This window comes from Dipodomys spectabilis, unplaced genomic scaffold, assembly GCF_019054845.1.
Source record: "Dipodomys spectabilis isolate Male_0828 unplaced genomic scaffold, ASM1905484v1 ptg000448l, whole genome shotgun sequence".
NCBI lineage: Eukaryota > Metazoa > Chordata > Mammalia > Rodentia > Heteromyidae > Dipodomys > Dipodomys spectabilis.
The window spans coordinates 331,236-475,414 of NW_024871125.1; positions in this window are offsets into that span (position 1 = coordinate 331,236).

A 144,179-nucleotide genomic window follows, 5' to 3' on the forward strand; every position below is an offset into this window, starting at 1 on the left:
TCTTTAAGTCTTTAGCCCACTTATTTAATGGGCAGTTGTTTCTCTGAAGATTTGTTGTTGAGGGATTTAATTTTTTGAGTTCCAGGTATATTTTAGATATGAGACCCTTATCCGTTGTATGGCTAGTGCAGATCTTCTCCCAATCCATGGGCTTTCTAGTGATCTGGCTAGCTATGTCCTTTGCCATGCAGAAGCTCTGCAATTTCATGAAATCCCACTTGTCCCATTTGTCTTTGATTTTTTGTATTTCTGGGTCTCTTTTAAGAAAATTTCGGCCTGTGCCAAGGAGACCTAGGGTTTCTCCTATTCCTTCCTGTAATGTTTTCAGAGTAAGACTTCAAAATTTAAAGTTTCAAGTATTACAAGAAGACCTTTGACTCATGTTGAATGGATGTGAGTAGCTTGAGCTGTTGCATAATTCGTGTCTGTGTGTGTGTGTGTGTGTGTGTGTGTGTGTGTGTGTGTTTGTAAGGGGGGTTATGTGTATCATTGACATCAAGGATAAGGAACTTGGTTCCTTTTTCTGAGATATACATTATGATGTTTCTTTGTTGGTGGTAGACTCTGATTGCTTGCCTTTTCCTGATGTGAACATTCTAGCTCAATTTTTCAATTAAAGTTTCTTAATTATTATTGAACATATAATGCTCTAATATTGCTTTGTCTTTAGTCTGCCATCTAGGATCTTCTTTTCTGCTTAAATATTAACATTCAATATGAATTTTACCTCCTGACTAATTTTCGCTTTTATTTTGCATTTTGAAATAAGAATTATAATATCTTTGATCTCTGTATTCATGAAGAAAAACCATTTTGAATTCTCTATTTAATGTAATAACACCTGGACAGATTTGTTAGCACCAAGACCTTAAATTTTCTTTTGTAGTTTTAGTTTAAAATAACCCTCCTCTATGTTTTTAGAATGGGTAGACAAAGAATTCCCACAATGCTTCACAACTTTTATCTTTCATTTTGTCTGTGCTTCCTTGACACTGTTAAATTGTTCTGGATACATGTATTAGCTACCCCAACCCCTGCAAAGCTGTTGCTGCTACCCAATTTACTGCCAATACAATTCAGCAATTACAGTCACAATTATCCTTTCCCTGGTATCCTATTCTCTGCTACTCATTTTGCTACCCATAATTCTTAACACCATGGTTCCAGCCACCTGATCTCTGACACCCCTGTCTCTGCTACCACATTAACAAACAAAGCAAAGCAAGAGTAGGCACAGACAGTCGACTTGGGTACTTTTCTTGCAGGCACAATGGGACGTTATTCCTCAGGTATTTAACATGAGGGACTAACTAGTGGTGGAAAGAAAAGACGTTACTCAGAGGGGACTAAAATCCAAGGATACCAACTTGTAACTTGTTGCTAAGAAAAGCAGGCCCTAAGGTGAATGTTAATGAGAAAAGAAAATTTGACAAAATATTGGGGATGATATAAATAAAAATTTTAGCTTAGTCTCTTCTACCAGTGATCTGAATTATTTTATGACATATATATGTAACTACTTTGCATTTTTAAAAGTATATTAAGATGACATTTATGTGGTACTTATATTAATTTATGGAATATTTTCATATGACCATGTTAATGATTCTCAATAGTTTATGGTTTATGAACTACTCATGAGTCTGCCTTTGGCAATATGAATTGAGCTCTCTAACAATAAATGGAATTTCATTGTCAAATACTACAAGGATATTACTGAAGCAAATACCAAAATGAATGCTGGAACAAGAAAACTGAACAAATCTACAAGTTTAAAGGGAAGGGATCAGTGGTAAGGGCTACGATAAAAGAGAAATTCTTCACCATGTAATCTTTGTTGAATTACTAGCTTTTTTAACATTCTTAGAAAGCAGAACATGATTTTTGAATCTTGCCTTTTGGAACCGCTTTAATGAGTGGTTAAACAAAAAATTATCAAAATGACTGAAAATCCACTATTAGATTAACATTATACTCAAAGTTCTCTTGAGATGCAGGTAGGCTGGATTCCGTTTCTATTAAATTAATGGAATAATCTTCCTTTTGATTGGTTGGACAGTCCATGACACTTGTTCCAAAACAAGAAAAGATACTGGAGAGAAAAAAAGAGGAAGGAGAGCCAAGGCTGCTGAAATTAGCATATTTCCCATTTGGACTTTAATGGGTTGTTACTACAAAGAATTAGAATTTCATCTTGAGATAATAATTTCAAAATGGATGTGCTAAAGGATAGCTTCGAAATGTAATATTTAATGCTTTTGGATTACTTGAAGACAAACGTTTACAGAAAACATTAAATTCCAGAAAAACTGTAATGTTCCAATAAACACCTAGGAGAAATATAATTTAAAAATTCATCTGTTCAAAGCAAATCCTGGCATGAAAGTCTGTGAGTCAGTTATCTCCAAACAGGAAGTGGCACTGTAACTCAATTGGGAGTGGGCTCCCCTTGAGCTAAAGAACTCTGGGATATGTTAATACCCAAGCCCTGAGTTCAAGGCCCATGACTGACAAAAAGAAATTTTAAAGAATTAAATCATTAGGACTCAGTAGTAGAGTGCTTGTCTTGCATGCATGAGGTCCTAGGTTCAGTTCTTCAGCACCACATAAGCAGAAAAAACTGGAAGTGGCACTGTGGCTAAAGTGGTAGTGCGCTAGCCTTGAGCTGAACAGCTCAGGGACAGCACCCAGACCCAGAGTTCAGGCACCCCTACCAACAACATCAACAACAACAACAACAAATTAAAGCATCAAACAACCTGAAGATGTTGTCCAGAATAATGAATGCAGCATTATCCGTTGACATGACTTAGTGACTTGAAACCAAGTTTACCAGGGGAGATGGTGGGCATTTTGTGTGTGTGTCAAAACCTGCAAAATTGTTTTACACTTTCCCAGGGAGGGAGAAAGGAGGAAATGGGGGGGGGGGGGAGTGAGGTGTTTGGTGGACTTGCCTTTTGGTTCACTGATAGTTTTCTGGAGTCAAATTCAGAGAAATTCTGCTTGCAATCCTAGTTGCCTGGGCAATGAGGAAGCCATGTCCTGGAAGTGGTTTCTTTCCTGTCCTTGGCCTGGTTCCAACCACCACTGGATAATCCAAGTCCCACTGGAAGACCAAGATGCCTTGAAGACTGCTGATCCATTGGGCAGGTGGACCTAACCACAGCCAGAATAGGCAGAAAATGCAATTCTTAGGGCAGCACTGGAAATCTACAGCAGGCAGAGATTTTTTTATATATATTTTTATTGTAAAAATACTGTACAGAGGGTTCAGAGTTACAGGACTAGGTAATGAGTACATTTCGTATACAGCATTGTTACCTCCTCCTTTGTTCTTCTCCTACCATCTTTTCCTTCCCTACATCTTCAAATCCTCCCTCCTCGACCCCTGCCTGAGATTGTAAATTCATTTTCTGCACAGTGTCCTGTACATCTCATTGTCACAATGGTCAACCTGAATCCCCATTTAAGCATTCTGCTATATCCCTTCCACTCTCCAAATTACAAATATATATATATATATATATATATATATATATATATATATTTTGCTTCATGTGTCAATGGACACTTTTTATTTCGTCTTCAAAGAAGTCTCTCTTTAAGTCTTCAGCCAACTTAGATATTGGACAGTTGTTCCTTTGAGGATGTGTTGTTGGGGTATTTATGATTTTGAGTCCTAAGTATATTTTATATGTAAGACTTTGTCTGTTTTCTGACTCATGAAGAACTTCTCCCAGTAAGTGGGCTTTTTATTGATCTTGCTGTCTATGAACTTTTCCTTGCAGAAGCTCTGCTGTTTCATGCAATCCCATTTGTCCAACCTCTCTTTGATTTGTTTTGTTTCTGGTTCTCTATTAAGATATATATATATATATATATATATATATGTATATGTATATATATATGTCACCCTTCGTGATATATATGATATATAAATATATATATGGATCTAGCTTTAGTTTTCTACAGGTGTATAACCAATTTTACCAGCACCATTTACTGAAAACGCTGTTTTTCTTCCATTCTATTTTTTTAGCTCCCTTGTCAAAGATTAGGTGGCAATATGTCAGTATGTTTATTTTTGAGTCTTCAGTCCTATTCCATTGGTCCTCAAAACTGTTCTTGTGCCAGTACCAAGCTCTTCTTATTATTGTGACTTTTTAGTATAGTTTGAAATTTGGAACTGATATTGCTCCAGTGCTCTTCTTTCTGCTAAGAATTGATAAACCTACATCCAGCATTATACTTAATGTTGAAAAGTTAAAGCCATTTCTTATTAATTCAGGAAAGAGATAAGGATGTCTGGTCTCTCCACTCCTCTTCAACTACTTAGTATTAGAATGCCAGTTGGGACAATAAGACAAGATGCAAATTTAAAGGGAATCCAAATAGGGAAAGATGAAGTAAAACATAAAAGATGACAAACGGAATAGAATTGAAAACACAGAAATGAACCTACAGTCCCATAGCCATCTAATTTTCGATAAGGGAGCTAAAAAATAGAATGGAAGAAAGACAGACTCTTCAGTAAATGGTGCTGGCAAAATTCATTAACTACTTGTAGAAAAGTAAAGCTAGATCCTTATTTATCACCCTGCAATTGAATCAACTCCAAATGGATTAAAGACCTCGGAGTCAAAGCAGACACTCTGAAAATATTACAGGATGGAATAGGAGAAACCACAGGTGTCCTTGGCACAGGCTGAAATTTTCTTAATAGAGACCCAGAAACACAAAAAAAAAATCAAAAAAAGGTTGGACAAATGGGATTGCATGCAATTGCAGAGCTTCTGCCTGGCCAAGGACATAGCTAGCCAGATCACTAGAAAGCCCACGGATTGGGAGAAGATATTCACTAGCCATACAATTTATAATGGTCTCATATCTAAAATATACTTGGAACTCAAAAAATTAAATCCCGAACAACAAATCCTCAAAGAAACCACTGCCCAATAAATAAGTGGGATAAAGACTTGAAGAGAAACTTCTCTGAAGAAGAAAGAAGGATGGCCAATAGACACATGAAGAAATGCTCAACCTCCCTACCCATAAAAGAAATGCAAATCAAAGCAACATTGAGATACCACCTCACTCCAGTTAGAATGGCAAAAATCAAGAACTCTAACAACAACAGATGCTGGAGGGGATGTGGACAGAAGGGAACCTTACTGCACTGTTGGTGGGAACGTAAACTTGTTCAACCAGTTTGGAAAGTAGTATGGAGGTTCCTCAAAAGACTTCACATAGAGCTCCCCTATGACCCAGCAATCCCACTTTTGGGCATTTACCCAAATGTTTACAAACAAGACCACACTAAAGCTACCAGCACAACTATGTTTATTGCAGCATTATTTACCATAGCTAAGATATGGAACCAACCCAGATGCCCTTCAGTAGATGAATGGATCAAGAAAATGTGGTATATATACACAATGGAATTCTATGCCTCCATCAGAAAGAATGACATTGCCCCATTTGTTAGGAAATGGAAGAACTTGGAAAAAATTATATTAAGTGAAGTAGGCCAGGCAAAAAGAAACATAGGTCCCATGGTTTCCCTTATTTGCAATATCTAATATATGTATGAGTCAAGCGGAAAAAGTCAGATAATGTGATGTTAGGAAAATGAATCCTTAGATAGGTATTTTAATGTTTTTTTTTCTTTCATGCATGTGTTTCTAACGCATTTATAAGATTATTTCTTTGTTGCTTTGTATGTCCCTCCCCCACAGTATAACCCCCGCTTTCACTATATTTGATGTCAGTATAACTTGTGGAGGAGATGGGGAAAAACAAGTAGTTTAAGGATTCAGGTGGACCTGTTGCAACAATGAGAAGTACAAATTGTCATGTTAAAAACGTGCTTTACAATGTCGGTGGCGGGGGGAGGGGGGGAAGGATTGGGTGGGGAGAGGGGGGGAAGGATTGGGTGGGAGGGAGTGGGGAGGCTGGGAAGGGAGGTGAAGGGTAAACAACGGAGGAGGCTGCAATGCTTGGTAAGAAATGTATGCATTATCTTGCCCATGTAATTGTAACCCCTCTGTACAGTATGTTCACAAATAAAATAAAATTTAGAAAAAAATGGGTACTCCACCACTTTTTGGTTCAATCACTTCTAACCTCAAAGATATACTTTGCTAACAAGATGCTTAGAGGAAACCGAAGAATACTTCACTTTTATCTTCTCTCTTAAGACTCTCTTTAGATACCATATCAGGATCAGTGAAGTTATTCTTTCAAAAATTATTTCAATAGATTATCTTTCTCTTGGTCTTGCATTTGCTCAGAAGGATGTATGGTAAAGAATAGAGTTAAATGATCCATACCTTGGATGACAGTGTCTGTTACAAAAGGACAATGCTCCTATGTCTTATGTCTCTGTCCTTCTCTTAGCTCTTGCGTGATTTCCAACTAATCACAGATTCTTGGACTCAAGTCTAGTGAAGGTGAAGGACTATAAGTCCTTCCCCACTGCTACATCTTCATGGTTTCTCTTTTAAAACTCTTTTATTTGGATGTGGAATTTATTTTCATGTCTTCATTCAATCCATTCTAAATTGTAGTGAGCTAAATAGGCTCTGTATAATCACTTTAGGTAGCAAAAATATTAAGACAATATATCAAAAAGTTTGGCCTCCTTCCACTGCTGAAGCCAATATGCTTAGCTAGGGCTTCTAAGAACGCGTTTTCTGGCCTTTTCACTTTGCTCAATTCTTTTCTGATCCCAAAACATTTTGGCTTATGTAATAAGAGAAGTCTTCACTATCTCATGTTAATAAGGATATTGTATTTTTGAGCTACTAAGAAATGTGAAATCATTGGTTTCAAGTATCCAATCAGGTATTTTTCTGTAGTTCAGTGCTTCACATGCAAAGACATTGTAGAACGTATTACAAACATTTTTGAGTGCTCTTTTTCCCTAAATATTTTTACCCAAATTATCTTTTTCAGAGAATTATTGTTTGGTAATTAAAGTCAATACACAAATTTTGATTTTTTTTAAGAACATTGAATTTGGTCAAGGCTCTATTAATCTCAACTTTTAGTTGTTATAATTGGAAGATATCATGGACTTTCCTGCCCAGACTGGTACAAACTTTGATCCTCAGATTTCAGCCTCATCAGTTTGGGCTGGTTCTGCATGATATTCATTTCTAAGTAACCACGAAAACAGGGGTGAAATAAACCTAGTGTTGAGCTGTGGTTCAACTGGTAGAACTGGGAAAACATTTCTGGGACCACACTGAGGCCCTGAGTTCAAGCCCCAGGACAAAGAAAGAAATAAAAGGAGGATAGAAGTACAAAAGGAGTCAGTGAGAGCAGTTGAAATGAATCAAACATTGGTTGCTCACACATACAAGGTACTCATCAAGTTGAAATCTAAGGATCTTGGTTCATGGCCAGCTCAGGCAGGAGAGACCATGAGACTCATATTTCAAATTTCCACCAAAAATAAGCTACAAGCTGTACTTTGGCTCATGTAGTTGAGTGTTAATCTTAACCAGAAAGCTTAGAACATCACCTAAGCCCTAAGTTGAATTCCTAGACACATGTTTCAAAAAAACAAAAAAGCACAAACTAAAAAAATGGGAAAAGAGAAAACTAAAGTTTCAAAATGAGCATGGGTTTTGGTTCATATGTGTATTCCTAGTTATTCAAGGTTTACAACTTGATTGGTCAGAAAAGTACATGAAACTCTTACCCCAACTACCCAGTGTAGATATGATTGTAGTTGTAAAGCACTGTATTTGGTGCAAAAGATAAAAAACAAAAGGTTGACCCAGAGGTCAATTCCTAGTGCTAAAAAAGTGTAGGAGGAGAGAAGAAAGGCCAATTGTAAATTTAAACATAAGCCTGGTGTTGTTGATCATGGCTGTAGTCGTACTCAGGAGACAGAAATCTGAGGATCAATTTTCAAGGCCAGACCAAGAAGCAAAGTCCAGGACACTTTGTGTGTGTGTGTGTGTATGGGTGCATGGATGTGTGTGTGTTTGTATGTTTGATGTATGTGTTTGTGTACCATCCTTTTCTTAGTGCCCTCACATTCCTAGCTTTTGGGTGGTGAAATGGAGATAAGAATGTCATGGACTTTCCTTTCCAGGCTGGCTTTGGAACCTGGTCCTCTGTTTTCAGCCACCTGACTCAACTGGGTGTTGAGCTATGGCTTAAGTGGCAGAACTGGGGAAATATTTTCTAGGACTGTCCCCAAATCCTGAGTTCAAGCTCCAGAAAGAACACAGAAGAAATAAAGTAAAGAAGAATAAATTTAACCAAGGAAAAGCAAGTGACAGAGCATTAAATTAATCAAGCATTGGTGGCTCATACATACTAGCTTTTCAAGAGGCTGAAATCTGAGGATGATGGTTCATGGCCAGCCCACGCAGAAGAGCCCATGAAAATCTTGTCTGTAATTAATCAATCCCCCCCCAAAAACGCCAAAATGTTATGGTGTGTGTCATGTAATAGAGGATAGTCTTGAATAAAAACTCCTGGGGGAGAATATGAGTCAAAATGAGTAGACCCAGGAACAGCACACACATGCAAAAAATAAAAAGTAAACAAAAGAAGGTAGTTTTAAAATGACACAAGGGTTGTTGGCCTGTGTAAAATCTTCACTACACAAGAGACTGACATCTGAGGTTTGTGGTATCAAATCAGCCTGGGCAGGAACATGCTTGAGACTCTTATTTCAGCTACCTAGAACAAAGCCTTGAGCTGTGGCTGGAGTGGAAATGCATCAGCCTTTAGTGAAAAAACCAGGAAACAGTCCCCAGAGCAAGAGTTCAAGCTGCAGGACCACTAAAAATTGCAAATAAAAACAATCAATTAAGAAAAATTCGGTCTGAGACCTATGGTTTATCCTATTCCATCTTGTAAAGTTTTCAGAGTGTCTGCTTTAACTCCGAGGTCTTTGATCCATTTGGAGTTGATTCTGGTGCAGGGTGATAAATAAGGATCTAGCTTTAGTTTTCTACAAGTAGTTAACCAATTTTGCCAGCACCATTTACTGAAGAGGCTGTCTTTCTTCCATTCTATTTTTTTTAGCTCCTTTATCGAAGAATAGATGGCTATAGGTCTGTAGGTTCATTTCTGGGTTTTCAATTTTATTCCATTGGTCCTGAGGTCTGTTCTTGTGCCAGTACCAAGCTGTTTTGATTCCTATGGCTTTGTATTAGAGTTTGAAATTTGGTATTGATATTCCTCCAGCAGTGTTCTTTCTGTTGAAGATCGTTTTTGTTATTCGTGGTCTTTTATTGTTCCATATGAATTTTTGGGTTGTCTCTTCTATCTCCTTGAAAAATGAGGTTGGAATATTGATAGGTAACGCATTAAATTTGTAGATTGCCTTGGGAAGTATTGCCATTTTCTCGATGTTGATCTTTCCAACCCAGATGCCCCTCAGTAGATGAATATATCTTTGAAATGTGGTATATATACACAATGGAATTCTATGCCCCCACCAGAAAGAATGACATTGCCCCATTTGGAAAAAATTATATTAAGTGAAGTTAGTCAGGCCCAAAGAAACATAGGTCCCATGGTTTCACTTATTTGCAATAGCTAGTATATGTCTGAGTAAAGCAGAAATGGTCAGATAAGTTGATGTTAGAGAAATGAACCCTAAGACATGTATTCAAATGTTTTTTTTTCTTTCATGCGATTGTTACTAACACATTTATAAGATTATCTCTTTGTTGCTTTCTATGTCCCTCCCCCACAGTATAACCCCTGCTTTCGCTGTATTTGATGTTCTTATAATTTGTGGATGTGTACGGAAAAAACATATCGTTTAAATAGGGATAGAGGTGGACCTATAGCAACAATGAGACGTACAAATCGTTATGTGGAAAACGAACTTTACAACTTTGGTGGGTGGGGCTAGGAGGGTTGGGTGGGGGATGAGGGGAGGATGGGATGGGAAAGGGCAACAAAAGAGGAGGCTACAATGCTTGATAAGAAATGTACTCATTATCTTGCTCATGTAATTGTAACCCCTCTGTACAGTATTTTCACAATTAAAAAAAATTACAGGAGTGAAAAAACAATCAATACAAAGGAGAGTGTAAGAAAAGAGACTGAAATCTTAGTACTACAATTCAAAGCTAACACAAGCAAGAAAATCAATTTGACTTTCTGTTTGTGCGTGTGTGCATCTGCATGCCATCCTGAACCTTGTGTGTGCCATCTTTGAACTTGTGCTGGTTTGTTCAAGAATAGAGCTCTACCACTCCCAGCTTTTTAGTGGTTAAATGGAGGTCTTAGTCTCATGGATTTTCCTGCCCAGGCTGGCTTGATTCATGCTATGTTTTGCCTCAGACTCATCTCCAAATAATTATCAAACATAAAAGAAAACCTGGGAATTGAGTTGTGGCTCATGTGGCAGAACTGGGCAATCACCTTCTGGGATAGCAAGAAAGCCCTGACTTCAAACCCCAGGAAATCACAGAAGAATTAAAGAAAAGGAGGTTAGACGTACAGAAGGAAGAGACAATGACAGAGGTTTAAATAAATCAAGCATTGGTAGCTCACAGATATGCTATCGGCTACTCAAGGGGATGAAATCTGAGGATCATGGTTGAAGGCCAGCCCAAGTAGGAGAATCCATGAGACTCCTGTTTCATTTGTCACTAAAATATTCCACTAGCTGTGCTTTGGCACATGTGGTAAAGTACTAGTCTTAAACAGAAAGCTCTGGGACAGCACACAGGCCCTGGTGCTGAGACCCCAACACAGACACTTGCAAAAAGAAATAAAAAAGGAGTACAAATGGTGAAAGATGGAGAAAGAGAAAGTTATTGTTTCAAATAGCACTAGGCATTTTTGGTTTATTTATATATTCCTAGCAACTCACGTAGTTGGAATATGAGAATCACAACTCAAAGCCAGCCTGGGCAGGAAAGTTATTGAAATTATCTCCGACTACCCAGAAAACACTGTAAATGAAGGTGTGATAGTAGTTGAAAAGTACTGAAATTTAGTGAAAAACCTGGGAAACACGTCCATAATTCAGCTCAAAGTCGACCAAAAAGAAAGCTGAAAGAAGAGAAGAAATGACTATTTGAGATTTAAAAATAAGTCTGGGGCTGGTGGTTCAATCTTATATTTTTAGCTATTCAGGAGGCTGAAGTCTGAAGATACCATTTAAAGACTAGACCAAACAGGAAAGTCCACCGAGCTTTTTTTCTGTGTGTGTGCCAACATAGGGCTTGAATTTTTGTAGGAGTTCTACCACTCCCAGTTTCTTGGTAGTTAGTTGGTGAAAAGTGTCTCATGGACTTTCCTGCCCAGGGTGGCTTCAATCTGCAATCCTCTGATTTCAGCCTCCTGAGTCTTGCTACACTTTACATGAGACTCTTATCTCCAATTAACCACCAAAAAGAAGAAAAATAAAACATGGTGATTGAGCTGAATCTCCTATGGCAGAAATAAGAAAATAATTTCTGGGACAGCATCCAGACCTTGATATTAAGCTCAGTACCAACACACACACAAAGAATAAAATAAATAAATGTAGAAAAGGGTTGGAGAAGAAAGCCAATTTCAGAGTTCAAAATGAGCCAAGCAATGGTGGCACACAGCTGTGATAGTAGCTACTCAGGAGACTCAAATCTGAGGATCATAGTTGAAAGCCAGCTCAGGTAGGAGACTTCATGGACTCAACTCTAAGTAGCTACTTAAAACAAAACAAAAAATAACCACACGTTGTACTGTGGCTCATGTCTTAGTGTGCTAGTCTTGAATTAAATCCTCCGTGTCTACCTGCGTTAATTTGTAGACCCAGGACCAGCATACAAATGGAAATAAAAATAAAAATTAAAAGGCGTAAGAATGGCTAGGAATGTGGCTTAGTGATAGAGTGCTTTCCTAGCATGTTTGAATTCCTCAGTACCTCATAAATACGAAAGGCTGGAAGTGGCACTGTGGCTGAAGTAGTAGAGTTCTCACCTTTAGTTGTAACAGGGACAGTGCCGAAGCCCTGAGTTCAAGCCCGAAGACTATGAAAAAGAATTAAAAAAAAAAGGTGTGAGAAAGTCCAATTAAAGTTTCAAAATGAGCCATGCATGAGTTTTTGGTCAATATGTGTAATCCTATTGACTCACAAGGTTGAAATCTGAAGGTTGTTTTTCATAGCCAGCCTGGGCAGGGAAGTGCATAAGTCTCCAACTAACTAGCAAGAAGTCAGAAATTAAGATGTGTCTGTAGTTGGAAAGCACCATCCTTGAGTGAAAAACCTATGAAACAGTGCCCTGTTTTTGAGATCCAACCTCAGGATCACAATAAGAAAACTAAATGGTTGGAAGTAGAGAACTTAGGACTATTATCTCATGTCTGTAACTCTAGAAATGCAGGAGGCTAAATTATGTGATCCAGTGTAAAGGAAAACCTAATCAAGAAATTCCAGGAGACTGTTTTGTGTGTGGTGGCCACACTGGGGATAGGTTTTTGTTGACTGAAGGTAAGAGTTTCGTGGACATTTCTGCTCAGGCCACTTTCAAACCATGATGGCCAGATTTCAGCCTCCTGAATCAGGCCAGGCCTTGCATGAGTTCGAGACCAGGACCAACAGTAATGAGATAAGTGGAAATCAGGATAGAAGAAGAGAAGAAAGAGCCAATAACAGAGGTTTCAATGAGCCAATAATTGGTGGCTCACATCTGTAATTCTAGGTACTCAGGCAGAAATTTAAGGATACTGTTTAAAGCTTAGCACAAGTATACAAGTTCATAAGAATTCTGTGTGTTTGTGTGTGTGTGTGTGTGTGTGTGTGTGTGTGTGTGTGCCACTCCTGGTGCTTGAATTTGAAGTTTTGATCAATGATCTTCTACTGTCAGTTTTTTTAGTTGTTAATTGGAGAAAAGAATATCACGGACTTACCTCAATTTTCAGCCTCCTGAATCTGGTCTAGCTCTACATGATTCTTTTCTCTTCAATTAACCTCCCCCTAAAAGACACATTTTATGGTTAGTCCCATATATGCCCTGAGACAGCATCTGAGCTTCAGTTTCTACTCCCAGGACAAGCAAAAGGTAAGAAATAAGAAAAGGTTTAAGCAAGCCTATATTAAAGTTTTTAAAATGACCCAAATGTCGCTGGTCATGTGTTCAATCTTTACTACACAAGAGGCTGACATCTGAGAATTGCAGTGTCAAGGCAGCCTGGGCAGGAACGTGCTTGAGACTCATCTCCAGCTACACACCACAAAGCCTTCAACTGTGGCTGAGGTGGTAAAGCACCAGCCTTGAGTATAAAAGCTAAAATTTAATCCCAAGAGTCAGAGGTCAAGCCACAAGACCAATAAAATTTACAACGCAGAGCGGATGAAGAGAGGCTGAAATCTGAGGACCCTGGTTCAAAGCTAACCCATACAAGGAAGTCCATGAGGCATCAATGTGCCATCCTGTGGCTTAAAGTTGTGCTGTTTTGTTTAAGGATAAAATTCCTCCACTTCCAGGTTTTCAGTGATTAATTGGACCTAAAAACCTCATCAGCTTTCCTGCCCTAGTTGGCTTTGAACCATGATCCTCAGATTTCAGCCAACTGATTCATGCTGGGCTTTGCATAAAACAGTTAAGTCCTATTAACTACCAAGAATTTCCAAAAAATAAATCCTGGAGTTGAGCTGTGACTCAAGTGGCAAACTTGGCAATCACTTTCTAGGATAGCACCCAGGGCCTTCATTCAAGCACCAGGACAAAATAATTATAGCCACAAGGTATACTTTAGCTCATGTAGTAAGCCACTAGTCTTGAAGAAAAAGCTCTGGCATTGTAACCAGGCCCTGATTTGTAGCCCCAGGAATTGCACGTATGCAAACATAAGAAACAAGGAAAATTTTAAAAAGAAAACGTGGAAAAGGAACATATTAATGTTTTTAAATGAGCAATGGGTTTGTGGTTCATGTGTATAATTGGAGCACCTCAGAAAGCTGAAATCTGAGGATCATGGTTGGAAGCCAGACTACCCAGAAAAGTACAGTAGAATCTTTTTAATCTTTTTTTTTTTTTTTTTTTGGTCCAGTCGTGGGGCCTGAAATCTGGGCCTGGGCGTTGCCCCTCAGCTCTTCAGCTCAAGGCTAGCGCTCTACCACTTGAGCCATAGCACCACTTCCGGCTTTTTTCTTTTTGCTTATTTGATACTGAGGAATCGAACCCAGGGCCTAAGGCATGCAAGGCAAGGGCTCTATCACTGAGTCACCTTCCCAACCCCTACATTAGAATCTTAAGTCTAATAAGCCAGGCAAACGCTAGAAATGGTGCTGTGGTTGAAGTTGTAAAACTTACTTGAGTCAAAAAAGCTAGGAAACCGAAGGGCACTGGTGGCTATTGCCTGCAATCCTAGCTACTCAGGAGGCTGAGATATGAAGATCATGGTTCAAAGCCAGCTTGGGCAGGAAAGTTCATGAGTCCCTTATGTCCAATTAACCACCAGAAAACCTGAAGTGGCACTGTGGCCATTCGCCTTAATCTGAAAAGCACAAAGACAGCACCCAGGCCCAGAGTTCACTCCTACCCATCATAAAAATAGCTAAGAAACAGCAATATGGCCCAGAGATCAGGTCTACTGAGCAAAATAAAAAAGCATTGAAGTTGAAGACAAGAAAGAGCTGATTAAAAATATTATTAAAATAAGTCACAGGTTGTTTTCTCATGTCCATAAATAATAGCTACCCAGCAGGCTGAATTCTAAGGGCTGCAGTTCAAAGCCAGTCCAAGCAAGAAAGTCCATGAGACTTGTGTGTGTAATTACCTGTGCAAGGGCTTGAACTTGCCCTGTTTCACTCAAGGCCAGAGTTCTACAACCTCCAAATTTTGGTGATTAATTGGAAATAAGAATCTCGGACTTTGCTGCTCAGACTGACTTCAAACAAAGATCCTCAGATTTCAGCCTCCTTAGTTGTGCTGGGCTTTTCATGAGACTTCAAAAAGATAGAAGCTGGAAGTTGAGCTATGGATCAATTGGAAGAACTGAGCAGCTCTGTCTCAACTGAGTAGTTGAGACAGTGGCCATTTCCCACATGCAGAAAAAGAAACATAAAAACTTTCAAAAATATATAATTTAATTGTAATACAGAAAAAAAGTCATGTTTAATAAGATACAAAGGAAAACTATGTTTCTTTTGAAATGTAGAAAACAAGAACATTGTACAAAGTTTCAATATGACATACTGAGAGTAAGGGGAAAAGGAAATTTTTAAAATTTCATGTAAATATTAAATCCAAGATGATGTGACTAAAATCTAATGTGATCAGAAACTTAACTCTCACTTATATCTCACTTGTAATTGCTTACAAACAATTATCCCTCCAGTTTCAGCAGCTAGCATGGGGATTTAGACATAACCTCTCTATACAGCCTTGACAGTATCCCTAGAGATCTTCCTACTTTAGTGTCTTGATTTAGAACTGTAGGCACTGCCCTCATTTTACTAAAGGTTTCCTTTAAAACTTAATGTCAATATTCAAATAATTGATTATGTGTAAAAGCATGAATAAATACCAGAGTTCCTTTGAGGAATACAGTCAAATCAGTAGAACAGCACCTACCACATTAGATAGGTAAAAGATGAAGATTTAGCTTTTATTTGGATGTGCTGGGGGTTGAACGCAGGGCCTCATGTTTGCTATGAAGGTATAAAATTCAGTGACATTAATTATATCCGCACTGATTTGTAACAATGATTTATATTTGTGAACTTTCTTTTTGATACTGATGGAATCCATACAATCATTGAGCAATGATCACCCCAATGACCTGCCCCAGAAATTTTTAATCTTCCATTTTCTCTTATGAAATGGTTTAGTCAATATATTTCAAATAAATAGTAGATTATTTTTTGTGTCCATCTGTGACAGGCATATATTAATTGAAGCCTTTTTGTGGATAAGTCATAATCCATTTATGCATACCTCACATTTCATAAACCTATTCATCTGATAAACACTCCAGGTGTTTCCAACTCTTGACTATAGTGAACATTGTTGATGTTATAATTGGCATATAAACTACTAGCTTTTGTTTTCAGTTATTTTGGGTATGCAATGAGCAATGGAATTCCTGGGTCAAGTGGTAATGCTATGTTATGGTAGCTATGTTATGGTTTCAAATTCTTCCATAATGCTATATCACTTTCCATCAGCACAGAAGTGTACAAATGGTCAATAAAATGTACAAGAGTATTTCAAATCTTCCACAGCTGTGCCCTAAAGGATCATTTTTTACTTTTCCTTTTTTTTTTTAGGCCAATCGGTCTTGGAACTATGTAGCATTGTCTAGAGCTGAAGCGAGAACACCAAATGCCACTGACCCAGCCTCCAAAAACATTTATTCTGATCGTCATTTTTTCTAGAGATAAATTTTAGTGATTTTATGCATGTTCACTCTTTTAAATAAAGTTTTGAATGTTAAAATGACATATAAATGTACTCCCTCTGTGCTCCATCTTTATAACAATAAGAAAAATATTAACAAAAAATATAAAAAGACAAAAAAGTTTTGAACCATCTAAGGTAGGTGCCAGCTTTCCAGCAGGAAAATACATTACAATCACAGTCTGATGATAACTGAAGTAAAATAATACAATAAGAGCTCATCTAAAGTAAAATGAAGAGTAAGGACTGGAGGCCAGGGTCAAGGAGTAGCGCACTTGCTTGCCCAGCACCAGCCTCTGAATCAAAACCTCAGTACTGCCATCGCCATATCTGTGAGGTGCAGATTGGCCAGATGCACTTGTCCATAGGTACCATGGTCAATGAGCTCTTCCATCTGGTATTGTTTGATATCTCCTTCAAGGAGCTGGTACGGTGGCAGCTAGTAAGTCTGCCTGAAATTATCTAAATAAAATAATGGAAAACCCAGAAAAAGTAAAAAGAAATACCAAAATCCAAACGACAAACCATCCCTGTGACCAAAATAATCATCAATTTACCTTTGAGTCAGTCCAGTGGGTCACCAAGCAAGAGCTCCAAGCCCTGTTAACTGACATAAGTTGGAACACAATGGCTTCCTATATACCCTGTATAACCTCTCACAATGGAACAATCACAACCAGGCATAGTGACATCATGGAGGAAATGGACCAATCAGAATCTGGGACAGTGAGGTAACAATGCCTGCCAGCATTGACACTCTAGCTCTTAGGCCTCAAAGACTGTTGCTAAGGACTCCAGGTGGGTTTGAGTTTGCCATGGTCATTATCATGGCATTTCTGAAACCACTAGGACAGTAGTCAAAGTGCTCTGACCTTCTAGAGGACTACTGCATCTTATAAATTGTTTCTGAGGAGACACTAACTTATAGCATCCATTCTTGATGGCCAACTTGTACTGTGCCTTATTCCAGCAAAAATACGGCACAAAGGCCTCCGTCCTTCTCAAGGACAGCTATCCTACAACTTGCTCCTAGAGGTCCAGACTGGCTTTGAGCCACAATCCTCACAATTCACCTTCCCAAGTAATTAGACTTATAGGCCTAAGCCATAGGTAGGTACTTAGCTCATCTCTCACATTGGAGGAAGTAGAAAGGTTAGAAAGCTTGATTTTACGTATGTCCTTTAGCACTTTAAATTTGTTGCCTTTGCTGTCTAATAGTTAATCTAGTTTCTTTGAAGATCACTTGTGTGTGATTTGTGCCTCTGTACTTTGGGAGGTTTTCTATATTTGACTGTTTAGAATGTGTCTTAGTGTGGAACTGTGTAATTATGCTAATTGACTGTTTTGAGCTGCTAGGTGCCTGCATAGAAAAGTTCATGCTTTCAATCAAAACTGGGAAGGTTTGGTCATTACTCCTTCAAATACTATGTATTTCTTTTTTCCTCCCTGTACATTATACATATATACATTATATATTATACATATATTACATATTCACATTGTATATGTGAATATACATATGTATGGCTACACATTTATATGCCTACATTTACATACATATGTTTGTTTTTCACATAGTTTCCACTTTTGTGATTGTTTATGGTAGAAGTCTAGATTGATCCCAGCTACTCCAGCAGAGTTAGAGTTAGAAGTTTTCCACTTTATTTCTTGGTGAAAATATGCATTTCTCAGCAGTGATATTGAAACAGGTACAATGCAGAGCTAGCTCCTTTCTCTCTCTGTCTCTCTCTCTGTGTCTCTGTCTCTCTCTTTCTTTCTTACCTCTGTCAGGTCTCTTAGCACAGGACTATTGTTTATCAGGTTCTCCTAGTTGTGTTGTGATCTTTTGCATTGCCATGTTCTGCTTCAAAGGCCATGCACATGGAAGAGCAGCTACTACAAAGTCAGCCTGCATGGTTGTACCTGCCCTTGTCTTGATGTCAGAGTCCCTGCAGCTACTGGGGTGGCCTTAGCAGATTCCCCTGTGCAAGGACTGCTGACTGGTAACTATGAGCACAGCCTCTTTTTTGACCCAAGTCAGAGGTTTGCGTTGGATCCTGGGAACACTGATCTGTTGGTGATTGTGATAGGAGCAAGGCTGTGGGCAACAGAAGCCTCACTGTGGCCCGACTTCTGGGGCACAACAGATACCAAAGGCTCCTCTGGGCTCTTTCCAGAATACATGGGCAGGTTCAGGGAGCAGAAGCTGAGCTCAGGGGGCCCCTAAACACAGGGTGGGCAATGGAGGTGGGAGGGGCAGTGCTGTCCAGGTTGTCAGGGGAGAGGTGATGAGCCTACACTAGTAGTCTGCTGGCTTCCAAACGAAAAGCTAGACTTGCTTGCTACACAGAAATATCCCCCTATAACTGTTTGCACCAGAGGGCCCCATTCTGGTGATGGGCAAAATCCCAAAGACCAAAGTAGACAGACCAGGAGCACTCGGTGCTCTTGGTGGGCAATTCAGTGGTGGTACTGGCAGGGGGATCTGTGGGTTTACTAACACGACAGATCTAGGGAAGCCAGAGACCAAGCAAACACCAGGATTGCACACTGGGCAGGCTGGTAGGTGAAATCTTGCTGGACGGCTTTGCAGAGTCCTCAATATGGGCCACCTGAAGGTACAAGAAACTGCCTAGCATCTCCTCAGCCAAAGAACTTGGGGAAAGCAGCTCTCTCAACTTGGACATGGAGTGTCCAGCATGCTAGAGGCTGCTGTGGTCAGCAGGTTTGGGAGGAATTAGAGGCCTGCTGCCGAAGGGAGAAGATGCCCTTACCAAGGCTTCTGAGGGAAGGTGATGCCCTGGAAATGAGATCATGGATAGGCTAGTTTGTCCAAAGAAAACACCTCTAGATTGTTTGACTTTTTGGTTGGATGGGGGGTCGCCCTTAAGGGCAGTGATATTAGGAGACAGTGATGGTGAGATTATCCAAAAATTAAAGCCAACCCCTAAGGGAGCAAAAGAAAAACGCTTGCTGAACTGCCCATGGCAGATGGAGTTGAGGTCATGGCTGCTTCTGTCTTGAATCACCACAAGGCTTTGTCACCAGAGGACAAGAAACTGGATGCTGGCACGGAGCCTGATGATTTTAAGAAATTTATCAGAGAGCCCTACTTGTCTTGCATGTCACTCAACAGGGCTAACACTGGGTCCGGAGTTTGGGCTGTAGAGCTGGGCATCACAGCTTGAACTTTTTGAAGGGCTGAGGACACCTTCTGGCAGCTGTTGGATTTTAGGAGGCCTGAGTACATCACGAGATTAGGTGTGGTCCTCTGAGCGTCTTCCTTGGGTTGCTACAGGGCTGAGCACCTCCTGATGCTCTCATGATGTGGGCTAATGTCTGGTGGGTAGCAGAGGACAGTGTGTTTACCCCTGAGACTCACTCTGAAGGACTATTGTTGGCAGGAAGAATTGTGTCATTGGGAAGTCTGGGTGTTGAATAATGGAATCTACACACCTCAGAGCTTTCTCTCTGAACATTTGGTTTCTTTAGAATAGTTAGTAGTTTCTGAAAGGCCTAAGAGTCTAAGGCTCCAGATGCTTTGTTGGTTTCCAGACGTGTCCAAGGCTTGTTCTTTTTCATCTTACAAAAAGAGCTCTAACTTCTTCCTTAGTCATTGTCTACTGAGCCCTTTGGCTCTGGCATAAATGCAGAAAGACAGGCAAGGCTGTCTTGTTGCTAAGGAAAATCAGGCAAGCCTGTCTTGTTACACAGTTTCATTTTATTCCCAATGTCAGTAAATAAAGCTTCCTGATTGGACTTGAGGAGCTTCCCAGGATCATTGATTCATCCCTTTTCCCTGCTCTTACCATACTGCCTTTCCATTTAAATTTATTTTCATTTTCAATTTTTGTATTGGTGATTAAATCTAGGGCTTCAATAAGCTAAGGATAGTGATATGCACGTATAGGCTTAGTTTTTCGGGAGGCTGAGAGAGTGAAAATTGCGTTTTCAGGCTAACCCAATCAGAATTCTGTGAGACCTTATCTGAACAGAAGAAGCTGTGCATAGTGGTGCGCACCTCTCATCCCAGCACTGATGGGAGAGGAAAATAGGAGGACTGAAATTCAGTTGCACACCTGAGCAAGATATGGACCCTCTCTCACAAACAGTGCAAAAATTTCACAGCTGTTGCTCAATCGTAGACTGGGTATCTAGAAAATATGAGGCCCTGAGTTCAAACCTCAGTACCATAAAAAATAAGAGAACCAGTTATGTCTGGAAAGCTTATTAAAAGTAGTGTTTTTTAATATGTACTGATATTTGGGCTTGCATGCTGGGCCTTGACATTTTCCCACAGAGAAATTTTTCACATATGACTTAAGTTTGTATTTTTTGGGTACAGGTCGACCCATTGTAACAATGAGGTGTACAAAACACTAAGTTGAAAACGAACTTCACAACTTTGGCGGGGTGGGTGGGGGATAATTGAGGTGGGAGGGAAGGAATGGTAGGGGGAATACAAAGGAGGAGGCAACAATGCTCCATAGGAAATATATTCATTACCTTGCTCATGTAACTGTAACCCGTCCGTACAGCATTTTTACAATTAAAAAATGCAGAAAAAAGACTAAATTTATACTATTGAGCCACAGTCCCACTTCTAGCTTTGTGTGTGTGTGTGTGTGTGTGTGTGTGTTTGCATGCCAATATGAGGCTTTAATTCCAGGCCTGGGCACTGTCCTTGAGCTCTTTTGTTCAAGGGTAGCACTGTACTGCTTGGCCCACCACTCTCTTAAAGGCTTTGTGTGGTGAATGAGATAAAAGTTTCATGAACTCTTCTTGCCCCAGCGAGCTTTGAACTGAGATCCTCTGCTCTCATACTCCTGAATGGTTAGGGTTATGGGTGTGAATCATCAGTCTATGGCTAGGAGAACTGTTTTTTTAAAACTGTTTTTAAGCAGGAACAATGTGGATGTGCTGGCCTTCTGCAATTTGATGGCATGCTTTTTTTCCTAGAAAGGAATTCCTTTACTAGGAGGCCAGAGGAAACTCGGAAGTCAGAGGAAACACAATCCCCTGTCTCCACAGGCAGAATCTTTTGCATGATGGTGGAAAGATCATCATCTTCCTTTATCAGAAGAGATATCCATACTAGCTTGGAGGTAACACTATTTTCTTCATCATCTTTATCTTGGTTGCATTACATAAAAAAATTACTTGGTAATACTCATCAAAGTTCACCAGAGATAGGGGGGAGTGAAGCTTTAACATGAGGCATTAGACACTACAGGAATATACCAGAAGGGGCAAGGAGAAATGAGAGTTCATAAATACTGATATTTATTTAAACAAAATAGGGAGAATACATGATATATGTCAGTACTGGCCAAGCGTGCTCATCGCTTACTAATAAACTAGCATTTAAATGAAGTATTTTCATGATGCTGGACTGCTCAAATTACCTTTGTAGATTCTCTAATTCCTTCACTGTCCCTCCAGCTCAGAGAGCATCTGAGATAACATAAATCTACTACTGGGCAGTGGAAGACAAGTCAGACAGCTGGTGAAGTGTTGACAAGCTGCTCTGCTCCTGTTTCCCACACCGTTCTAGACTTTGCTGTATAGATTTCACAGCTCATGGAAGATGCCTGAGAATACTGATATACTGATGGACCTACCAGTGTGTGTGTGTGTGTGTGTGTGTGTGTGTGCATGATAGTACTCATATGCCAGCATGGGGCTTCTTTTGAGCCTCACAGGTAGTTAACCCCTTCTTCCCCAAGTCTCTTGAAAAGATTTGTCTTTTCAACAGATGCAGCAGAGGAGGATATGATTCCTGAATTCTTACCTTGTAGATCAGATGGGTCCTTCTATGTGTTCCAATTTATACTTCTGCTAGTGCTAATAATAAACCATTACTGGTACTAATAGCAGCTGGAACTTTTTGTGTACTTTGGCACTAGGTAGTTTTTTTCACATGGGTTAAGCAAATATTTCCCGTAAGAACATTATGACATAGTGTTAAGTATAACATGCTACATACACACACATATACACACACATACATACATATTTGACAGCAGTCTTCGTTATGTAAAGTGGACCATGAACTGTAGAGAAGTTCAATGGAAGCCTCTCAGACACCAGATCCTACAGCCAGCACCTTGGAGGAGGGACTTAGAGGAGTTTGTACAACAAATTGGAGACAAGATGATGTCTTGTGCTTCACTGGCCTGATCTGGATGGACTTACTGGTTTTGCTATCAAAGCACTGTCCACCGCAGCCTAGCCTGTCCTGGCCCCACCCCAACCCCACCTAATCTTTGGCACACAGAAGAACAGCTTTGTAATTTTAGCCACACGTTGGTCTGGCACATGAGGTTGGCTCCATAGAACTTCCAGAGGACAGCAGGAAGATATATAGAAAATAGATTAACTGAGGCCAGAAAGTGCAAGGACTTACTGTTGGTCTCATAACTGGTTAATAGTGGGCTTTATTGACTCCCCGATCTTTCCCCAATGCAGTGGATCTTTTGATCTAGGATACTCAAAATTTCTCCCTTCGAAAAATAATCTAATAAAGACAGAAACAAAGAGGAATTAAAATTCTATATGTAATATTAATTTTTACTCGTCAATTACTAAATACATGCAGAACATGTCAATTCAAGCAGCATAAAATGACGGTATGAGCTTGACCTCCGTCCCTCTAGTGTGGCTCTCTTGTTCCTCCTTGGGGTGACCACTGATGCTAGTTATTATGTTTCCATGCACAAATGACAGGCTATTAAAAAGAGACTTCTTGTCCACAGCTACCCAAGGTCTCCCAAACTGCGTAGTAGGAGGCCAAAATTCCATTCACTGTATGGAGATTCAAACTTCTACACTCAGTTTTATTGACCTGAGCCAAGTCTGCTGGACCCACCTGACTGAGTTGAAAGCTCATAATTCACCAAGGAAGATGTCTGCAATAGCTGGAAATCTTCCCTCTGGTTTTCCCACTAGATCACAGTATCAGGTGTGAGGACTAAGGAATTAACCAGGCCTTTTAGAGGTTACTAGACTTTGGGTTTTAATTTTTGTAATCCCAAATTTTGCTTAAGATCCAATATTGGGCCTGCACAGCAACTCCTCAAGTGGAAGTGATGTCCAGAATTTCTGTAAGTGTCCCAGATCCTTTGATTTTCTTTATACTGAATTGTCTTTTTTCCTACAATCCACACCTGTGACCAAATGGGGGCTTTCTTACAGCTAGGTCACTGAAGGAAAAACAGTCGATGTAGTTTATACCTAGTTCTGTAGGCATGTTCTGGAATATGGATGCTGCAATCTTAGATTTAGAACTGTTTTGATTCCTTTATCCGGTTTTTAAATTTTCATCATAGAGGTCCTTCACTTCTTTTGTTAAGTGAATCCCTAGGTATTTTATTCTTTGTGGGGCTATTAAGAATGGAGTTGCTTTCCTGATTTCAGCCACGTTTTTCTCATTGTTGGCATAGAGAAAAGCCATTGTTTTTTGAGGGTTCATTTCATACCCTGCTACTTTGCCAAAGTTTTGAATCAGCTTGAGTAATTTGGGATTAGGTCCGTGGGATTCTCTAAATTCAAGATCATGTCACCTGCAAAGAGGGAGAGTTATACTTCATCTTTCCCTATTTGGACCCCTTTTATATTTGCATATTTTCTTATTCCTGTAGCTAGGCATTCTACTACTAAATTGAAGAGAAGTGGAGAGAGTGGATATCCTTATCTCGTTCCTGAATGAGGAAGAAAAGACATTAGTTTTACAACATTAAGTATAAGGCTGCCTGTAGGTTTGTCATATACAGCCTTTATTGTATTAAGGAGTGTTCCCTGGATTCCTAATTTTTCCAGAATCTTCATCATAAATGGGTGTTGGATCTTCTCAAATGCTTTTTCTGCATCTATTGAGATAACCACGTGGTTCTTATCTTTGCTCTTGTTGAGGTGATGAATTATAATAATTTATTTATGTATATTGAATCAGCTTTACAAACATGAAATGGAACCAATTTAATCGTTGTTTATGATTTTTTGGATGAATTGTTGAAGTCGATTGGCCAAAATTTTGTTGAGAAATTTTGCATTAATGTTCATCAAAGAAATGGGTGTATAATTCTCTTTCTTTGATGAGTTCCTGCCTGGTTTTGTGATGAGGATTATGGTTGATTCATAGAATGAGTTTTGTAGTAAACTTTCTCTTTCCACTTCATTGAAGAGTTGGATGATTATTGATGTGAGCTCTTCTTTGAAGGCCTTTAAGAATTCCGCTGTAAACCCATCCGTTCTGGGCTTTTCTTAGAGAGGAGGTATCTTATTGCGGTTTCTATTTCAATGATTGATATGGGCCTGTAAACATGGTTTAACTCATGTTGGATTAGTTTCAGCATGTTGATATATGCTAGGAAAGGTCCATTTCTGCGAAGTTCTCAAACTTATTAGCATAAATGTTTGAGAAGTATTCCCTTATAATATTCTGAATCTTGGTTGTTTCTGTGATGATGTTTCCATTCTCATCTCTGAGTTTGTTTATTTGGGTTTGTTCTCTTCTTTTTCTGATAAGATTTGCTAAGGGTGTCTCAATTTTGTTAATTTTTTCGAAGAACCAACTCTTTGTTTTGTTAATCCATTCTATGGGTTTTTTTGGATTCTAATTTGCTTACTTCTGATTTAATTTTAATTACATCTTTCCATCTACTAAATTGGAGTTTTTCTTTTTTTTAAATTTAATTTTATTTTATTTGTGAACATACTGTACAGAGGGGTTACAATTACATGGGCAGGATAATGCGTACATTTCTTACCAAACATTGCAGCCTCCTCCTCTGTGTACCCTTCACCTCCCTTCCCAGCCTCCCCCCTCCCCCCCAATCCCAATCCTTCTCCTTCCTCCTTCCCCCTCTTCTCCCTCCCTCCCTACCCCCCCCCCCCGCACCTACATTGTAAAGCTCGTTTTGGACATGACAACTTGTACTTCTCATTGTTGCAACAGGTCCACCTGTATCCTTAAACAACTGGTTTTTCCCCATGTCCTCCACAAGTTATACTGACATCAAATATAGTGAAAGATAGATGAATGAATTGGAGTTTTTCTTGCTGCTCTTTTTCAAGGAGGTTCAGATGTCTGATTAAATTGTTGGTTTCAGATCTCTCCAATTTTTTGATGTAGGAACTCAGAGCTATAAACTTGCCTCTGAGTACTGCATTTGCTGTGTCCCAGAGGAGCTGTTAATTTGTGTTTTCAATTTTGTTGAATATCACAAACATTTGAAGTTCTTTTCTAATCTCTTCCATGACCCACTGGTGATTCAGCAGTGTGTTGTTCAGCCTCCATGTGTTACTGGACTTTCTTTGGTGGCTTTTGAATGCAAGGTATAACTTCAATGTTTCTGAATTTGGACAAATTTGCTTTGTCACCTAAAGTGTGGTCTATTTTAGAAAATGTTCTATATGCTGCTGAATTAAACGTGTATTCTGATGCTCCTGGGTGAAATGTACGGTACATATCTGTTAAATCTAGTTGATCTATGCAGTTATTTAGATGTGTGGTTTCTCTGTTGAGTTTTTGCCGAGTTGATCTATCTAGTAGGGAGAATGGTGTGTTAAAGTAACCAAGAATTAATGTCTTTGTATCAAGGTGAGCTCTGAGGGAATGTAGTGTTTCTTGGATAAATTTGGTTGCTCCGTTGTTTGGCAAATAGATATTTACATTTTTAGTATTGTCCTGTATGAGAGATACCTTAATTAGTATGTAATGACCTTCTTTATATCTTCTCACTACTTTTAATTTGAAGTCTATTTTATCTGATATTAGGATTGCAACTCCTGCCTGTTTATGGGGGGCGGGGGAATTTGCTTGGTAGATCTTGTTCTAGCCGTTCACTTTCACCAAAACGTGTTTGTTTATATGGGCACGGTGTGACTCCTGATGGCAGCAGATAGAAGGATCTTGCTTTTTAATTCAACTAGACAGTCTATGTCACTTAATTGGAGAATTAAGTCCGTTCATGTTGAGAGTTAGGACTTAGAGGTATTTTGGAGTTCCTGAGATGTTATGCACCTTGGGGGCTCCAACAACTGGGTTCTTCCTATGGTTCTTGGATCCTCAGTTTCGGTGCATTTTCTTAGCCTTTATTGTGAGTCTTGTTGGTTTTCTATGCATAGGACATCTTTAAGTAACTTTTGTAGGGCTGGTTTGGTGGAGATGTATTGTTTCAATTTTTCTTTGCTATGGAAGGTTTTTATTTGACCTTCGATTATGAAGGAGAGTTTAGCTGGGTGCAGTATTCTTGGTTGATAGTTGTCTTTAGGGCATGGCATACATCATTCCAGGCTCGTCTGGCTTTAATTGTGTCTGCTGAGTAACCTGAGGTGATTTTAATTGATTTCCCTTCACAGGTGATTGATCTTTTCTCCTTGACAGCTTTAAGGATCTTTTCCTTGGTCTGAATTGAACCTGTGTAGATTATAATGTGATGGTGGAATGTCCTGTTCTGGTCTGGTCTATTTGGGGTTCTAAAAGCTTCTTGTATCTGAATAGGCCTATCTTTTTGCATGTTTGGGAAATTCTCTGCTAGGATCCTGTTAAACAAATTTCCTAGACCATCAACTGCTGTCTCTAGGTGCTCCTCTACACCCATTGTCCTCAGATTAGGCTTTCTGATGGTGTCTTCCAAATGTTGAATAGTTCTATAATATTTCTTGGATTTGTCTTGGATAATTGCATGTTCTTTCTCTATAATATCTAGGCTGTTTTCAATCCCCCATATTCGATTTTCTGCATTGTCTAAATTACTCTTAAGACTTTCTATTTTTTTAAATTTCTTTTCCTTCTAATTGGTCGGCTCTGATGGCTTCAAATTCTTTGTTGGAGCTTTGTTTTAGATCTTGTATGAACTTCTTTACTTCCTTAATTTGGTGTTCCGTGTTTATTCTCAAATCACTTAGTTGATTAGTTATGATTTCCTTGTACTCCCATTCCTTCTGTCAGGCTCTATTCAACATTCTCTGTGTTGTCTCCCTGAATTCTTTCAGCTGTCTGTTTATGGATTCCATGAATGTCTCTATTCATCATTGTCTATTCTCATCCTGCTCTCGCCATTCCTGTGTTACCCATTGGTTAGCTTCCTCATATTCATGCAATTCTCTAGTTGTCTTTGACTGTTCTCAGCCTGCTCACACAATTCCTGTGTTTCTCTTTGAATGTTCTCAGCCTACTCACCCAATCCTGTCTTTCTCTATGTTTGTTCTCAGCGTGCTTACACAATTTCTTTGTCTTTTGCTGTGCAAACCTGCTCGCTCAATTCCTGTATTAATCTTTGTGTAGTTTCCTCATGCTCATGAGTTTCCTGTATTAATCTTTGGTTTCACTCCTCTTGCTCCCTATCATGCTCACACTGAGTCCTTTGCAGGTTTTCAATCTTTTCATTCACCATGTTTACCAGTCATGTTTGTAGACCTTTTTGGCAACTCTCCTCTAGGTTATTCATTAACTGTTCTGTCACCTGATTATCATGAGTGGGCGTTGAGCTACCTAGGCTTGCCATTTTTCTTGTGTTTTTCTGGCTTGTCCTGCCCATTTGTTATTAAAGTAACACAAGGTTTGTGCTAGAACACTATGTCAAGGTAGGCATCAACCAGAGTCCTATAGTTGCACAGTCAAAATGGCTGCAGATCCAATCCAGTTCAACAGATACAATCTATCTAACATCTAACAGCTAAGGATTAATGGGCTAAGAATAGCAAAGAAGAATATGGCAAATTAGAAATTATTAAGTTTAGGGAGAAATGTGTGGAAAAATAGGATTAGAGGGCTATGGAGAGGTAAAAAGAGTGAATTTAACCAAGTCCTAATCTCAGAGAGGGAAATTGATTGTACAGAATGATAGGAGAGAGGTTTGGAAAAAAAAGAAAAAAAAACTGGGAAACCAAAATTTAAAAAGTGAAACACTTAAAATGATGTAAGTTTAAAGAAATGATATTGAGATAAGAAAAGAGTAGGATGAGAGGAAGGGAGATAGAAAGGCAATATGAAAAACTGAAAAGTAATAATTCTTAAAATTAATAGTTGGAAAATTATATAGGTATAAAGAGACAATACTGATATTAAGAAGTTAAGCCAAAGAGGTTGTGAAATGGGTAATAAATTTCTAGATTGAAGATGTACACAAGGGGGGATAAGTTCTAAAAATCAACGACGACTGCATATCTGGGGATGAGCAGAATGCAATTAAGCTATGTAAAAAATAAAGAGAAAAAAATGAAAAGAATTTTTAAAAAGGACCAAAAGATATGAAGAGATTTTTTAAAAAGCACACAAACATATACACCAAAAATAAAAAGTATGAGAGAAAAAATGATTAATAGAAAACAATTTTTAATAGAAAAATTTTAAAAATGGTACAAAAAAGAATTGTTTGATTATTTTCGGAGGGGTGAGGTTGGGAAGATCCTGTATGTCTCCTGTGTCCACAATCAGTCTCTTACTGTAGTCTCTGGTCTGTTTGTGGTGTTTGGTATTCCTGTTGCTTGATTGGTTTAAGTCAGTTTGTTCGAATAGGCAAAAAAATGTTCTGCATTACCTTGGATTATGTGATGCTCCCTCCAGGCTAGTTCAGTAGTAGGGAGATCTGCTTTGAGTATCACAAAAGAGGGAGATGGCAGTTTCCTCTATTTTGGAGATGCTGTGATGAGTCTAGGTTCTGGGTAGGGTTGAGGTCTTTCAGGAAACAGTAGCTTTTCCCTGGGAGACTAGCTCCTGAGATACTCACAGAACCCAGCCTGGAGTCATTCTCAGGGTTTATAGTTAGTGAATTTTAATTATTTGTCTAAGCTGCTCTAGGGAGGGGCAGTCTCTGGCTCTGTTTACCAAGTAAGAAAGTCACTCTTGGTGGCTGGGAGAGCTTCCTCTGCCTGGGTGGGATGACTTTCCCCTTGGTGGAGCTGAGCCTGGCAGGGCAGGGCAGGTTCCTGTGACCTGGTAAATGACTCTTTTGTTTTCTTCCAAGGCCTGAATTGGAGCTAGCTGCTCAGCTGGGCCTTTGTCAGTATCAAAGATGGAGATCTCCGGTGGTGGGGGAGTGGAGTCCTTCCCTCCTCTGCACTCTGAGAAGGATTGAGGATGTCAGGATTCTACTCAAAAGAATCTTGATTCCTGGGCCATCTTTCATCTGTGATCAGCAGGATAAAGATATTTGATCCTTGTCAGTTCTTGCTGGTGTTGAGTGGAATCTGCTCGCCTGCTGTGTCTGGTGCCTTTGTCCCGGAGACTGTCTGTAGGCATGGCAGCTGAGGCAGCCGCCACTTCCGTCACAGCTAGGGCTACTGGTATGTGCTCAGATCTGCCTCCTTGCCTGGATTTTACCTCTCTGGCCAAACTCTCTGTACTGTGATGGCACATTTGGTGTGATTCTTTAGCCTAGGACTCTTCACTTGAACACTAAAACTGCTTTCTATGTGAGAGCTTTTTTAGCCTCCAGCTTCTCTTCTACCATCTTCCTCCAATCTCTCCTTCTAAATAACTTAAAGTATTCCATGGGCACTCTTGATATAGCCTGGTTGGCTGGATGTGCTTCTCAGGCTGATATAGCTCTTGAACAGTTCCCAGTTTTAGTGGGTCCTGTAGTCCAGGTGTTGGGGTATGGGTCTGGGTCAAGGTCTAGGGGTTCCCACCTTCTGTATTCTCCCTTGAGGGATACATTGTCCCCTCTGGGGTACTCACCCTGGAGATAGTTTTTGTTTCTGTTTGCTGTAGGTCTCTGGTTGCCGCTGCAATCAGAGTTCAGTTGAGATGTTTGTGGGCTTGGCTGGGTGGTGGTAGCTCTGCGTGTTTCTCCTCTGTTTCTGCCTCTGTTGATGCTGTTTGGGTCGGTTCCCTGGGATAGGCCTCTGGCTGAGAGGTGAGGGAGGTGTCTCCATGCAGGTTCTGAGCGTTGGGTTTTGTCTCTGTTTGTGCTCTCCGGATCAGTTTCAATACCTTCCAGGTATTCTGATCTGGCCTACTGTGGGTGACCTGTGTATTTCTGGGATTACTTCTGTGTGGCCGAGTGGCTTTGTTGGGATTGAGCCCCTTTGTTCGGAGAGTGAGGGGTGGGAGTAGTATCTTTGTGCAGGCTCCCAGCTCAGAAGTTTCTCTGTTTGTTGCAATCAGCAGGTCCAACACTGGTACCTCAGGCATCTTCTGCGAGGGTGATTTTTCAGACAGCCCCCTGTGTCTCTGGGGACTCTGGCAGCCCGCGCCGGGCTGGGCTGGCCACAGCTTGGTGTGTTGCCATGCAGCCAGTAAAGACTGGGGGAGAAGTCTTTGTGCTTCTCAGTTCTGAAATTCTTCCTTTACATTCTCTTTCTTTTTTTCTGCCTCCTGTTTTTCTCTGGGTGTTTGTCTTTTTTGTTTTTGTCAGTCTTTTGGGGAAATTAAGAGTTGGAACTTGAACTCTTGTTTTAGTTGGAGAGAGCTGTGGCATTTCCCTACTTTCCTGATGCCATCTTGGTCACCAGTGCTATCTTCGGATCTCCTCATGGTGAGGTCTTACGTATTTTATTGTATAATAACTCAAATTCTCTCACAACTTACATTAAAATATTTACTCAGACTTCTATGGTAATGTCACATTTTCCTTTGTTATTTGTCTCTTTAACAGAGAAACAAAGAAAACATTTTCAAACTTTCCCTGGGGATTATGGTGCAAGGAGACAAGAGGTTATCTTAAAAGTGCTTAATGTAAATATCCAAATAAGAATTAAATACTTGTTTGGTGGAGCTAAAAATAATGTGTCATTTCAACTTAGATGAAACAGTTTATCCTAATTCCCTATATATTATTGTTACTCCCTGATTTTATCCTAATACTCCCTGATTTTATCCTAATACTCTGACAGTTGGGAAATAACAGTAACATACAAATTTTCACTAAAATGAGAAAATGACTAAAAGGATGACAGAGTTCAAGGATCAAAAATATAGGTGTAGCAAAATATCTGCTGAACAGAAGTGGTAGGTTGTTTATTTCCAACTCATTGTGATCCTTGAACTCTGTAATTTATTTTTTATCATCTCCAGTTGAACATATGAGTTGCCATTTAACCAAGCAATTTATGAATACAACTCATCTTGATCATTGTTCTTCTGCATTCTCACTCATCCCTCCTGACATTTACTTAGTTGTTCTTCCTTATCTTAGTTGTTTGAAATGTACATGGAAGTCAATTTCATTCTCCCCTTCTACTCTTCATTTGTTTACTGGTCTCTCCTTGGCCCCACCTACCTCTTGCAGTTATGTTTCTTGGTGTTTATTTTGTTAGGCTATCACTTTACCTTTCTAAGGCATTTTGAGTCCTTAAGTATTCCCTTGAATCTGCCACTTGCCTATCATTCCGTGTTTACTTACAGGTTTCATTGTATATATATACCACATTTTCTTGATTCATTTGTCCATTGAAAAGCACCTGGGATGATTACATTCCATACTGGGTATCCACTTGCTATTCTTTACGTTGAACTGCTTTTTTGGTTAAAGTCACAGAATCCAAACAGATGTCATGTGTCTCCAATCAGTTTCTCTTACTTTCAATGATCTGTTTGATCTTCAGTTTTCTCATCTGCAAAATGGAGTAATGGGACATACCCATCTTTCCAATACTGGTAAAATTAGAAATTAAATGTCAATATACAAGAAAATAATTGAAACAGTGTCCCGCACATAGTGCTCAATGTTATGTGAATCCATATCATAATTTGCTGATGTTTAAATTGAAGATAAGTAGGTGACAATTCTGAACTCTTAAGATTAAGTGAGATGTTGAAGTACCTAACACATAATAAAAGTTCCCTTACTACTTTCATAAAAAGCACTTTTACAGTTTGAAATAACACACACGTGCAGGTGCACGCACCCACATGCATCCAGTCACGTGTGTCCGAACACACACACACACACACACACACACACACACACACACACACACACTCACTCACTTAAGGATTACTAACTCTTAGAAGGCAGTTTTAGGAATCTGTGAAGTTGCTAGTAAAAGCATTGGCTCAAGTTTTGCAGGGCAATGTATTTTATTTATGCCTAAGGTCCAAAAGTTGTCCACTTGCAAAAACTGACAGAAATTTACATGATATACTTGGTGTAGCTTTTGAAGTGGCTTATTAATATCATTTTAGAGTAAAGCAACCTACCAATGTTGATAAAGCTTTGCAGCACTCATTTCATTCACCCATTCGAATAATTTTAAAGTCTGTAAGCTTGTCAAGGTGCTGTTGCTTTTCATTTCACTTCAGAACTATCCATGATAATAAACAAGAAGGCCTATATTAAAGGGCATTTATAATAACAGTAATAAAACATTCATACAATTGGAGATAAACTAGCTTTAAAAAATGAGTTGTGGCTGTAAACTTATTCTTTCATATTACCATATTTTGAACTAAAGCATGCAAATGTTTGTGTGTGAGCAGTTGTATTTTTTTATAAATAAGTTTTTTTTGGTTTCATACTTCATGGCAAAAAATATTGAGTAGAAGATACAGAGATTCCCTATATAACCTCTCCGTAAATATCCATGGCCTCCCACACTATCAGTATCTTCTGAGTGGTACATTGTTCCAAATGACACATCACTATCAACTGGTATCCCCCACAGGTTCCATCAGGATTTACTCTTGGTATAAATTTATTCACATTCATGGAATGAACATCACCATGAATCTACCATGACAGCATCAATCTATTTCTCTTTATCTGCCTTCTCATTTCTCCACTCTGTCCCTTGGCCCTTGGTAACTACTGACTTTTCTACTGTCTTCATGGTTTTGCCTTTTTATGCCATGTAGTTGGAAAGGGTACATACATTTAAGAAATAGTACATACATATGTAATATTCCAATTGTTTTCTTTTAACTAGTGATTGCTTAACTTTCCTTCATGGCTATTGCTAGATACTCATTTATATTTTATCACAGATTACTACACTTGATGGGTCACAGCTTATCCATTCAGTTAGTTACTGAAGGGCATCTTGGTTCTTTCCATGTTTAGACTACTATGGATTAACTTGTTGAGAACGCCCACATTCTAATTTTGTTTTAGAGGAATTTTTAGCATTTCTGTGTAAACAGTGAAGAACATGATTTCTGACAAAGCTAAACATTTTCACCATATACCCTTGTCATCATGACCCTTACTCCCAGCATACTTATATAATTGCATTCTCACTGGCAATGAGTAAGTTTCTATTCATGGCCTTCACCATTTGTTGTACTGAATGCTTTGGAATTGGGCCATTTTAATAGGCTTATAGTACTATCTTTTGGTTTAATGTGTTCCTTTGGAGCATTGTTCAGGCATATTTTTCATCCTTGCATAGTTTCATAACATACACTTTAGAAATTTTCAAGTTTTTCTTAGGTTGAATATTAATAGTGCATTTATAAGGATATTCAGACTTTTTATTGGCCTTTAACTATTGTTAATTATTGAACTTCTTACCTTACAATTGTCTTGTGTTTGGAGCGAGTATCATGGAAATCAGCTACACCAGTAGTTCATTCCCTAGTAATAACAAATAAATTTTAAATTTTGATAGAGTTTACATCAATAAACTTTGAAAGATATGGTGCATGACAATTGAACTATAAGGTGATTTGTTATCATTTTATTTTTATTTTATTTTTTTATGTACATATTGTACAGAAGGATTACAATTACATGGGCAGGATAATGCATACAGCCTCCTCCTTTGTCTACCCTTCACATCCCTTCCCAGCCTCCCCCCACCCCCCTCCCATCCTCCCCCCCACACCAACGTTGTAAAGCTCATTTTTGACATGACAACTTGTACTTCTCATTGTTACAACAGGTCCACCTGTATCCTTAAACGACTTGTTTTTCCCCATCTCCTCCACAAGTTATACTGACATCAAATATAGTGAAAGCATGGGTTATACTGTGGGGGAGGACATACAAAGCAACAAAGAAATAATCTTATATATGCATTAGAAACAAATTCATGAAAGAAAAAAAATATTAAAATACATATCTAAGGGTTCATTTTCCTAACATCACAGTATCTGACCTTTTCCGCTTGACTCATACATAAAATAGATATTGCAAATAAGGGAAACCATGGACCTATGTTTCTTTGGGCTTGGCTTACTTCACTTAATATAATTTTTCCCAAGTTTTTCCATTTCGTACCAAATGGGTCAATGTCATTCTTTTTGATGGAGGCATAGAATTCCATTGTGTATATATACCACATTTTCTTGATCCATTCATCTACTGAGGAGCATCTGGGTTGGTTCAAGATATTAGCTATGGTAAATAATGCTGCAATAAACATAGTTGTGCTGGTAGCTTTAGTGTAGTCTTGTTTGTAAACATTTGGGTAAATGCCCAAAAGTGGGATTACTGGGTCATATGGGAGCTCTATGTGAAGTCTTTTGAGGAACCTCCATACTGCTTTCCAAAGTGGTTGAACAAGTTTACACTCCAACCAACAATGAAGTAAGGTTCCCTTCTGTCCACATCCCCTCCAGCATCTGTTGTTGTTAGAGTTCTTGATTTTTGCCATTCTAACTGGAGTTAGGTGGTATCGCAATGTTGTTTTGATTTGCATTTATTTTATGGCTAGGGAGGTTGAGCAATTCTTCATGTGTCTATTGGCCATCCTTCTTTCTTCTTCAGAGAAGTTTCACTTTAAGTCTTTAGCCCACTTATTAATTGATGATTTGGTGTTGGGGGATTTAATTTTTTGAGTTCCAAGTATATTTTAGATATGAGACCCTTGTCTGTTGTATGGCTAGTGAAGATCTTCTCCCAATCCGTAGGCTTTCTATTGATCTTGCTAGCTATGTCCTTTGCCATGCAGAAGCTCTGCAACTTCATGCAATCCCATTTGTCCAATCTTTCTTTGATTTGTTGTGTTTCCGGGTCTTTATTCAGAAAATTTGGGCGTGAGACAAGGAGACCTAGGGTTTCTCTTATTCCATCCTGTAAAGTCTTCAGAGTGTCTGCTTTGACTTCGAGGTCTTTGATCCATTTGGAGTTGATTCTGGTGCAGGGTGATATATAAGGATCTAGCTTAATTTTCCACAAGTTGTTAACCAATTTTGCCAGCACCATTTACTGAAGAGGCTGTCTTTGTTCCATTCTATTGTTTTAGCTCCGTTATCGAAGATTAGATGGCTATAGGTCTGTAGGTTCATTTCTGGGTTTTCAATTCTATTCCATTGTTCCTGAGGTCTGTTCTTGTGCCAATACCAAGCTGTATTGATTACTATGGCTTTATAGTAGAGTTTGAAATTTGGTATTGATATTCCTCCAGCAGTGTTCTTTCCGTTGAGGAGCGTTTTTTGCTATTCGGGGTCTTTTATAGTTCCATATGAATTTTTGATTGCCTCTTCTTTTCCTTGAAGAATTAGGTTGGAATTTTGATAGGTAGCGCATTGAATTTGTAGATAGCATTGGGAAGTATTGTCATTTTCACTATGTTAATCTTTTCAATCCAGAAGCAAGGGAGTTTTTACCACTTTCTAGGTTCTGTTTTGATTTCCTTTTTCAAGCTTTTAAAGTTTTCATCATAGAGGTCCTTCACTTCTTTGGTTAAGTTAATTCCTAGGTATTTTATTTTTTGTGGGGCTATTACAAATGGAGTTGCTTTCCTAATTTCAGCCACACTTTTCTCATTGTTGGCATACAGAAAAGCCATTGATTTTTGGGGGTTAATTTTATACCCTGCTATTTCGCCAAAGTGTTGAATCAGCTTGAGTAATTTGGGAGTGGAGTCTATGGGATTCTTTAAATAAAAGATCATGTCCTCTGCAAAGAGGGAGAATTTTATTTCTCATTTCCCTATTTGGATCCTCTTTATGTCTGACTCTTGTCTTATTGCTGTAGCTAGGCATTCTAATACTAGATTGAAGAGAAGTGGAGAGAGTGGACATCCTTGCCTTGTTCCTAAGTTAAGAGGAAATAGCTTTGGTTTTTCACAATTAGGTATAATGCTGGCTGTAGGTTTGTCATATACAGCATTCATTGTATTGAGGAATGTTCCATGGATTCCTAATTTTTCCAAAACCTTCATCATAAAGGGGTGTTGGATCTTGTTGAATGCTTTTTCTGCGTCTATTGAGATAACGATGTGGTTCTTATCCTTGTTCCTGTTGATGTGATGAATAATATTAATTGATTTGCATATATTGGACCAGCTTTGCATCCCTGAAATGAATCTTGTTTGATCGTGTTGTATGATATTTTGGATGAATTATTGAAGGAGTTTGGCTGAAATTTTGTTGAGAAGTTTTGCATCAGTGGTCATCAAAGAAATGGGTCTATAGTTCTCTTTGTTTGATGAGTCCTGCCTGGTTTTGGGATGAGTGTGATGATGGCTTCATAGAATGTGTTCGGTAGTGAACTTTCTCTTTCAATTTCATTGAAGTGTTGGAGGAATATTGGTGGAAGCTCGACTTTGAAGGCCTTGTAAAATTCCGCTGTAAAACCATCTGGTCCTGGACTTTTCTTAGCTGGGAGGTCTCTTATTGCTGTTTCTATTTACATGCTTGATATGGGCCTGTTAAGATGGTTTAACTCATCTTGGTTTAGTTTTGGCATGTCAATATTTGCTAGTAAGAGGTCCATTTCTGTCAAGTTCTCAAACTTATTAGCATAAAGTTTTGAGAAGTATTCCCTTATAATGTTCTGAATCTTGGTTGTTTCCATGGTGATGTTTCCATTCTCATCTCTGAGTTTATTTATTTGTGTCTATTGTCTTCTTTTTCTGATAAGATTTGCTAAGGGTCTGTCAATTTTGTTAATTTTTTCGAAGAACCAACTCTTTGTTTTGTTGATTCTTTCTATAGTTTTTTTGGATTCTAATTCATTTAATTCTGATATAATTTTAATTATTTCTTTCCATCAAATGGATTGGGGTTTATCTTGCTGCTCTTTTTCAAGGCGGTTTAGATTTGTCATTAAATTGTTGGTTTCAGATCTCTCCAATTTGTTGATATAGGAGTTCAGAGCTATAAACTTGTCTCTGAGTACTGCCTTTGCTGTGTCCAGAGGAGCTGGTAATTTTTGTGTTCATTTTTGTTGAATAGCATGAACATTTGAATTTCCTTTCTAATCTCTTCCATGACCCACTCGTGATTCAGCATTGTGTTGTTCAGCCTCCATATGTTATCGGACTTTCTTTGGTGGCTTTTGGAGTTGAGTTCTAATTTTATTCCCTTGTGGTCAGAGAGAATGCAAGGTATAACTTCAATGTTTCTGAATTTAGAAAAATTTGCTCTGTGGCCTAAAATGTGGTCTATTTTAGAAAACGTTCCATGGGTTGCTGAGAAAAACGTGTATTCTGATGATGCTGGGTCAAATGTTAGGTAGATGTCTGTTAAGTCTAGTTGATCTATGCAGCTGTTTTGATCTGCGGTTTCTCTATTGAGTTTTTGCCGAGTTGATCAATTAATGTCTTTGGATCTATAGGGGATTTGACGGAAAGTAGTGTTTCTTGGATAAATTTGTGTGCTCCATTGTTTGCCGAATGGATATTTAGAATTATAATATCCTCCTGAAGGAGAGATCCCTTAATTAGTATGTAGCGACCTTTTTTTTGATCTCTTCTCACGAATTTTAATTTGAAGTCTATTTTATCTGATATTAGGATTGCAACTGCCGCCTGTTTATGGGGGCCGTTTGCTTGGTAGATTTTGTTCCAGCCTTTAACATTGAAAATGTGTTGTTTTTTTTTTTTAACGGGCAAGATGTGACTCCTGAAGGCAGCAGATAGAAGGATCTTGTTTTTTAATGTTAAGTCCGTCAACATTAAGACATAGGACTTAGAGGTATTTGGGAGTTCCTAGCATGTTATCCACCTTCTTGGGAGCTGCGAAAACTGGGTTCTTCCTATGGTTCTTGGATTCTCAGTTTGGGTGCAGTTTCTTGGCTTTTATTATGGTCTTGTTGGTTTTCTATGTGTAGGACATCTTTAAGAATCTTTTGTAGGGCTGGTTTGGTGGAGATGTTTTGTTTCAATTTTTCTTTTCTATGGAAGACTTTTATTTGGCCTTCAGTTATGAAGGAGAGTTTAGCTGGGTAGAGTATTCTTGGTTGATAGTTGTTTGTTTTTAGGGCATGGCATATATCATTTCAGGCTCTTCTTGCTCTGATTGTCTCTGCTGAGAAATCTGAGGTGATTCTTATTGTTTTCCCTTTATAGCTGATTAATCTTTTCTCCTTTACAACTTTAAGGATCTTTTCCTTGGCCTGAGTTGATCCTGTGTGGATTATAATGTGACGGTGGGATGTCCTATTCTGCTCTGGTCTATTTGGGGATCTAAAAGCTTCTTGTATATGAATAGGCCTATCTTTTTGCAGGTTTGGGAAGTTATCTGCTAGGATCCTGTTAAACAAATTTCCTAGACCATTAACTTCTGTTTCTCGGTGCTCCTCTACCCCCATTACCCTTAGATTAGGCCTTCTGATGGTGTCTTCCAAGTGTTGGATAGATCTATCATATTTCTTGGACTTGTCTTGGATGGTTGTACGTTCGTTCTCTATAATATCTTGGCTGACTTCAATCCCTGAGATTCGATCTTCTGCATGGTCTAACCTGCTGTCAAGAGTTTCTACTTTGTTTTTTTAACTCTTTTCCTTCTAATTGGTCAGCTTTGATGGCTTCAAATTCTTTGTTGAAGCTTTGTTTTAGATCGTGTATGGATTTCTTTACTTCCTTTTTTTTGGTGTTCAGTGTTTATTCTCAAATCACTTAGATGATTGGTTATGGTTTCCTTGGACTCCCATTCCTTCTGTTGGATGCCATTCAGCATTCCCTTTATGGTCTCCCTGACTTCCTTCAGCTCTTTGTTAATGGATTCCATGAATGCCTTTAATGATCTTTATGTATTCGCTTCCTGCTCTCTCAATTCCTGTATTCCTCTTTGATTAGCTTCCTCCCGTTCGTGGGATTCCTGTAGTTCTCTTTGAGTGTTCTCAGCCTGCTCACGCCATTCCTGCCTTTCTCTTTGATTATTCTCAAGCTGCTCACACAAATCCTTTATCAGTTTTTGAGTAGCTTCCTCACGGTTATGATATTCCTGAATAAACTTTTGGATTGCCTCCTCTCTCTCCCTATCACGCTCTACAGAGTCCTTTTTATGTTTTCAATCTTTTCATTTAACATGTTTGCCAGCAGTGTTTGTATAGCTATTTGGGAACTCTCCTCTGGATTACTCATTATCTGTTCTGTCCCCTGATTATCAAGATTGGGAATTGAGATACCCGGACTTACCATTTATCTTGTGTTTTCACGGCTTCCTCTGCCCACTTGAGATGAAAATAGCACCAGTTTTGTGCTAGAACACTATCTTAAGGTAACCATCAACCAAAGTCTAAATTTGCAGTCAATAGTCTACAGATACGATGTAGTTAAACAGATACATCTATTCAACATCAAACAACTATATAGTAAGGGGCTACGAACCACAAAGTAGAATTTGGAAACCAAAAATTATTAGATTTAGTTAGAGATGTGGGTAAAAAATAGGAATAGATTGATGTGGGTAGGCACAGGTAGAGTTAACTAAGTCCTACTCTCAAAGCAGGAAATAGGTTGGGTAGGATGAAAGTAGAGCGAGAGAAAAAAAGATGAAAGGGAAAGGGAAAAGAAAAGAGACCAGAAAAAATAGAAAAGTAAAAATTAATAATATTCTGCAGAATCGAAAACAATCTAGAGAAGAACGTGAATATATTGAGAGACAGGGAGGGATATAAAGGAGATGTGAATAACTTAAAAATAAATATGCTTGAAATATTATATAGGTATAAAGAGTTAGTACTGCTATTAAAGAATTTAAGTCTCAGAAGTTTTGAATTGAGTAATAAATTTGTGGATTAAGTGTGTACACAATGTGGGACAGGGTCTAAGAGACAACTACAGGTTTATCTGAGGATGTGCAGGACAAGAATTAAGTTGCTTAAAGAAGAACGAAAGAGAGGGAATGGTGAAAAGGATAAGAAAGGAAGAAAAAAAGATCAGAACTTCAGTAGAGCTAAACAAAAAACAAAAAATAATTGAAGAAAAAAAGAGAAAGAAAAAAAAAAGAAAGAAAAACGCACACCCTCGTATCCCTAAAATAAAAATTATAAGAGGAAAATTAAGTTACTGGAAAACAATTTTTTTCAAAAAATGCAAAATTAAAGATTAAAAAAAGTTTTAGAAAAGAAAATTTTTTATATATATAAGGTACAGAAGAAGAAGAAGAAGAAGAAGAAAAAGAAGAAGAAGAAGAAGAAGAAGAAGAAGAAGAAGAAGAAGAAGAAGAAGAAGAAGAAGAAAGAAGAAGAAGGAAGAAGAAGAAGAAGAAGAAGAAGAAGAAGAAGAAGAAGAAGAAGAAGAAGAAGAAGAAGAAGAAGAAGAAGAAGAAGAAGAAGAAGAAGAAGAAGAAGAAGAAGAAGAAAGAAGAAGAAGAAGGAGGAGGAGGAGGAGGAGGAGGAGGAGGAGGAGGAGGAGGAGGAGGAGGAGGAGGAGGAGGAGGAGGAGGAGGAGGAGAAGGAGGAGGAAGAAGAAGAAGAAGACGAAGAAGAAGAAGAAGAAGAAGAAGAAGAAGAAGAAGAAGAAGAAGAAGAAGAAGAAGAAGAAGAAGAAGAAGAAGAAGAAGAAGAAGAAGAAGAAGAAGAAGAAGAAGAAGAAGAAGAAGAAGAAGAAGAAGAAGAAGAAGAAGAAGAAGAAGAAGAAGAAGAAGAAAAGTTCTTTCATTTTTTTGGGAGGGATGGGAAAAATCCTGTATCTCACTTGTGTCAGTAACCAGAGTCTTACTGGAGTCTCTGATCTGCTTGTGGTCCTATGGCTTGGTTGGTTTCTCAAGTCAGTTTGTTCGAACAGGCAGAAAAATGCTCTGCTTTACCTAGGATTTTACGATCCTCCTCCCAGGCTAGTTCAATAGGAGGCAGATCTGCTTTGAGTATCACAAAAGAGGGAGATGCAGTGATAAGGCTAGGTTCTGGGTAGAGTTGAGGCCTTTCGACAAACAGTAGATTTTCCCAGGGGCTAGTTTGTGAAAAACTCACAGAGCCCAGGCTGGAGCCATTCTCAAGGTTTCTGAATTTCAATTGATTGTCGATGCTGCTAAAGGGAGGGGCAGCCTCTGGCTCTTATTACCCAGTGAAGAAAGCTACTCCTAGGGCTGGCGCCCAAGCTGGGTGACTTTTCCCTGGGTGGAGCTGAGTCTGGCAGGTCACGCCGTCGTTAAGTTGTTGTGACCTGCTAAATGACTCATTTTATTCCAAGGCTTGAGTTGGAGCTAGCAGCTCCGCCAAACTTTGTCGGTATCCAAGATGGAGATCTCCGGTACTGGGGGTGGAGGGGTGGCCTTCCCTCCTCTGCTCCCTGACAAGGAGTGAGGACGTCAGGCTTCTACTCATGCCGAGTCTTGGTTCCTGGTTCGTCTCTGGTCTGCAAACTGCAGGATGAAGATGTTCGCTCTTTGTCAGTTATTGCTGCTGTTGAGTAGAATCCGCTCGCCCATGCATCTGGCTCCTTTGTCTCAGACTCTCTGTGATTCAGGTATGGCGCCTGTGGTCTCCACCGCCATCGCCATCGCTGCTGCCGCCGTGGCAGCTGCTGGCAAGAGCTCAGATCTGTCTCCTTGCCTGAATTTTCCCTCTCTGGCCTGACTCTCTGTCCTGTGATGGCACACTTGGTGTGATTCTCTGGCTTAGGACTGTTCACTGGAACTCTAAAACTGCTTTCTAAGTGAGAGCTTGTTTAGACTCCAGCTTGTCCTCTGCCATCTTCCCGGAACTCTCCTGTAAGGTGATTTTCTTTTTAATCAAAACTAATTCTAATGGAAATAACATTTAAACTGAGATCTGAGAATCATGGTTTCATGATTTCATAGTTTGAAGCCAGTCTGGTTAGGAATGTGTGCCAGACTGTTATTTTCACTAAACCAAAAAAGGCTGAAAGTGGAGCTATTCTCAAGTGGTAGAGGACTAGCCTTGAGAAAACTCTGGGTCAGTGCCCAGGTCTTGAGTTCATGCCCCAGGACTGGAATAAAAAAATCCAGTTTGCTATCTTCTCACAGATCTAAGGAAGTCTCTCTACTTTTGGAAATTTCTGACAATGCAAAGCACTTTATTTTACATTTGAAAAATAACCCACAGTTTTCCAAGGCTAGCTATCTTTAGGAATGCACAAAACAGTTAATTTTTGCTGGATCATTATGGTAGGTTAAACAATGGTCTCCCAAGAAATAGTTACATTCTAATCCTTAGTAGCTGTGCATGTTTGTGGTAAAGACAGAGAAGATTTAATTAAGAATCTTGAGACTGTGTTTCTTTGGGCCTGGCTTACTTCACTTAATATAATTTTTTAAGTTTTTCCATTGCCTAAGAAATGGGGCAATGTCATTCTTTCTGATGGAGGCATAGAATTCCATTGTGTATATGTACCACATTTTCTTGATCCATTCATCTACTGAAGGGCATCTGGTGGATCATTCAAATAGATCCCTCATGTATACAATCATGACTGTCCTCAAACTAAACACAGAGAAATATAGTTTCAATATTTCCTTCATTTGTGGTAGCTACAATTTGCCTATAATTTTCTGGAGCATAAGCCGCGGGTGAGACATGGGTTACAAATGAATTAACTGAAGTTGATTAGACTCTATGATAGAGACTGCAAATAAAATAATTCTTTAAAAAAAACTCTAACGTTTTTTAAAAAGTCAAAGTCCAACAAAATAAGTGCCTGGAAATGTATTCTTGTAAGAGGGGCAATTGTAGTCAAGTGGAGGAGTAAAAGAATGGAGAGGGAAGGGATAGAATACAGGCAAGTATTAATTGTATATACCACAGAATTGAGAACTGTAAAGGAAGGAGTGGGCCAAAGGTGTTGATGATGTTGAAGTGATGACACAGATTAAGATGCATTGTACACATAAACTGCTGGGTTAAATGCAAACAAATTTAGTACATAACGTAAAAATAAGATAAATGAGGGAAAAGGTGTGTTGGGAGTATTTTTACAAAAGAGTTTCCATTCACCAAAGCAAAGGTATATTTCATTCAAGAGGGGTTGATGTAATAAAAGCAGGTGATGTGATGAAAGCAGTTATGGTGATATGCTTTAGTGATAGAATATACCACAAAGAAAGAAATTTTAATAGTCACTAGAAGCTGGAAAAAATAAGCTAACAATTTTCATTCAGCCTCCAGAAAGAACCTGTTCGACGTTTTCTAGTTATTTTGGAGATGGAATCTCATAGACTTTTCTGCTCAGATTGGCTTCAAACTGCCATGCTGTAAATCCGGTATAGGAAGGATTACAAATATGAGCTACTGATAGCTGGTTTACCAGGGTTTTTGTTTGGTTTTGTTCTGTTTTTACATCAAATTGCTACTTGGCCCATTATTTCGAGCCTCCTTCACTTTTTATCATTTTCCATCATTCTTGTTTTATATCACTGGTACGAATTTATATGGCTCAATTTTAGAGAGCTCTTCAAGTAAAAGTTACTACTTTTCTAAGAAATTCGATAAGCTTCATTATACTGCTTTCTGTTGGAAAGTTTTAAATAATCCTTGCCCAATAAAATTTTTGTTATCCAGGACAATAGATTATTACATGCAAAATAAAAATTTTGGGATAGTACTCCAAAAATAGGGCATTTTATTTTGAAATAAATGATCTATTACATGCTCTCAGAGTGTATTTCAAGGACTAAAAGAAATCTCTAGGGAAGGAGTTAAACAGAGACCTTAGTAGTGTTTTGAGCAGCAGTATTATTTTGATTCTATTTTATTTTTTCTTTGAATATGGTCAGTTTCCAACTCTACAGCTTACCTAAGTATGGTCAATTTCCTGTGTTCAGTTTTTATTGTACTTTACCCCTTAACTGAGTATACTGGCTATTTCATTTTAGCACTCTTAAATACAGTTTATTTTTTTTTATTCTGGACTTTGCATTATATTCACAAATAGCATTGTTGAAAGGGCAACTCCTTTGTACTACTAAAAGATTAAAATAAAATTTAAAATAAAATCCCAAAGTTCAATGAGTTTCTAAGTTGTTAAACCCTTGGTTGGCAGAAAAGTGGCACATCTGGAGAAAATATGGAATATCCGAATTCCTGCTTGATGTCCTATTATAATCCTTAATGTAGGAGTAAACTTTTTCTGAGGATTGTGAACCATTCTAGAAAATGTTCTAACAATGAAGGCATGATGACTGACATCTGAAGGTGGACAACCTTCTAAGTTTCATCCCTTAAGTGGTTGGACTTGATGATTTACCAATGTGTATCAGATGACTGAATTACATATTTTTGAGAAAAATTCCCACAGATGTCCAAAAGAGTCAAGTTTGAGAATAAAATTGTCTTTTTCCTACAGTTGGGCAAAAAATGTAATGGGGAACAGTATTTAAGAAGCTAAGAGGAGTTACAAATGTGAAGTCCAATGACCAGTAAATAGTTAACGCAAATCTGAACTTTTTGTGATTCCTAGTCCAATTTACGTTCTTTTTAGTTGGCTTTTTTCTAAGTTTCAGTAGCAGTTTCTGGATATAGTGAAATTTGTTGACCATATATAAGGTAAAGTTCCCAAAGTTCCTCCTTTTCTTCAAGGACCTGATCTGGAAACAGTAGAGGAGATCATCTGTGCCAATTTAAGGTCTCCCCTTCCAAGGAAAATTCCCCAAATCTGAACACTTTTATTTGAGTGGGCTAGGGTCACAAGGTTACTCATTGGAGGCCATGTGAATCAAAATATCTACCATCCTGGTAGATATTGGTTTTTCAGTTAAATTAATTTTGCAGCAAGAAATGAACTTGACAAATGGTTAATTATTAAGGGTGATATGGGTTCTCAGATCCAAGTTGGAGAGTGGATATCATTGTTAAAAAAAATAGACAATTGGGTTTTCAGTATTCCTTTAGGGGAGCTCTGGATGTTTGGATCACCATACTTTTATTATCATTATTATTGTGAAAATATCATACAGAGGGGTTGCAATTTCTTATCCAGCATTATTGCCTCCTCCTTTGTTTTCCCATACCATCCCTTCCCCTCTCTACCCATCCACCCGCACAACCTGTACCACCCCTCACCCCACACCGCACCCCACCAACATTGTAAAGTTTATTTTTCAACGTAACATCTTGTATATCTCATTGTAGTAATGGGTACACTTGTAACCCTATTTAAACAGTTTGTTTTTTCCTTTCCCCTCTACCAATTATATCAACATCAAACAGTGAAAGCAGGGATCATACCCTGGGGAAGGTATATAAAAAGCAACAAAGGAATCATCTTATAAGTATGTTACAAACAATCGCAAGAAAGAAAAAAATTTGAATCCTTATCTTGGGGTTCATTTAGCTTAACATCAACGTATCTGATAGTTTTTGTTTGTCTCAGACATATACTAGTTATTGCAAATAAGGGAAACCATGGGACATATATTTTATTTAGGCCTGGTTTACTTCACTTAATATGTTTTTTTTCCAAGTCTTTCCATTTCCTAACAAATGGGGCAATGTCATCTTTCTTTCTGATGGAGGCATGGAATTCCATTGTGTATATATGCCACATTTTCTTGTGGATCACCATACTTCTTGATGACATCTGAAAACAGCTACCAAATGTGATGACAGGTCAGATTTATAGCTAAAAGCATTGGATATGTTGCAACTCGAGAGGTTACAAGTGACAATTTCTGAAAGGGAATTTATGGTCTGGGTGGCATGGATTATGATGATGAGTCACTCTATGATTTCAAAATTATCATGATGACCTATAACCAAGAAGTGTAAGTATTTGTTGAAGCTACAGGCATTTGTTGATGACATTGGTGAAGTTAAATTTCTCAGTGTTCACATTCTTCAGAAACACTGAAATACCAGAGAAGGGACACAAATGATCATCTTTTTGGCTTCCCTCTTTAAGCCCATCCTCCTCCTCGTGAAGACATCAGAGAACTACACAAATAGTTCCAGGGTCACCCCTTTGATGTTGGTGGAAGATGAGGAGGGGTTTTACATTGATGACAAGCTTCTCAGTCTCAGATATGATTGTGCCACCCATGGGCTCAAACTGGAACATATAGTCTATGTAGTTGTTCAGAAAGGTCACATTAATGACTATCGTATGCACTTTGTCATAGTTAAGGCATGTCTGTTTACCAGGTACCCAATAATAGCCCAATATATTTGCTTTGACCTTCAGTGTTGCGTCTTGAAGACTTGGTGGAACTTTATGCAGAGGAGTAGAGGATCTACCAATTTTGAAATTCCATTAGGTATTAATTTCTTTGCACACAATGGGTCCTATTTTTTTATACAGAAATCCTGTTACTTTGTATCATTTCATTTGATAAAATAGATCAAATGTCATCACTCTCTATGATTGTGAGCATGAGGAAATGAGTAAATCTACCTTGTTTGTAAAATGACTTGGATCTGTTCCCAGTTCATACAAATTTCTTCTTACCATCAACTTTTGAATATGATACTTCTGCTTTGTTGATCTCATTAAGCACCTTTGGAAACAAAGAACTTGATGGAGAGTACCTAGAAGGGTCATCACCACTCTTGAAATATCAAAGGAATCTGGCAATGAAGGAGCAAGCATCACAGTTAACCAGTGTTCCCCATAAATTTATTTTGTTACATCATACAACATGAGGGAGGGAATGGTAGTTTTAGACTACTTTGTCATAACAATGATAATCTCCCCTTTATTAAAGGAAGGGAAGAATCAAGCTTGAATTTTTACTGGGAAACCTCATCTAGCTAGTTTTATTTTTTAAAAGATGCTCTGTTTTGTATATGAAATTGTAGCTTATTCCAATCCCCTGAATTACAAATAAGTGTTCAAAATAAAGACCTAGTCATGCTGTCTCCTCTACTAACCTCCCTAAAATGAAAGGCCCTTTGTCTCTTTGTTTTTTTTATCTCTAAAAATTTCTTTGGTGTCAACATCAACGTATCTGATAGTTTTTGTTTATCTCAGACATATACTAGTTATTGCAAATAAGGGAAACCATGGGACATATATTTATTTAGGCCTGGTTTACTTCACTTAATATGTTTTTTTTCCAAGTCTTTCCATTTCCTAACAAATGGGGCAATGTCAGTTGACACCTGTTTTTATTGTATTCAGGCCACCGTTTCTGCAGGTGTCTTCATTTGGTTGTCAAAAGGCATTTCAACCATCCAACCTGTGTAAAAGTAAACTCAACTGAAATATACATGTTTATAACTGAGACAAGTTTATTGATGAAAAACATAAGTTTAAATGATTTTGTAGTAATAAGTTCTGCACATTTAACCTAGTTAAATCCAGATGATTTATTATCTAATATCTGTAGGTGCAATGGCTAGAGTTAAATGAGAATGTAGTCAGTTGATTGCATTAAGGTTTATTAAATGCCAATTATTTAACAGTCACTATGTTTAACATTGAAAAAGTCAAGTAAATTAAATATATTAATAGCTTTAATTTATGTAAACTTTTAATTCATGATACTAGTTTTACAATATCCATCTAAATTTTATCAATGCATAAGGTTTCAAGAGTTAGGTAATATATTCAATGGCATAAAGAAGTCAGGCCCAGAGTTGAAATATACCCAAGACTAATCCTTGTGTTCTTCATGCTACCTTATTTTACCTCTCAGAATCTCAAAATCAAAACTTTTACAACTTTATCAAAGACATTCACTTAGTATTTGCAGTCTAAGTTGCTATTTTTATAACTTTACACATGGCCATGTTTCATAACTGAATGGAAGGTAAATAGTTTGGAGTAGTCACACTTCTTTGAATCCTATATTTTATCAATTGAAAAAGAAGTAGGTTTCAAAGAAGTTTAGATGGTTTGGAAGATGCTCAAGGCAGGTAAATGCAGATGCACAAAAAAAGATGAGAAGAGAAAAACTAGGAAATGATAGACTCTTGATGATTAGATGAGGGTATATATTGCTTAGCAGAGGGAGAAGAAAAGAAAGATTAAAACTTTAAATGAAGTTGACTCACTAAAGATCTTAAATAGGAGGACTATGTGAAGAACTGTGTTTTAAAATCCATCTGACAAGAATGAACAGGATGAATCAAGAGGTAGAGGAATAGAAGAGTATGGAAACTATGTCTGAGCACATGTAAATAACTTCATGGTGGTGAAGGCATGGACTGAGAGGCAGTCATGGAGTCAAAAAGAGAAGACACTTCCAACTACTTACTAACTGTCCTGAGATTATATATCTGCAGAGCTGCCAGGCACTCGTCTCCTCTCTAGAAAAAAGATGACAACAGAGTGTTGGAGAGATGAGCAGAAGACCTGCCCCAATGTGTGAACACCAAAGGAAATGTTCTAAAGTATCAGGGCAAGTGAGATACCAAAGTACATGATAGGAAACAGTTGTACCTCAAGGAACTACCAGGAGGGACAGAGAAAACAATCAGAATCAGATAAGCCCCTATAAGCCAAGATAGGCATGCTTCAGGAAAACAGCAATTATTCTGTTTTTTATTTCCTGGAGATCTTGATGAAATTAAGACTATAGAAAAATATTTCACACCTTTGAAATACTACCTCTACAAGGTGAGGTGACATAAATCAGGGAAAGAGGGATGGGAACAAACATCATGGAATTCAGAGGCACTTTATTAGTAATTCTATTACAAGCACAAAAGCTTTACCTTTAAGGCCTACCTTCCATTATAAGCTGCAGTATTAGTTAAAAGAAAAAGAATAAAGGAAAAGTGTAGATCTCTTCCTCTGACTTAGCCTGCTTGTCCAATATAAAGAGTGATCTGAAAATTGAACAACAATATCTTAAAGAGACTCATCCTGTTATAAGATGTTTCACATTATATTAGTAAAGTTAATGAGCATGGTTTATGTCTTGTCTTTAAATAGGGATACAGGTGGACCCATTGCAACAATGGGATTACAAGGTACTATGTCAAAAAACGAACTTTATAACTTTGGCGCAGGGGTGGGGTGGGGTGGGTAGGTGTGGGAAGACATGGATGGTAAGGGGAAATAAAGGAGGAGGCAACAATGCTTGATTAGAAATATACTCATTTCCAGGCTGGGAAGGTGGCTCAGAGGTAGAGCGCTTGCGTTGCATGCATGAGGTCCTGGGTTCGATTCCTCAGCACCACATAAGCAAAAAGGAAAAGCTGGAAGTGGCACTGTGGCTCAAGTGGTAACTCACTAGCCTTGAGGTGAAGAGCTGAGGGAGAGCGCCCAGACCCAGAGTTCAGGCCCCATGACCGGACCCCTCCCCCCAAAAAAAGAAATATACTCATTACCTTGCTCATATAATTTTAACCCTTGTGTATGATATTTTCACAATTAAAAAACAGAGACATCCTGGAAAAAACAAACACTTGAGAAAAATAACTTTTCTTGATAAGAACTTTACAACTTTGAACAGGGGTGGGAGGTGGGATGTGGATGTGGGGGGGAAGAGAGGAATATGGGAAGGGTTTGGAAGGGGAAACAAAGGAGGAAGCAACAATGCTTGATAAGAAATGTACTCATTATCTTTCCCAAGTAATTGTAACTCCTCTGTACGGTATTTTCATAATAAAAATACTTCTAAAAATTAAAAAAAAAACGTGCTTAAAAGTTTTATTTATCTTATGGTAAACCTTGGACTATGTGGCAAAATTCATCTTTTTTTTTTAATTGTGAAAATACTGTACAGAGGGGTTACAATTACATGGGCAAGATAATGAGTACATTTCTTATCAAGCATTGTAGCCTCCTCCTTTCTTTCCCCTTCCCATCCCTGCCCATCCTCTCCCTGCCCCCTCCACCCAATGCCCCTCAATTGATGAATGGATCAAGAAAATGTGGTATATATACACAATGGAATTCTATGCCTCCATCAGAAAGAATGGCACTGCCCCATTTGTTAGGAAATGGAAAGGCTTGGAAAAAATTATATTAAGTGAAGTAAGCCAGACCCAAAGAAATATAGGTACCATGGTTTCCCTTATTTGCAATATCTGGTATATGCCTGAGTCAACAGAAAAGGTCAGATAAGTTGATGTTAGGGAAATGAACCCTAAGATATGTATTCATCCTTTCTTTTAAGGGCTTACCAGATATCAATGACGAAAATTGAACAAATAGTTCAGTCTAGAAGCCTCTCAGCCTAATTGATGAAAGTGTACCTTATGTGTTTAACTCTGTTCTCAGATTTGGTACATTTGATCACTCTCAACCTCCCTTTGAACACAGGTATGCTGAATGCTTTAACATCATGAAGTGTTTATGGTCAGATATTCCCATACACATGTCTGCGTTGCGCACTATCTTTTTATCTTTGCTTCACTCTGCTTCACTAATAAACGTTCTTGGCCTTTATTTTGTATCCTCAAATTCTTTTCCGAGACAACATAAGGAACGCAGTATGCAGGCAGATGAGTCTTCCCTTTTGGAGACCTCCTCTCTGGGACATCAGGTATCAGGAATCCTGTAACAGTGGTATTATCTTCATTGTGCTCTTGCTGTGGGTTGCTTGCTAGAAAATTACTGTGCCATTTGAAAATGGCTGCCTAAGCAGGGTTAGGTGTCTCAGACTTGAATTCCTAGCTACTCAGGTGGCTGAGATCTAAGGATTGCAGTTTGTAACCAGTCTGAAGAAGCAAACACTGTGAGATTCTTATCTCCGATTAACCACCAAACCCCCCAGAACTGGACCTGTGATTCAAGTGTTAGAATGCTAACCTTGAGTAAAAAAATTTCAGGACACAGTCCAGGACCTGAATTCAAGCCTTAGAACAGGCACAGAAAAAGGCTCCCTGTTTCTACATTCTAATTTACAGTCATATATATTTTCTATTTTCCTTATTTGACTCTCCATTTATGAAATATAATTAGGTTCTAGTAAGCTATACAAAAAGGTAGAGGTATACTTGTTGTAGATTCTTTCATGTGATGGATTACACTTGGCACAAACTGTACAGTTGCATGAGTTTCTTAAATAAAAGCTGCATAATGATCTTTCCATCTGTCAAATTTGCATAAATAAAGGCATCAGTAGTGCATAGAATAAGCACTTCATTTTTTTTCGGCAGGTTAGGACAGTATTCATCATCAGTTCGACAGATGGAATTGTATTTTGTTTCTTTTTTTGTTCTTCAATTTGTTCTCAATTCTATAGCTACACAGTCCCTTTTCAGGGCACCATGGAAGATAAAAAGTCATGAGCCCAGGATAATTGTCTGTAGGCATTCACGGTTACCTTGCTTCATTATTTGTCACCAGAAACTCTTAATTATGTGCCATTAAAGACCAATCTGCCAAGTCTGATATAGGAGAGAACTATTAACGAGCACAGAAGGATACTTTGCATTCTCTAGCTGCAAATATAAAAGATGACATCTTTGTTTGGTGGAAAAAATTTTCTGAGAATCTCTATGTACTTAGTTCTAGGTGTTACTACAAGAATTATAGATGGTTTGTGCTTGCATGTGTACATTTTAGCTTTAGTTATCCTTTTAATCATAATTACTAGAGGTGTTGACATGTCACAGGCTCTGTCCTCTCATGTTAAAGCTGAAAAAACTTGAGAGCTAAAGTCACATGCTTAGTAACAGAATCATAGTATATAGAACAACCTATATAAGTAGATACATGTAGCTTAGTAGTAGGCAAAATATTTTATTTTGTTTTCAGATATGTAAGAAATTCCATAAGGAAGATAGAGCAGAAAAATAATCAACCGTAGATAGAAGTATAGGCAATATTCAAATCAGAGGGAGAGTTCTAAAACTATGTGCTATTAGACATTTATCCATGGAATGGTATGAAAATATGGCCATTTTGGGTCGGTTGTGGGGCCTGAATTCTGGGCCTGGGCATGGCATGTCAGCTCTTCAGCTCAAGGATAGTGTTCTATGAACCCTAGGAGTCCTAAGAGTCCTGCAAGTCTTAACACTGTACTTCCCTAGTGATGTATAGTATTTCCAGCCTTCTTGGACTAGTATTGTTTTCTACATCATTTTCTAGCACCTGGCCAAAATTATAATACATAGTTACAGAATGAAAATGTAATGCCATCTTAAGAAATTCATTTAGGGCTCTGGGAATTTGGCTTCATGGTACACTGATTGCCTAGCATGCACGAAACCCTGGGTTCAATTCCTCAGTACCACATAAACAGAAAAAGAAACACTGGAAGTGGTTCTGTGCCTCAAGTGGTAGAGTGTTAGTCTTGCGAAAAAATATGCCCAGGAATAATTCCTTAGTCCTGAGTTTAAGCCCCAGGACTCACAAAAAATATTAGTGAATGCACAATAAAGAACCCATACTTAGAACATATAATTGCTCCTTCCATACTGATACCTGACAATAGTCTCTAATTCATGTACTTTACCTATATTAGGATACTGTGTTGAAAAAAAAGTTTTGTTCATTAGGTCACGGAAATTAATGCCAGGAATGTGCTTAGATATCAGGTGAAGATTAATACTGGAAATTCAAAGATTCCATGCATTTGAATGGATTGCTAATCACAAGAGAAGTGCAGTCCAAGTAAGATTTGGACTTTGTTTTGCTCAGTCGTGGCACCAAAAAGGCAGAGGCTAATTAACAGTTGTGACAGAAGAGAAGGAATAACTCCAGATGGAAGGAATAAATGATAGTAACTAAGAAGTTGCAGAGCATCTGCATGGCAAAGGATAGCTAGCAAGATCAATAGAAAGCCCACGGATTGGGAGAAGATCTTCACTAGCCATACAACGTACAAGGGTCTCATATCTAAAATATAATTGGAATTCAATAAATTAAATCCCCCAACAACAAATCCTCAAAGAAACAACTGCCCAATAAATAAGTGGGCTAATGACTTGAAGAGAAACTTCTCTGAAGAAGAAAGAAGGATGGCCAATAGACACATGAAGAAATGCTCAACCTCCCTAGCTATAAAAGAAATGCCAATCAAAACAACATTGAGATACCACCTCACCCCAGGTAGAATGGCAAAAATCAAGAACTCTAATAACAACAGATGCTGGAGGGGATGTTGACAGATGGGAACCTTACTTCATTGTTGGTGGGAGTGTAAACTTTTTCAACCACTTTGGAAAGCAGTAAGGAGGTTCCTGAAAAGACTTCATATAGAGCTCCCCTATGACCCAGCAATCCCACTTTTGGGCCTTTACCCAAATGTTTACAAACAAGGCCACACTAAAGCTACCAGCACAACTATGTTTATTGTAGCATTATTTACCATAGCTAAGATCTGAAACCAACCCAGATGTCCCTCAGTAGATGAATGAATCAAGAAATTGTGGTATATATACACAATGGAATTCTATGCCTCCATCAGAAAGAATGACCTTGCCCCATTTGTTAGGAAATGGAAAGGCTTTGAAAAAATTATATTAAGTGAAGTAAGCCAAGCCCAAAGAAACATAGGTCCCATGGTTTCCCTTATTTGCAATATCTAGTATATGTCTGAGTCAAGCAAAAAAGGTCAGATAATGTGATGTTAGGAAAATGATCCCTTAGATATGCATTTCAATTTTTTTTTAATTTCATGCGTTTGTTTCTAACACATTTATAAGATTATCTCTTTGTTGCTTTGTATGTCCTCCCCCACAGTATCACCCCTGCTTTCAGTATATTTGATGTCGGTATAATTTGTGAAAGGGAAGGGGAAAAACAAGTTCTTTAAGGATACAGATGGACCCGTTGCAACAATGAGAAGTACAAGTTGTCATGTCTAAAATGAACTTAACAACTTTGTTGGTGGTGGGGAGAATTGGGTGGAGGGGCGGGGTGAGGCTGGAAAGGGATGTGAAGGGTAAACAAAGAAGGAGGCTGCAATGCTTGATAAGAAATGTACTCATTATCTTCTCCATGTAATTGTAACCCCTCTGTACAGTATGTTCACAATTTTAAAAAAAAGTTGTTTGAAAAGCTATAAAAGATAAATCCTTACCTAATTTGACTAAAAGGAAAGAAAAATCCAAATAAATAAAAGTAGTGATAAAAACATACACAGCACAAAAATACCAATGAAATTAATACAATCATGAAGGAATTCTTTGAAAAATCGATATTCAAGCAAATTGGAAAACCTAAAATGTGGGTACATTTCTAGATACATTGACCTACCAAAATTGAGCCAATAGGAAGTAACCACTTAAATAGACTTAAAACAAATGATTAGATTAAAGCCTTAATAAGCAGTCTAACAAAGAAAGCCGAAGAACTGATGGATTTACTGCCAAAATCTACCAGACTTCTAAAGAAGAATTACCATTAGTACTCCTGTACCTGCTGGTGAAATAGATGAAAAAAGAAAAACTACCAAACTCATTCTATGGAACCCATATTATACTAATTCCAAAGCCAGATAGGGTGACTAGAAGAAATAAACTTATAAACCACTTTCTGTACTGAAGATAGGTCCAAATATTCTAAACAAATATTTACAAACAGAACTCATCAACATATTAATCGATCAGTTGAGTATCAGTAGCTCACACTTATAATTCTGCCACTCAGGAAGCTGAGATCTAAGGATCATAGTTTAAAGCTAGGCAGAAGAGTAAGATTTTACCTCCAATTAAGCAGCAACCAAGCTGAACTAGCAGTGTGAGTCCAGTGGTGGAAGGTCATCCAGGAACGAAAAAGCTGAGTGAGAGCAACAGGTGAGTTCAAGTTCCATTGCTGGAAAAATAAAAAACAAAAACAAAACGCAAACAAAAAATATACAAAAACAAAAATTCTCTCACTTTTGGATCAAGTTGGCTTCATTCCAGGAGTGCAAGCATGGTTTGAATTGTAATTTATCATCTGTAATTTTAATTGTAATTTACCATCTAAACAGAATCAAAACTTAAATCCTATGATCATTTCAGTTGTTACAGAAAAAAAAAGCCTTTGACAAAATTTAGTGTACTCTTATGATTAAAAAAAGCTCTGAAGAAAGTAGGAATACAATCTTTAGGATATCTATGACTTCATATATTGATCCTATTTTTGGTGGTGAGAACATTCTTTCTTGTGGAGTTTGCTAAATATTCAATAAAGAGTTTCCTCTGTTTTCAATTAAAAAAAAAAAAAGAAAATTCCTTTATTGCCAATAAAATGCAGGATAGTTAAAGAAATACAATTTCCTAAGGTAAAGCAAATTGCTATATGTTTGCTGGGATAAAATGTCCAGCAGCAAACTTAAGGGAAAAAAAATCAAATAACAATGGTGAATTCAAAGAACACCTTCTGTTATTCAAATCACTTAGTAGACAAAGAACCATTTAACATAATATATATTGAATATTCTTTCATCTCTCAATACATTACCACCTTCATGAAATAGAGCATTCCCAGTTTAACTACTTTGATGACTGAGTTGAAATTAGATGAAAGGGGTGGGGGTGTAATTGACAGATGATTCTGGTTTAGGGGCCGAAAGTTGCTCTGGAAATTATTCCCACTTGTCCAATCATTCTTTGATTTGTTGTGGTTCTGGGTCTCTATTAAGAATATTTCGGCCTGCGCCAAGGAGACCTAGGGTTTCTCCTATTCCAGCCTGCAATGTTTTCAGAGTGTCTGCTTTGACTCTGAGGTCTTTGATCCATTTGGAGTTGATTGTGGTGCAGGGTGACATATAAGGGTCTAGCTTTAGTTTTCTACATGTAGTTAACCAATTTTTCCAGCATCATTTACTGAAGAGGCTGTCTTTCTTCCATTCTATATTTTTAGCTTCCTTATCAAAGATTAGATGGCTATAGGTCAGTAGGTTCATTTCTGGGTTTTCAATTTATTCCATTGGTCCTGAGGTCTGTTCTTGTGCCGGTACCAAGCTGTTTTGATTACTATGGCTTTATAGTAGAGTTTGAAATTTGGTATTGATATTCCTCACGCAGAGTTCTTTCCGTTGAGGAGTGTTTTTGCTATTCGGGGTCTTTTATTGTTCCATATGAAGTTTTGGATTGCCTCTTCTATTTCCTTGAAGAATGAGGTTGGAATTTTGATAGGTATCGCATTGAATTTGTAGATAACCTTGGGAAGTATTGCCATTTTCACGATGTTGATCTTTCCAGTCCAGGAGCATGGGAGGTTTTTGCCATTTTCTAAGTTCTGTTTGTTTTCCTTTTTCAAGTTTTAATAGTTTTCATCATAGAAGTCCTTCATTTCTTTGGTTAAGCTAATTCATAGGTATTTTATTTTTTGTGGGGCTATTACAAATGGAGTTGCTCTCCTAATTTCAGCCACACTTTTCTCATTGTTGGCATACAGAAAAGCCATTGATTTTGGGGGTTAATTTTATACCCTGCTAATTTGCCAAAGTTTTGAATCAGCTTGAGAAATTTGGGAGTAAAGTCTATGGGATCCTTTAAATACAAGATCATGCCATCTGCAAAGAGGGAGAATTTTATTTCTTCTTTCCCTATTTGGATCTCCATTTTATTTGCATCTTGTTTTATTGCTGTAGCTAGGCATCCTAATACTAGATTGAAGAGAAGTGGAGAGAGTGGACATCCTTGTCTTTTTCCTGAGTTAAGAGGAAATGGCTTTAGTTTTTCACCATTAAGTATAATGCCGGCTGTACGTTTTTAATATACAGACTTTATTGTATTGAGGAATGTTCTATGGATTCCTAATTTTTCCAAAACCTTCATCATAAAGGGGTGTTGGATCTTGTTGAATGCTTTTTGTGCATCTATTGAGATAACCATGTGGTTCTTATCCTTGCTCCTGTTGATGTGATGAATAACATTCATTGATTTGCGTATATTGAACCAGCTTTGCATCCCCTATGATCACCCCTGTTTGATCATGGTGTATGATTTTTTGGATGAATTGTTGAAGTCGATTGGCCAAATTTCATGAAGTTTTGCAACAACGTTCATCAAAGAAATAGGTCTATAGTTCTCTTTCTTTGATGAGTCTCTGCCTGGTTTTGGGATGAGGGTTATGATGGCTTCATAGAATGTGTTCGGTAGTGATCTTTCTCTTGTGATTCATTGAAGAGTTGGAGGAGTATTGACGTGAGCTCTGCTTTGAAGGCCCTGTAGAATTCCGCTGTAAAACAATCTGGTCCTGGACTTTTCTTAGATGGAAGGGCTCTTATTGCTGTTTCTATTTCAATGCTTGATTTGGGCCTGTTAAGATGGTCTAACTCATCTTAGTTTCGTTTTGGCATGTCAATATTTGCTAGAAAAAGGTCCAATTCTGCCACGTTCTCAAACTTATTAGCATAAAGTTTTGAGAAGTATTCCCTTATAATGTTCTGAATCTTGGTTGTTTCCGTGGTGATGTTTCCCTTCTCATATCTGAGTTTATTTATTTGTGTGTGTTCTCTTCTTTTTCTGATGAGATTTGCTAAGGGTCTGTCAATTTTGTTAAGTTTTTCGAAGAACCAACTCTTTGTTTTGTTGATTCTTTCTATAGTTTTTTGGAATGTAATTCGTTTAATTCTGATTTAATTTTAATTATTTCTTTCCGTCTACTGGATTGGGGTTTATCTTGCTGCTCTTTTTGAAGGAGGTTTAGATGTGTCATTAAATTGTTGGTTTCAAATCTCTCCAATTTGTTGATGTAGGAGCTCAGAGCTATAAATTTGCCTCTGAGTACTGCCTTTGCTGTGTCCCAGAGGAGCTAGTAATTTGTGTGTTCATTTTTGTTAAATAGCATGAACATTTGAATTTCCTTTCTAATCTCTTCCATGACCCATTCGTGATTCAGCAGTGTGTTGTTCAGCCTCCATGTGTTACCGGAATTTCCTTGGTGGCTTTTGGTGTTGAGATCTAATTTTATTCCCTTGTGGTCAGAGAGAATGCAAGGTATAACTTCAATGTTTCTGTATTTGGAAAAGCTTGCTTTGTGGCCTGAAATGTGGTCTAATTTAGAAAATGTTCCATGTGCTGCTGAGAAGTACGTGTATTCTGATGCTATTGGGTCAAATGTTTGGTAGATGTTTGTTAAATCTAGTTGATCTATGCAGCTGTTTAGATCTGCGGTTTCTCTGTTGAGTTTTTGCCGAGTTGATTTATCTAGTGGGGAGAGTGTTCTGTTAAAATCCCCAACAATTCATGTCTTTGGATGTGTGAGGGATTTGAGGGAAAGTATTGTTTCTTGGATAAATTTGTGTGCTCCGTTGTTTGCGGAATGGATATTTAGAATTGTAATATCCTCCTGAAGGAGAGAGCCCTTAATTAGTATGTAGAGACCTTCTTTATCTCTACTCACAAATTTTAATTTGAAGTCAATTTTATGTGATATTAAGATTGCAACTCCCGCCTGTTTATGGGGGCCGTTTGCTTCATAGATTTTGTTCCAGCCTTTCACCTTGAAAATGTGTTTGTTTTACGGCAAGATGTGACTCCTGAAGGCAACAGATAGAAGGATTTTTTTTTTAATCCAACTAGACAGTCTATGTCACTTAATTGGAGAGTTAAGTCCGTTAATGTTAACAGATGGGGCTGAGAGGTATTTGGGAGTTCCTGCCATGTTATACACCTTCTTGGTGGCTGTGATAACTCGGTTCTTCCTATGGTTCTTGGATTCACAGTTTGTGTGCAGTTTCTTGGCCTTTATTGTGGTCTTCTTGGTTTTCTATGTGTAGGACATCTTTAAGTATCTTTTGTAGGGCTGGGTTGGTGGAGATGTACTTTTTCAATTTTTCTTTGCTATGGAAGGTTTTTATTTGGCTTCCAGTTATGAAGGAGAGTTTAGCTGGGTACAGTATTCTTGGTTGATAGTTGTTTGTTTTTAATGCATGGCATACATCATTCCAGGCTCTTCTTGTTTGATTGTCTCTGCTGAGAAATCTGAGGTGATTCTAATTGTTTTCCCTTTATAGGTGATTAATCTTTTCTCCTTGACAGCTGTAAGGATCTTTTCCTTGGTCTGAGTTGTTTCTGTGTGGATTGTAATGTGATGGTGGGATGTCCTGTTCGGGTCTGGTCTATCTGGAGTTCTAAAAGCTTCTTGTATCTGAATAGGCCTATCTTTTTGCATATTTGGGACGTTTTCTGATAGGATGCTGTTAAACAAATTGTCTAGCCCATTAACTTCTGTTTCTAAGTCCTCCTCTACACGATTATCCGTAGATTAGGCCTTCTGAGACTTCCAAGTTTTGGATAGATCTATCATATTAATTGGACTAGTCTTGGATGGTTGTATGTTCTTTCTCTATAATATCGAGAGTGTCTTCAATTCCCGACATTCGTTCTTCTGCATGGATTAACCTGCTGTCAAGACTCTCTACTTTGTTTTTTGTTCTTTTCCTTCTAATTTGTCAGCTTTGATGGCTTCAAATAATTTGTTGAAGCTTTGTTTTAGATCTTGTATGAACTTCTTTACTTCCTTAATTTGGTGCTCAGTGTTTATTCTCAAATCACTTAGTTGATTGGTTATGTTTTCCTTGGACTCCCATTCCTTCTGTTGGGTTCCATTCAGCATTCCCTTTGTGGTCTCCCTGACTTCCTTCAGCTGTTTGTTAATGGATCCCATGAATGCCTTTAGTGATATTTGTGCATTCTCATCCTGCTCTCTCAATTCCTGTATTACTCTTTGCTTAGCTTCCTCCCATTTACGCCACTCCTGTAGTTTTCTTTGAGTGTTTTCAGCATGTTCATGCCATTCCTGCCTTTCTCTTTGAGTATTCTCAAGCTTCTCACACAAGTCCTGTATCAGTTTTTGAGTAGTTTCCTCACACTCATGATATTCCTATATAAACCTGTGGATTTCCCCTTCTCTCTCCCTCTCATGCTCATACAGAGTCCTATGTAGGTTTTCAATCTTTTCCTGCATTGACCTTTTGTTTGCCTCATCTCTGTCCCTATCACGCTCATACAGAGTCCTTTGTATGTTTTCAATCTTTTTATTTATCATGTTTTCCAACAGTGTTTGTAGAGCTATTTGGGAACTCTCCTCTGGATTATTCATTATGTGTTCTGTCCCCTGATAATCATGAGTGGGAATTGTGATACCCGGAGTTGCCATTTTTCTTGTGTTTTCACGGCTTACTCTGCCCATTTGGGATGAAAATAACACCAGTTTTGTGCTAGAACACTAACTTAAGGCAAGCATCAACCAAAATCTGAATTTGCACAATCAATAATCTGCAGATACAGTCTAGTTCAACAGATACATCTATTCAACATCAAACAACTATATATTAATGGGCTCCGAACCGCAAAGAAGAATTTGGAAAACCAGAAATTATTAGGGTTAGGGAGAGATGTGGGTAAAAAATAGGAAGAGAATGATGTCGGAAGGCACAGGGAGAATTAACTAATGCCTAATCTCAAAGCAGGAAATAGGTTGGATAGGATGAAAGCAGAGAGAGAGAAAAGAAGAAGAAAGAGAAAGGGAAAAAAATAGAGACCAGAAAAAATAGAAAAGTAAAAATTAAAAATATTATGTAGAAACGAAAACAAACTATGCAGAGAAGAATGTGAATATAATGAGAGAAGGGAGGGGGATATAAAGAGATGTGAAAAATTTAAAAATAAAAATACTTAAAATATTATATCAGTATAAGGAGGTAGTACTGCTATTAAGAAATTTTAGTCTCAGAGGATTTGAATTGAGTAATAAATTTATGGATTAAGTGTGTACACCCTGGTGGATAGGGTCTAATAGTCAACTATGTGTTTATCTGAGGATGTGCGGAACAAAAATTAAGTCACATAAAGAAGAATGCAAGAGAAGAAAAGGTAAAAAGGGTAAGAAAGAAAGAAAAAAAGATCAGAAGTTAAGTAGAGCTTAACAAAAAACAAAAAGAATTTTTTTAAAAAAAGAAAGAAAAAAAAGGAAAGAAAAACGCACACACATACGTACCCCTAAAATAACAATTATAAGAAGAAAAAAAAAGTTGCTAGAAAATATTTTTTTTTCAAAAATGGTAAAAATTTAAAATTAAAAAAAGTTTTAGAAAAGAAAAAAATTTTTTATAAAAGGTACAAAAAAAAAAGAAGAAGAAAAATTCTTTGATTTTTAAGGGAGGGTTCGGAAAAGTCCTGTATCTCCCTTGTGGCCGTAAACAGCTTCTTGTTGGAGTCTCTGTTCTGCTTATGGTCCTGTGGCTTGGTTGGTTTCTTAAGTCAGTTTGTTCGAACAGGCAGAAAACATGCTCTGCTTTACCCAGGATTTTGCTATCCTCCTCCCAGGTTAGTTCAATGGGAGGGAGATCTGTTTTGAGTAACATAATAGAGGGAGATAGCTTTTTCCTCAAGTTTGGAGATGCTGTGATGAGGTTAGGTTCTGGGTAGAATTGAAGCCTTTCAGCAAACAGTAGCTTTTCCCAGGGGCTAGTTTGTGAGAAACTCACAGAGTCAAGCCTGGAGCCATTCTCAGGGTTTCTGTTTACTGAATTTCAATTGATTGTCAAGGCTGCTAAAGGGAGGGGCAGCCTCTGGCTCTGATTACCCAGTGAAGAAAGCCAGTCCTAGGGCTGGCGCCTGAGCTGGTTGAGTTTTTCCTGGGTGGAGCTGAGTCTGGCAGGTCAGTTTAGGTTCTTGTGACCTGCTTAATGACTCTAGTTTACTTCCAAGGCCTGAGTTGGAGCTAGCAGCTCCGCTGAGCTTTGTCAGTATCCAAGATGGAGATCTCTGGTACTGGGGGTGGAGGGGTGGCCTTCTCTCCTCTGCTCCCTGAGAAAGAGTGAGGACGTCAGGCTTCTACTCCCGCGGAGTCTTGGTTCCTGGGTCGTCTCTGGTCTGTGAATTGCAGGATGAAGATGTCTACTCCTTGTCGGTTCTTGCTTGTATTGAGTGGAATCTGCTCGCCCTCTGTGTCTGGCTCCTTCGTCCGGGACTCTGTGTGATTCAGGTATGGCGGGTTTGGCCACCACTGCCACTGCTGCCTCTGGGTGGCGGCGGCTTCTGGCAAGAGCTCAGATCTGTCTCCTTGCCTGGATTTTCCCTCCCTGGCCTAACTCTCTGTCCTGTGATGGCACACTTGGTGTGATTCTCTGGCTTAGGACTGTTCACTGGAACTCTAAAACTGCTTTCTATGTGAGAGCTTCTTTAGCCTCCAGCTTCTCCTCTGCCATCTTGACCTCAAATCCAAAAAAGGAATTTTCAAAAAAGGAGCAAGGTGGAACTATCATATTAATCAGTTTTCTAATTCTCCAGGTTCATTTCCTATTCTTACCTATAAAAGACAATTGATGTTTTCCTATTTATATTGATATTACATGAGCAAGGTAATGAGAGTATATTTCTTGTCAAGCATTGTTGCCTTCTCCTTTGTTGCCCCTTAAGATTCCTGCCCTCCCATTCCCCCCAAAATTGTAAAGTACATTTTTTTATAACGTCTCGTACATCTCATTGAGTGCTCATTTTAAACAGTAACCAATAAATATTTATTAACAAATATTTATTGAGGTGCTGCTATATGCTAACTTTGGTCTTAAGATCTAGATGACAATCAAGAGAAGCCATAAATTCTATGTTAAGAAGCTTACATTCTAAGATGGAGAAAGGCAGTAAGATGTAAAAATACAGAGAAGGAGGTAATTGTGGGAAATTAAAACTTTGAACTATGGCTGGGCACTTGTGGCTAATGCCTGTAATCCTAGCTATTCAAAAGGCTGAGATCTGAGGATCATGGTTTAAAGCCAACCTAGGCAAGAAAGTCCATGGAACGCCTATCTCCAATTGAACACCAAAAAACTGGAAGTGGCACTGTAGCTCAAGTGGTAACAAGGTAGTTTGGAGTACAAATGCTCCCAGGCCATGAGTTCTAATCCAAAGACCCATAAAAAATAAGATAAACTACTGTAAATTCACAGCTTGGTGAAGACCCAGAGAAAGAGTGGTCCAAGCAGGAAAACTACAATTGCAAAGACTGAGGGTTTTGTTTGTTGGTAGTATGTCACAGAGGTGAATATGACCAAAACAAGGTGAGGGAATGGACAGGTGAAACAATAAGGTTAGACAAGTCAATAGAGAGCACAGAAAGATAACATAGAAAGGCCTAGTTGTAAGCATGTTGCTCACCTTTGGTCCTTAGCTCCACCCAGACCTGAGCTCCTCCCAGCCCTGGAGTTCCCGCCATACAGCTGGCCCCTCCCTCTCTCTCTCTTCCAGGACCCACCTGATCTCCCACCTACCTCACTTCCTGCCCCAGAACCTCCTGCTACCTGCATTTGGACAGGTGCCATGTGCTCCCTCTTGGAGGAAATATGGCTCATCTAATAAACTTTGTAATAACCTTTCTGCTGTGCCTGCTTGCCTCCACGTGGTCCTCTGAGGCAGATGTGAAGATCTTTCATTGGTGGCCTTTCAATAGTGAGACTAATAAATGCTTTGGCACCTTAAAAGTCAAGAGGAACAAAGTCTAGGTGGACAGATGAGGAGTGGTGTTAAAAGCCACTCGGAATCAAGGTATATTTGAAGGTAGAAGTTAAAGGGTAGAGGTTAAAATGTGAAATCTAGGGCAACTCCAAGCAGCCAGAGTAGTATGGTATCATTTGCTGTATTAGAAATGATTTGATGATATTTATTCATTCAAACATTTATTTAGTCATTATTTTGTATCAGATACTATAACCCTCCAAAGCATTCTAATCTAAGCAAGGCATTCTGAGGGCTGGCATTAGGCAGAAAAAGAAGGATGTAGAGGAAATGACAATTTTAAGAAGTATGTGGGAGTCAGAGTTGGTAGGATGTGGTGCCTCATGTTGAAAGTGAGAACGATTCTGGGAGCATTTTAAACTTTCTGATGCAAGTGATAGTTGGAATTGCTATTAACAAAGACATGGAATGTGTAAGAGGAAATTAGTTTGTGGTGAGATATTAGTATAGACCTGTAGATTTGGGTGATGTCAGTGCCATCATTTTACCAACTTTAAAGTTTCCTCATAAACCTCTCTCTTAATATCATATGCAAATCTCAAAGATGGTGACCAGAGACATTATTTCATTTGGGATTAATAAATGGTGAGTTTCTAATTTTTAAAAAGTAAGAAAAGAAATTGGTTTGTGTCATCAACATTGACAGATCCTTAGTGAGTATTTACTGCTTCCAGTGTAATAGGCACTCCTCTTGCTGCTTAACATAAACAACCTCATTTCATAATTAAAACATTTATGTTGATGGCATTGTTATTGTTCCTGTTCTTGCGTGAGCATTGCCTGGAACTTGGAGAAGTAATTTATTCAATGTCAACATAGTCAGGGATTAGGAGTGCTAGGACTTGGATGTTTTCCTTATGTTTGTAGCAGTTGGGTTTCAGAAGTTTTGTAAATTTGGACTCTGAAGCTGAGATACAAGCTGGAGACAAATAGTTGAAAATCATCAGCATCAGCCCTGACCGCATACCCTCAATGGCTGCCTTCTTCCTATCTCACTGTTGTGCCACTCCTGTTGTATGACCCAGGATCATTTTCCATTTAAGCTATTTGCATTTGAATCCATGTCCCAGAGTCTGCTTCTGAGGAGCCAGACCGCAGATAGAAACTGATGAAGAGGTAATAGAGGACAAGGAATAAAGGACACTAAATGTTCTCTTAGGGACTTAGTTAAGAAAGTAGGGAAATAAACAAGAAAATAATATCCCAAGAGAATTCAGGACAACTTTTTAAGAAGGGAAAGAATTAACAGAAAGGGAAACACAGAAGAGGTCCTGGAAAAGAATTTTCTCAATAGTTAAGCAAACCAAAAGCAGCAGAAGAAAACAAAAATAGCACTAACATAGAGGAGGAAAATCTAAGAGTACAGGAAAGGAAAATAGTGACCAGAAAGGCATGAACAGGTTAGACAGTCTTAATTCCTCTAAGGTTTTGCTGACTTGATCAAAGATCACTTGAATAAGATTAGACTTCTTAACTATCTCTGCTTTACCTTTTCAAATTCTCTACACTTAATTTGATCCACCACTGCTTTAATCTTGAGACTTCACCAATAACCTTTTTGTATTCCTTTTCATTAAAATTAAGGAAATTGTGGAGTTCCTCACTTGAAGAATCTTTACAAGTAGAAATGTTTTTTATACAAAGAAACTGAATCCTTGATAAGATGTCAGTTTTCATGTTTGTGAAATCAAGTGGTAGGAAACCAAAAGATGGTCTTTTCTACTACATTAGGAACAAGAAAAAGCAAAGAAGTTATGTGTAAAAAGAAAGCGTGTGGAGTTTTCCAGTAAGCAATTTGCATTTCTAATATCATGTAAGTCTGAATTCTTCTCTGCTGATTACATCCTTGTAACCTAGCTCTTCAGGAGGCTGAGATCTGAGGATCATGACTCAAAGCCAGCATAGGTAGGAAAGTCCATGAGATTGGTATCTACAGTTAACCACCAAAGAGTCACAAATGGAGTTGTGTATTGCACGGCAAAGCAATATTCTTGAACAAAAACACTAAAGGACAGTGTTCAGGAACTAAGTTCAAACCCCAGTACTGGTACAAAAAATAAAGATTAAAGGGCAGAAAAGTGCTTGAAGCAGATAGAACATAAGAAAAACCGAGAAGAGACTCCTATGAGCTGGGATTTTCTTTTATTGGGTCCTCTACTGGGATCATGAGTGGGAATGGGTCCTTCCATGACCATGGATGGGGAGACAGGTGCTTCACTCCAGCACATGTCAGGGGAGTGCGCTAAGTCATCTGAGCCCGTTACTGATGGAACAAGAGGGACATTCTGCACAGTATCATAGTTCTTGTCGTGTTGCCATTCATTCCAGCTGCCTTTTTATGTCCCTAACTACCTAGCCAGGGCAATTAGCTATCCCTTATTACTTTTGTCTTCCTTTTTGCAAAGTATTTTATTTTCATGTTTTCCTATTTTGCTTTCCATCAGCAACCAAGTATAATGATCTAACCTTCTCTTGGGACCATAATCTCCTTGTCTTTCAAAGAATGTCCTTCCCTCAGTTTCAACAAGAAGAGAGGAGGTGGATGAGATCATGGGGTTCAGATGAAGAGTGTGGCCTCCACAACAGGAGGACTCCTGCCTGTCCCTCAAGGAAGCACCTCTGCATCCAGCTCTTCCCCAGAAGAGGCAGAAATAAAGAGGTCCACCAGGCCAATTAACTATGATCTCTCCCTTTGGCCATAAAATTCATTAATCATGGAGGCTCCACATGGTCACTGATCTTTTAATGATGATGATAATTTGCACACTAACAGTCTCAAGAATGTTGTTTTTAGTAGAATTTGAGAGCCATGCTTAAGCAGGTTATTCCAAAGTCAATTACATTTTAATACTTTGTTTGATAAGTTGCTCTTTTCATCTTGACAACTTTATTCTATGAATATCATTATTTGGGGTGTTATTTTTTTTTTTTGGGTCCGGTCGTGGGGCCTGAACTCTGGGCCTAGGCACTATCCCTCAGCTCTTCAACTCAAGGCTAGCACTCTACCACTAGAGCCACAGCGCCACTTCCGGCTTTTTTCTTTTTGCTAATGTGGTGCTGAGGAATCGAACCCAGGGCCTCGAGCATGCAAGGGAAGCGCTCTACCACTGAGCCACCTTCCCAGCCCCTGGGGTGTTATTTTCATGGTGCTGGGGAAGTTAACCACAGCCAAGTATTTAGTAACTTAATAAAAGAAAAAAAAACCTAGAAAACACACTTTTAAAGTAATTGCTGGGTATTAGTCGCTCCCACCTGTAATCCTAAGTACTCAAGAGGCTGAGCTCTTATGAATACATTACAAAGCAAGCCCAGACAGAAAAGTCTGTGAGACTCTGATCTGCAGTTAACCACTAAAAAGCAAGAAGTGGAGCTAAGGCCCAAGTTGTAGGGGCCAGTGCCTAGGCCTTGAGTTAAAGACCTAGAATCAGCATACAGAACAATTATAATAATTTAAAATAGTCTAGATTTTAAAACTAGAATGAATCTTAAATCTTTAAATAATATTTATTCTGAGTGATTCGCAAATAAAATTAAATCCAAAGACATTATGTGACTTTCCAGCAGTCATAAATATCAGAAGTTGTTGAGCTGGATCAAAAGTCTGGTATTTTCCCCTCATCTTATTTATGAAATTAAATACATTAATGTAACATAGCATTCCAAAAATGAAGTTCTTCCATAATCAATTAAATCATACATAGTTGAATGTTCCTGCATTCCAAATTATACAGATTGCCTCACAAGTGTTCCTGCTGTCAAAAGTTATGTCATGTTTAGATAATGTTCTTAATTTAAAAAGCAAAATCCTTTTACTTGTTTTTCTTAAAGTAATAATACTTTTCATGAGGTGATATGGCCACCAAAAACTGGAATCATGATAAAAAAACAATTAATTACATGCAGAACGATGTTTAATGAAACAGTCAAATCTCCATGATGTTAGAGGATAACATATAGGAAATAAAGAGTCTGTCTTCATAATAAAAGGCAAGACATTACAAGTGATTAAAGTTTCCCATGTGATTTCACATTTGCCTTCATATAATCCTTATTCAGTGATTGTCACTGTCTGGACTCTGTTATTCAGTGCTGAAATCAAGTTCGAGGTCTCAGACAAGATAGGTCAGTGCTCGGCCCTTGAACTACAACCCAAGCTCTGTTACTGTCTTTGATTACTTTAGATAGAGGGTTGATATAAGAGTTATAGTACTAGTGTTAAGCAGGAATCATTCCTCACCTCTCCATCTCTTGGCTGTAAATTCTGGATTTCTTCCACATGACATGTTTGTTATGGAGCATGGGTGATATGGTCATTCTGTGCTAGTATTAAATTTTTAAATGGCTGGCTGCTCAAGTGGTGAGAGTAGAGGAGAGCCTAAACTAGGACTGGGTCAGGATGAATTGTCTTCTTCTCATGGATCCTCTGCAGTGTGCATGCACCCTGTGCAGACTCTGGCTTACTCAACCTCCTGGCCTGCCTGCCACAGGACCACATCCAGTAGACAATACGACATCATCTTTAAAAGTGTCCTTCCTTCACCTACTGGATAACATTTTCATAGTTGAGAACATGGATGCTTAAGAGGTGTGGAAGGAGGAATAAACCATTCTGAAAGTAGCTACCTAACATTAAAAGATGAGAGAGGGAAAGGAACCACAAAGATGTGCAGACCATGAAAGCCACAACTTGAGAATTTCTTGAATAAGGAAGGAGTGAAGCAAGGCAAGGGTTTACGCTCCAGTAGTGGCACAGGCCTGTGGCTTGGGACATTCCCCATCACACTCCTGTGTATCACAGCAGGCAACGTCTTCAACATCTGCTCGGATTCTCCATCCCAAGCACTCAGGAAAAGGGAGCTTACTTCAAATCTTTGATGCTCTGGTCAACTGAGGCTAATTCTAACTATCTCAAACTGTGCCACCTACCCTGTAGATCTCTACTCTCTCTATATACTAAAAAAATTCTCTAACATAACCTTTTCACTAAAAGGGCTGCTTCTGTTATAGCAAAACCAAATCAGCTAATTCAATTAAGGTAATCTTTGCAATATTGAGCTCTATTTTTGTGGAGTTTGCTTCTTCTCAGCCATATACTTCATTGTTTTCCCTTACAATTATCAGGAAAATCCTCTCTCACCTTCACAGTGTTTCTCTTTGAAACAACAAAATTGTGTGGTTATGCTTCGTAAAGTATATTTGCAATGTATGGAGATCTTCCTACCTATAAAAAATATTGTAGAAACTATAAGGTCTGTTAAAGTAAACAAAATCTCATTTCAATTTTGTCAGAATGAAAATAAACTGAAAAGAATAAATATATGGCACATAGAAATATCACTTATAAGAGAAATTTCAATACTGTGCTGTGGTACATGAGGAAGAGAGATAATCTGGGAAGTTTTAATGAAGGCTAAGATTTGAGCAAGCATTACAATTAATAAGAGAAAATAATAACTGTGACAATAAAATTGGAAGCCAGATGTTGCTGGTGGCTTAAACCTGTAATTCTAGCTACTCAGGAGGTTGAGATATAAGACTCACAGATTGAAGCCAGTCCAGGCAGACAAGTCTATGAGATGCTTATCTCCAATTAACCAACAAAAAGCTGAAGTGGAGCTCTGGCATAAGTGGTAAAGCACAGCCTTAAGCAAAAAGCAATGGGACATTTCTGTGGCACTGATTTCAAAGCCCAGAACACACACACACCACACACACACACACACACACACACACACACACACACACAGGCACACATACATCTAGTAGAAGGTAGAGTGCATTAATGAATCTTTCAGAAACTACACAAGATGCTTTCAATTCATATACCTAACAAATTTAATTGAATTTATATTTGTATTAAGTCAGCTAGATGACTGATGTTAGAATCAAGAAAAGCATATATCTGAAAAGATTTTAAGGTATCTTACTATGAAGATGCAGGAAATGTAGTTAAGTGGTTAAGATTAAGATTTCAATCTTCAGGCAAAAAAAAAAAATAAGACTTTAAGCTAAGGATAGATGATAACAAGGAGATAGGGACCTGTTCAGTGGCTATTGTAATGGTCCAGCTAAAACAAGGAATTGAAGCAAAGAAGAAATGTGAGAGGAATAAGGTGCCCAATCAAATTAACCTAACCTATCCATTTGGTAATGGACGCCATTCTGTCTGACAGGAAAGCTGTTTGTTTTGTAGAAAGTGTCCTGAAAACAAGCAGAGCCCTAAATGCTCTGGAGGAGGTCTCATCAGAGGAAATGTGCTGACAGAGAAATACTGAAGCCAGATGAAATGTAGTGATGATCAAGTGCATGAAATAGGACAGATAAGATGCAGATATAAGAATCCCCCTCTCAAGCTGTTCCCCATGTCCAAAATTTGAACCATGGTCCAAGAAAGAGCCAGCCAGTCAATAGGAATACAAATAAGGAGCTAGCCATTCAAAGATAACCTAGCCAAAAATACAAACTTCACTTCCAAGATTTATAAAATTTGATTTCAAACTATTGTCTATGTTTAAGAGCTGAAGTTTATGTAAAATTTGTGAAGTTTAGAATCAGAAGCCAACAAGAGGCAAATATTTGCCTTTCAACAGTTTGTAAGGACAAACCGTGGAAAATATATATACCCTCCTCCTCTACAACCCCAAACATTGCTCACTTTCCTATGAACAAACAAAAAGTATGATTTTAATTTTATATTTATTATAATCTCCAGCCAATTTATTTAATTCTTAACATATAATAGGGTTGCAATGTATATTTTATGTAAGTTATTTAATTTTTTCTCACTATAGGCATTTTATTTTCCAAATTTATTGACTTGCTAAAGTAAGAAAAGTTTGTTCATTAAAGGAACTTTTTATACATTTCTTCACCCAAAAAACTTAGAATATGAGCTGGGTGCAGGTAGCTCACACCTAGCTACTTAGAAGACTGGGATCTGGTTCAAGGTCAACCCACACAGGAAAGTCCTTGAGACTCTTATCTCTAATTAATCACCAAAAAGCAGAAGTGGAGCTTTGGCTTAAGTGATAGAGCACTATCCTTGAGCAAAACAGCTCAGAGACAACTTCTAAGCCCTTAGTTCAAGCCCTGAGTCTGAACACAAAACCTGGTAAGATGGTAAGTGCCTTAGGTCAGGCCTAAGCAAAGTCAAAGAGAATGGAAAGGGAAAAGGTGGTGTTGTGATTCACTTTTAGGCAAACCTGTGAAGAAAATGTTTCTTCTTTACCAGAGAAGACGGGTGACCGACCTGATAGAACAGCTTGAGTACTTGAAATATTTTTGTAAAAGGCTGCACTCCAGCCAGGAACACATACAACGGATGAGTATATAATATTTCATAAACTACTAAGCTTTCAAATTTTGGAATTTATTTGTTAAAGTGCTAGAGTTACCTAACTAGGTATTCATTTGGAAACAAAAATTAGGAAAAATAATCATGCAAACCACACCCAATGAATTTCTTAAATCTGTGAAAGTACCTAAGAAAAATAATTTGATTCAAAACTTAGTGCCTTTTTGGTTTGATCTCAAGTTCTTAAGTTTGCTAAGACTAGCACTTTACCACTTGAGCCGCAACTTCAGTTCTCAAAGTTATGTGTATATTGATCAGTAAGAATGTTACCTCTGCACAGATCGTACTGTTTGTGAAAGATAATGGTAGACAGGGCATGAATATGTTTTTTATTTATTTATTTTTTTTATTGTGAGAATACCGTACAGAGGAGCTACAATTTCATGGGCAAGATAACTAGTACATTTCTTATCAAGCATTGTTGTCTCCTCTGTTTCCCCTTCCCATCGCTTCCCATACTGCTCCCTCCCCCCACCCGATCCTCCCTTCCACCAAAGTTTTAAAGTTCATTTTTTGACATAACGACTTGTATATCTCATTGTTTCAATGGGTCCACCAGTAGTTTTTGTCAAAAAGTATTTGCTGTACATCTTTAGGGACATAGATTCTAATTTTAACTTTTAAAAGGCTTGTATTTTAGTCTGATCTCAAGTATCAAGTGCAGATTATTTATTATTTTGATACATGCTAATTAACATACACTATTATGGTGTTGAAATAGTTTTAATTATTTATTTTCCCATCAAGAGTAATTCATTTTTATATTATTTTCTTGCTAGGAAAACTTCAGGACTCTATTGTGAAGCTATGATGTATTACAAAAATCTTCCATGGTGCTTCTTCAAAGACCCAATCACATCCACGTGACAGATGCACAGATGCACAGAGACATGATAAATTATACAGGACTGTAGGCATTCACACAGAGACCAAAGACAGATATTCAAAGGCACAGTAGCTGTGTTGGGGTGTTTTTATACATTTCCATAGCTTGTGGCACTCCTCAGCATTAGTCTTTTCTTCTGTTTCTCATACACTCTTTGGTCTGTGAGGTAAGGGATCCCGTATTATTATTTATTGAGATTATTAATTATTAAGGGATCCCTTTCTACAGAAATATCAAATGCGTACTCTAAGCCATATTTTAAATATACAATACTCAAAATGCATTTATTGATTGACAAATGATAACGTGAAAGGAATTCTGGAAAAACACATTTTACAGGCATTTTTTTCTCCCTGAAGTTGTGGGGCTTGAACACAGGGCCTGGGTGCTGTCCCTGAGCATTTTTGCTCAAGGCTAGTGCTTTGAGTGCTTTGAGCCACAGCTCCATTGCTGTGTTGTTAAGTGGTTACTTAAAGATAAGAGATTCACTGGGACTTTCCTACCAGGGCTGGCTTTGAACCACAACCCTCAGATGTCAGCCTCCTGAGAAGCTAGGATTATAAGTGTGAGCCATGGACCGTTCCTAGGTAAATGTGTGTGTGTGTGTGTGTGTGTGTGTGGTCTTAGGGTTTGAACTCAGGGACTGGGCACTGTCCATGAGCATTTTTGCTCGGGAATAGTTTTCTACCATTTTTGCCACAGCTCCAGTTCTGACATTTTTGGTAGTGAATTGTAGATAAGTAAGTTCGGTAGGTCTGGGCTCTGATGGCTTAAACCTGTTATCCTAGCTATTCAGGAGGCTGAGATCTGAGAATTGTGATTCAAAGCCAGCCAGGAGAGGAAAGGCCATTAGACTTGTATCTCCATTTAACTACCTGAAAATGACAAATGGAACTAAGTCTCAAAGTGGTAGAGCACTAGCCTTGTGCAAAAAAGCTCAGGGACAGCTCCCAGGTCCTGAATTCCAGACTTATAATCTACAAAAAATGTCTCATAGGCTTTCCTGTCTAGGCTGGCTTCAAATTGTGATCCTCAGATCTAAGTCTCCTGAGTTGCTTGGATTACAGGTATAATCCACTAACATCTGGTGAATTTTAAATTCTTTGTAAATGATTTTATTTTTAACGATTTCAAATATCCTCCTTAACATTCTACCCAAACTTCTCTGAAAACACCCTAATAGAAAAGTGACTGAGTTTTATTTTACCATTTTTAGTAGATGAAAGCACATTAAATTCTTTTCCACTAATTTCTAATTTTGTGAAAATTTAGACAAGGACTGAACTCGTTTGGCAAATATGTCTTCAAAATTATTACAATTTAACTTTTAGATAAATATGTTTAAATTATTCAGGGACTAATAATCTCAGTAAAATTATATAGTAATTATCATTCAACTTAATATATACATTAATCTATAAACATAAATAGATAAAATAGATAGAATAAAGCCTTCTGTTAATACTTTTTTTCAGTTCTTAAGTGGTATCTTTGGAAACAATAGGGCTAATTCAGAATGTTTTATAACATCTCAGACAAGATCACATAAAATGGGAATGAATATAACACAAAGAAAGTTCTGCTAGTATTTAGCTAAATGACTTAAAAAAAACTTACCCTCTAAGTCTCAATACATTCATTTGAATTATACCGAACTCTTTCTAAGCATCTAAGTACCTCTTGCCCCTCCACTCCTCCTTGATGTACTTTTCCAGTCTCAATGTGGTGACTGAAGTGGCTGCTTCCACTTGTGCTTAGAAACATTACATCTCCATTCCATCTATTGACAGGAGTTAGTAGAAAACTGGTCAGGAAATTGAAGCTGATACAACTTGCAGATGACAGAATAAGCTGATAAACCAAAACTTGCCTAATGATAACTTGCCTGAGGACAAGGGCTACAGAAGAATAAGGAAGGAAGACGTTTGTTAAGTAAGAAAAAAAAAAGAATGAAAAACTAAAGCTAGGATATTAAATCATTGGTGCCATAACTTGACAGAGAAAAGAAGGAACCTCACTAATATGGAGGTCTGTAGTTCTCCCTATTCTCCCTGAGGCTAATATCTCTATCCCTGAAGATGGGTGAAGATGAGCTGAAGTACTGTCTTCTCCTAGCATAGCTATTCTATATGTTCTCTCATATTGCTTATGTTCAACTTTTGCCTGACCTCTTTTGTTGCCAGATACAAAGACCCAAGGTCAATTTAGCTACCCTAAATTTCTGGTAACATGATCAACTTCTGGTTATATTTATCCTTCCTGGTTTCATTCATCAAAACTTACCTGGTTATTCCTTTATTTTTAAGTAGTTGTACAAAGGGATTTCAATACAAAAGTCAGACTATGAGTACGATGAATAATGATCAATGTCATCTCTTCTCACTAGAGATTATTTAGAAAATGAAGTATATAACTTGCAAGTGGGGACAGGAGGGAAAAACTGGAAGAGAGGGAGAGAAGGGGTAATATTTTTGAAAAGGAAATGTACTTGTTACCTGACATGTAACTGTAAACCCTCTGTACATCATTTTACAGTAAAAATTTAAAAAATATTACCCACATAAATGGAAACAGGGTTTATCTCTATGCATCTGTCTCTTATCTCTGTCTTATATGTGTTTTGACTTCATTTTATCCTTCTTCAGATGAATCTTTCCATCCATTAACAGCTCTAATTCATGGTATCCTCATACATCTGGACCCAAGAAGAAAAGACTTCTATTCTTAATATCCCTGTAGCACATAAAAGGAAAGAATCTGATTGGATCTATCTGGATTAGCTCAGAATCAATCACCAAACCAATAAATATGGAAATATTTTATTCTTCTTGAGTGAATTTGGATCTTGACATCATGACAATGAATAAAAATAAAGTTGAGCCCACCTAAACCAATGAATAAAAATATACTTGAGCCCATATAAACCAAAGGAAAAGGAGAAATTTCCCAAAGGAAAGGGCACTTACCTATTGATAAAAACGTAATAGTACACAAACAGATATCTGTTCAAAAGACAAGTTGTACTTAATGGAATCCAACACTTAAAATTAGAAAACTATATTTGTATTTCCTTACCTTAAAAAGAATATAATTTTAATCATATCAGGAACTACTAGGGATACTTAGCAGATATAAAAGGCTCTCATGATTCTAGATCAGATTATAATAATAGTAGTAATATCTAGTTAACACTGAATGATTGGGGAGGAATAACATTAATTACATTCTTAAAATAAGTCTTCATGTAAATTACATTTTCAAATGAATGTATTGAGACTTAGAGGGTAAGTTTTTTTAAGTCATTTAGCTAAATACTAGCAGAACTTTCTTTGTGTTATATTCATTCCCATTTTATGTGATCTTGTCTGAGATGTTATAAAACATTCTGAATTAGCCCTATTGTTTCCAAAGATACCACTTAAGAACTGAAAAAAGTATTAACAGAAGGCTTTATTCTATCTATTTTATCTATTTATGTTTATAGATTAATGTATATATTAAGTTGAATGATAATTACTATATAATTTTACTGAGATTATTAGTCCCTGAATAATTTAAACATATTTATCTAAAAGTTAAATTGTAATAATTTTGAAGACATATTTGCCAAACGAGTTCAGTCCTTGTCTAAATTTTCACAAAATTAGAAATTAGTGGAAAAGAATTTAATGTGCTTTCATCTACTAAAAATGGTAAAATAAAACTCAGTCACTTTTCTATTAGGGTGTTTTCAGAGAAGTTTGGGTAGAATGTTAAGGAGGATATTTGAAATCGTTAAAAATAAAATCATTTACAAAGAATTTAAAATTCACCAGATGTTAGTGGATTATACCTGTAATCCAAGCAACTCAGGAGACTTAGATCTGAGGATCACAATTTGAAGCCAGCCTAGACAGGAAAGCCTATGAGACATTTTTTATAGATTATAAGTCTGGAATTCAGGACCTGGGAGCTGTCCCTGAGCTTTTTTGCACAAGGCTAGTGCTCTACCACTTTGAGACTTAGTTCCATTTGTCATTTTCAGGTAGTTAAATGGAGATACAAGTCTAATGGCCTTTCCTCTCCTGGCTGGCTTTGAATCACAATTCTCAGATCTCAGCCTCCTGAATAGCTAGGATAACAGGTTTAAGCCATCAGAGCCCAGACCTACCGAACTTACTTATCTACAATTCACTACCAAAAATGTCAGAACTGGAGCTGTGGCAAAAATGGTAGAAAACTATTCCCGAGCAAAAATGCTCATGGACAGTGCCCAGTCCCTGAGTTCAAACCCTAAGACCACACACACACACACACACACACACACACATTTACCTAGGAACGGTCCATGGCTCACACTTATAATCCTAGCTTCTCAGGAGGCTGACATCTGAGGGTTGTGGTTCAAAGCCAGCCCTGGTAGGAAAGTCCCAGTGAATCTCTTATCTTTAAGTAACCACTTAACAACACAGCAATGGAGCTGTGGCTCAAAGCACTCAAAGCACTAGCCTTGAGCAAAAATGCTCAGGGACAGCACCCAGGCCCTGTGTTCAAGCCCCACAACTTCAGGGAGAAAAAAATGCCTGTAAAATGTGTTTTTCCAGAATTCCTTTCACGTTATCATTTGTCAATCAATAAATGCATTTTGAGTATTGTATATTTAAAATATGGCTTAGAGTACGCATTTGATATTTCTGTAGAAAGGGATCCCTTAATAATTAATAATCTCAATAAATAATAATACGGGATCCCTTACCTCACAGACCAAAGAGTGTATGAGAAACAGAAGAAAAGACTAATGCTGAGGAGTGCCACAAGCTATGGAAATGTATAAAAACACCCCAACACAGCTACTGTGCCTTTGAATATCTGTCTTTGGTCTCTGTGTGAATGCCTACAGTCCTGTATAATTTATCATGTCTCTGTGCATCTGTGCATCTGTCACGTGGATGTGATTGGGTCTTTGAAGAAGCACCATGGAAGATTTTTGTAATACATCATAGCTTCACAATAGAGTCCTGAAGTTTTCCTAGCAAGAAAATAATATAAAAATGAATTACTCTTGATGGGAAAATAAATAATTAAAACTATTTCAACACCATAATAGTGTATGTTAATTAGCATGTATCAAAATAATAAATAATCTGCACTTGATACTTGAGATCAGACTAAAATACAAGCCTTTTAAAAGTTAAAATTAGAATCTATGTCCCTAAAGATGTACAGCAAATACTTTTTGACAAAAACTACTGGTGGACCCATTGAAACAATGAGATATACAAGTCGTTATGTCAAAAAATGAACTTTAAAACTTTGGTGGAAGGGAGGATCGGGTGGGGGGAGGGAGCAGTATGGGAAGCGATGGGAAGGGGAAACAGAGGAGACAACAATGCTTGATAAGAAATGTACTAGTTATCTTGCCCATGAAATTGTAGCTCCTCTGTACGGTATTCTCACAATAAAAAAAATAAATAAATAAAAAACATATTCATGCCCTGTCTACCATTATCTTTCACAAACAGTACGATCTGTGCAGAGGTAACATTCTTACTGATCAATATACACATAACTTTGAGAACTGAAGTTGCGGCTCAAGTGGTAAAGTGCTAGTCTTAGCAAACTTAAGAACTTGAGATCAAACCAAAAAGGCACTAAGTTTTGAATCAAATTATTTTTCTTAGGTACTTTCACAGATTTAAGAAATTCATTGGGTGTGGTTTGCATGATTATTTTTCCTAATTTTTGTTTCCAAATGAATACCTAGTTAGGTAACTCTAGCACTTTAACAAATAAATTCCAAAATTTGAAAGCTTAGTAGTTTATGAAATATTATATACTCATCCGTTGTATGTGTTCCTGGCTGGAGTGCAGCCTTTTACAAAAATATTTCAAGTACTCAAGCTGTTCTATCAGGTCGGTCACCCGTCTTCTCTGGTAAAGAAGAAACATTTTCTTCACAGGTTTGCCTAAAAGTGAATCACAACACCACCTTTTCCCTTTCCATTCTCTTTGACTTTGCTTAGGCCTGACCTAAGGCACTTACCATCTTACCAGGTTTTGTGTTCAGACTCAGGGCTTGAACTAAGGGCTTAGAAGTTGTCTCTGAGCTGTTTTGCTCAAGGATAGTGCTCTATCACTTAAGCCAAAGCTCCACTTCTGCTTTTTGGTGATTAATTAGAGATAAGAGTCTCAAGGACTTTCCTGTGTGGGTTGACCTTGAACCAGATCCCAGTCTTCTAAGTAGCTAGGTGTGAGCTACCTGCACCCAGCTCATATTCTAAGTTTTTTGGGTGAAGAAATGTATAAAAAGTTCCTTTAATGAACAAACTTTTCTTACTTTAGCAAGTCAATAAATTTGGAAAATAAAATGCCTATAGTGAGAAAAAATTAAATAACTTACATAAAATATACATTGCAACCCTATTATATGTTAAGAATTAAATAAATTGGCTGGAGATTATAATAAATATAAAATTAAAATCATACTTTTTGTTTGTTCATAGGAAAGTGAGCAATGTTTGGGGTTGTAGAGGAGGAGGGTATATATATTTTCCACGGTTTGTCCTTACAAACTGTTGAAAGGCAAATATTTGCCTCTTGTTGGCTTCTGATTCTAAACTTCACAAATTTTACATAAACTTCAGCTCTTAAACATAGACAATAGTTTGAAATCAAATTTTATAAATCTTGGAAGTGAAGTTTGTATTTTTGGCTAGGTTATCTTTGAATGGCTAGCTCCTTATTTGTATTCCTATTGACTGGCTGGCTCTTTCTTGGACCATGGTTCAAATTTTGGACATGGGGAACAGCTTGAGAGGGGGATTCTTATATCTGCATCTTATCTGTCCTATTTCATGCACTTGATCATCACTACATTTCATCTGGCTTCAGTATTTCTCTGTCAGCACATTTCCTCTGATGAGACCTCCTCCAGAGCATTTAGGGCTCTGCTTGTTTTCAGGACACTTTCTACAAAACAAACAGCTTTCCTGTCAGACAGAATGGCGTCCATTACCAAATGGATAGGTTAGGTTAATTTGATTGGGCACCTTATTCCTCTCACATTTCTTCTTTGCTTCAATTCCTTGTTTTAGCTGGACCATTACAATAGCCACTGAACAGGTCCCTATCTCCTTGTTATCATCTATCCTTAGCTTAAAGTCTTATTTTTTTTTTTTGCCTGAAGATTGAAATCTTAATCTTAACCACTTAACTACATTTCCTGCATCTTCATAGTAAGATACCTTAAAATCTTTTCAGATATATGCTTTTCTTGATTCTAACATCAGTCATCTAGCTGACTTAATACAAATATAAATTCAATTAAATTTGTTAGGTATATGAATTGAAAGCATCTTGTGTAGTTTCTGAAAGATTCATTAATGCACTCTACCTTCTACTAGATGTATGTGTGCCTGTGTGTGTGTGTGTGTGTGTGTGTGTGTGTGTGTGTGTGTGTGTGTGTGTGTGTTCTGGGCTTTGAAATCAGTGCCACAGAAATGTCCCATTGCTTTTTGCTTAAGGCTGTGCTTTACCACTTATGCCAGAGCTCCACTTCAGCTTTTTGTTGGTTAATTGGAGATAAGCATCTCATAGACTTGTCTGCCTGGACTGGCTTCAATCTGTGAGTCTTATATCTCAACCTCCTGAGTAGCTAGAATTACAGGTTTAAGCCACCAGCAACATCTGGCTTCCAATTTTATTGTCACAGTTATTATTTTCTCTTATTAATTGTAATGCTTGCTCAAATCTTAGCCTTCATTAAAACTTCCCAGATTATCTCTCTTCCTCATGTACCACAGCACAGTATTGAAATTTCTCTTATAAGTGATATTTCTATGTGCCATATATTTATTCTTTTCAGTTTATTTTCATTCTGACAAAATTGAAATGAGATTTTGTTTACTTTAACAGACCTTATAGTTTCTACAATATTTTTTATAGGTAGGAAGATCTCCATACATTGCAAATATACTTTACGAAGCATAACCACACAATTTTGTTGTTTCAAAGAGAAACACTGTGAAGGTGAGAGAGGATTTTCCTGATAATTGTAAGGGAAAACAATGAAGTATATGGCTGAGAAGAAGCAAACTCCACAAAAATAGAGCTCAATATTGCAAAGATTACCCTAATTGAATTAGCTGATTTGGTTTTGCTATAACAGAAGCAGCCCTTTTAGTGAAAAGGTTATGTTAGAGAATTTTTTTAGTATATAGAGAGAGTAGAGATCTACAGGGTAGGTGGCACAGTTTGAGATAGTTAGAATTAGCCTCAGTTGACCAGAGCATCAAAGATTTGAAGTAAGCTCCCTTTTCCTGAGTGCTTGGGATGGAGAATCCGAGCAGATGTTGAAGACGTTGCCTGCTGTGATACACAGGAGTGTGATGGGGAATGTCCCAAGCCACAGGCCTGTGCCACTACTGGAGCGTAAACCCTTGCCTTGCTTCACTCCTTCCTTATTCAAGAAATTCTCAAGTTGTGGCTTTCATGGTCTGCACATCTTTGTGGTTCCTTTCCCTCTCTCATCTTTTAATGTTAGGTAGCTACTTTCAGAATGGTTTATTCCTCCTTCCACACCTCTTAAGCATCCATGTTCTCAACTATGAAAATGTTATCCAGTAGGTGAAGGAAGGACACTTTTAAAGATGATGTCGTATTGTCTACTGGATGTGGTCCTGTGGCAGGCAGGCCAGGAGGTTGAGTAAGCCAGAGTCTGCACAGGGTGCATGCACACTGCAGAGGATCCATGAGAAGAAGACAATTCATCCTGACCCAGTCCTAGTTTAGGCTCTCCTCTACTCTCACCACTTGAGCAGCCAGCCATTTAAAAATTTAATACTAGCACAGAATGACCATATCACCCATGCTCCATAACAAACATGTCATGTGGAAGAAATCCAGAATTTACAGCCAAGAGATGGAGAGGTGAGGAATGATTCCTGCTTAACACTAGTACTATAACTCTTATATCAACCCTCTATCTAAAGTAATCAAAGACAGTAACAGAGCTTGGGTTGTAGTTCAAGGGCCGAGCACTGACCTATCTTGTCTGAGACCTCGAACTTGATTTCAGCACTGAATAACAGAGTCCAGACAGTGACAATCACTGAATAAGGATTATATGAAGGCAAATGTGAAATCACATGGGAAACTTTAATCACTTGTAATGTCTTGCCTTTTATTATGAAGACAGACTCTTTATTTCCTATATGTTATCCTCTAACATCATGGAGATTTGACTGTTTCATTAAACATCGTTCTGCATGTAATTAATTGTTTTTTTTATCATGATTCCAGTTTTTGGTGGCCATATCACCTCATGAAAAGTATTATTACTTTAAGAAAAACAAGTAAAAGGATTTTGCTTTTTAAATTAAGAACATTATCTAAACATGACATAACTTTTGACAGCAGGAACACTTGTGAGGCAATCTGTATAATTTGGAATGCAGGAACATTCAACTATGTATGATTTAATTGATTATGGAAGAACTTCATTTTTGGAATGCTATGTTACATTAATGTATTTAATTTCATAAATAAGATGAGGGGAAAATACCAGACTTTTGATCCAGCTCAACAACTTCTGATATTTATGACTGCTGGAAAGTCACATAATGTCTTTGGATTTAATTTTATTTGCGAATCACTCAGAATAAATATTATTTAAAGATTTAAGATTCATTCTAGTTTTAAAATCTAGACTATTTTAAATTATTATAATTGTTCTGTATGCTGATTCTAGGTCTTTAACTCAAGGCCTAGGCACTGGCCCCTACAACTTGGGCCTTAGCTCCACTTCTTGCTTTTTAGTGGTTAACTGCAGATCAGAGTCTCACAGACTTTTCTGTCTGGGCTTGCTTTGTAATGTATTCATAAGAGCTCAGCCTCTTGAGTACTTAGGATTACAGGTGGGAGCGACTAATACCCAGCAATTACTTTAAAAGTGTGTTTTCTAGGTTTTTTTTTCTTTTATTAAGTTACTAAATACTTGGCTGTGGTTAACTTCCCCAGCACCATGAAAATAACACCCCAGGGGCTGGGAAGGTGGCTCAGTGGTAGAGCGCTTCCCTTGCATGCTCGAGGCCCTGGGTTCGATTCCTCAGCACCACATTAGCAAAAAGTAAAAAGCCGGAAGTGGCGCTGTGGCTCTAGTGGTAGAGTGCTAGCCTTGAGTTGAAGAGCTGAGGGATAGTGCCTAGGCCCAGAGTTCAGGCCCCACGACCGGACCCAAAAAAAAAAAAATAACACCCCAAATAATGATATTCATAGAATAAAGTTGTCAAGATGAAAAGAGCAACTTATCAAACAAAGTATTAAAATGTAATTGACTTTGGAATAACCTGCTTAAGCATGGCTCTCAAATTCTACTAAAAACAACATTCTTGAGACTGTTAGTGTGCAAATTATCATCATCATTAAAAGATCAGTGACCATGTGGAGCCTCCATGATTAATGAATTTTATGGCCAAAGGGAGAGATCATAGTTAATTGGCCTGGTGGACCTCTTTATTTCTGCCTCTTCTGGGGAAGAGCTGGATGCAGAGGTGCTTCCTTGAGGGACAGGCAGGAGTCCTCCTGTTGTGGAGGCCACACTCTTCATCTGAACCCCATGATCTCATCCACCTCCTCTCTTCTTGTTGAAACTGAGGGAAGGACATTCTTTGAAAGACAAGGAGATTATGGTCCCAAGAGAAGGTTAGATCATTATACTTGGTTGCTGATGGAAAGCAAAATAGGAAAACATGAAAATAAAATACTTTGCAAAAAGGAAGACAAAAGTAATAAGGGATAGCTAATTGCCCTGGCTAGGTAGTTAGGGACATAAAAAGGCAGCTGGAATGAATGGCAACACGACAAGAACTATGATACTGTGCAGAATGTCCCTCTTGTTCCATCAGTAACGGGCTCAGATGACTTAGCGCACTCCCCTGACATGTGCTGGAGTGAAGCACCTGTCTCCCCATCCATGGTCATGGAAGGACCCATTCCCACTCATGATCCCAGTAGAGGACCCAATAAAAGAAAATCCCAGCTCATAGGAGTCTCTTCTCGGTTTTTCTTATGTTCTATCTGCTTCAAGCACTTTTCTGCCCTTTAATCTTTATTTTTTGTACCAGTACTGGGGTTTGAACTTAGTTCCTGAACACTGTCCTTTAGTGTTTTTGTTCAAGAATATTGCTTTGCCGTGCAATACACAACTCCATTTGTGACTCTTTGGTGGTTAACTGTAGATACCAATCTCATGGACTTTCCTACCTATGCTGGCTTTGAGTCATGATCCTCAGATCTCAGCCTCCTGAAGAGCTAGGTTACAAGGATGTAATCAGCAGAGAAGAATTCAGACTTACATGATATTAGAAATGCAAATTGCTTACTGGAAAACTCCACACGCTTTCTTTTTACACATAACTTCTTTGCTTTTTCTTGTTCCTAATGTAGTAGAAAAGACCATCTTTTGGTTTCCTACCACTTGATTTCACAAACATGAAAACTGACATCTTATCAAGGATTCAGTTTCTTTGTATAAAAAACATTTCTACTTGTAAAGATTCTTCAAGTGAGGAACTCCACAATTTCCTTAATTTTAATGAAAAGGAATACAAAAAGGTTATTGGTGAAGTCTCAAGATTAAAGCAGTGGTGGATCAAATTAAGTGTAGAGAATTTGAAAAGGTAAAGCAGAGATAGTTAAGAAGTCTAATCTTATTCAAGTGATCTTTGATCAAGTCAGCAAAACCTTAGAGGAATTAAGACTGTCTAACCTGTTCATGCCTTTCTGGTCACTATTTTCCTTTCCTGTACTCTTAGATTTTCCTCCTCTATGTTAGTGCTATTTTTGTTTTCTTCTGCTGCTTTTGGTTTGCTTAACTATTGAGAAAATTCTTTTCCAGGACCTCTTCTGTGTTTCCCTTTCTGTTAATTCTTTCCCTTCTTAAAAAGTTGTCCTGAATTCTCTTGGGATATTATTTTCTTGTTTATTTCCCTACTTTCTTAACTAAGTCCCTAAGAGAACATTTAGTGTCCTTTATTCCTTGTCCTCTATTACCTCTTCATCAGTTTCTATCTGCGGTCTGGCTCCTCAGAAGCAGACTCTGGGACATGGATTCAAATGCAAATAGCTTAAATGGAAAATGATCCTGGGTCATACAACAGGAGTGGCACAACAGTGAGATAGGAAGAAGGCAGCCATTGAGGGTATGCGGTCAGGGCTGATGCTGATGATTTTCAACTATTTGTCTCCTCCAGCCCCTCCTCCTCCAGCCCATTCTCCTCCTCCAGCCCATTCTCCTCCTCCTCCTCCTCCTCCTCCTCCTCCTCCTCCTCCTCCTCCTCCTCCTCCTCCTCCTCCTCCTCTCTCCTCCTTCTCCTCCTCCTCCTCCTCCTCCTCCTCCTCCTCCTTCTCCTCCTTCTTCTTCTTCTTCTTCTTCTTCTTCTTCTTCTTCTTCTTCTTCTTCTTCTTCTTCTTCTTCTTCTTCTTCTTCTTCTTCTTCTTCTTCTTCTTCTTCTTCTTCTTCTTCTTCTACTGTGTGTGTGCATGTGTTGATGCGCATGCACATGCATGTGCTGGAACTGGTGCTTGAACTCTTGCTTAGTGTTTTCACTCAAAGCTGCATGCTGGAATTGGTGCTTTTACTCTTGCTTAGTGTTTTTACTCAAACTGATGGATCTACCATTTGAGCCACACCTCTATTTCTTGCTTTTTATTAGTTAAATGGAAATAAGTATCTCTCCAATTTTTCTATCCTAGGCTGGCTTCAAACCTCAATCCTCAGATCTGTACCTCCTGAGAGCTAGAATTACAGGTATAAGCCACAAGGGCCTGGTGAATGATACTTTCTTAATAAGCCACCCTCCTTTTCTGCACTGCTCTTCCTCAAGAGAAAGATTATACCATCTATATGGACCAAAGTTCCTGACTTTCCCATAATACAGATTGAGAATAAGCCTCATCAGGCAAATGACAGTATAGAATCCCTATCTCTGAAAAAGATCCAACTCAGAAATGTTATCCCTTAATCCATCTGAGCATGTGCAGTCCCAAGTGTCTCAGTACCCTCAAAGTGCTTTCTCCATGTTAATGCAAAGAAATTAAGTAAACTTTCTGAATAAAAGCAATTTTGTTCAGCATTGCCTTTCCATGGCTAGAAGGAGAAAATAGGTCTAGCCAAGGACAATAAAGGGGAGGATTAACACAAATAGAGATTAAGCAGGTGACATTAATATTAAGTGGTTGTTAATCAAATGAAGTAAGTAAAAAGGACAAACACAGCTAGGGATATAGTTTAATGGCAGAACACTTTTCTCACATACATGATACTTTGAAGAGACAAACTCATGTTGAAGAAATACTTATAAACATTTTATTAGGAATGTAATAGTACCCAAAATATAGGAAATACTTTCAAAAATTAAATAAGTAAAAAATGAGTAAATAAAAACTTGGGTTAGCTAGGTGCCCATGGTTCACACCGGTAATCCTAACTACTCAGGAGGCTGAGATCTAAGGGTTGCAGTTCAAAGCCAGCCCAGGCAGGAAAGTCCATGAGACTCTTATCTCCAATAAACCACCAGAAAACTGGAAGTGGCACTGTGGCTCAATTGGTAGAGTGCTTGCCTTGAGCTGAAGAGTTGAGAGCCAGCACCCAGGCCCAGAGATCAAGGCCCATGACCTACAACAACAAAAACAAAAACAACCTCGGTTAGAGACTAGTGTCTATCAGAATAGACACTTTACTAAAAATGTACAAAGAGTCAATAAAGTATGAAATGATTCTTCACTTAATTAGGATCAGAAAACTGTAAGTTAAAACCAAGTGCTGACCTGAGGAATAATGGAATAGAATTCAAACCCAGAAATGATCCCGCAGATCTCTCCTTGATAAGGGAGTCAAAATTCTAAGATGGAAGAAAGACAGCCTCTTTAAAAAATGGTGCTGGCAGAATTGGCTACATGTGCAGAAAACTGAAGTTAGATCCTTATGTATCACTCTGTACCAGAATCAACTCCAAATAGACCAAAGACCTCAATGAAAGACCAGATACCCTGAAAATATTGCAGGACGGGATAGGGGATATACCAGGGATCAATGGCACAGGTAGAAACTTCATAAAGATCCAGAAACACAACAAATCAGAGAAAGACTGGATTGATGGGACTACATTTAACTGTAAAGCTTCTGCATGGCAAAGGACATATCTAGCAAGATAAATAAAAAGCCCATAGATTGGGAGAAGATCTTCACTAGCTATACAACAGACAAGGGCTTCATATCAAAAATATTCCTAAAGCTCAGGGGCTGGGAATTTTGGCCTAGTGGTAGAGTGTTGCCTAGCATGTCTGAAGCCTTGAGTTCAATTCCTCAGTACCACATACACAGAAAAAGCCTGAAGCAGTGATGTGGCTCAAGTAGTAGAGTTCTAGCCTTGAGCAAATTAATCTCAAGGACAGTGTCCAGGCCTAAAGTTCCAGCCATAGGTTTGGCAAAAAATACTTCAAAAAAAATTTAGCCCCCCCAAACAAATCCTCAAAAAAAAAAACCCATCTCACAGCCAAAGATAAAAACAAACTCCAAGTGAAGGGATAGAGGAAGATCCACCATGCAAATGCTCCCTGCAAGAAGGTAGGAGTTGCCATCCTGATATCTGACAAAATAAACTTTTCATTAAAATCAACACAAAAAGACAAAGAAGGACACTTTATATTAATACAGAGAACAATCCAAGAAGAGGATATCACCAGTTTAAACTCTCCAAACATTGGTGCATCCATATGTTAAGTAAATATTCTCAAAATAGATCCTAATACTCCGCTCTTACCAAAGGACAGGTCTACCAACCAGAGGATTAGTAAAGAAGCCACTGAATTCAATGATACAATATCTCAGTTTTCAACCCAACAACAACCCAGTACACATTCTTTTCAGCAGTCCATGGAACTTTCTCCAAAGTAGCATCATAGTTTGTACAAAGAATATAAGCAAATACAAGAAGATCGACTAATTCCTTGTATTCTATTCGACCACAGTGGAATCAAGCTAGTTCTCAGTAACAAGGCATACCACAGAAATTACTAAATACATGGAAATTGGACAACACACTTCTGAGAAACACCTGGGTCACAGAAGAAATTAAATAAGAAATTTTAAAGTTCCTACAATTTAATGAATTTAAAGAAATATATGGGTCACTACAAAAGCGGTCCTGAGGGGTAATTTTATCACTGTCAGTGCACACATCAAGAAAATAGAGACAGGGGTTGGGAAGATGGCTCAGTGGTAGAGCACTTGCCTTGCATGAGGCCCTGGGTTTGATTCCTCAGCACCACATAAGCAAAAGGGAAAAAGCCAGTAATGGCGCCGGGGCTCAAGTGATAGAACGCTAGCCTTGATCTGAAGGGCTGAGGGACAGCGCCCAAGCCCAGAGTTCAGGCACCACGATCGGACCCCCCCGCCAAAATAAAAGAAAGAAAGAAATTAGAGAAAGACCAAGTAAGTAATCTCATGATGCAACTAAAACTGCTAGAAAAGCAAGAAAAAATTCAACCTAAAAATAATACATGGAACAAGTTAACCAAAATAAGAGCTGATATTAATCAGGTAGAGATTAAGAAAACTATAAATAAAATTAACAAGAAACTTTTTTCAAGACATTAATAAAATTGATGGACCTCTGTCAAGCTTAAGGAAAAAAGAGAGGAGACCCAAATCAATAAGATCAGGGATGCCACAGGAAAAATTACAACAAACATCCAAGACATCCAAACACTCAGAAAGAACTATTTCCAGAATCTATACTCTCTAAGGTAGGGAAACCTAGCAGAAATGGATGAAGTTTTAGAGTAATACAAATTGCCCAAACTGAACCAAGAAGATATCAATCAAATAAGCCAAGATCTTACAATGAGAAAGAGGAAGCAATTAGAAGTCTTCAAATAAGGAAAAGCCCAGGTACAGATTGATTCACTATGGAATTTTATAAGACCTTCAGAAAGGAACTAATACCCATACTCCTCAAGCTCTTCCATGAAATAGAAGTAGAGGGAGACAACCCAAACTCATTCTAGGAAGCCAATATCACAATTATCCCCAAACCAGGCAAAGATACAGCAAAAATAGAACTACAGACCAATTTGTTTGATGAACACAGATTCAAAGGTCCTCAATAAAATATTAGCAAACAGAATCCATCAACATATCAAAAAATGAAACATTATGATCAATTAGGCTTCATCCTAGAGATGCAGGGATAGATTAACATATATAAATCAATAAATGTAATCCATTACATCAACATATACAAGGTAAGAACTACATGATTATCTCCATTGATGCAGAAAAGACCTTGGATAAGATACAATATTCATTCATGCTAAAAGCTATGGAGAAAATAGGAACAGAAGGAACATTCCAAAAAAACAATAAAAGCCATATACAACAGAAAAATGGCCAATATTGTACTCAATGGGGAAAACACAACCAATTCTCCAAAAATCAGGAACAAGGCAAGGATGCCCACTCTCACCACTCCTCTTCAATATAGTTCTGAAATCCTTAGCCAGAGCAATAAGGCAAGAAAAGAACATTAAAGGGATCTCCATAGGGATGGAAAAAGTTAAGCTATCCCTTTCTGCAGATGATATGATATTATACCGTAGCAACACCAAAAACTCCACTCCCAAACTCCTAGAACTTATGAATCATTTCAGCAAAGTAGCAGGATACAAAATTAACCCAAAAAATCAGTTGCCTTTCTGTACACCAACAATGTACAAGCAGAAAGGGAAATCAGGGAAACAACTCCATTCACAATAATCACATAAAATAAAATATTTAGGAATTAATCTAATCAAAAATGTAAAGTACCTATTTAGTGAAAAGTATAAAAGCCTAAAGAAAGAAATCAAAGAGAGCACCAGGAAATGGAAAAACCTTCCGTGTTCTTGGAGAGGCAGAATCAATATTGTGAAAATGGCCATACTGCCAAAGTTGATATACAAATTCAATGCAGTTCCCATCAAAATCCCAATGATGTTCTTTACCGAAAATAGAAGAAAAAAAAAGCAACCCAAAAATTCATATGAAACAACAAACGACCTAGAATAACCAAAACAATTCTAGGCAAAAGAGACAACATGGGAGGGACCTCGATGCCAGATTTCAAACTGTACTATAAAGCCATAATAACAAAAGTTGCTTGCTATTGGCACAAAATGGACCTAAAGACCAATGAAATAGATTAGAAGATCCCGAAATAAAATCACATATCTATAGTCAGCTGATAATTGACAAAGGACCCAAAGACACACAGTGATAGGAACATAGCCTCTTCAACTATTGGTGCTGGGAAAACTGGGTGGTCACATGCAGAAAACTGAAAATGGATCCTAGCCTGTCACTGTGCACTAACACCAACTCAAAATGGATTAAAGACCTAAACATCAAATCTGAGTAAGAGAGACGCATGAACTTATAGGCACAGGAAGGAACTTTCTGAACAAAGTCCCAGGGTCACAATAAATTGGAGAAAGACTCAACAAATGGGAATCCCTTAAAATAAAAATTTTCTGCACAGCTAAAGATATAGCTACCAAACTAGAAAGACAGCCAACAAATTGGGAAAAGATATTTATTAGCACTATATCAGACAAAGACCTAATATCCAAAATAAAAAAGGAATTCAATAAACCAATCCATCTCAAATCCAACAAACCAATCATTAAATGGGCAAGAGAACTAAAGAGACACTTCTCAGAAGGAGAGATAAAAATGTCAAAGAAGGGCTGGGAAGTAACTCAGTGGTAGAGTGCTTGCCTTGGATGCATGAGCTCCTGGATTTGATTCCTCAGAACCACATAAGCAGAAAACCCTGGAAGTGGAGTTGTGGTAGAGTGCTAGACTTGAGCTGCAGAGCTAAGGGACAGTGCCCAGGCCCAGAGTTCAGACCCCACAACTGACAAATAAAAAAAAGAAAAAAGTGGCAAAGAAACACATGAGGAAATGTTCACCATCCCTGTCCATAAAGGAAATGTAAATAGAAACAATCCTGAGATACCACCTTACCTCTGTCAGAATGGCCTATATCCTAAATTCAGCCAACAACAAATGCTGGTGGGGATGCAGAGGAAGAGAAACCCTACTTCATTGCTGATGGGAATGTATACTAATACAACCATTCTGCAAAGCAGTCTGGAGGCACCTCAGAAAGCTAAATATAGACCTCCCCTATGACCCAGTCATACCACTCCCAACGCATCTACCCTGAGCAACAGGAACCAGGATACAAGGACACATGCACCTCCATGTTTATTGCTGCGCTATTCACAATAGCCAAGATATGAAAACAACCAAGATGCTCCACTACAGATGAATGGATCCAGGAATTGTGGTATCTGTATACAATGGTATATTATGCAGCCATTAGAAAGGACAAAATAATGACATTCACAGGGAAATGGATGGAACTAGAACAAATCATGTTAAGCGAGGTAAACCAAGATCAGAGAGACAAATGACACATGATCTCCCTGATATGTGTATGTTAATCCAAAATGAAAGGAGATATGACAATGTAAACACGACACAAGAATCAAAGGACCACTACTGAATTTGTCATATCATTTCTAAATGACTTCATGTTCTTGACCTCATATATGGTATATACATGTGCACATCTGAGGGAAGCTAAGAGGAGGACATAGAATTAGGGGAAAATATGCAACAGAGGGGCCCATCAGCTGCACTGGACATTGATGAAAATGAGCTAAGCAACTCAAGGGCAGTGATGGGAAGGAGGGAATGAGAGGGAAAGAGGGAACAGCTGACACTAAGAAAAAGTAAAGAAATGTACATATCACCCAATTTGGAAGACATAGTTGTATTGCCAAAGCTTATAAAATTCACAAACTTTATACACCATGATAAAGGCAAGTTGCCTTGTGAAGCTTAAAATGTGTTTGTGACTATAACTATGTATCACAATTCCACAGTACTGTGAAATTTTTGTAATCACAACTTCAATAAAAATTATTTTTTAAAAAAGAAACAACCACCCTATTAAAAATGGGCTAAGGAATAAAAAGGAGATTTCTCTGGAGAGGAAATAAGAATGGCCAATAGACACATGAAGAAATGTTCAACATCTCTGACCATAAAAGAAATGCAAATCAAAACAACATTGAGATTCCACCTCACCCAGTGAGAATGTCTATAATCAAGAAGTCTAATAACAACAGATGCTGGAGGGGATGTGGCCAAAGGGAACCCTACTGCACTGTTGGTGGAAATGTAAACTTGTTCAACCACTTTGGAAAGCATTATGGAGGTTCCTTAAAAGAAACCACATAGATCTCCTAATGATCCAGTAATCCCACTCCAGGGCATTTACCCAAACATTTGCAAACAAAGCCACATTAAAGCTACCAGCACAACTATGTTCTTTGTAGCAACCAAACCAGATGCCCTTCAGTAGATGAATGGATGAAGAAAATGTGGCATATATACACAATAGAATTCTATGCTTCCATCAGGAAGAATGCCATCACCTCATTCATAAGGAAATGGAAAGATTGGGAAAAATCATATCAAATGAGGTAATCCAGGACTAAAGAAATATAGGCTCCATGGTTTCCCTTATTTGTAATAATTAGCATATGCCTATGATAGTCCTAGCAGAGGATCGCAGTAGCTCAATGTACATATGACCAAACATACATATGACCATATAAGATGATGCTAATTGAAATGAACTCCGTGGAAATGAGGGTTTTTGTTTGTTTTTAATTTTTATGTTCTGTGTGAAATTCTTTTTTCTTTCATTTTCCCTCTTGTAGTTTATTCCCTATTGTCACTGTTCTTCATTTTGGTACCCCATGTCTTGTGTATGTATTTATGTGATTTGGGGAATGGAAAGGGGCTAACAAAATGGTGAGACAAAGGACAAAGAACCAATGCAATAGCAATACTCACAAGACACAATGGTGGAAATGAACTTTACAACTTGGTCGGGGAGGGAAAGTGACAGAGGAGGTAACAATGTTCGACAAGAAATGTACTCATAGCCTTACTTGTGTAATTGTAACCCCTCTGTACATCACTCTTACAATTAAATTAAATTTAAAAAAAAAACCAACCAAGTGCTGTACCAGTGTATTTGAAGAAAGCCAAGAATGGAAAGAAATGTGAATGCGAGCAGAATGCACTGCAGCTGCAGACATTGAAGGTTAAATCCAATTGTGGAACACTACCTTGTAACATTGATGCTTAAGGGTAACTATTAATTCATTATAGGGTCTGGCATCTCACTCGTAGAAATGCATGTGTGTGTGTGTGCATGTATGTGTATGTGTCCAACTGAAATACATAGGTATACATAAAAAGAAACCATGAAGAAAATAAGTAGCATTATTATATAATAGACTAAATCTGAAAACACTGTGGTATGTTGGGTTAATATGTTGGACTAATACTACATTGTGGTACATTTACAAAACAACTACATTGTGATGTATTTGCATTACAAAAGAAATAAATTAGACCTTGTGTTGCCTGGTATTTCTTGAAGATTGTCATTCCATACGATATTTTAGAATGTAGAGAATATTTTTAAACAATCAATGATTCTTACTAAGAGACACCAAAGAAACACCCAGACTCCCTTTCCCAGACTACATATACACCAGAGGGGTGCTTAGCTTGAGATTTTGGGGGACAAAAGAAAATAGATGTCTTATTCTCAGACAAACCTGCCTCTGGGGACTTGAAGGCTAAATTGTTTAGATGGCAATTCCAAAAATATATGAGGTGTTGAAGAAGGAATATTCGTTGTTGTCATTCAGTATATTGATAGGGTTTTTCTTTGATCTTCAAGTTGTAAGTAAAGACCGAAATTTTCCACAGAGTGCAAGTTGATGGTGGGGGTGGGGCTTGTCATCAGTGATGTTTACAAGCATTTTCAATTTTCCCTCACTCTGGATACATGGAGTAATTGGGCTTCTTATGACCCAAAAACTATTAAGTAGTTCAGGCCAGTGAACTTAGAGTGGAAATAGTATGTTACTACTGGAAGGTACCAAATGGCCGGTGGGGGGAAAAATAGACAACTAGGTTGAGGAGCACCAGACATCAAACAATATTATAATTATCCAGAATGGATACAAAGAAGGTAATCTATGATGATAAAAGTTAGGATAGGGCTGGGAAGGTGGCTCAGTGGTAGAGCGCTTGCCTTGCATGCATGAGGCCCTGGGTTCGATTCCTCAGCAACACATAAGCAAAAAAAGAAAAAAGCTGGAAGTTGCGCTGTGGCTCAAATAGTAGAGCACTAGCCTTGAGCTGAAGAGCTGAGGGACAGCGCCCAGTCCCAGAGTTCAGGCCCCACGACCGGACACCCTCCAAAAAAATGTTAGGATAGAAATTGGGGTGAAGGGGCAAATATAAGCAGGTAACTTTTATTTCCAATTTAATTTTGTGACCTGAAAGGTGGGTATAAGGGAAGCTTCATTTGTGATAATTCTTCTAGCTATTTAGTTATTTATATGTTATGTATCATATAAAGGTTTATTTTTTTTAAATCATAGAAATAACTAGATGTCAGTTGTTATTTAAATTAGTCTGTTGATTATCTCCCTGGAAAATTCCTACTCATTCTTCAAAAGATTGTCACTCTCAAAGATGAATAACTTTTCTTCAGCCTACCTACAAGCCATTCAATGTTCCCATTGCTGATCCTGTGACACTGTACTCTTCTCTTTACTTTATATTTAGAGCTCCTTGAATACAGAATTCATATTTTATGCATCTCTACATATCAAACTCCTTTTCCAATGAATACATCATAAATTATGTTCAAGAAATATTTTCAGGTACTCAGGAGGCAGGAGGATCATGAGTTGAAAGCCAGCTTGAACAAAGATAGAAGTGGGACCCTGTTTCAAAAACAACAGAACTTGAGGAAAGAAAAAGAAAAAAAAAACAGGATAAAGGCATATGTAGACTCCAGTAGTAAAATATGCTGGGCTAATATAGCAACTCTAGGTTCAATCCCAGAAAATAAAAGAAAGATTCTTTTCTCCTTCACAAATAATTTGTCAAAGAAGAAACTCATATTCAAATGGCTACCAAGCATATTTTTAAAACTCAATCTCACAACTCTATGATATTGACTATTCAGGAGGCTGAGATCAGCAGGATTGCAGCTTTAAACCAGTCAGGTAGAAAAATCAATATGAATCCATGAATATAACTAGCAAATTATGTGTTGGTGGCATGACCCAAGTGGTGGAACACCAGCCAAGAAAGCTGAGTATGGTCAACAGCCTTGAGTTCAAATTCCAATACCAGCAAAAACAAAACAAAACAAAAAAAAAACTTTCAACACTGGTAAAAATAAATAAAAGCTGATATAATACACATTACTTTATTGATTAGAGATAAATATTTTTAAAGGCTTATATTTTATGCATTTAATTTTGATGCTTAGTGTATAAGGAAACAACCAAGCAGTATAAGCAAATATGAATACACCAAGATAGCTATATTGTTATTTATAGTAAAACTAATGCTATTTTTATCAAAGGGCCCAACAGTGAAGCAATATTTCTATAATTAAGAAATATTATAACATTATGAGCATTGCACCTCTGCATGTTTACTGACATAAGAAAATCCTTAAAATGCAAAATTAACCAAAAGGCAGGATAGTAATATGCATAGTGAACATAGTACAAATTTAATATTTATAAATAGCCCATTAACTGTCTAAAGGAAGCCAGATATTGGTGGTCCATGCCTTTAATCCTCACAACTTGGGAGGCTGAGATTTTTGGGATAGTGGCTCAAGGCCAGCCCAGATACAAAGAAATTAATGAAACCTCTTTTTAATGGATCCCTGGATGTCGTGACATAGATATGCTACACTCACTACCAGCAAGCCTCATGTAAGTGGATCATGCCCAGGGATGAATGCAGGCAGAAAGTGAGAGCCTAACTCAAAAGTAATGATCAAACATAAAGACTCAATGCACGGCTCCACAGTTAAAGAGGGTCTACTCAGCCTCCAGCACAACCTTTATTTCCTGAATGGGAAAAAAATAAGCACAGAAAAAAATATGCCAATAATTTTGCAGTGGTACTATTCAGGAATGAAGCTAAGAAAAATAATTTCTGCTTCCTTACAATATTCTCATAATAATCTGGTCGTCAGGAGAAAACGATCTCATTCCATCCGCCGCACCCCCACCTCATTGTGATTTTGGAGATAAATATAAGAAACACAAGAAAAATTCCTTTCTAATTCAAGTAAACTCACAACAGGGTAACAAGGCATAGTTTGTTAAACATAATTTTGTAGGGCTGAGGGCATAGATCAAGTAGCAGTCTACTTGTCTAGTAAACACAGGTCCTGAGTTCAAACCTCAATATTGAGAAAAAGTACTGTCATCAAATAATTTTTTTCTTTTTTTATTGTGAAAATATTGTACAGAGGGGTTACAATTACGTGGGCAAAATAATGAGTACATTTCTTTTCAAGCATTGTAGCCTCCTCCATTGTTTCCCCTTCACATCCCCTCTGCTCCCCACTCCCCAGCCAACCCTCCTCCCCACCACCCCACCAAAGTTGTAAAGTTCGTTTTCAACATAACGATTTTTACGTCTCATTGTTGCAATGGGTCCACCTGTATCCCTGTTTAAACGGTTTGTTCTTTTCCCTTCCCCTCCAAAAATTATAACAACAAGAAATAGAGTGAAAGCAGGGGTTATACCGTGGAGGAGGGACACACACAACAACAAAGAAATAATCTTATAAATGTATTAGAAACAATCGCATGAAAGAAAAAAAAAACATTTGAATACATGCCTTAGGGTTCATTTCCCTAACACCAACTTATCTGACTTTTTCTGCTTGACTCAGACATATACTAGATATTGCAAATAAGGGAAACCATGGGACCTAAGTTTCTTTGGGCCTGGCTTACTTCACTTAATATAATTTTTTCCAAGCCTTTCCATTTCCTAACAAATGGGGCAATGTCATTCTTTCTGATGGAGGCATACAATTTCATTGTGTATATATACCACATTTTCTTGATCCATTCATCTACTGAGGGGCATCTGGGTTGGTTCCATATCTTAGCTTTGGTAAATAATGCTGCAATAAACATAGTCGTGCTGATAGCTTAATGTGCCAAAAATTCATATGGAACAATAAAAGACCCCGAATAGAAAAACGAACCTCAACAGAAAGAACAGTGCTGGAGGAATATCAATACCAATTTTCAAACTCTACTATAAAGCCATAGTAATCAAAACAGCTTGGTACTGGCACAAGAACAGACCTCAGGACAAATGGAATAGAATTGAAAATCCAGAAATGAACCCACAGACCTATAGCCATCTAATCTTTGATAAGGGAGCTAAAAAATAGAATGGAAGAAAGACAGCCTCTTCAGTAAATGGTCCTGGCAAAATTGGTAAACTACTTATAGATAACGAACCTGGATCTTTATATATCACCCTGCGCCAGAATCAATTCCAAGTGGATCAATGACCTCGGAGTCAAAGCAGACACTCTGAAAACATTACAGGATGGAATAGGAGAAACCCTAGGTCTCTTTTGTGCAGGCCGAAATTTTCGTAATAGAGACCCAGAAACACAACAAATCAAAGAAAAGTTGGACAAATGGGATTGCATGAAGTTGCAGAGCTTTTGCATGGCAAAGGACATAGCTAACAAGATCAATAGAAAGCCCACGGATTGGGATAAGATCTTCACTAGCCACACAACAAAGGTCTCATATCTAAAATATACTTGGAACTCAAAAAATTAAATCCCCCTACAACAAATCCTCAAAGAAACAACCGCCCAATAAACAAGTGGGCTAAAGACTTAAAGAGCACCTTCTCTGAAGAGGAAAGAAGGATGGCCAATAGATATTTGAAGAAATGCTCAACCTCTCTAGCCATAAAAGAAATGCAAATCAAAACAACATTGAGATACCACGTCACCCCAGTTAGAATGGCTATAATCAAGAACTCTAATAACAACAGCTGCTGGAAGGGATGTGGAGAGAAGGGAACCTTACTGCATTGTTGGTTGGAGTGTAAACTTGTTCAACCACTTTGGAAAGCAGTATGGACATTCCTCAAAAGACTCCACATAGGGCTCCCCTATGATCCAGCAATCCCACTTTTGGGCATTTACCCAAATGTTCGGCAAATAATTTTGAAGTGCAGAAAACTTAGAGTAACATTTATTACTCTCCAGTAATTGTAACAATAATTTGATGCTCCGAGATGGAGTATGTCCACATGAATTAGTCTCATGTTACTTGTGAATGTAGAACCAGGCAGCAGACCAAGCCTTCTTAAGTGATCCTCAGGTACTCACCATGGAAATACAAGAGTCAATATTATTGTCCACAAGCTGGTGATTTTCCCCAAACCATTCCGCTAGTAAATGACAAAGTCCTATATTGTTCCAGAACAAGCTGTTGAAAATCTTTATTATTTCCATTAAAATTAAATGTCTCTTTAAACAAAGTAAGAGTTTTATGCAGCTAACTTTAATCAAGTGATATATATATATATATATATATATATATATATATATATTGTTACATATGTAGATATAGATTGAAGTCAGTTGCCAGTGGCTCATCCTGGCCAGGAATTAAGATTTAAGGATCACTATTCAAAGTCAGCCTAGGCAGGAAAGATCATAAGATTCTTATCTCCAGTTAAACACAAAGAAAACTGTTAATGGAGCTCTGACTCAAGTGGTAGAGCACTAGACTTGAGCATAATAGCTCAGGGACAGCGGTCAAGATTCTGAGTTCAAGCCCCAGGACCAGCACACACAGAAAAGAATTACAGTGATCCATAAAATTTGCCTATTATTTATTTGTTTATTTATTATCAAATAGACTTATTTCATTTGCTCCCTAAATCACAATTTGCATAAAGAACAAGAAACAAAGTCCTTGAAAGTAGAGACAGTATGAGAGATATTATGCATTTTCACCCTGGGCTCAGCTCTAGGTCATGTGCAGCTGTAGGTGGTGGGCAGGAACTGGCTGAGTTTAATTAATTAGATCCTCTTGCAGGAACCTAAATCTTTCCCAGACCAAGTTTTCCTTCTAAATTCAAATTAGGTCAAACTAACTAACTAATTAACTAAAGTTATATTGCCTTTTCTCAGATATATTTTTTCTGAGAACTCTTTTAACCTTGAAAGCAGATTTTACTGTTAAGAAGCATGCCTCTCCGAAAAATTTGGTGCAGCCACTAAAGGCTCTCTATTTGTAGATTTATGAAAAATTATGTTTCTATCTTACCAGCAAGGATTAGCTGCTACTGACTTGTCTTTCATAACACTTTTACATTGATCTTTGTGAGCATTCTTACAAGCAGTACCTTGTCAGGGACCTCTAGCACAAATGTGAGCTTTAAGTAGTTGTTTCTTTGAGGAAGTTTTAGGTTCTGCTGATGTTTTTGATCAAATAACCAAAATGAAAGCACTGCCAAAAAAGATTTTGTGGAGAAGTTCACTTTAGAATCATTAGCCCCTTCACCTCTCTAGGAAAACCAATGCTTAAAAAGGAATAGATCTATGTCCAGACACTATGCATATATATTAATGCATTTAGAATTATGAAAACCCTATGGAGTAAATGTCCATTATAGATGAAAAAGTAGACTCTGTCAGTGCAGTATTTCAAGTATTGTGGATAAGAATTTGAATATGGTGTCTTGAGTGTGTCTTTGCTCTCAGATGTATCCTCTGCCCTCTTCTTGCCCACCCCTTGTCCTCCACTCTTTGGCAGGAGCTCTTGCACACAGCTACTTTTGAATGGCTTCCATGGAGTGGGATGGTTAGGACCAGTAGATACTCGGAGACAAGAGGACTCAAGATTGAATACCTCCCCTGTTTTGCTTTGCTTGAAATAACCTTTCTAGAAGCAGCTCCAGCTCGAAAAACTACAACTAGACCCACTGGACCTGAAAGTAAGGTTTGAATTCCCATGGAACCTTAGTTCCACTGGGGGAATCTAACTAAAGTTTTAGCTTCATTACATGGCCTCCACTTTGAAGCTCTGGTAACTCAACTGCCACCCTGAGTTGTAGCCTATTGCTTGTCATTGCTTCTGTGCACACTAATCTTTGAATTGCCCACCCTACCTTTTCCTGTCATCTATGTAAGCAATTCCTTGCTCCATAGAACTGCAAATACCTAAATAGACAAATAGATAAATGAATAAATAATATTTCTCTGCTGCTGACTGCTCTTGACTAATATAAGGTCAAATATAAGTCTGAGCCAGGCCCTGATAGCTCTCAACTGTAATCCTCACTATTCAGGAGGCTGAGATCTGAGGATTGTGTTTTGAAGCCAGCCTGGGGAGGAAAATCAGAGAGACTCTTATCTATAGTACACTATTCACAAAAGGCCAGAAGTGGCACTGTGGCTCAAGTGTTAGAGTGCTAGCCTTGAGCCAAAGAAGCTCAAGCACAGCGCCCAGGCCCTGAGTACAACCATAGAACTGTAGTAATATATCTATACCTGTAGCTCTATATCTATAGATATAAGCATTTATATCTATAGATATAGAAATATAGATATTAATATATGTGTATATATATAAACATACATAAACAGACATATAAACACACACACAAATATGTGTATGTGTGTGTGTCTCTCTTTGATACCATTTCTTTTTTGCAATTTTTAAATTGTGATTAAGTGATTGCATAAATTTCACAAATTTCACTGTATTGTGGGATAGTTAAGTCACAAACACATTCTAAGATTCATGGGGGCAATTGTCTTTATCATGGTCTATAAAGTTTATGAGTTCTATGAGGTTTGACAACACAGTTATTTCTTTAATATCAGGTGATATGTATATTTCTTTCCTTTTGCTTAATGTCAGCTGTTCCCTCTTTCCCACTCATTCCTTCCATCCCATCACTGCCATTGAGTTGCTTATTTCGTTTTGATTGATATCCAGAGCAGCTGATGGGTCCCATTGTTATATGTTTTCCCCTCTTTCCCTCTATTTTTGTGTCCTCCTCCAATGTGCACATATATGCCATATATGTGGTCAGCAGCATGAGGTCATTTAGTAATGATTTGACCAGATGAGTGGACGTCCTTTGTTTCTCAAGTCTTATTTACTTTTTCTTTTCTCTTTACATTTTGTATTTAACATCCACCTATCAGGGAGACCATGTGCCATTTGTCTCTTTGCTCTTGGTTTACCTAACTCAACATGGTTTCTTCTAGTTCCATCCATTTCCCTGTGAATGCCATTATTTTGTCCTTCCTAATGGCTGCATAATATTCCATTGTATATTGGTACCACAATTTCTGGATCCATTCATCTGTAGTGGAGCATCTGGGTTGTTTGCATATTCTGGCTATTGTAAACAGTGGTACAATAAACATGGAGATGCATGTGTCCTTGAATCCTGGTTCCTGTTGCTCAGGATAGATGCCTAGGAATGGTATGAATGGGTCATAGGGGAGGTTTATATTTAGCTTTCTGAAATGCCTCCAGATGCTTTCCAGAGTGGTTGTATAAGTGTACATTCCCACCAGCAGTGTAATAGGGCTCTTCTTTCTCTGCATCCCCACCAGCATTTGTCACTGGCTGAATTTAGATTGTGGGCCATTCTGACTGGGATAAGGTGATATCTCTGGGTTGTCTTTATTTGCATTTCCTTTACAACCAGAAAAGGCGAACATTTCCTCATGGGTTTTTTTTTTTTTGCCATTTTTATCTCTTCTTCTGAGAAGTCTTTCTTTAGTTCCCTTGCCCATTTGTAATTGGTTTGTTGGGTTTGGGATGAATTATTTTCTTGAGTTCCTGCATATACTGGATATTAGCTCCTTGTCTGATATATTGCTGGTAACTATTTTTTTCCCAGTTGTTGGCTGTCTTTCTAGGGTGATTGCTATGCCTTTAGCTGTGTAGAAGCTTGTTATTTTAAGGTAGTCCCATTTGTCGAGTCTCTCTCCAATTTGTTGGACCTCTGCTCAGGAAGTTCTTGCCTGTGCCTATTATAAGTTCAAGTGTCTCTCCTACTCTGTTCTGCAGTAGTTTCAGTTTCAAGTTTGATGTTATGGTCTTCAATCCATTTTGAGTTTACATTACTGCATGGTGACAGGCTGTGGTCCACTTTTAGTTTTCTTCAGGTGGCCACCCAGTTTTCCCAGCACCAGTAATTGAAGAGACTGTGCTTCTTCCACTGTGTGACTTTGGCCGCTTTGTCAAATATCAGCTGATGTATGTGTGTGGTTTTATTTCTGAATCTTCTATTCTATTCCATTGGTCTTTGGATCTGTTTTTGTGCCAATACCAAGCTGTCTTTGTTATTACGGCTCTATAGTAGAGTTTGAAGTCTGGCATCAAGATCCCTCCAGTGTTGTCTGTTTTGCCTAGAATAATTTTGGGTATTCTAGGTCCCTTTTTGTTCCAGATGAATTTTTGTATTTGTTTTCTCTATTTCAGTAATGAACGGTCATTGGGATTTAAATGGGAACTGCACTGAATTTGTATATCAATTTTGGCAGTATGGCCATTTTTCACTATATTAAGTCTGCCTATCCAAGAACATGGATAGTTTTTATAGGCTTCATTAAATAGTTCTTTTACATCTTTGGTTAAGTTAATTTCTAAATTTTTTTGAGGTTATTGTGAATGGGGTTGTTTCCCTGATTTCCCTTTCTGCTTGTATATTGTTGGTGTACAGAAAGGCAACTGATTTTTGTGAGTTAATTTTGTATCCTGCTACTTTGTAGAAGTGACTTATAAGTTCTAGGAGTTTGGGGTTGGATTTTTTTGGATCATGGAGGTATATGTACCATGTCATCTGCAGAAATAGGTAATTTAACTACTTCATTCCCTATGGAGATCCCTTTAATGCCTTTTCCTGCCTTATTGCACTGGCTAAGGATTCCAGAACTATATTGAAGAGGAGTGGTGAAAGTGGGCATCCTTGCCTTGTTCCTGATTTTTGGAGAATTGGTTGTAGTTTTCCCCAATGAGTATAATATTGGCTATTGTTCTGTTGTATATGGCTTTTATTGTTTTAAAGAATGTTCCTTCTATTCCTATTTTCTCCATAGCTTTTAGCATGATTGAATGTTGTATCTTATCCAAAGCCTTTTCTGCATCAATGGAGATAATCATGTAGTTCTTGACCTTGGATTTGTTGATGCGATGGATTGCATTTATTGATTTATGCATGTTAAACCATCTCTGCATCTCTGGAATGAAGCCTACTTGGTCGTAATGTATGAATTTTTTAATGTGTTTCTGGATTCTCTTGGCTAGAATTCGGTTAAGATCTGTGTTTATCAAGGAGATTGGTCTGTAGTTCTCTTTTTTTGTTGGGTCTTTGCCTGGTTTGGGGATGAGTATGATATTGGAATCATACAATGAGTTTGGGATATCTCCCTCTGTTTCTCTTTCTCTGAAGCATCTGAGGAGTATGAGTATTAGTTCATCTTTAAAGGTCTTATAGAGTTCTGTAGTGAATCCATCTGGTCCTGGGCTTTTCCTTCTTAGGAGACTTCTGATTGATTCCTATTTCTCATTGTAAGATCTTGGCTTATTTAATTGTTCAGTTTGTACAATTTGTACTTCTCTAAAACTTCATCCATTTCTGCTAGGTTTTCTTTCCTTAGTATAGTTTCTGGAAATAATTCTTTATAATTGTTTGGGTGTCTTTGGTATTTGTTGTAACTTTTCCCGTGGCATCCCTGATCTTATTGATTTGGGTTTCTTCTCTTTTTTTTTGTTTATCTTGCTAAAGTTCTATCAATTTTATTATTTTTTTAAAACAGCCTTTTGTTTTATTAATTTTATTTATGGTTTTCTTAGTTTCTCTCTCATTGATCTCAGCTCTTATTTTGATTATTTGCTCCATCTAGTAACCTTAGGTTCATTTATTTTCCCATGCTTTTCCAGCAGTTTCAGCCACAACATGAGATTATTTACTTGGTCTGTGTCTATTTTCTTCATGTGGGCACTGAAAGCTATAAATTTACCCCTCAGGATTGCTTTTGTCCTGTCCCACAGGTTTCTTTGTGATGTGTATTCCTTGTCATTGAATTGTAGGAACTTTTAAATTTCTTCTTTAATTTCTTGTTACCCAGATATTGCTCAAAAGTGTGCTGTTCAATTTCCATGTATTTGAGCAATTTCTACAGTGTCCTTTGTTATTGAGAACTAGCTTGGTTCCATTGTGGTCAGACAGGATTCAAGGGATTATGTCAGTCTCCTTGTATTTGTTTAAATTCCTTGTATGAAGTTTGATATGATCTATTTTTGAGAAAGTTCCATGAGATTATTAGAAGAATAAGCACTGTGTCATTTTAGGGTTGCAAACTCAGTAAATGTCAATTAATTCCACTTGAAATATGGCCTCACTTAACTCTGTGGCTTCTCTGCCAATCCTCTGGTTGGTAGACCTGTCTTTTGGTGAGATTGGGGTACTAAACTCTCATAGTATTGACAGGTTATGAGGCAGTGACCATTTGTTGCTTGTTTCACCTAGCAGAGCAACACATGGTGTACACCTGGTTGTGAGACTTTATAAGCCCTGCAAATCCTTAGCTCGGGGCTCTCCTTCAAGGCTCTGATGTGTCAGAGTGTAGGAGGAGGCCTGAGCTGAGGTCCATCTAAATAAAACCTTAAAACAGATGTAATGTCTGACTCTCAGTGGTCTTCTTGGTGGGGGTCCTGCGACCTGGACACAACATATTAGTGGGGACTCATTCAAGATCCCCCCAAAGACCCCTGAGACCTCAGACTCCAAAGGTAAAACAGCGCTGTCTTTGTTAATTTGTCTTGTCCTGTTGTTGTCTGTTTGTACTTTCATTTTCCTTTGTGAGGACAAACGCTCCGATTCATATTGTGTAAAGGGTTGTTGAAATAGACACGCTGGCACAACAAACCTGGAGGAACTGGGAGAAGTCCCAGATCCTCTTGTGGGGGGGGGGGTTCTTGGAACCCCACCGTGAGAATTGTGGGGTATGGGTTTGTTTGGTGTTGGGCCAGAACTGACCAAGAGGGCCTCCTAACCAAGGCCCAATTCGCCCACTGTGGATCTGCTACTGCTGCTGTCAGGCGTGGGGTGTTGTGGAACCCTGCCGTGACAGGAGTCAGGGGACCAATTTGGGAGATCTCCACTTCATAATTGTCAGGACTGCATGTGTTTTGTTTGTATTATTTATTGTTTTTTTGGACTGTACCACTGACGGAACTGGAAACCATGGGCAACCCTCCCTCTAGCTCCCTAGACTTACAAAAAGAAACTAAGAAAGAGGAAAAGAAATTGTACCCCCCCCTGCTTTTTCAGGGAGATGATTTGGAAGAAGAAATGTTCCTCCCCCATACTCCTCTTCCCAGGTTCCTTCTGTGGAGCCTGAGAATATTTAAGAGGAGGAGGCAGCTATAGAACCAGCAGCCGAACACTCAGCACCTGCCCTTAAAATTTCTGAGGGGCCAGTTACTCGACGACGCCATCTAATGCAGCTGTTTTTCTCTTATGCACTGTAGATCCTGTGGATGCGGATGGTCGACAACAATTCCAAAAATGGCCATTTTCTACCATTTTGGTTTGCCCAAAATGCCCCCTTTTCTGAGAAACCCCAGAATTTAATTCGTTTACTTGAAACTATTCTCTTTACTCATCAGCCCACTTGGGATGATTGTAGTCAGCTTTTGCAGGTACTTTTTACCAGTGAAGAGAGAGACCGTATCCGAGTGGCATCCTGGAAACATATCCCTGGGCCCACAGGAGCGCCTATCACAGATCCTGCCCTGATTGCTGCCTATTTTCCTGAGATCTGACCAACATGGTACTACAATACTGTTGAAGTTAGGAAGTGACTCCTCCTCTATCGCCAGGCTCTGTTGGCAGGTCTCAAGTTGGCGGCTCACTGACCTACTAACATGGCCAAAGTTTATGATGTTAGGGAGGAAGTGAACGTCTGGCAGCATATCATGGAAGTTTTTAGTCAAAACCTTGAGACCCAGGAGTCGACTCAGATGATTATGTTTGCCTATATAAATCAAGCTGCACCAGACATAAAGCGAAAGTTGCAGGCTCTAGACAGACTTGGTGAAAAGTTTATTAGGGATCTAGTACCCATGGCGGAAAAGGTTTACAATATGAGAGAGACAGAGAAGCAAAGACAGGAAAGGAAGGACAGAGAACATGAAATTGAGCGTGAAAAGAGAGACTTGGCCAAAGGAAAGAGGCCAGACTTGTTGGACTTGCCACTATGGCATACCGAACATACCTGGTTCACAAACGGCAGCAGTTTCATTCAAGATGGAAAAAGGTACGCGGGCGCAGCAGTCACCACAGACACTGAGATAGTGTGGGCAGAAGCACTCCCTAAGAGAATGTCTGCATAAAGAGCAGAACTAGTGGTGCTAACAAAATCCCTAGAGATGGGAAAAGGGAAGAGACTAAACATTTACACAGACAGTTAGTATGTTTTTGCCAACATGCATGTCCATGGAGCCATTTACCAAGAGAGGGGACTACTGACAGCTGAGGGAAAGGCTATTAAAAACAAACAAGAAATTTTAAGCCTCATCCCGGCCTTATGGGAACCAACAAATATTGCCATTATGCACTGCCGAGCCATCAAAAGGGAACTGATTTTTTTTTTTTTTTGGTCGGTCCTGGGGCTTGAACTCTGGGCCTGGGCACTGTCCTTCAGCTCTTCACCTCAATGCGAGTGCTCAAACATTTGAGCTACAGTGCCACTTCCGGTTTTCTGGTGGTTTATTGGAGATAGGATTCTCACGGTCTCTCCTGCCCGGGCTGGCTTTGAACCGCGATCCTCAGATTTCAGCCTCCTGAGTAGCTAGGATTACAGGTGAGAGCAACCAGCACCCGGCAAAAGGGAACTGATTCTATAACCAAAGGACATAACTTGGCCGATCAGGCAGCTAAGGAGGTGGCCCTCCAGCCCAGAGCTGAAGTACTGACTCTAGTAGATCTAGGGCCATGAGCTTTGCCTCATGACCCTCAGTACTCCCAAGAAGATGGGAGTGGATAAAGAAAATTCCCATGGCCTATAAAACCCGGGCTGGTGAAAAACTGGTGAGGGGAAACTTATCTTGCCACAAAGGTTAGGAAAGGGGATACTTAAGAAAATCCATTGGACCGCTCACATGGAAACCCGAAGAATGCAGGACTTGCTCTGACACTCAGAAGTAAAAATTAGGCAAGGAAATCAAGTCATTGAGGACATTGTTAAAAACTGTAAATCCTGTCAGCTCACCAATGCCCCCACTCAACCGGTTACAAAAGAAGCTTGCCTCCATGGAGATAGGCCAGGTGTGTATTGGGAAGTAGACTTCACAGAAAATAAAACTGGAAAATTTGGATATAAATATTTGCTAGTTTTTGTTGGGTTGAAGCTTACCCAACAAAGCATGAGACCGTGAATGTCATGGCTAAGAAGATCCTGGAAGAAATCCTACCCAGGTATGGCTTTCCATCCACCATCGGGTAGGATAATAGACCGGCCTTCATCTCAAAAGTAAGTCAGGGAATAGCCGCAGCACTGGAGATGGTTTGGAAATTGCACTGTGCTTATAGACCCCAGAGTTCAGGGCAGGTAGAAAGAATGAATCAGACTCTAAAAGAGACCTTAACTAAATTGGCTTTGGAGACTGGTGTAGACTGGGTATCGCTCCTTCCTTTTGCCCTGTTTAGAGTAAGAAATTCACCCTATCAGCTTGGCTTTACTCCTTTTGAAATAATGTATGGACACCCTCCACCCATTATCCCTAGCCTTCAGACTGAATTGCTTGCTGATTTGAGTGATACTCAATTTCTATGTAAACTTGACTATCTACAGCTTGTCCACAAAAGTGTGTGGCCCCAGTTTAGAGCATTATATGATTCTGCCTCTATTCCTACCCCCCATTCGTTTAAACCAGGGGACTGGGTGCTTGTTCAAAGACACAACCTGAGATCTCTGGAACCACAGTGGAAGGGACCTTACATGGTGCTACTGGCTACTCCTCCTGCCCTTAAGGTAGATGGCATTGCTGCTTGGATCCACTGCTCCCATTCCAGACCAGCTGACCTCTTTGCCCTGGATGACCAGGGGAAACATGGGAAGTCTCCAAGCATCCTAACCAACCATTTCACATATGCTTCAAGAAAAGAAAAATGGACTGATTGTTATTGGTATTGTTGTTTATGGCTATTGTCAGAGAGGGACTAGAAATATAAGAACTCATTCAAGATTGAGAACTGTTGGAGTTAATTTTGGGCCGGAGCCACAAGATTGTGTCTCAGGACCATAAGTCAAGCGGGGTGGGGCGGGGCGAGGAATGAATGGTTATGAGGCAGTGACCATTTGTTGCTTGTTTCAGCTAGTAGGGCAACACGTGGTGGTACATCGGGTTGTGAGCCTTTATAAGCCCTGCAAATCCTTATCTCAGGGCTCTCCTCCTAGTCTCCGTTGTGTTGGAGTGTAGGAAGAGGCCCGAGCTGCAGCCCATCTAAATTAAAACTTAAAACAGCTGTAAAGTCTGACCCTCGTGTTCTTTTTGGTGGGGGTCCTGCGATCTGGGCACAACAGTATTATAGTATTTGGATCTATTTTATTCTTTCAGTTTGAGAGTATTTGCTTAACATATTTGGGTGCACCAGTATTTGGGTAATATAAACTAATAATGGTAATATATTCTTCTTGGATTGTTCCCTGTATTGATTTTGATGAAAAATTTATTTTGTCAGATATCATGATAGCTACTCCTGCTTTCTTGCTGGGAACATTTGCATGGTAGATCTTACTCCAACCCTTCACTCAGAGTTTGTTTTTATGTTTGTCTGTGAGGTGGGTCTCCTGAAGGCAACAGGTGTATAGGTCTTGTTTTCTGATCCAATCTTCAGTTCTTTTTCTTTTTATTGATGAATTGAGCCCATTAATATTTATGATTATTATAGAGAGATGCATTGTGTTTCCGGTCAATTTCCTGCTTTCCTAACTTTTTCTTCTTTCCTTTCTTCCTGAGCTTATTAAATCAGACTTCTAGTGATATCTGCTGATGTGAATTTCTGTTCATGATTACTTTCTTCAGGTTGTGTTCCCCATATTGATATTCTTTGTAATGATAGCTTATTGTTTATGAATCCATTTATTTTTTTCTTTGTTATTAAAAATTTTAGTTTCTCCATTGGATGTGATTGCTAGCTTTCCTGGTTAAATCAGTCTGCGCTGGCAGTTATTGGTTCTCAAAGCTCAGATCATACTTTCCCAGTCCTTTGTTGCATTCAGTGTGGAGAGATCTGTAGTGATTCTGATTTTTTTCCCATTATAGTATAGTGGTACTCTACACAATCAGCAGAGTTTCTCTAGTAACAAACTATAAAAATGATCGCTGAAAGTAGTCTTAATGCCATCTCTTTATTTACATGGAATAGCACACTTCCAACAAATATAATCGTTTTTTTAACTTAAATTAATAATCACATTTTAGTGCATAACAATTCCTTTTGTATATTTTTATTAGCATCAATTAGTTGTAGAGGAACAATTTGACATGTCCATACTTATACCATGCACTTCCATTAGACTCAATCCCTCCTCACTCTCCCTCTTTTCCCTTCCACCTTTCCCAAACCAATCACAACAAGCTTCATTAACCATTATTCATACCTGAGCATAGAGTAGTTTGATCTTATTTACTCTCCTTTTCCTTCTCCCTTCCCCTTGCCACTAGTACCTATACCCTGGATAAGACCTGTTTTTCCTGATTGTCATTCACTTGTTTCAGTGTATGGTTATTATTCAAACGGGTTTCACCATGCCCTTTTACATGTGTGTAATTTACTCTATTGCTATCCTCTTTTGCTCTAATTTTCTCCTATCTCCAGTACTATCTATTACTCAAATGCTTTCATTGAATTTCATTCTGGTCTCTTCACAGGTGCACTGTATTTCTATATTGTTCATCAGCTAACATTTGTTTTTCCTTTCCTTTATATCATTCCTCAACCATCCCCTAAATTACAAACATTCTTTATGTGTTTATGTATATGTTAATTTTTTAGGTCTAGCATTAACATATGAGAGAAAACATTTGACCTTTGTCCTTCTGAACATGGCTTACTTCAATTAATGTGTTTCCAGTTCCAACCATTTCTTCTTTCTTCTATTTAGAAATAAAATACATTTTCTTTCTTAAAAATTCTATTGTAAAGGTGATGTACACAGGGGTAGCATGATTCAGGTAATGAGTACATTTTCTTTCGAACAGGGTCACCCCATCCATCATTCTCTCCCAGTTTTCCACCTTCTGACTTCTCTCCCCCCAAAAGTTGTATAGTTCATATCGAACTGCCAATTGGTTTTCCTATTGTCCCACTATTTCTGTGTTCCCCCTGCCCAAATCAGATGAGCTTATATACAAGATGAAGGTTGCAGAAATCTTATACCACAACGGAAGGGAATAAAAGAAAGAAGACTGACATCAATATTCATCAAAGAAATGTGTCTATAGTCCTCTTTCTTTGATGAGTCCCCACCTGGTTTTGGGATGAGGGTTATGATGGCTTGACAGAATGTGTTCGGTAGTGAGCTTTCTCTTTCAATTTCATTGAAGAGTTGGCAGAGTATTGGTGTGAGCTCTGCTTTGAAGGCCTTGTAGAATTCTGCTATAAAACCATCTGGTCCTGGACTTTTCTTACATGGGAGGCCTCTTATTGCTGTTTCTATTCCAGTGCTTGATGTGGGCCTGTTGAGATGGCTTAACTCATCTTGGTTTAGTTTTGGCAGGTCAATATTTGTTAGGAAAAGGTCCATTCTGAAACTTATTAGCATAAAGTTTTGAGAAGTATTCCCTTATAATGTTCTGAATCTTGGTTGTTTCTGTGGTGGTGTTTCCATTCTCATCTCTGAGTTTATTTATTTAGGTGTGTTCTCTTCTTTTTCTGATAAGATTTGCTAAGGGTCTGTCAACTTTGTTAATTTTTTCGAAGAACCAACTCTTTGTTTTGTTGATTCTTTCTATAGTTTTTTTGGATTCTAATTCATTTAATTCTGATTTAATTTTAATTATTTCTTTCCGTCTACTGGATTGGGGTTTATCTTACTGCTCTTTTTCAAGGAGGTTCAGATGTGTCATTAAATTGTTGGTTTCAGATCTCTCCAATTTGTTGATGTAGGAACTCAGAGCTATAAACTTGAATTTGAGTACTGCCTTTACTGTGTCCCAGAGGAACTAGTAATTTGTGTGATCATTTTTGTTAAATAGCATGAACATTTGAATTTCCTTTCTAATCTCTTCCATGAACCACTCGTGATTCAGCAGTGTGTTGTTCAGCCTCCTTGTGTTACCGGACTTCATTTGGTGGCTTTTGGTGTTGAGTTCTAATTTTATTCCCTTGTGGTCTGAGAGAATGCAAAGTATAACTTCCTTTGTGGCCTAAAATGTGGTCTACTTTAGAAAATGTTCCATGTGCTGCTGAGAAAAACGTGTATTCTGATGCTGCTGGGTGAAATATTCGGTAGATTGTCTGTTAAATCTAGTTATCTATGCAGTTGTTTAGATCTGCAGGTTCTCTTTTGAGTTTTTGCCGAGTTGATGTATCTAGTGGGGAGAGTGGTGTGTTAAAATCCCCAACAATTAATGTCTTTGGATCTATGTGGGATTTGAGGGAAAGTAGTGTTTCTTGGATAAATTTGTGTGCTCCGTAGTGCGGCGAATAGATACTTAGAATTGTAATAACTTCCTGATGGAGAGATCCATTAATTAATCTGTAGAGACCTTCTTTATCTCTTCTCACAAATTTAATTTGAAGTCTATTTTATCTGGTATTAGGATTGCAATTCCCGTCTGTTCATGGGGGCCGTTTGCTTGGTAGATTTTGTTCTAGCCTTTCACATTGAAAATGTGTTTGTTTTTATGGGCAAGATTTGACTCCTGAAGGCAGCAGATAGAAGGATCTTGTTTTTTAATCCAACTAGACAGTGTAGGTCGCTTAATTGGAAAGTTAAGTCCGTTAATATTGATAGAAAGGACTGAGAGGTATTTGGGAGTTCCTGCCATGTTATCCACCTTCTCTGGGGTTGTGAAACCTGGGTTCTTCCTATGGTTCTTGGATTCTCAGTTTGGGTGCAGTTTCTTGGCCTTTATTGTGGTCTTGTTGGTTTTCTATGTGTAGGACATTTTTAAGAATCTTTTGTAGGACTGGTTTGGTTGAGATATATTGTTTCATTTTTTTCTTTGCTATGGAAGGTTTTTATTTGTCCTTCAGTTATGAAGGAGAGTTTAGCTGGGTAGAGTATTCTTGGTTGATAGTTGTTTGTTTTTAGGGCATGGCATACATCATTTCAGGCTCTTCTTGCTCTGATAGTCTCTGCTGAGAAATCTGAGGTGATTCTAATTGGTTTTCTTTTATAGGTGATTAATCTTTTCTCCTTGACAGCTTTAAGGATCTTTTCCTTGGTCTGAGTTGATCCTGTGTGGATTATAATGTTGTGGTGGGATGTCCTTTTCTCGTCTTGTCTATTTGGGGCTCTAAAAGTTTCTTGTATCTGAATAGGCCTATCTTTTTGCATGTTTGGGAAGTTCTTTGCTAGGATCCTGTTAAACAAATTTCCTGGACCATTAACTTCTATTTCTAGGTGCTCCTCTACACACATTATCCTCAGATTATTCCTTTTGCTTGTGTTTTCCAAGTGTTGGATAGATCTATCATATTTCTTGGAATTGTCTTGGATGGTTGTATGTTCTTTCTCTATAATATCTAGGCTGTCTTCAATCCCCGAGATTAGATTTTATGCATGGTCTAACCTGCTGTCAAGACTTTCTACTTTGTTTTTTATTTCTTTTCCTTCTAATTGGTCATCTTTGATGGCTTCAAATTCTTTGTTGAAGCTTTGTTTTAGATCTTGTATGAACTTCTTTACTTCCTTAATTTGGTGTTCAGTGTTTATTCTCAAATCACTTAGTTGATTGGTTATGGTTTCCTTGGACTTCCATTCCTTCTGTTGGGTTCTATTCAGCATTCCCTTTACCCGACTTCCTTCAGCTCTTTGTTAATGGATTCCATGCATGCTTTTAGTGATTTTTGTGTATTCTCATCCTGCTCTCGCAATTCTTGTATTACTCTTTGCTTAGCTTCCTCAGGTTCACGCCAATCCTGTAGTTCTCTTTGAGTGTTCTTAGCCTTCCTACGCCATTCCTGCCTTTCTTTTGAGAATTCTCAAGCTGCTCTTGCAAGTCGTGTATTAGTTTTTTATTATCTTCCTCACACTCATGCTATTCCTGTATAAACCTTTGGTTTGCCTCCTCTCTCTCACTATCACGCTCATACAGAGTCCTTTGTAGGTTTTCAATCTTTTCATTTATCATGTTGGCCAGCAGTGTTTATAGAGCTATTTGGGAACTCTATTCTGGATTATTCATTATCTATTCTGTCCCTGATTATCATGAGTGGGAGTGAGATACCGGGACTTGCCATTTTCCTTGTGTTTTTTTCCGCTTTACTCTGCCCATTTGGGATGAAAATAACACCAGTTTTGTGCTAGAACACTATCTTAAGTCAAGCATCAACCAAAGTCTGTATTTGCACAGTCAATACTCTGCAGATACAATCTAGGTCAACAGGTACATCAACAATTCATAAAAACATCATACACCATTATAAAACAGGATTCATTTCAGGGATGCAAAGCTTCTTCAATATATGCAAATCAATTCATATAATTAATCACATCAACAGGAGCAAAGATAAGATCCACATGGTTATCTCAATAGATGTTGAAAAAGCATTCCACAAGATCAATCGCCCCTTTATGATGAAGGTTTTTGAAAAATTAGGAATCCATGCAACATTCCTCAATACAATAAAAGCTGTATATGACAAACCTACAGCCAGCATAATATTAATCTGAAAAACTAAAGTCATTTCGTCTTAACTCAGGAAGAAGACAAGGATATCCACTCTTTCCACTTCTTTTCAATCTATTATTACAATGCCTAGCTACAGAAATAAGATAAGATTCAAACATAAAGAGGATCCAAATAAGAAAAGAAGTAAAACTCTCTCTCTTTGCAGATGACAGGATCTTGTATTTAAAGCAACCCATAGACTCCACTCCCAAATCACTCAAGCTGATTCAAAACTTTGGCAAAGTAGCAGCGTATAAAATTAAACCCCCAAAATCAATGACTTTTCTGAATGCCAACAATGAGAAAAGTGTGGCTGTAATTCGGAAAGCAACTCCATTTGTAATAACCCCACAAAAATAAAATACCTAGAAATAAGCTTAACGAAAGAAGTGAAGGACTCTATGATGAAAATTTTAAAAACGTGAAAAAAGGATATCAAAGCAGAACTTAGAAAATGGCAAAAACTCCCATGCTCCTGGATTGGAAAGATCAACATCGTCAAAATGGCAATAATTCCCAAGGCTATCTACAAATTCAATGTGATTCCTAGCAAAATTCCAACCTCATTCTTCAAGGAAATAGAAGAGGCAATTCAAATATTCATATGGAATAATAAAAGACCCCGAATAGCTAAAAGGCTCCTCAACGGAAAGAACACTGCTGGAGAAATATCAATACCAAATTTCAAACTGTAGTATAAAGCCATAGTAATCAAACAGCTTGGTACTGGCAGAAGAACAGACCTCAGAACCAATGGAATAGAATTGAAAACCCAGAAATGAATTTTCATACCTATAGCCATCTAATGTTCGATAAGGGAGCTAAAAAAAATAGAATGGAAGAAAGACAGCCTCTTCATTAAATGGTGCTGGCAAAACTGGTTAACTACTTGTAGAAAACTAATGCTTGATCCTTATATATCACCCTGCACCAGAATCAACTCCAAATGGATCAAAGACCTCGGAGTCAAAGTAGACACTCTGAAAACATTACAGGATGGAATAGGAGAAACCCTAGGTCTCCTTGGTGCAGGCCGAAATTTTCTTAAAAGAGACCCAGAAACACAACAAATCAAAGAAAGGTTGGACAAATGGGATTGCATGAAGTTGCAGGCTTCTGCATGGCAAAAGACATAGCAAGCAAGATCTATAGAAAGCCCTCAGATTGAGACAAGATCTTCACTGCCATACAACGGACAATGGTCTCATATCTAAAATATACCTGGAACTCAAAAAATTAAATCCCCCTACAACAAATCCTCAAAGAAATAACTGCCCAATAAATAAGGGGGCTAAAGACTTAAAGAGAAACTCCTCTGAAGAAGAAAGAAGGATTTCCAATACACACATGAAAAATGCTCAACCTCTCTAGCCATAAAAGAAATGCAAATCAAAACAACATTGAGATACCACCTCACCCCAGTTAGAATGGCTGTAACCAAGAACTCTAACAACAACAGATGCTGGAGGGGATTTGGACAGAAGGGAATCTTATTGCATTGTTGGTGGGAGTGTAAACTTGTTTAGCCACTTTGGGAAGTAGTATGGAGGTTCCTTAAATGTCTCCACATAGAGCTCCCCTATGACCCAGCAATCCCACTTTGGGCATTTACCCAAATGTTTACAAACAAGACCACACTAAAGCTACCAGCACAACTATGTTTATTGCAGCATTACTTACCATAGCTAAGATCTGGAACCAACCCAATGCCCCTCAGTTGATGAATGGATCAAGAAAATGTGGTACGTATACACAATGGAATTCTATGCCTCCATCAGAAAGAATGACATTGCCCCATTTGTTAGGAAATGGAAAGACTCGGAAAAAGTTATATTAAGTGAAGTAAGCCAAGCCCAAAGAAACATAGTTCCCAAGGTTTCCCTCATTTGCAGTCTCTAGTATATGTCTGAGTCAAGCAAAAAAGGTCAGATAAGGTGATGTTAGGAAAATGAACCCTAAGATATGTATTCAAATATTTTTTTTCTTTCATGCGATTGTTTCTAACACATTTGTAAGATTATTTCTTTGTTGCTTTGTATGTCCCTCCCCCACAGTATAACCCCTGCTTTCACTGTATTTGATGTTGGTTTAATTTGTGGAGAGTAAGGGGAAAAACAAGTCGTTTAAATAAGGATATAGGTGGGCCCATTGCAACAATGAGGTGTACAAGTAGTTATGTCGAAAACGAACTTTACAGCTTTGGTGGGGGGAGGCCTGGAAGGCTGGGATGGGGGAGCGGGAGGAGGTTGGGAAGGGATGGGAAGGGGAAACAAAGGAGGAGGCTACAATGCTTGATAATAAATGTACTCATTATCTTGCCCATGTAATTGTAACCCCTCTGTACAGTATATTCACAGTAAAAAAAAAATAAAAATAAATAAAAAGGAAAAGAACGAAAAGAAGAGAAGAAAGATTTTTTTAAAAAATACTGAAACAGTACAATAAAAAACTTTTTACTTCCATTTTTTGGAGTTCATTTCTATAAATATCATTTTATATGCTCATATGTACATAACTATTGAGCCCTCTCTTAAGGATATCCTCCTTTGGTCTCACTGTATGAATGTTTAGACTTCTGTTTAATTCATCATGTCCAAGTGTAGTTATTTGTCTTTTACTATCCATTGGAATTTTTTTTGTAGATTTATAGACACATTTTAATTATTACAAATGAGGGAAATTATGCAGCCTGTATTTCTTTGGGTCTGTCTTACTTCACTTAGTATAATTTTTTTCCAAGTCTTTCATTTCCTTATGAACGAGGCAATGTCATGCTCTCCAATGGAAGCATAGAATTACACTGTGTATACATACCACATTTTCTTTCTTTTTTAAAAACAGTTTTGTTCTATTCTAAAGATGCTATACAGAGTGGTTACAGTTACATGAGTAAGGCAATGAGTATATTTCTTGTTGAGCATTGTTACATACAATATTTTCTTTTTCTTTTCTTTTTTTTTGTCATCGTGGGGCTTGAACTCTGGGCTTGGGCCCTGTCCTTGTGCTCTTCAGCTCAAGGCAAATGCACTATGGCTTGAGCCACAACACCACTTCCATTTTTTTCTAGTGGTTTATTGGACTTGCCTGCCCAGGCTGGCTTTGAACCACGATCCTCAGATCTCAGCCTCCTGAGTAGCTAGGATTACAGGCATGAGCCACCAGTGCCTGGCCACATTTTCTTGATCCATTCATCCATTGAGAGACATCTGAATTGATTCCATGTCTTGTGTATGGTAATAAATGATGCAATGAACATGATCATGCTGGTGGCATTTTGTATAGCCTGATTTTAGACAGTTAGATACATACCCAGGAGTGAAATTGCTGGGTCATTGGGAAGTTATATGTTTAGTCTATTGAAGAACCTTCATATTGCTTTCCAGAGTAGTTAAACCAGTTTGCATTCCTAACCACAGTGTAGTAATGTTCCCTTTTGGCCACATCCTCACCAGCAATTGTTAAAGCATGTCTTTTGCCAGGCAGAAACTCTTCAGTTGTATGCAATCCCATTTACCTAGCCTTTGATTTGTTCTGATTCTGGATCATTACTTAGTAAGTTTTGAACTGTACCACCCCCCTAACATGTCCCCTATATCTTCCTGTAATATTATCATGGTATCTGATCTTACATTGAAGTCTTTCATCCATTTGGAGTTGATTCTGGTGCAGGTTGATATATAAGGATCTAAATTCAGTTTTCTGCACAAGTACTGGGTAGCCAATTCTGCCAGCATCAATTTTGAAGAGGCTGTCCTTTTTGCCATCCTTTGGCTCCCTTATCAAATACTAGGTGGCTATGGGTCTGTAAATTCATTTCTGGTTCTTCTATTTTATTCCATTGGTTCTCTGTCCTATTTTGTGCCTGTACTAAGTTGTTTTGGTTTGTTTGTTTTAATTTCTATAGCTTTTTAATTGAGATTAAAGCTTGGTACTGATATTCCTCCTGGTACTGGTATTCCTCCAGCACTGATCTTCCTACTAAGGATTGGTTGTGCTATTCAAGGTCTTCCATTATTCCAGATTAGTTTTTGGATTGTTTGTTGTATATCACTGAAGAATTTTGTTGGATATTGATGGGTATTGAATTGAATTTGTAGGTAGCTTTGGGCAATATTGCTATTTTCATGATGTTAAACCTTCCAATCCAGGAGCATGGGAGGTTTTTCTACTTCCTTAAACCTGTTTCTAACGTTTTAATCACAGAGGTCCTTCTTCTCTTTGGTAATTCCAAAGTATTTTTTGAGGCTATTACAAAAGGACTTTCTTTCCTGATTTTAGATTCACTCTTCTCCTTATTGGCATACAGAAAAGCTATTGATTTTTGTGGGTTTCTTTCTTCCTTCCTTCCTTTCTCTCTCTCTCTCTCTTTCTTTCTTTCTTTCTTTCTTTCTTTCTTTCTTTCTCTCTCTTCCTTTCTTTCTTTCTTCCTTCCTTTCTTTCTTTCTTTCTTTCTTTCTCTCTTTTTTCTCTTTCCTTCTTTCTCTCTTTCTTTCTGTCTCTCATTCTTTCTTTCTCTCTCTCATTCTTTCTCTCTCTTTCTTTCTTTCTCTCTTTCTTTCTCTCTCTCTTTCTTTCTTTCTCTCTTTCTTTCTTTCTTTCTCTCTCTCCCTTTCTTTCTTTCTTTCTTTCTTTCTTTCTTTCTTTCTTTCTTTCTTTCTTTCTTTCTTTCTTTCTTTCTTTCTTTCTTTCTTTCTTTCTTTCTTTCTTTCTTTGTTCCTCTGGTGGTCATGTGGCCTGAACTCTGGGCTTGGGCTCTGTCCCAGCACTCTTCAGCTCAAGGTAAGTGCTCTAACTTTTGAGCAACAATGACACTTCGGGTTTTCTGGTGCTTAATTGGAGATAAGCCACACGGACTTTCCTGCCTATGCTGGCTTTGAACCATGATCCTCAGATCTCAGCCTTCTGAGTGGTTAGGATGCTGGGCATAAGCCACCAGTGCCCAGCTTGGGGTTAATTTTATACCCTGCTACTTTACCAAGTTTCAAATCAGCCAAAGTAACTTAGGAAAGGAATCCATGGGGCTCTTTAAATACAGGATCATGTCATCTGGAAAATGGGAGAGTTTTATTTCTTCTTTCCCTATTTGGATCCCTTTTATGTTTGTCTCCTGCCTTATTGCTCTGACTAGAAATTCCAGTACTATATTGCAGAGGAGTGGAGAGAGTGAACATCCTTCTCTCATTCTTGATTTTAGAGGGAATGGTTTTAACTTTTCACCATTAAATAAATGCTGGCTGTAGGTCTGTCTATATTATATATGCCTATATTATATTGAAGAATGTCCCATATATTCCTGGACTCTCCAGAGCTTTCATCATAAAGCGGTGTTGGATCTTGTCAAATGTTTTCCCCCATCTATTGTGATGACCATGTGGTTCTTTTCCTTGCCCATTGTGTATATAGAGCACATATTTGGAGTCACTCATCAGTTATAGGGCATCTGGGTTTTTCTCAGGTTTGGCTATTAAGAAAAGTGCTGTAAAATTTAAACCCCCCAACAACAAATCCTCAAAGAAACAACTGCCCAATAAATAAGTGGGCGAAAGACTTAAAGAGAAACTTCTCTGAAGAAGAAAGAAGGATGGCCAATAGACACATGAAGAAATGTTCAACATCCCTAGCCATAAAAGAAATGCAAATCAAAACAACATTGAGATATCACCTCACTCCAGTTAGAACGGCAAAAATCAAGAACTCTAACAACAACAGATGCTGGAGGGGATGTGGACAGAAAGGAACCTTACTTCATTGTTGGTGGGAATGTAAACTTGTTCAACCACTTTGGAAAGCAGTATGGAGGTTCCTCAAAAGACTTCACATAGAGTTCCCCTATGACCCAGCAATCCCACTTTTGGGGATTTACCCTAATGTTTACAAACAAGACCACACTAAAGCTACCAGCACAACTATGTTTATTGCAGCATTATTTACCATAGCTAAGATATGGAACCAACCCAGATGCCCCTCAGTAGATGAATGGATCAAGAAAATGTGGTATATATACACAATGGAATTCTATGCCTCCATCAGAAAGAATGACATTGTCCCATTTGATAGGAAATGGAAAAACTTGGAAAAAATTATATTAAGTGAAGTAAGCCAGGCCCAAAGAAACGTAGGTCCCATGGTTTCCCTTATTTGTAATATCTAGTATATGTATGAGTCAAGCGGAAAAGGTCAGATAATGTGATGTCAGGAAAATGAACCCTTAGATGTGTATTTTAATATTTTTTTCTTTCATGCATGTGTTTCTAACACATTTACAAGATTATCTCTTTGTTGCTTTGTATGTCCCTCCCCCACAGTATAACCCCTGCTTTCACTATATTGGATGTCAGTATAACTTGTGGAGGAGATGGGGAAAAACCAGTTGTTTAAGGATACAGGTGGACCTGTTGCAACAATGAGAAGTACAAGTTGTCATGTCCAAAACGACCTTTACAACGTTGGTGAGGGGGGGGGAAGGGGGGGGAAGGAGAAGGATTGGGATTAGGGGGGGAGGGGGGAGGCTGGGAAGGGATGTGAAGGGTAAACAAAGGAGGAGGCTGAAATGCTTGGTAAGAAATGTACGCATTATCCTGCCCATGTAACTGTAACTCCTCTGTACAGTATGTTCACAAATAAAATAAAATTAAATTAAAAAAAAAAAAAGAAAAGTGCTGTAATGAACATGGATATATAAGTACATTTATTGTTTTATGACTTTCATTCCTTCAGATAAATGCCTAAGTGTGAGCCAAATGATGCTAACATATACATGTAATCCTACTCAGGAGGCTAAGATATGGAGGATCACAGTTCAAAGACAACCTGCCTAAGAACGTTTGCTAGACTCCATCTTGAAAATGACCAGCATAAAGCAGAGCTGGAGGTGTGGCTCCAGTGGTAGAGCACCAGCCTAGCAAGTTCAAGGCTCTAAATTCAATACCTACTCCCACTAAAAATATTCAATAAATAAAATACCCAATCATGACATGGTTGCAGCATACAGTACTATTTTTTTTTTAGGAAATCAGTTTAGGCTTATTTACATAATAATTGCACTAACTTGCATTCCCACTAACAGGACTCCTTTCTCTTGGCATCCTCATGTGTTATGTGATGTTGTTTCTGCTCTAGCCATATTGGCTGGAGTGGGATGAAATCTCTGTCATTTTGATTTGCATTTCTTTATGGCCAGGGATGTTATGCATTTCTTTATGTATTTATTGGCCGTTTGTTCTTCTTACCCCAAGAATGATCTGTTCAGCACTTTTGCCCATTTTTATTCTTGAAGAGTTCAGTGTTTTGAGTTTTATGTATATACTGTATATTCTGTATTATGTATATTCTTCGTCAGATGAATAATTTCTTTAGATTTTCTCCCATACAGTAGGTTGTCCCTTTAGCCTCTAGAGACATTGTTGTGTAAAAGCTTTTTAGTTTAATATAATTTTATTTGTCAATACTTGCCCTTATTTGTTGAGCTATTGAATTTATAATCAAGAAGTCACTACCTATGCCAATGCATTCCAGTATTTTGACTACGACTAGTAGTTTCAAAGTTTCAGGTCTTACATTAAAATTCTTGATTCACTTTTAATTGATGTTAGGAGAGAGAGAGAAAGAGAGAGAGGGGGGGAGAGAGAGAGGGAAAGAGATCTGGTTTCAGTCTTCTGCATGAAGAAAGCTAGTTTTTCCAGCACCATTTCTTGCAAAGTCTATTTTTTCTCTGATACATGCTTTGAGATCCTTTGTCAGAAATCAGATTGTGGTAGCAGCATTTCTGGGCATTCTATTCAGTAATCTTTATGTCTATTTTGGGGCCAGTTGCTTGCTATTTTTGTTCCTATGGCTTTGTAATATAATTTGAAGTGAGGTATCATGATACCCTCAACTTTTAGTTTTGTTCAAGATTGCATTGGATGTTTGCTATATTTGTAGTATTGATATTTTTCTGTTTCTTTGAGTAATGATATTGAGATTTTGGTAGGAATTTCATTATCTGCAAACATTGCTTTCCTTAATATATCCATTTTCTTTATATTAATTCTGTATATTCAGGAACAAGGGAGGTCTTTCTATCATCTAGTGTCTTTTTAATATTTCTTCTTCAATGTTTCATGCTTTTCAGTATAGAAATCTTTCACCTTGGTTAAATTTATTCATAGAAAAAATTGAAACTATTGGAAAATGGAATTATTCTCCTATTTTTCTGTTGATGTACAGAATAGCTATTGGTTTTTTAATGTTGACTTTATATTCTGGAACTTTAAGTTGCTTTAACTATAGAATCGTATCATCTGAAAATAAAAATACTTTATTTCTTCCTTCCCTATTTGAATCCCTTTTGTTTCCTTCTTGTGCATTGTTGCTCTGGCTAGGATTCCAGTGCTATTGTGAATAGAAATAAAGGGAGTAGACTGAATGTCTTGTATTGTTCTTAACTTTAGAAAAAATTATTTTAGTTCTGCCTTCATTTACTATGACGTTGACAATATAGGCTTGTCAAATATAGCATTTATTATATTGAGTAACATTGCCTAAACTCATAGTTTCTCCAGAGCTTTTGTCATGAAAAGATGTTGAATTTTTGTCAAAGGATATTTCTGCCTGAATTAAAATGATAATAGGATTCCTTGAGTCTGTTCATATGTGATATTGCATTTATTGATGTAAGTATGTTGATCCACTAACGTTGAGTACCTAGAATATAGCAATTTGGTCATAGGATATAATCTTTTTTGATGTATTGAATTTGGTATGCAACAATTATTTTGGGAATTTCTACATCTATGTTCATCATAGAGATTGGTCTATAAATCTCTTTTTGTTGTATCCTGTCTAGTTTTAGAATAAGTGGAATACTGGCTTCATATGATGAGTTTGTGCCACGGACCGGCTCTGTCGGGACGACAGAGGACACCTAGTGGAGGTAATTGGAACAGGTGGGGGGATGGCAAACACAACTCACACACAAGAGGAGTGAATGCTGAGTGCGATTTATTGCAGAGGATAACAAGCTTTTATAGCAAAGTCTCCATGAGAAAGGGCAAAAGGTTACACAATCTTGCTGCAAGGCTTCTTTCTTGGGTGGTCACCAGCTGGTCGCCTGATCTTGTTTTTTGGATGACGAGCTATGACGATAGGCACTTGTTTTCGGCTTTACCTCTATTTTTAAGAAATACAATTGGTTTCGATGTTTATCACCTATTAACCATTAACCAGAGCATATGGGCAAGGTGCTGGACAGAAAGGCATGAACTCTAGTACTTTATTGTTACTTTTGTTTAGTTTTGTACTTCATGTGTTTCAAAGCAATTGTGCTTCTTTGTCATTCTTTAGAGGGTCCCCAATTTGTGGCCAAAATCATGATATTCAGTATACTTAGTTAAATCTGGCCATATATCAAATTTAAGCTCTTAGTGTCTTTTCTGTAACCCTTTTACTTAATCGTTTACTCTTTTCCATAGTGGCCTTAACTGTCTCATAAGATCTTTCTTATTCCTTCTTTGATAGTAAGCACCAGGGAGGCCTAGATCTAGCAAGTCTCTCAGTAAATGAAAGAGAGTAAGAGGAATTTCTTTCTCCTAAGTAGTTTACCCAACGGTTGCAATCCTTATCTGTTGCCATCCTTACACACCTGTAAAAGGCTATGGATCTTTGGGGTCCTCTAGATAATGGAGGATCCCACCATTTTCCTCTGATAAGCCATTGCCACTTTTCATCTATCAACCTTTTAGGAATCTTTTTTAGCTTTTGGTATAAATATCCCTCTGCAACTTATTTATCTACAGGATATCTATATGAGTCTATTGTATATGCTTTAGGATTAAAAGGAATTCTCCAATAGCCATACACTCTTTTTGCTTTAGCCATGACTACAGCTTCTTGTAAATTTCTTACAAACAATTCCTTCTGCTGAAGTGACGTCATGAAACCCCCAATACTTTTATATTTACTTATGACTTGTCTAATAGCCTCCATAAGAGGGGCTTTTAGGGTAGCACTTAACTCTGGTGAGTTAGGCATATTCTCAGGACACTCATCAAATGTTGGAGTCATCAACACTTCCAAGAAAGAGCCTTGAATAAGGGAACGTTGAGCATGAGTAAGTAGAACAAGCAGCAAGAACAGTAAAAGATTAATAGGCACTCCTATACAGCGAAGAAAAGAAAAACAGGAAGAGAAAGACATCTTTCCCAGGGGCTTGCCAGCCTTTCCAGGAGGTAGGCCTCTTTGAAGCCCCATTCTCTGAGGTAGACTTCGGTGAAGTCCCATTCTCAGAGGTAGGCTTCTGTGAAGCCCCATTCTCAGGTCTGAAAGCAGGTGTTCGATGCTAAGCAGACTCCACCGGAGTAGGCGTGGCAAGTTTGAAAGTATTTTTTCCCCTCTACTCATGGAAAATTTTGAGTATTTATGCTTGTTTTTCTTTAAAGGTCTTGTCAAATTCAGCACTGAATTATATGATCCTGGACGTTTTGTGGTCAGGAGAATTTTATTACTGCTTCATTCTCATTCCTTATAGATCTATTTAAGTGATTTATATTTTCTTGATTGAATTTTGGTAGTTCAAGTAACTCTAGAAATGTATCTCTTTCTTTGGGATTGTCCAGTTTACTTGAATATAAGCTTTCAAATATTCCCTCATTATCCTCATTATTTCTTTTCTTTATTATTTTTGGGTTTTTTTTTGGGTCCAGTCGTGAGGCCTGAACTCTAGGCCTGGGCCCTGTCCCTCAGCTCTTCAGCTCAAGGCTAGCGCCCTACCACTTGAACCACAGTGACACTTCCCGCTTTTTTCCTTTTGCTTATGTGGTGCTAAGGAATCAAACCCAGGGTCTCAGGTATGTAAGGCAAGACGCTCTAACACTGAGCCACCTTCCCAGCCCATTATCCTCATTATTTCATTGATGTGTTTGTTATCCTCATTTTTTTTTATTGTGAAAATACTGTTCAGAGGGGTTACAATTACATGGGCAAGATAATGAGAACATTTCTTTTTTCTTTTTGGGTCCTGTCGTGGGGCCTGAACTCTGGGCCTGGGCGCTGTCCCTCAGCTCTTCAGCTTAAGTCTAGCACTCTACCACTTGAGCCACAGCGCCACTTCCGGATTTTTTCTTTTTGTCTATGTGGTGCTGAGGAATCAAATCCAGGGCCTCAGGCATGCAAGGCAAGGGCTCTACCACTGAGCCACTTTCCCAGCCCCAATGAGTACATTTCTTATCAAGCATCGTAGCCTCCTCCTTTGCTTCCCCTTCCTATCCCTTCCCATTCTCCCCCCACCCCCCTCACCCAATCCTCCCCACACTCCCCCCCTCCCCCCACCAAAGTTGTAAAGTTAATTTCTGACATAACAACTTGTACGTCTCATTGTTGCAATGGGTCCACCTCTATCCCTATTTAAATGATTTGTTTTTTCCCTTCCCCTCCATAAATTATAACAATATCAAATACAGTGAAAGCAGATGTTATATCGTGGGAAAGGGACATACAAAGCAACAAAGAAATAATCTTACAAATGTGTTAGAAACAATCGCATGAAAGAAAAAAATACATTTGAATACCTATCTTAGATTTCATTTCCCTAACAGCAACCTATCTGATCTTTTCTGTTTGACTCAGACATACACTAGGAATTGAAAATAAAGGGAACCATGGGACCTATGTTTCTTTTGGTCTGGTTTACTTCACTTAATATAATTTTTTCCAAGTCTTTCTAACATTTCCTAACAAATGAGGCAATGTCATTCTTTCTTATGGAGGCATAGAATTCCATTGTGTATACATACCACATTTTCTGGATCCATTCATCTACTGAGGGGCATTGGGTGGGTTCCATATCTTAGCTATGGTAAATAAGGCTGCAATAAACATAGTCGTGCTGGTAGATTTAGTGTGGTCTTGTTTGTGAGCATTTGTGTAAATCCCCAAAAGTAGAATTGCTGGGTTATAGGGGAGCTCTATGTGGAGTCTTTTGAGGAACATGCATATTACTTTCCAAAGTGGTTGAACAAGTCTATACTCCCACCAACAATTTTATTCATTTGATCCTGTTTCCTCCTTCCTTTAGTCAGCTTAGCTGAAGGTTTATGTATCTTTTTTTATCTTTTAAATCTCCAACTTCTTGTATAAATTATTCTATTTTTATTCAAGTAGCCATGTGTGGGTGTGGTGGCATGTGTGCATGCACTCGTACATGTGTGCACATGTACAAGTCCCAAAGCTTGTGCTCAGGACCTGGGTGCTGTCCTTTATCTTTTTGATTCAAGACTTGTGCTCTACCACTTGAGCCACAGCTTCAATTCTGGCTTTTGGTGGTTAACTGGATATAAAAATCTCACAGATTTTCCTGCCTAGGCTGGCTTTCAACCATGATTCTCAGATCTCAGCCTCCTGAGTAGCTAAGATTACAGATGTGAGCTACAGGTACCCAGTTCATAGGCTTATAAATTTCTTTAAGACATGAGAAAAAGAAAATTACCTCCCAAAGTTTTCAGTTCCTCACTTCCAGATCATGACCTTGGTTTGCATTTCTTTTATTTTTTTGGGTCCAGTCGTGGGCCCTGAACTCTGGGCCTGGGCGCTGTCCTTCAGTTCTTCAGCTCAAGGCTAGCACTCTACCACTTGAGCCACAGCACCACTTCAGGCTTTTTTCTTTTTGCTTATGTGGTGCTGAGGAATCGAACCCAGCACCTTATGCATGCAAAGCAAGCGCTATACCCCTGAGCCACCTTCCCAATGCCCTGGTTTGCATTTCTCAGTGAGAATTGCATCAACAGGAAGAAAACTTCACAAGCTCTCATCACATCTCATCTGTCCACATCTGAGCTATGCACACAGCCTCCTCTTCTGTGCATTCAGGAAATCTCCATGATCTTAGATAAATCCAGTCCTTCCACTCATGTATCAGATCCAATCCCCTCTTGCTTATTCAAAAACATTACTCTGCTCCCTCTCTTCTTCCTTTCCTGTGCCATCAATTTTCTCTTGCTCAGTAGCATGAAACACCTCTCATCTCAAAAACCCTTTTAGAGTGTACTTCTCTTTTTAGAAAACCATCCCAATTCTCTGTTCACTTATTTTTTTTTTTTGGGTCCGGTCGTGGGGCCTGAACTCTGGGCCTGGGTGCTGTCCTTCAGCTCTTCAGCTCAAGGCTAGCACTCTACCACTTGAGCCACAGCACCACTTCAGGCTTTTTTCTTTTTTGCTTATGTGGTGCTGAGGAATCGAACCCAGGGCCTCAGGCATGCAAGGCAAGCGCTCTACCACTGAGCCATCTTCCCAGCCCCTCTCTGCTCACTTATATACTCTTCCTTATACATCTCACTTATACTCTTCCTTCTCAATGTATTAGCTAATTCTTTTTAGACACTGTTCAAAATTGATTTTTGCCCCAATGTTTTAGTAGAATTAGAAAGTCACCAATAACCTTCAAGTTGCTAATAGTTCTCATCTATTTCCCCTTCACCTTCAGTTCCCAGAGCCTATCACTTCGTTTCCAACACCACACTTGTGAAGGTTATCTTCCACATCTCTGGAAGCTCCTGCTTAATCACCTCAATTATTCTTTTTTTAAATAAGTTTTTTATTGTGAAAATATTGTACAGAGGGGTTACAGTTACATGAGCCAGGTAATGAGTACATTTCTTATCAAGGATTGTTGCCTCCTCCTTTGTTTTTCCCCTACCATCCCTTCCCTCCCACATCTACAACTACACTTCCCTGTAGCTGACCTTCACCTACATTATACTTCCCTTGTCCCCTTTATCTCATCCCCTAAATAATTGGAAATTTCTACTTATTAGTCTACAGACAGCTACCTTTTCTACTTAGACTCAGTTCCTTTTGACCTTATCCAACCTTTTAGCTTTTTGATACCACTACTAACCAGGTGACTTCCAAAATCTGTATCCTTAAATCCAATTTATGGGTCAGTCATCAATTCAACATCTCCACCCAGGTGCTCAGCCTAACATATCAATAGAACTCCAGTTCTATAGCTCCAGATCGTTTTCCTCAATAGAAGACTCCTCTAGGATTAGCAGCATAGGGAAACAAGATTTACCTTGACCCTTTTATGTCTCTTGCTCTATACTCTAAGCATCTGTTACAACATTTCATGATATATTTTCAAAATGAAAAATACAAAATAAGAAACAGGAATCAGACAAGAATAGTTGCCTAAACTAATGCTGCTGTTTATATATAGGAGAACAGGAAAAAATGAGCATAGGATAATGAAGTTTCAGGCAGTAAATTATCTGGAACCTGGTGGCTAAATGGACTTATGAAGAAGTGGGAAAAGTCATAATGATTGCAGATTCTGACTTAGAAATCACCGTGGACATTGATGACATTGAGATAGGAAATATATGAAAGAATATAATTTTAAGGAAAAGGAAATAAATAAGAGGTCTAATTTTAGTGTATTACTAAATAGTGTATTACTAAATAGTAAGAAGCAAATGGAATAAACGTTCACATAATATAAACACAGATGATACGTTCATAAATGTGAAAGATAGCCTATAGCTGAGAGAAAATTAGTACTACAATGTGGCCAAATCACCTGAATTTTGAAGTGAATCAAATTAAGGAACATCAAATACAGATTGCCTTTATATTCCACATTTGACAGAAGAAACACAAACAAACAATACAAACTAAAATCAGTGCATATCTTTGATATATTATCTTTATATAGCAGTGGGGAAAAGGCAGTGGGCAAGCTGGTGCAAGTGAAAATGTGAGGTGGTCATCATGAAGCTATAACCTTTGAAACCCTACATGAGGTCCTCATGTTCTTGTGTAATCCAAATATTTACTTCAACCTGACACCTTATGAGCTCCACCCATTCTAACCCTCATCCCTCAAAAATGAATTCCAAATAAACCAGTATGCATTCAGGTTCTCTGTGATCAATAACATAAATGCCAGTGCATCTTTCTGACAACAGTCATTCTGGAAGCTTTAGAGCCAGGGAAAACACAGGGAAACTGGGATAGAAATGGATTTGCATCATATTTCATTACCCAAATTATGATTGTGATTGTGAAACCTTTACTACTGTGATTTACATAATCCAAGAGAACATAGCTGGATTCTTAGACGGTAGGTGGAGAAAACAACTTCTGGCTGGAGACAAATTAGTTTTGCAGTTCTGTATTGTGTAAATTTGATAAGGACGTCACAGTGAGAGGATATGTGTGGAATACTGCAATATCCTTATTACAGGTGCTTTTTCTAACAGTAAGATTTTGATTAGAATTTAGCAGCATACAGAGATCCCTATAGGGAATTGTCTTCATACAGAAACTTTCAGAAATCTGAGTAACTGAAATTTACTGAAAGTGTATCTGTTGGTCTCATGGAAAACAACAGCAAAATCAAAAACCTCTTCAACTTGGCCCCAATCTACATTGCTAGGACTAACTTTTTACTTACCTCATAGTCACATTTCAACTCATTTCTTCTCATCACACTGTTGTCTGGATTGCAGCTTTCAAGCATTGCTCTATTCTCTCCTGAGCTCTGTAAGATTAGGTTATAACTCACACCCTTATGCACAAAGCTTTTAGATGTCTACAGATTAAAACGATGCTGGATTCTTTGTGTCTTTATAGAGAGTAGAGAAAAGGATATTCATTCAAAAGTGCCTAACAAATACTTGAAATATTATTGTGCTAATTGGTCTCATAATTTGTTTAGAAAATAGTTTATTTATGAGCTTTTATTCACTTTGAGCTTTAAAGGACTTAAGAACTCCCTCCTTTTTAGTAATTCACTGGAAAGACTTGAAGATCTGGGTAAAGCAGTGCCATTTATTGCAGTGAAAACTGAAGCAAAGGCATTAAAAGCAAACCCGACAGCAAAGTCCATGAGCAAACTTTGAGTTATTCTCGACTAATATAGTAGAAGCAGACAGAAGTTAATTCCCCCAGCAACAGTATGAGACAAGGTATGGTACCAACCAGAGAAACTCACAAGAGTGTTAACATCAGGGTTTTTACTGGGGGCTGCTCATGGAGGCATGAATCAGCTATGAGATTCAGTCCCTATAACCTCCTGTCTCCATTGAAGTAAACTTACATACTATGGTCAGCATCCTAGGATAACAAAAACATTCACACGTGTCATCCTTAGTATAAAGCCACTTGTTTGTCCCAATTCTCTGTACAAAGATAGAGCTTTCCAAAGGTCCCAGAGGCTATGAGCCAGGCCTCTATGGGCACATGGCTGCAGAGTAAAATCTTCATGGCACAACTTGTTTGGTGATATTAAATTGTTCTACCATACTTTATTGTCCTTTGGTGTCAGTGTAGAGTGAGGTTTATATCTTTTATTAAAATATTACTTAGTTTTAGAATTTTTGCATCATTATATATTATATGAATATAATAAATATGAAGTGTATGTCTCTCATTTATATACCATGCTTTTGTTCAGAGTACTATAAAAACATCATTTCTTGGCTTAATTTTCCTCTGTTTTACAATGATATTTTTTGTAGCTATTTCACCTAAAAAAATGTAGTTGGAGCTATAGAATGACATTTTTCAAGAGAAAGTAGGGATATGAAATGTTCCGAGTGCCCATTTTCACTGTAAAACCTGAAGAAATAAATCTGAAACCTAAATTCTTTCTTGAAGCCTAATGAGTTTCTCCATCAATTTTGAATAAGGGTTTATTGTTGTCTAATATTGTGTATGATAAAGAAAATATCCCAAATCCCATCCATTATAAGAATATTAATATTTTTTAATATTTAAGTTAATATTTTTAAAGCAAGGAAAGCTAAAAATAAACAGTTCTTAGGGATACAAATTTTCTTTGAATAACATCAGACCAGATTCAAAGTTCACAGTATCTAAGTTGAGACATAGATAAGTGTCACGATAAGAGTAAGTAGCAGAGTATAAGGACTCATTCTGACAAGGACATCTGTAAGAAGACTACAATCCTGCACACATTCTGAAAGTGTAGTTGAGATCATTTGTTTTCATTCTTTGTAAAGGAATTTAATGTGTCACTTCCAGTCTAAGGCAGTAAGGGAAGTAGAATACATTTCTCAGGGTGTTCTGAATACCTAGTAGCCATTATGAAAGAATAAAGCACACTTTTCTATATTAAATCCATTGAGATTCAAGTTTGCTACAACCTTGCTTAACGTAGCCTTGCTATTGTGCCTTATAATTCCAGCTCTGTAGTTCACAATATAGTCAAAGGCAAGATACTTCAGCTCTTTGGCTTTTAGTATACTGAAATTTAAAAAAAAACATATAGTTCCCACTAGTTCTATAATATTACCTTCAATTGCAATTGGTTAACAGGAGCCACCTAGATCCAATTCCTAGATAATATCACTGACTATCTGTGATGTTAGCCTCCATATTTCTTCCTCATAAAATTTAGATATGAATGTCTGATATATAGCATCATTTCAAACAATTATACACATAAAAGGACTTGATAATTCAATAACTCATAAATATATCCAGTATAAACCATTCATGTGAAAAACAAATAGGCAAACTACCAATTTGTTTCCTACAGATCCTTAATTTAAAAATAGTATTGTTGGGCTGGAAATGTGGCCTAGTGGTAGAGTGTTTATCTAGCATGTATGAAGCGCTGGGTTTGATTCCTCAGTAGCACATAAACAGAAAAAGCCAGAAGTAGTGCTGTGCCTCAGGTGGTATACTGCTAGCCTTGAGCAAAAGCAGCTCAGGGACAGTGCCCAGACAGAGTTCAACCCCAGGACTCATGAAGGAGGAGAAGGAGGAGGATGAAGAGGAGGACAAGGAGGAGGAGGAGGACGAGAAAGAGAAGGATGAGGACGACGACGAGGAGGAAGAGGAATATTATTAGCCCCTTCCATATGGTTCCCTGGAATGATTTCAAATAAATATTAAACATTTAAAAATAATATTGTTAACTGAAGTAAATACATACTTATATGTTGATTCTTAAAACCTTTTTTCTAATGAAGAAAAGATCACAAATTTATCCTAACCATTGTTGTCTTCTAGTCATGCTTGTGACACTGAAGAATGATAAACCACAGTTCTTGCTTATCAAAACACAAAGCAAAATTCAGAGTATTCTGCAACATTTGTGACTAAAATGATCAATATAAGTATCAAAAGGTTATGTCTTCTCGACATGATTACTTTCAACTCTGAGACAAATCCATTTTGAATTTCCTTCAGTCTATACTTTAAAGTGGCTAATTTTTATATAAAGAAGATATAAATCATATCTTTGAGGTCAATACATGAATGCTAACATACAAAGTTTGCATACAGATGCTTTAAATAAAATTTCAATGTACCAGATAGTGAGATAGTAAGCTATGGTATCCATCCTTGGCCTGTGGTAACCCTCTTTCTATGCCCAGTGTGTTTCACAGGCAAGAAGTGATGTTTCTTAGAATCCCTCATCTGTTGGACTTGAAAGGCAGAAGGTTGGCAGCCAGTACTCTGATGGCAATAGGCACATCTTTAAGAGGCCAGAAGGGGCTCCTCTACAAACTCCTGAGTACCATCCACATTGAGATTCAATTGTACTTCAAGCAAAAGCTGTTTCCACATTGAGATGTTACTAATATGGGTAGAACATAAGATTTTCTTAGAGCTATTTTCAATAATAGATTAGACGGTAATAAATAAATATAAGCTCATTAAGATTGGCAAATTAGTAGTTTCAAACTTTTTTCTTAAAATCTATATCAACTATATTCAAGGACGTGGATTTGATTATAATTTAGTTGCTTTTCAAAAATATATAATAGTCTATCCTGTATATCTTTCTCTTTAAGCCTATAGTTACATTTGAACTGTCATGAAATCTCTAAAACAGAGGTGGCTTAATAGAGTTGGCTTATGCCTATAAGCTTAGCTACTCAGGAGGCTCAGATTCAGAGGATCACTGTTCAAAGCCAGCCCAGTCAGAAAAGTACATGGGAATCTATCTCCGAAACAGACAGCAAAAAACAGGACTGGAGACATGTTCAAGTAGTAAAATGCCAGCAAAGAAAACAAGCTAAGCAAGCACAAGACCTTGAGTTTAAACCATGGTATCAGCAATAAATATATAAATATTATGATATAATAAATACAGCATAAATACAAATAAATATGAAATAAAAACAGATTTATATGGTATGTACCATTGCTCACATATTTTGTGAAAAGTCTCAGAGAAGCTGTATGCTCCTACCATGTGTAATTTCTCTGCACTGATGTTATAGCTCTAAATGCCCATGGATTCTTTTTTAAAAAGTAAATTTTTATAGTAGTTACAGGGTATCAAAGCCCATCAAGTGGAAGACACAAAGCCAACCGGCTCATAGTCCTAATATTGCTTAGTTTTCTTTTCTTTTGTATTATTTATATGCAAGATATCTAATTCTTGCTTATTCATTAACTATGAGCAAAAACTAAACTGGAAGGAAATCTACTGACATTTAGTTTGATATGAAACTGTTCATGAGAAGCTATGGTTGAGATATCACAATTTCTTTACAAAATATTTCCAGCTGGTGTGAGATGCTGCTAAGAGAGATTTCTGAATTTAATAATGGGTCATAAATTTATTAATGATAAATTAAGTTGATCCCATTCAAGAGAGAATATATATCATTAAAGGATATTTACTAACATTAGTAAATATTACTTACTTTACTATTTTACTTACACTTACTCTATTTATTCTATTTATTAAATTAGTAAATGTGACTTACTCTATTACGTTTACTCCTATTTTGCATTTTGGGTGAGTATGCTTTGATTTTATAATACAGGATATAATATCCTAGCATAATGCATCCTTACTATATCACACTGAGAGAACAAGTTAAATTCAAAGAGGAAGGAAATAAGAAAGGTCACAAAGTCTGCCCAGATTATATCAATTTGTCCCATCTCCCTTATGCCAGATAGTAAAGAGCACGTTTTTAAGTATCATGTGTACGTTTTTTCTTTCCTTATTTTTTCCTTCCTTCCTTCCTTCCTCCCTCCCTTCCTTCCTTCCTTCCTTCCTTCCTTCCTTCCTTCCTTCCTTCCTTCCTTCCTTCCTTCCTTCCTTCCTTCCTTCCTTCCTTCCTTCCTTCCTTTCCTTTCCTTCTTCTCCTTTTTGTATGTGTGAATCATGGTGATTGAACTCAGGATCTGAGTACTGTCCCTGAGCTCTTTTGCTCAAGGCCAGTGCTTTCCTTTCCTTTCCTTTCCTTTCCTTTCCTTCCCTTCCCTTCCCTTCCCTTCCCTTTCCTTTCCTTTCCTTTCCTTCCCTTCCCTTCCCTTCCCTTCCCTTCCCTTCCCTTTCCTTTCCTTCCCTTCCATTCCCTTCCCTTCTCTTCCCTTCCATTCCCTTCCCTTTTTCCTTCCCTCTTTCGTTCCTCTTTCCTTCCCTTTCCTTTTTTTGTGTGAGTCGTGGTGCTCGAACTCAGGGTCTGAGCACTGTCCCTGAGCTCTTTTGCTCAAGGCTAGTGCTCTACCACTTTGGGCCATAGAGCCACTTGAGATTTTCTAGAGTTTGATTGGAGGTAAGAGTCTCATGGACTTTTGTGTCCTGGCTGGCTTCAAACCATGATCCTCAGACCTCATCTTCTTAAATAGCTAGGATTACAGGCATGAGCCACCAATGCTTGAACTGTTTTACCTATTAAAATTTGATGTGAGATACATTTACTAGGTAAATGAATATGAGACAAACAAAATTCCTTAAAGTTTATCTGATTCTGTTCTTAAGTAATTATAAAATGAATTCAGATTTCAGAAAGGAAGAACTTGGCTGGATTTCAACCCACTGGATTTTGCCATCTGAGAAATAAACAAAAGGTTTCCAATTCATTCGTTACCATTGTAAGAGGATACTTTTAGGGAAGAGAAAAGATGACTAGTTAAATATCCTTATAAACAAATATTCTAAGGATAATATCCTTTAACCAAAAACCCAGGGTATTGCTAACAAGAAAGTTGTAATTCACAGCAGGGTATAACTGGCATAAGATTGTTTATCCTAAACATAACAGGAATCCAATCGTATAGATTCCCACATAGACATGCTTCATATAAGGTGTCATTTGTATGAAGTAACACCTGTTTGAAATGGATATATTTTATGGCCAAAGTAGTAAGGCCTCTGTAAGTAACCTAATTAACATCTAATCATTAGAGACCTTGTATGTTAACCTAAACCCAGGATACATTGAGATTTAATTCTTAGGAATTGGCCCTTCCTCTGTATTAGCAATTCTGTTACCTAGCTCTTGCTTGCCTTCTGTTATCTGCAAACCTCCCTTAACAAGATTGTTGAGTATATCAGATTTTGTAAGACTTTCATAGTTCTTTTTGTTTGTTTGATTGATTTTTTTTTGGTATGTCACAGCTTGAACTCTGAGCCAGCTTGCTGTTCCTGAGGTTTTTGCTCAAGGTTAATGTTCTACCACTTGAGTCACACCTCCTTTTCCAGGTCTTTGGCGCTTAATTTGAGATGAGTCTTACGGAATTGCCTGCCCAGTCTGGCTTTGAACCTCAATCCTCAGATTTAAGCCTCCTGAGTAGCGAGGGTTCAGGCATGAGCCACCAACCAGCTAACACCTGAATGTTTTGTGACAATATTTGGCCAACATTTTGAATCTTGCTACAAGGCCAGGCATGGTCACTTTTGACTTTGTGTCCATTAAAAACTATGATTGATAACTCTTAGAACCGACTCTTGGAATTTGTGGGCACTGTTTTTGTTGTCTCATGTCAGAAAAATCCTCTAAAAGAAAAATAAAACAGGAGAGGGGGTAACACTGTTCAACAAGAAATGTACTCATTGCACTACTTATATAACTGCAACTCCTCTGTATGACACCTTTACAATAAAATTAAAATTAAAAAAATCCTCCAGTGCATGCTGCTGAGAGTATAAGTGCTGTGTCTGCAGTGACTGGCTTTATTCTCGCTTCACTATTAAGAATAATTTCAGGTTTATCGCTCTTACTGTTCCCCTTTACACGCAATCATACATAACAGAAATTGTATCTGAGCGTTAATTTATATTTGTCCACAGAACAGACCTGTGCACAGAAAAAGAAAGAGAACCCACATAAGGCCTACAAATTGCTTATGATCACTAACCATCAGTCAAAGTATGAGGAACATCATATAATTTTAAATCTTCAAAAAATATATCCTGAAAATGGACCATTATTTAGTAATAAACACTGGCTTTATCCAAGGCTTTTCTTTCAGAAGAGGAGAGATACAGGGAAAGACTTTTCTGGATTCTAACATAAACTTGCTCATAAGTCCATGGGAGTTCCTTGTGCATTCTCTAGTTCATTACTATACTCTTTTCTCCAGCAATTAAGGCAAAAGAAGGAAATCTTATCAACTGCATCATAGGAATTTAACAGAAATAAGCAATAATCTGTTTAGACTATAGAGAAAGATGGTGCACACCTCATAGAATCTAGGGAGAAAATGAGACAAAAAAACACTTCATGTTAATATTTTTCCTACTTAATTTAAATTTTGTGTGAAGAGGTTGTCCCCTATTGTTGAAGATACATTGTCTTTTGTCTTCTTTTTATCATTTGTAAATACATATGAAAAAATTAATTTTGAACACATAATTTTCATTTGGTGGGTACAAATTAGGTTACATAGATTTGACCCATCTTAAAAATTATTTACAATGATTTATAGCATAGTGATGTCAGTAATGGATTTTCACACTCTTATACAAACTTGATACATAGGACTCCAAGTGAGAAATTTAATTTTGCCATTTAATCACTAGAGGGAAAGCAAACCAGGCAAAAATATACTTTAAATAAACAGAAATGTGCTTATTATTAGTCAAATAAAAGCATGTACTTTTTTGATATATCATGTAGAAAAAGTTCATAATGTTCTCAGTGGATGCCTCATGTCACAGGACAATTTCATTTTGACACTAGATGCTAATCCTCAGATCGATCTAGTTGTTTCAGTGCCTAGAATATACCCAACATCTTAAGAAATGTTTGTCAACAAACTTCAAATAGTATCTCTTCTGCCTGTGAAATCAGAAAGAAAAGAGGTGGAATAGAGCAGAAAGATAGGTAACAACTTACCTCTTCCAATTCCTATTTTTAAAAAAATCCTGGAGCAATTATTACATAAAATTCAATTTTTTTCAGTAAAAGTGTGTTGAAACTCACCACTTGTTCAGAGGTTAACAGAGGTGAAATGAGAGACCAGATCACTGCTATTTTGAAACACAGCAGATTCAAAGGGAAATTTCTTCACAGAAAAACAAAGATACTGAAATCACCTAACAGAACTTAATTCAGAGCATTAGAAAGTTTTATTTAAGCTAATAAGTGGAGTAGAAATTATCCATACCTCACATTTGATAATGAACCAGAAATAGTATTAGGCAAGCTTAGCAAAGGCAATGTTAGAGGTGGTGGTCAAACAGACTTGTATACTTATTACTTGGGAGATTGAGGCAGAAGGATCATGCTTTTGAGGCTACCCTAGGTTATTCAGCAAGCTCTTACTAAATAAAAACGTGGAAAAATTATAAACTCTTTTTTGCTGTCGTTTTTAGGAGTGTAAGAATTTAGTTATTCTGAAACTTTGTGTATATTGTAGAACTAAATAAATTGAACAAGTAAGGAAATGTATTTATGGTGGGAACAAAATTTCTCATTATAGATGGGCATTACAATGGAATATTGATAGTAAAGGAAAAATTCTATGAAGTCTGGATTAGAATGTAAAGCTTAGTAGAAGTTTGAATGCATGGACATATTTTGTGTTTTCTAGCTTTCTTTACTAAAGAAAATTAATTAAACCCATTATCAAGCACTCAAATCTTTTTTCCTTAGTACCTTTCCACACTAATAAGATCGAGAATTCCTAGGAAAATAATATATATAAATATCTGGGGACATCACAAAGGAATATGGCAAATGATCAGTTCTAAAAAAGTCTCATTTGGCCATATCTATGAAAATGTAAGTAGACAATAATCCACTGAATAGAATAAGAATCCAAGGCTACACATTGGTTCTTCCAAAAGTACAAGACACCAGTGATGATAGACAGATAGACAGACAGATAGCTAGCTAGCTAGATAGATAGCTATGTGGGTAGATGTATGGATAATTATATAAATTAGATAGTAAATAGATGTGAAGAAAAGGCTTCTTTTTACAGTAGAAGTATGACACTGAATACATCAGAGAGAACAATGTAGTTAGAAATTTACCATTTTATATTTATAATAAATGTTAAGAGATGAGTCAGACAAAATTACTGGTTGCTAAGTGAAAAGCCTTTGGAGAAAAGGGACTACTGGAAAGAGGATGGATCTTCTGTGATCTTGCCCCTGGTAAAATGCCTATGTGTGTGTGTGTGTGTGTGTGTGTGTGTGTATTTGTAGAATTTGAACTTCTGTTTCAAAACACTCTATGAGAATGACTGGAGTTTTCCCTCATAGGTTGATGCAGGAGAAAGTGTGCCTGTCTTCAGGCCACACCAGTGCATACTCAATGTAACATGTGGTGCATGACCATTGGTTCTGTTATACAATGTAGACCCTAAGCCTTGCACCTGCTAGCTTTTCAAGGACTTACATAAGTGCTGGAAGCATAAAAATACTTTGAAATTAGTTTCGAAATATGAAACTGACTAAAGTCAAAGTCCAGAAATAACTAATTAAATATTTAAATTAGTTATGTCAACTTCATTCTTAGTATTTATAATCATTAATTTTATATGTAAAAGCAATTTTTAAGCTAAGATTTACAGGGGTGAGCCACTAGTGCCCAACAAAACATACACCTTTAATAGTCAATAACTTTGAGGCACACAAGTTCCAAGCTAACCAGCACTTAACACTCCAACTCTTGGCTGCCTAATCCCTCTGCAAAATCCCAATGTCTTCCCTCTGCTTTAGAGTTGGGGGATGAAATATTCCTAGTTTTATGTCTGTATATTTACTTGATATTTTCATGGGGGTCATTCCTCTCTATAATGTTATGACATAAAGTTTAATTACCAAAGTAATCAGAAGGGATACTTGTGTAGTATTGTCTTGGATGTCTGTACCCCTTTCCACCAAACCCTTAAACCCTATCACACTCTCAATTTCCTTATCTATGTGCAGAGTGTGTGTCTCTGTGTGTGTGCGTGTGTGTGTGTGTGCGTGTGTGTGTGTGTGTGTGTGTGTGTATGTTCCCTTTTTTCGCAGTACAGGGGCTTGCTGAGTGCTTTCCCTTGCTTTTTTTCTTTTTTCTTTTTTTTAATTTATTTTATTTTATTTTATTTGAGAACATACTGTACAGAGGGGTTACAATTACATGGGCAGGATAATGCATACATCTCTTACCAAGCATTGCAGCCTCCTCCTTTGTTTACCCTTCACCTCCCTTCCCAGCCTCCCCCCTCTCCCCCACCCAATCACACCCCCCCTCCCCCCCCACCGACATTGTAAAGCTGGTTTGACATGACATTTTGTACTTCTCATTGTTGCAACAGGTCCACCTGAATCCTTAAGCGACTTGTTTGTCCCCGTCTCCTCCACATGTTATGCTGACATCAAATATAGTGAAAGTGGGGGTTACACTGTGGGGGAGGGACATACAAAGCAACAAAGAAATAATCTTATAAACGCATTAGAAACACATGCATGAAAGAAACAAAAACATTAAAATACATATTTGAGGGTTCGTTTTCCTAACATCACATTCTCTGACTTTTTCCGCTTGACTCATACCTATACTAGATATTGCAAATAAGGGAAACCATGGGACCTATGTTTCTTTGGGCCTGGCTTACTTCACTTAATATAATTTTTTCCAAGCCTTTCCATTTCCTAACAAATGGGGAAATGTCATTCTTTCTGATGGAGGCATGGAATTCCATTGTGTATATATACCACATCTTCTTGATCCATTCATCTACTGAGGGGCATCGGGGTTGGTTCCATATCTTAGCTATGGTAAATAATGCTGCAATAAACATAGTTGTGCTGGTAGCTTTAGTGTGGCCTTGTTTGTGATCATTTGGGTAAATGCCCAAAAGTGGGATTGCTGGGTCATTGGGGAGCTCTATGTGGAGTCTTTTGAGGAACCTCCATATTGCTTTCCAAAGTGGTTGAACAAGTTTACATTCCCACCAACAATGAAGTAAGGTTCCTTTCTGTCCACATCCCCTCCAGCATCTGTTGTTGTTAGAGTTCTTGATTTTTGCTGTTCTAACTGGAGTGAGGTGATATCTCAATGTTGTTTTGATTTGCATTTCTTTTATGGCTAGGGATGTTGAACATTTCTTCATGTGTCTATTGGCCATCCTTCTTTCTTCTTCAGAGAAGCTTCTCTTTAAGTCTTTAGCCCACTTACTTATTGGGCAGTTGTTTCTTTGAGGATTTGTTGTTGGGTGGTTTAATTTTCTGAGTTCCAAGTATATTTTAGATATGAGACCCTTGTCCGTTGTATGGCTAGTAAAGATATTCTCCCAGTCCGTGGGATTTCTATTGATCTTGCTAGCTATGACATTTGCCCTGCAGAAGCTCTGCAACCTTATACAATCCCATTTGTCCAACCTTTCTTTGATTTGTTGTGTTTCCGGGTCTCTATTCAGAAAATTTCGGCCTGAGCCAAGGAGACCCAGGGTTTCTCCTATTCCATCCTGTAATGTTTTCAGAGTGTCTGCTTTGAGTTCAAGGTCTTTGATCCATTTGGAGTTGATTCTGGTGCAGGGTGATATATAAGGATCTAGCTTTAGTTTTCTACATGTAGTTAACCAGTTTTGCCAGCACCATTTACTGAAGAGGCTGTCTGTCTTCCATTCTATTGTTTTAGCTCCCTTATCGAAGATTAGATGGCTATAGGTCTGTAGGTTCATTTCTGGGTTTTCAATTCTATTCCATTGGTCCTGAGGTCTGTTCTTATGCCAATACCAAGCTGTTTTGATTACTATGGCTTTATAGTAGAGTTTGAAATTTGGTATTGATATTCCTCCAGCAGTGTTCTTTCCGTTGAGGAGGGTTTTTGCTATTCGGGGTCCTTTATTGTTCCATATGAATTTTTGGATTGCCTCTTCTATTTCCTTGAAGAATGAGGGTGGAATTTTGACAGGTATTGCGTTGAATTTGTAGATAGCCTTGGGAAGTATTGCCATTTTCACGATGTTAATCTTTCCAATCCAGGAGCATGGGAGGTTTTGCCATTTTTTAAGTTCTGTGTTGATTTCCTTTTTCAAGATTTTAAAGTTTTCATCATAGAGGTCCTTCACTTCTTTAGTTAAATTAATTCCTAGGTATTTTATTTTTTGTGGGGCTATTACAAATGGAGTTGCTTTCCTAATTTCAGCCACACTTTTCTCATTGTTGGCATACAGAAAAGCCATTGATTTTTGGGGGTTAATTTTATAACCTGCTACTTTGCCAAAGTTTTGAATCAGCTTGAGTAATTTGGGAGTCTAGTCTATGGGATTCTTTAAATACAAGATCATGTCATCTGCAAAGAGGGAGAGTTTTATTTCTTCTTTCCCTATTTGGATCCCCTTTATGTCTGCATCTTGTCTTATTACTGTAGCTAGGCATTCTAATACTAAATTGAAGAGAAGTGGAGAGAGTGGGCATCCTTGTCTTGTTCCTGAGTTAAGAGGAAATGGCTTTAGTTTTTCACCATTGAGTATAATGCTGGCTGTAGGTTTGTCATATACAGCCTTTATTGTATTGAGGAATGTTCCATGGATTCCTAATTTTTCCAAAACCTTCATCAGGAAGGGGTGTTGGATCTTGTCGAATGCTTTTTCTGCGTCTATTGAGATAACCATGTGGTTCTTATTCTTGCTCCTGTTGATGTGATGAATAATATTAATTGATTTGCGTGTATTGAACCAGCTTTGCATCCCTGAAATGAATCCTGTTTGATCGTGGTGTAGGATTTTTTGGATGAATTGTTGAAGTCGGTTGGCCAAAATTTTGTTGAGGAGTTTTGCATCAATGTTCATCAAAGAAATGGGTCTATAGCTCTCTTTCTTTGATGAGTCCCTGCCTGGTTTTGGGATGAGGGTTATGATGGCTTCATAGAATGTGTTCGGTAGTGAGCTTTCTCTTTCAATTTCATTGAAGAGTTGGAGGAGAATTGGTGTGAGCTCTGCTTTGAAGGCCTTGTAACATTCCGCTGTAAAACCATCTGGTCCTGGACTTTTCTTAGCTGGGAGGTCTCTTATTACTGTTTCTATTTCAATGCTTGATATGGGCCTGTTAAGATAGTTTAACTCATCTTGGTTAATTTTGGCATGTCAATATTTGGCATGTCAATATTGGCATGTAAGAGGTCCATTTCTGTCAAGTTCTCAAACTTATTAGCATAAAGTTTTGAGAAGTATTCCCTTATAATGTTCTGAATCTTGCTTGTTTCCGTGGTGATGTTTCCATTCTCATCTCTGAGTTTATTAATTTGGGTGTGTTCTCTTCTTTTTCTGATAAGATTTGCTAAGGGTCTGTCAATTTTGTTAAGTTTTTCAAAGAACCAACTCTTTGTTTTGTTGATTCTTTCTATAGTTTTTTTGGATTCTAATTCATTTAATTCTGATTTAATTTTGATTATTTCTTTCCGTCTACTGGATTGGGGTTTATCTTGCTGCTCTTTTTCAAGGAGGTTTAGATGTGTTATTAAATTGTTAGTTTCAGATCTCTCCAATTTGTTGATGTAGGAGCTCAGAGCTATAAACTTGCCTCTGAGTACTGCCTTTGCTGTGTTCCAGAGGACCTGGTATTTTGTGTGTTCATTTTTGTTGAATAGCATGAACATTTGAATTTCCTTTCTAATCTCTTCCATGACCCACTCATGATTCAGCAGTGTGTTGTTCAGCCTCCATGTGATACCGGACTTTCTTTGGTGGCTTTTGGTGTTGAGTTCTAATTTTATTCCCTTGTGGTCAGAGAGAATGCAAGGTATAACTTCAATGTTTCTGAATTTAGACAAGTTTGCTTTGTGGCATAAAATGTGGTCTATTTTAGAAAACGTTCCATGTGCTGCTGAGAAAAACGTGTATTCTGATGCTGCTGGGTGAAATGTTCGGTAAATGTCTGTTAAGTCTAGTTGATCTATGCAGCTGTTTAGATCTGCGGTTTCTATGTTGAGTTTTTGCCGAGTTGATCTATCTAGTGGGGAGAGTGGTGTGTTAAAATCCCCAACAATTAATGTCTTTGGATCTATATGGGATTTGAGGGAAAGTAGTGTTTCTTGGATAAATTTGGGTGCTCCATTGTTTGGCCAATAGATATTTAGAATTGTAATATCCTCCTGAAGGAGAGATCCTTTAATTAGTATGTAGCGACCTTCTTTATTTCTTTTCACGATTTTTAATTTGAAGTCTATTTTATCTGATATTAGGATTGCAACTCCCGCCTGTTTATGGGGTCCGTTTGCTTGGTAGATTTTGTTCCAGCCTTTAACATTGAAAATGTGTTTGTTTTTACGGGCAAGATGTGACTCCTGCAGGCAGCAGATAGAAGGGTCTTGGTTTTTAATCCAACTAGACAGTCTATGTCACTTAATTGGAGAGTTCAGTCTGTTAACTTTAAGAGATAGGACTGAGAGGTATTTGGGAGTTCCTGCCATGTTATCTACCTTCTTGGGGGCTGCGAAAACTGGGTTCTTCCTATGGTTCTTGGATTCTCAGTTTGGGTGCAGTTTCTTGCCCTTATTGCGGTCTTGTTGGTTTTCTATGTGTAGGACATCTTTAAGAATCTTTTGTAGGGCTGGTTTGGTGGAGATGTATTGGTTTCAACTTTTCTTTGCTATGGAAGGTTTTTATTTGGCCTTCAGTTATGAAGGAGAGTTTAGCTGGGTACAGTATTCTTGGTTGATAGTTGTTTGTTTTTAGGGCATGGCATACATCATTCCAGGCTCTTCTTGCTTTGATTGTCTCTGCTGAGAAATCTGAGGTGATTCTAATTGGTTTCCCTTTATAAGTGATTACCCTTTTCTCTCTGACAGCTTTAAGGATCTTTTCCTTGTTCTGAGTTGGTCCTGTGTGGATTATAATGTGGCGGTGGGATGTCCTATTCTGGTCTGGTCTATTTGGGGTTCTAAAGGCTTCTTGTATCTGGACAGGCCTATCTTTTTGCATGTTTGGGAAGTTCTCTGCTAGGATCCTGTTAAACAAATTTCCTAGACCATTAACTTCTGTTTCTAGGTGCTCCTCTACTCCCATTATCCTTAGATTAGGCCTTCTGATGGTGTCTTCCAGGTGTTGGATAGATCTATCATATTTCTTGGACTTGTCTTGGATGGTTGTATGTTCTTTCTCTATAATATCTAGGCTGTCTTCAGTCCCTGAGATTCGATCTTCTGCATGGTCTAACCTGCTGTCAAGACTCTCTACTTTGTTTTTTATCTCTTTTCCTTCTAATTGGTCAGCTTTGATGGCTTCAAGTTCTTTGTTGAAGCTCTGTTTTAGGTCTTGTATGAATTTCTTTACTTCCGTAATTTGGTGTTCAGTGTTTGTCCTCAAATCACTTAGTTGATTGGTTATGGTTTCTTTGGGCTCCCATTCCTTCTGTTGGGTTCCATTCAGCATTCCCTTTTTGGTCTCCCTGACTTCCTTCAGCTCTTTGTTAATGGATTCCATGAATGCCTTTAGTGATCTTTGTGTGTTCTCTACCTGGTCTCTCAATTCCTGTACTCTTTGATTAGCTTCCTCCCATTCGTGGGATTCTTGCAGATCTCTTTGAGTGTTCTCAGCCTGCTCATGCCATTCCTCCCTTTCTCTTTGAGTATTCTCAAGTTGTTCACGCAAATCCTGTATCAGTTTTTGAGAAGCTTCCTCACGCTTATGATATTCCTGTATAAACTTCTGGGATGCCTCCTCTCTCGCCCTATCACGCTCATACAGAGTCCTTTGTAAGTTGTCAAAATTCTCATTTATCATGTTTGCCAGCAGTGTTTGTAGAGCTATTTGGGAACTCTCCTCTGGATTATTCATTATCTGTTCTAACCCCTGATTATCAAGATTGGGAATTGAGATACCCGAATTTGCCATTTTTCTTGTGTTTTTCCGGCTTACTCTGCCCATTTGAGATGAAGATAGCACCAGTTTTGTGCTAGAACACTATCTTAAGGCAACCATCAACCCAAGTTTGCATTTGTACAGTCAATAGTCTACAGATACAATCTAGTTCAACAGATACATCTATTCGACATCAAACAACTATATGTTAAAGGGCTTCGAACCGCAGAGAAGAATTTGGAAAACCAGAAATTATTAGGGTTAGGGAGACATGTGGGTAAAAAATAGGAATAGATTGGTGTGGGGAGGCACAGGGAGAGTTAACTATGTCCTAATCACAA